Genomic DNA, 144,179 nt, shown 5'->3' on the forward strand with positions numbered 1-144,179 from the left:
AGAAGCAGTTTTTCTTGATGAAAGAGTTAAGATTCCTTACAATAGTATTCTCTCCTTCTATGTTTATTTTTAAATGCTCTACTGTCACATCCATTAAATTGATAATTTAGTGCTGTTTTTCAGGCACTCATGATCCTATCTATTTTAGTCAAATGCTCATATTTCCTGTGATAACTTTATTTGCTTTCCCAAGATCAAATATATGTTTGGATCTTATGTCTTAATTAGATCCACAATGGAAGAGCTACCTGAAAAGAGTTATTAAACCAGGAGAGACACTCAGTCTTCCTTAGGTTAAATCTGAATGTTTTATAAGAAAGCCCAGGAGCTTTCTCAGTGTTCTTTCTAAACATTACATTTTTACCCTGAAGGAAAAGACTATCTTTACAAAATAGAAATTTATTATACTCAATTAGAGAATATTACTCTCCTCCATTCTATTACTATTTTCATTTATAAATGAACCACCATCATTAAATGTGTATCATCTACAGATAATTTTTGATATTCTTAAATTTGTGCCTGAGGGTTCTGCTGCAAGTTATAGACTTGGGTTTTATGTCTTCAACAAGAAAAGTATCAGAACCTCTTGAAAAGGATTGTTCAAGATACTCTAAACAATTGACAAAGAATAGACACTTGGTACATGTTACTGAGCTGATTTTGCTTAGGTAACTTTCAGTCCATTCCACTGGACTGAGTCAGTATTAAAAGCACAATATTTAGTCCAAAGGTAAAAGGCTTCATGAAATCCAGTCTACTGACCTATATCCAGCAGATAAGAATTAATTAAGTAGCATCCACTGAACTGATTAGAAAATTTTTGTCATGGCTTTTGTTTAGAATACTGTTGATGTCATTTTAGTGCTTTTTTAAAAAAACACTGTATGAAGAAGTTGTTTCTCCTTTTAAATTGTCTCTAACTCAATTAAATAGATTGCTTTGCAAATTGAGATGAAACATTTAAAAATGATGTTTGCTTCTCAGTAAACAGAGTTCAGAAACTCTTAGTAGGAATCTTTCCTTTCTATGGCAAGAGTCATTGGCAGAAGTTCAAGTATAATCTGTCCTCCTTTACATTACCAGGCGTGTATGCATGCTGTCGCTTCAGCCGTGTCTGACTCTTTGCGATCCTGACGCCAGCCAGGCTGCTCTGTCCACGGGATTCTCCAGGCAAGATCACTGGAGTGGGTTGCCATGCCCTCCTCCAGGGGATCTTCCTGACCCAGGGATAGAACCCTTATGTCTTGCATCTCCTGCATTGGCAGGTGGATTATTTACCAATAGGGCCCCCTGGGAAGCCCCCTGTATTAGCATAAAATTGCACAAGCTGATTATATAAACAAGACCTTACCTTTAGTAGCATAGTTCAGACTGATTTTCATTCAGTCAGTTATGATAAGTCACTGACCTCCAAGGAATCCTGGCAAGGTAGCCGACTAATGGGTTTCTAGTCTTACAGGTAGTAAGGAAGGACAACTCCTGTCAAGTTAGGAAATTTAGCAAATTCGGGGAACCTTAATACAAGGGAAATTGTCCCAAGTTTCTATACGTAGCAGATAAAATTCAGTGAAGAAGTTTTGGGAGGGTTTGCAATATCCAAAATAGAAAGTTTTAAAAGTCCAACCTGAGATTCCTTATGAAAATTTCCAGAGGTTATTTCTATGTCTTTGGTGGCCACTTACTACCGTGTACTTCTACATTTGCAAAGTATCTCAAGAAGGTCTATATGGTTTATTATTCTTACTGCACCTGTATAAATAATAACTGCAACCCATATGGGACAATTCATTTTGTGATTCATAATCTTGGGAGAGAAATTATTTATGATGACAAGGTTTGGGGAGGGGACTGTAACAAAGAATTGTGGTGAATTTTTAAGCAAAAGAGGCTACTAGGTGTCTATTCAATGAGATGCTTGGCATGTGCAGTCAGTTCTTTGTGATTATCTAATTCCATGATGGTGTGCATGTTTGATTATGTTTAGATGGTTTACTTCTCTGTAGAGATTTAATTTATGCAGACCTGTTGGGTATCAGGTATTTGCTGTCCATAGTAATGTAAATGGTTCCTGTTCATAGCAAAACAAATGCAACTTGACAGGTAAAGATAAGATTAAACTAATACACAGGTTAGCAAATTGTTTTTAGATTTTAAATGGTTAAGCAAAGAGGTCGATTTAATGAAAAACCTCTTAAAGAATTATATTGAGCAGTCACCCCAAGAGATATCAAAACTGACTGTAAAATTATTAAAATTAAACTCTGTGGTATTGATACAGAAAGAGGAAAGTAAAACAATGGAGTAATCCCACAACAAACCTATGAATATATGAAAAAGAATAAATCTGAGATTGCAGATTAGCGGAGAAAGATGACTTAGACAATAAATAAAGATGACTTATTTAATAAACTGCTGAGATGGCAGTTTCCCAAATGGAAGAACAATTAAAATGGTTCATAACTCACATAATACACGAAAAGCAACCTTGAGTGGGTTAAAGACATTAAAGGAAAATCTACATAGCTTTTTATAAAATGGTATAGAGGAGGATCATGATTTCAGGTTAAGAGAGGATTTCTTATTATTTAAAAAGATATGTGTACTTTCATGGATATTATATTTAATATAATCATATATGTATAACATATGATAACATAATATGCATGTTATATATGTATAATATCTATACAATATGTAATATACATATAACAAAGTCTTTTATCAGAGTCATTCTTCAAAAGTCATAACATAAAAAGTGTTACAATTTTGGAGAAACTCAGTGTAACACATAGAACTGACAGTAACTATATTCAGAATACAGAAAGAAATCCTATGCAGCCACCAGGAACCAACAGTCTCAGAAGTCATTGTGCTAATGATCTGTCTGCTGCATAATGAACACTGCCTTAAAACTCAGCAGCTATAAAGCTGCAAACACTTCTTGTCTCACAGTTGCTTTAGCTCTGTCTGACCCAGCATCACCCACGAAGCAGCAGGTGTCAGGAGGTGCTGCAGGGTCATCTGAAGGCACTCCTGGGGAAGGAGTCACTTTCTAGACCACTCATGTGCTTTGGGATTGTTGGCAGGATTTAGTTCTTGGCATCTGTTGGACTGAGGGCCTCAGTTCCTCACTGCTATTGGCTAGAGGCCTTCTTTGGTTGTTTATCACGAGGGCCCCCCATGGGTTAATTCACAAGAAGGTCCCTGGCATTGCTGACAGTGAGTGAAGGAAGGGGAGAGTGATCAGGAGGGAAGCCACAGTCTCCTTGGAAGCTAATATCAGAATTAACATTCCAAAATTTTTTTGCCATGTTCTGTTTGTTACAAATGAATCACTAGGTCTAGCTGTCACCCAAAGTGAGGAAATTACATGAGGGAATGAAAACCACAAGGCATGGATGACCAGGACTCCTCCTAGGGGCTGCCTGCTTAACTCAAGAATAGAAATTTACAAAGAATAAGTACAGTTAATAAATCTACTGAAGGATGTCTGGGCTCATTGGTAAGCCACATCCACACGCATTCAATTGAAAACAGAAAAGAATTCTGACAATATTAAATGTTGGCAAGAATTTGGAGACTAAGTGCTGAAGATAAAAACTGATAAAACTTTAGAAAATAATTTCTTACCAGTAAAGAAAGTTCAATTGACATATAATCTGTAACTTATTATTTCCATCATCTATAACTCTCTAGTATATATTCTAGAGAAATTGCACTTGAAAGTTAGAAGATATTCTTAGTTACTTTGTTCATGACAGTGAAAAGGAAGAAACTGGGATGAATAAATGAATGACGGATTCACAGAACACAGTACTCAACAACTGTGTGTGTGTGTGTCTGTGTCTGTGAGCTAAGTCAATTCAGTTGCGCCCAACTCTTTGTGACCCTGTGGACCATAGCCCGCCAGGCTCCTCTGTCCATGGAACTCTCCAGGCAAGAATACTGGAGTGGGTTGCCATGCCCTCCTCCGGGGGAATCTTGCCAACCCAGGGGTCAAATCCACTTCTCTATGTCTCCTGCATTGGCAAGCAACTTCTTTACTACTAGTACCACCTGGGAAGGCTATTTATGAGAGTGGTAAATGAGAGTGAAAGTCGCTTAGTCATGTCCAACTGTTTGCAACCCCATGGACTATACAGTCATGGAATTCTCCAGGCAAGAATACTGGAGTGGGGGGCCTTTCCCTTCTCCAGGAGATCTTCCCAACCCAGGGATTGAACCCAGGTCTCCTGCACTGCAGGTGGGTTCTTTACCAGCTGAGCCACAAGGGAAGCTCAAGAAGACTGGAGTGGGTAACCTATTCTTCTCCAGAGGATCTTTCCAACTCAGGAATCAAACCAGGGTCTCCTGCTTTGCAGGTGGATTCTTTACCAACCATTCTTTAATTGGTCAGGGAAGCCCAATTATCATACACACTTTCAATTACATATTTTAACTGAGATTAGTGTAATTTCTTTGATGTTATAATAGTACCATAAATATCACCATAGCCAATAAGGGCTGACCACAGCAAGTCATGACTTCAAAGAATTAGTGGGAAATAACTTCAACAAGGGCTTTGTTACAAGAACCCATTAAGGACTGATTCCATAACTGATTCAGTAATTCACATTTCCATGAATGTTCTCTCTGAACAAAACTGAGGGTATTCTTATTTTCTAGTCTTCCTTATTGCTTTTCTCCACCTAAAGCTTTTTAATATTGGATTGATCCAAAAGTTCTTTTGGCTTTTTAAGTACAAATAAAAGATGTATTTTTCATTTTCACTAAGAACTTTATTGAACAATATATTCACTGTTTTGTTTCACTACATTTTTCCATTTTTCAGGCAACTTCATAATTCCATCTTCCCAAAACTTTTTTATCCTTTTGAGCAAAGTACTATTCCAGGTGTCTTTTACAGTCTTCCAGGGAACTGAATTTTTCCCATTAAGAGAATTTTGTAAAAAGACCAAAATAAATGGAAATCCAAAGGTGTAATGTCTAGTGAACATGGTGGATAAATCAGAACTTCTCAGCCAAGCAGTAACAGTTCTTGCCTGGCCTTCAAAGAAACATTCAGTCTTCTGTTATCCTGATGGAAGATTCGCATTTTCTGTTGATTAGTTCTTAACACTTTTCATCAAGTGCTGCTTTCTCTTGGTCTAATTGGAAGCAGAACTTGTTGGAATTAATTGTTTAGTTTTCAGGCTGGAGCTCATAATAGAGGAGTCCTTCTTTGGGCAATGATCGGTCTTTGGTTTGGCTGATGGTGGTTTATTGCAATTGCCCTACAGTCTCTTCCATTTCACATTACTGTACAATATCTGCTTTTCATCACCAATAGCAATAGCTTTCAAAATAGAACATTTTTCTTAGGTTAAAATAGAGAATCACATGCAGAGATACTGTCAAGAAGGATTTTTTTGTGTGTGTAACTTATGTGGAACTCAAACATCAAAGTGATGATTAACATAACCACCATTGTGCAAATGATTTTCAATGTTTGATTTGGATATTTTGAGTATGTCAGCTATCTCCAGCATGGTATAACGTTGATTGTTCTCAATTAATGTCTCAGTTTGATTGCTATCAACTTCAACTGATCTATCCATGGAGCAATGTCCAGTGAGAAATCTCCAGCATGAAACTTTGCAAATCACTTCGACCACTCCATAAACCATGTTTGGTCATAGCAGCTTCTCCATACACTGCACAAAACTTCTGTGTTTCAGTTGTGTTTTTACCTTTCTTGAAATAATAAAGCAAAAAATGCCAGAAATGTGGCCTTTTTTCTTCCACTATCAATATTCAAATGGCTACCCAAAAAAATCACCAATTCTGATGTTTTTCTAATGCTTGCTGATATGACAGCTGTCACAGTACAATCTAGCAAAATTATTCTGAATGAAGTTAAAGGTGGCTAAGTGCTACTAGACCCAAGTTACAGAAGAGGAAATAAATAAATGAACTTTTTGAGCAACTCAAAATCTTAAATATTTCTTTGTTAGTGCGAGTGTATCTGATTTTATGTTTCTTCAAACTACTTTCCAGAAAGAAGAGAGTGAACTAACTAATGAAGTAATATAGTGATCTGAATTACAACTGCAGCAATGGACGTCAGTTCAATTCTTACAATAGTGTCTACTGTTTTCACACAATCAATTTACAAAACAAAACAATAAACTCAAGGCGTCCTATACATAAAAATAAAAGAAACTAATGACCTGCCTCTTGAGAAACCTGTATGCAGGTCAGGAAGCAACAGTTAGAACTGGGCATGGAACAGACTGGTTCCAAACAGGAAAAGGAGTACGTCAAGGCTGTATATTGTCACCCTGCTTATTTAACTTATATGCAGAGCACATCATGAGAAACGCTGGGCTGGAAGAAGCACAAGCTGGAATCAAGATTGCTGGCAGAAATATCAATAACCTCAGATATGCAAATGACACCACCCTTATGGCAGAAAGTGAAGAAGAACTAAAGAGCCTCTTGATGAAAGTGAAAGAGGAGAGTGAAAAAGTTGGCTTAAAGCTCAACATTGAGAAAACTAAGATCATGACATCCAGTCCCATCACTTCATGGCAGATAAAAGGGGAAACAGTGAGAGACTATTTTTGTGGGCTGCAAAATCACTGCAGACGGTGACTGCAGCCATGAAATTAAAAGACGTTTGCTCCTTGAAAGAAAAGCTATGACACACCTAGACAGCATATTAAAAAGCAGAGACATAACTGCCAACAAAGGTCTGTCTTGTCAAGGTTATGATTTTTCGAGTAATCATGTATGGATGTGAGAGTTGGACCATAAGGAAAGCTGAGCACCGAAGAATTGATGCTTTTGAACTGTGGTGTTGGAGAAGACTCTGGAGAGTCCCTTGGACTGCAAGGATGGTATCACTAACTCAATAGAGATGAGTTTGGGTAAACTCCTGGAGTTGGTTGCAGACAGGGATGCCTGGCGTGCTGCAGTCCATGGGGTCACAAAGAGTAGGACATGATTGAGTGATTGAACTGAACTGAACTCTCCGAGAGTTGTCATATTAATACTATTAGTCCAAATAAAATGGTTTGTATTATAAGCAAAATCTTAAAATTGATAATGTAATGTCAGAATGGGTTATTTTAAATGAGTTACCCAGATAGCACAATGGTTAACTTAGCTAAATATTAGGTCTAAATTATTTGACCCCAGTGACCCCTGAAAAGGGCTTACTTCTGTGGTTTGAATACAGAGAGCTCAGAAATGCTTATGATTCCATCTAGAAATTAAAAGCATAAAGTGCTAGATTAATGAATGTTTCTAGTTAACTCTACAAGGCAGAATGGTAAAGACATTGTGAAATTTTTTTGACAAAAGTGATTAGATTTTTTTCACCATTTTCAATATTGAGGTTGAAAAAATCAAATATGACACAGTATGTATAATTTACATTATAATTTATATATAATAAACTTTATTAAAACAGATAATGTTACTAATTGAAGAAATATAAAATTTTATCACAAGTTTGAAATTAAAAAATAAAGCAACATTTCAATGTATTGACCATGTTTTACTTGAAAGAAAAAACAAAATTTTTAATTGCTAGCTTTTCTATCTGCTTCGGATTTATAAACAATATAACATGAGATCTTTGTTTTGAGATTCTTTACATTTTCATAAAATATGAGATAATCTACATCTTTTATTAGGCAACTAAATATTTGCTGAAGCTCTGATGTAGAGCTATCATCAACTTACTAAATGAGTGTAGTATAAATCGTTTAGCTTTTAAAACATTTTTAAATTTTGATATTACTTAGAACGATAAGTGGAACTATCATCATTTCCCCCCTTTACAATCACTATATAGGTATTAAGAAATACAAAGAAGAAATTCTATTATACCTTAAGTTTGGGACCTGAGAAGTGATGACAATTATCTGATCCCTCCTCTGAATGATCTCACAGTATAGTAAAGAGAAAAAGATATTGTTAGATAATTAATTGTAATTGTGATGAGTGCAACTGGCCAGGAAAAAGGGTGCCTTGTACCACTGAATACTATAATTGATGATGCCAAACGTGGTCTGAGAAAAGACCAGAAAAAAATAAATAAATAAAGGAAGGGAAAATATCTTGGAATGGGAGCCTGTCTAAGGCAGGCAGAAACATGAAATTCTAGGAACTTGAAAGAGAGCAATCTACTGGGGACCCTCTCTCTTGGGGGAGGAAAATTGGAGTGGGGTCTATTTCTTTTTTCCATTTCAGTTACTATCCTGGGTAAGACTCCAATCATCTTTCCCTGGAGTACTATACCCACCTTCATCAAAATACTTCTGCTTAAATCCAAAGTACATGTAGCAACCAGAATAATTTTCACAGGTTCACTGCTGTTGTGATAATACACTGTAGCATGTAATAATATACAGTGGAGAATACACAGTAAGTCCTTTATCTACTTGCTCTTGCCTTCTTCTCCTTCTCTCTCCTGCCCTCACTCACCTCTCTGTGATCTCACCTCCTCCAGGTCCCGCTGACACCCACTCTACCCCAACTACGTGTGCACGCTCAGCCCCTCAGTCATGTCCCGCTCTCTGCGCCCCCATGGACTGCAGCACGCCAGGCTTCCCTCTCCTGCACTATCTCCCCGAGTTTGCTCAAACCCATGTCCATCGAATCCCTGATGTCATCCAACAATCTCATCCTCTGTCGTCCCCTTCTCCTCCTGCCCTCAATCCCTCCCAGCATCAGGGTCTTTTCCAATGAGGCAGCTCTTCCCATCAGGTGGCCAAAGTATTGGAGTTTCAGCCTCAGCATCAGTCCTTCCAATGAACACCCAGGACTGATCTCCTTTAGGATGGACTGGATGGATCTCCTTGCAGTCCAAGGGACTCTCAAGAGTCTTCTCCAACATCACAGTTCAAAAGCATCAAATTTTCAGTGCTCAGCCTTCGTTATGGTCCAACTTTCACATCTGTGCATGACTACTGGAAAAGGCATACTTTTGACTATATGGGCCTCATAATGCAGTGACTTCACATTTCCAGAGGTTCAAGAATCATGGTTGATGGTTTAAGGCCTGGTCTGAATCTGAAGATCTGAACACCATGAACTCCAGTGTCCAAGGACAGGAGAAGATGGGTGTTCCAGCTTAAGCAAAAAGATCAAACTTGTCTTTCCTCCACCTTTTTATCCTATTCCAGCCCTCAGACTCCCTGCATTAACAATAACCACTTAAAAATGCCTACTCCCTAGTGGAGCTTGAGATCACCCTTGTGTCTCTGTTTCCCTTTAGAACAAGTTGTCTGACTCCCTATCACAAATTTCTCTACTTCATACTTGAAGCCATGCCAATCAGGAGTTACTCTCACTGCTCTACAAAGACACCTCTGGGTGAAGTCACAAAGGACACCTGCATTGCTAAGTCCAATGATTCTCACTTTAACTTATCATTTAGTGACAGTTGATACTGTTGATCACTTTCTTCTTAAACATTTTTTAACTATTTAGCTTTGGCTGCACTGGGTCTTCATTGCTATGCACATGCTTTCCCTGGCTTCGGAGAGCAGGGGCTGCTCTTCAAGGTGGTGCACAGGCTTCTCGTTGGGATGCTTCTCTTATTACAGAACACAGGCTTTAGGGGCACGGGCTCAGTAACTGCGACACAGGGGCTTAGCTGCTCCAAGGCGTGTGCAATCTTCCCGGACCAGGGATAGAACCCGTATCCCCTGCATTTGTCAGGCAGATTCCTAACCACTGGACCACCAGGGGAGTCCCCGATCACTTTCTACATCTTGTAACATTTCTTCACACGCTCAGTCACCTACTGCTTTCCATTTTCATGACACAAAAGTACTACACACAGAATTACCATATGATCAAGTAATTCCATTCCTTGATATAAACCCAAAACAACTGAAAGAAGAGTCTCAAACAGATATGTTCATAGCAACGTTGCTCACAATAACCAAAATGTGGAGGCAACCTAAGTGTCCATTGATGGATGAATGTATAACAAATGTAGCATATACATGCAATGACATGTTATTCAACCTCTAAAAGGAAAGAAACTCTGACACCTGCCGTAACATAGGATAACCTTGAGGACATGATGCTAATTTCTATTAGCCAGTCACAAAGGACACTTATTTTATGATTCACTTACATTAGGTACCTAGAGTAGTAAAACTCATAGAGACAGAAAGTAGAATAGTGGTTGCTAGGGTTTGGGGAGAAAGAGGAAATGAGGGGTTAGTGTTAATGGGTTCAGGGTTTCTGCTGTGGAGGATGAAAATCTACTGGAGATGAATGCTGGTGACGATTTTACAACATGTACATACTTAATGCCACAGAAAATGCACTTAGAAATGGCTAAAATGAAATGAGTACATTTTTATATTGTATATATTTTATGTATATTTCACCACCACAGAATATTAAAAAATATTGCATTCTGAATATATTTTGAAGGGAGAGTCCCATGTCTGATTTTGCATGGGAATGAAAGAGAAGAATGGGGTTCAGTTCAATAAAATAAGTGAGAAGACTATAGGAGCTGCAGATCTGCGGAGAAAGAACAGTGGTTATGAACACGTGAGACCAACGTAAAATGGTACCTGAGTAAATTGTTGTCATTGACTGACTGCTAACTGGATTTCTCGCATATACTTTTGCTTTAACATCTAATCTCAACACAGAAAAAGTCATCGTTATAAATTTAAGTCAGAGTGTCTATACCTGACCTGAAGAGCTCCGCCAGACCCCCACCTCATTCAGAGTGAAGTGCAGTGGTTTTCTTAGGCCCGCAGGGCCCACGTGACCTGTCTTCCTGGGCTCCTCTCCTCGTCTTCACAGCCCCTGTCACTCCAGCATCACCTGACCTCCTCACGCTTTCCCAGTCACCCCGGCTATTTTCTGTCGCTTCACATTCTTTGAGCTTACTGTCTCTTCTGCCTAAAAAGTTCACTCCCCCAGCTATTGGTACGTTTATGCTGACCTCAGAGCTCTCTCTTTGAATACCATCTTATTAGTGAGGCCTTCCTGACACAATATAGAATAATAGCCCTCCCCTTGAGACCCACTGTCTGTTTTATTTTTCTATTACTGGTTACCAGTGACATATCATTTATTTGCATGTTTATTTGACTTCTGTCCATTTTTTCCCTCCAAAGAGTGCAAACTCCATGAGGACAAGGATATTCTATTTAGCTTCCCGACAACTCCAGTGCCTAAGAGTATTGTATGTGGTCTATGATGGTGCCTCTGTATATTTGTTAAATGAGCAAATGAATGAATGAGCTTGTTGCGATCACTCTAGAGATGTGTTCAGACCTGATTGCTCCTTACTTCTTATTTGTAGTAAAATCAGAACTGGAATGGCCCTACTCTCCTCCCCACGTTTTTCTCTGTTTGCTGTATGGTTCTAAACACATTATATTTCCAGGGTGAGGTGCTCTGCTGTGCTCAGGCACTAAGGTCGTGTCCGACTCTTTGTGACCTACGCACTGCGGCCCGTCAGGCTCCACTGTCCATGGGATTCTCCAGGCAGGAACACTGGAGCGGGGTCTGTGCCCCACTCCAGGGGATCTTCCCGACCCAGGAATCGAACCCATGACTCAGGGTCTCCTGCGCTGCAGGCAGGCTCTTTACCCAATGAGCCACTACACTTAAAACAACATGAAATGTCCAGTGAGTATTTTCACAGCTTGGATTTCATTGATGGCACCCACTGGTAGGTTTGAAATGTTCCCCTCTTCTCTGCATTTCCTATAAATTTATTATTGAGACTCAAGACTTAACCAGATTCAGGTCTGATTTGGGGGTGGGGGGCAACACCACCTCAGAAGAGACAGAGTGCTCTTCCCTCTGCCAGCATTTCAAGTGTTCTTTTAGCCTCGATCTATTTCCTTACCCATTGCTCCTCTATCAGAAGCGCATTCTTTCTATTCGTGTTTTTATCATTTCACTATATGGTCAGGTAGGGCTTTCCAGGTGGTGCTAGTGGTAAAGAACCCAGCTGCCAAAGCAGGAGACATAACAGACACATGGGTTTGATCCCTGGGCCAGGAAGATGCCCTGGAGGAAGGCATGGCGACCCACTCCAGTATTCTTGCCTGGAGAATCCACGGACAGCGAAGCCTGGTGGGCTAAAGTCCATAGGGTCATAAAGAGTCAGACATGACCAAAACAACTCAGCGCGCACAAACACACATATGATCAGGTATCCACAAGTAGCTCACTATATAGTAACATAATAGCACATTTATGTTATTAAAAATATCATATTTTATATCTGATACTAAAACTTACTTTTCCCACTCAAATTTTTTCCTCATCTATTAAAATTTTTCTCTGTTACACTTTACTAATTTTAATAGGCATATGGTGTCACACAATAAGATGCCATGATATATTTGTTTCCAGTGTAATAAATGCCTTAATATTTTGTTCACACATGTGTACACCTAAACACAGAATTGCTCAGACCAACAGGAGGCACATTCTAAACTTTGCCAGATGGATTCCCAAAGTCCAGATACAAGTTTAAACTCCCATCAGCACTGTTCTCTCTACATCTACACCAATACTTGGCCTTGTCAGGCTTTAAATGTTTGCTGGTCTGAGATTTATACATGTTTTATCATTTTTGTTTTCCTTTGTATTGCTTTGCTAAATATTTTGATCCTTTTTATATCTTTGTTACCCTTCAGGGTTCTTCCTCTGTGAGTGACCTGTTCATAATCCTTAGTCGTTTTTGTCTACTGAGGGTTTTTTAAAAAATCTTTTTCTTGTTAACCTAGAGGGGCACTTTTATTTATTCTGCAAAACAATCCTCAATTGTTGCATTGAAAATACCTTCTTCTAGATTTGTCTTCTCACTGTGTTTATGTTGTTTTTTGTTTTCAAACCCTTTTATTTCTCCCTTAAAATTTGTACTTTCGTAGCTTGTTTAAAAAACCCTGACCTCCCTTACAGGAATAAAAATAAACTTCTTTATTTTTCTGAAAGATTTAGATTCCTCTATTCAGTGTTTAGTCAGTCTTATTTTCTCTTATGATGTGGCACATGGATCTTTTTTTTCCATATAGATAACCAAATCACCCTCAAACTGATCATTAAACAGTTTTTCCTTTCCCCACTGATTCGTAATGCCACCTTTGTGGTTTCCTGGAGGAGGAAATGGCAACCCACTCCAGCATTCTTGCCTGGGAAATCCCACAGACAGAAGGCCCGGTAGGGTACAGTCCATGGGGTCTCAAACAGTCGGACACAACTGAGGGGCCAATCGACGCACTGTGGTTTACCAGTTTCCCAGACAATGGTGAGTCCACGTCTGGGGCTGCTTTGTTCCAGGCATGTAATTATCTGTCTTTATATGCAAGCACCATTTAAAATTTTGGATGAAGAGTTCATAAAGAGGAAATTTTTTAACTAGGAAAAGACTCAGCCAAACACGGACGGTCCTCTCATAGCCACTTCCTCTGTTTCTAATCCTCTACTATTGATTTACTCCAGTTTTAAGAGATCTCTTCATCCATCCCTGTACCCTGGTGTACTTGCCCAAATCCTAGCATTGCTGCAAACACACACATTGCATATTTCCTCTCTCTTGGACAAATTCCACACCTAACATCCCCCACCCCCACTGCAGTCTAACTGGTCGCCTTACATATTCATGGCTCACATGACCCCCGCACATGTCACAGTTCACCAGCTTCCCTGGATTATTCACTTGGTTTTCTTCCTCCATGAACACTTTTTTCCCCTCTTGCCTGTGAACTCTCAAATACGTGTCACGACTGAAGAAACGATGAACTTATCCTGAATCTGGGAGCATTTATTCAAAGGCATATCTGATAAACATTCAACATCTGAGGTTCAAAAATTATACCTTAGGCAAATAGTGAAGGAAAACTTACCTATATAATTTAAAGGCAATACAATCTAGTAGAAATGAAGATTACTATAAATATTTCCTTTCTGCTCCTATTTGGATTTATCTATTGGACCTCCTTTCTAGTCTCTGACATTTTTTTGGCCAACTTAGTGCTAATATGTCACCAGTCAAGCCAGCAACAACAAGGAAATCCTATTGTAGGGAAAAAAATTAAAGGCTTTAAAATATTGTTGATTGAGGAACATAGAAAACATCATTTAAAAGCCTTCTAAATTACCATTCCCTTCGTTACTGCTAAATTTCCCTTTGTCTCATTTCATGCAGCTGGTCTGAATGATGACAGAGTGGATTGTGATTATGTGGGTGACATTAGGCGCCAGCTGAAATGGACACTAAAGGAAGAAGCCAGCATCCTGCATCTGTAATTCCTGCTACATTTGGCACTGCACCAACTTCACAAATATGCAGTCTCCTCCTTCCTTTTTTTTTCCCTGTAAATCCCATGGCCGATGAACGCTGCTATGGCAACGAATGCCTGGAAAGCCGGGGGGCCATGGCTATAAAAAGAGTTTCAGAGCATCATGGTAACTGGGAGCCTCGTGGCAGACTCTCAGGCAACCATACACTGTTTAACATCCTGTCTAGAAGCAAACGCTTCCACCAAATTCATTTACCTATGCTGTCAAATCACTTGCTACAGAATTCAAAGGGCTCTTATTGCTATGATGGTTTTCATTTTCAATTATTGTATGGTTCATTCCAATCACACAGGTACATTTCCAACAGTTATAAGACGCTTTTCCTAAAATAGACTTTCAGAGGCTGAGCACAGCTGTCAAAATAATGTTATCGTCTTCAAGAATCTGTTTCGAAGATAGTTATTCCGAAGAAATTTAAAAGTTATATTCCTATATTAGCACACTAAGTAGTTCACACCAGTTTAGTAAATCAAATATTCCACACTGCTAGCTTAATAAGATGGGGAGTCATGCATGAAATGACTGCCAGGTTAATGACATAGGGAGCCATGCATGGCATGTATTTGCATATAACAGCACAGAATGTTCTCCTAAATCCTTTAAATTACTCATCAATTCTTAAACAGGCATTTAACTAAATCCCCATTCAGAATCAGGAAGAAAGTTTAAAAAAAAAAAAAAACACCTACATATTTGAAGTGATGAGATCAGAGCTGAACAAAACCTAAAGGTTTATTTGGTGTTGGAAATTCTAGCCCTGGGGAAAGAGTTACAGATCTGCATAAAGAAACAGATACATCTCCTGAGCCAGCACAGGCAGGCAACCAGTCTGCTTTCCAGGGCTGCCTCTAGCACACATACGGGGAGCACAGATCAGAAGTTTCCCCACTCACCTCAGAAATAAAGGTGCATTTATAAAGCACCACAAAACATGTAGATTAAATCTACAGTCACTCACTGTGCACAATATTTTGTTGGGCCTGATTCTGAACAAAATGCACAGGTTTGCTTTCACTTGACAATCTGTACATTCAAGGTATTAAGGAGAATATCATTACTCCCAAAGCACCTTGTTTGTGACTGGTTATGCAACCTTCCATACAAAATGAGCAAATTTCTTACTATCAGAACAGTTTTGAGCACCAACTGTTACTCAGAGGAAATCAGAAAACACCTCATGTTACACAAAGGCTATTTTTGCGATTTGAGTCATGGTCTACCAAGAGCTTCATCAGTCCTCACAAATAGTCATTGTGAGAAGAGATGTACAAACAGCCTTAAAGCCAAAGCCCATTCAATAAAGAAACCATGTTTCAATGCAAAGATTTACGTAATTGGTCTTCTTTTCCTGCTGTATCTAGTAATAAAGGCAACTAATTGTTGTTGGGCATGGATTCTATGTCTAGTGCATCAAGTGCATTATTCTGTAGACTTGTGATTATCTTCAATGTACCTTTATCTCCATTTTTACAGACAGGGAAGCTGAGCCTCAGAAAAGTTAAGTAACTTGACCGAATAGAGGCTAATGCCAAGATTTAAAGTCTCTTCTGTCTCAATTTAAATCTCATTCCCTTCCCACTAACCACACCGTATACCTTTCCAAAGCATATTTATTAGCAGAAATTAGCAAAAAAGAAATTATGTACTGAGAGAATAGGGGAAAGAGGCTCAAGAATTTTATTTTAAAAATGTTCTAACTTTGCTAGGTTTCTTACACGCCGTCACTCATATCCTGTGCCAGCAGAGAAGAGAGGTGAACTCCAGCACCAGTCGCGTTTCATGGTATAGCTATTCCCCCTGGGACTTTTGGTTGTTTTCAACTGATTGATTATTAGCTAAAATAGCCCAAGGGTGTATTTTGTTGCAAACAAATATCTTGAAGCAATTCTAAAGTGTAGATCTGGAAATATAAAGCAAAAGCCCGCTCAGTGACAACAGAGGAAGGAAGTATGTATGTGAATCTTTACGTGTGGTCAGTGGGTTGACATAAACTCCACGAAGCAACGCTCTCTTTTAAGTGCAGCACTTCCTTAACTGTCCATTATGTCTGATTGGAAAATGAGATCCTTTCCAGAAAAACGGGTAGCTTTTCTGTCAGATAAAATAGTAGCCATAGCTATAGCATGTGTGTCTCTGATTAAGGTGGTTTTGGCAGTCAGCTGCTGAAACATAATTTGCAGCACTTACTTAATATTTATCCAATAAACATAAATATGAAAGCTTTTAAGTTGTAAAATATAGCTCCGCAATTGTATAAGAAACAAGAGAGTTTTTTTTTTTAACTTGACTCATAGGTTGCATATAAAGAAATGCATATGTAAATGAAGAAAAAATAGATATCTGATATAGTGTCAAATAAGGGATACAAAAATAAATAAAGCATAGTATTTTGCCCATCTGGAGCTCATAGTCTAATGAAGAAAAACTCTTGTGAACATTAATCTTTTAGCTTCTACAATATCAACATTGGAGCACAGAGAGATAAATTCAGTCCAGGCAGAGGTGGGTGGTAGGGAGGCTGGGGAAGGTTTCCCAGGTGACGTCTAAGAGGAAGATGACCGGAAGGATACAAAGGACTTAGGCAGGCGGGGGGAGGGGGAGGGGCTCAGCGTGTCCGTCACGCACTTTGGAGTAATACTAAGCCAGGAACATTTGAGAATTACATGCAGCTCAGAGGTGCCTGATGGCGCAATGGTCTTCTCAATACCCATGCAGTGTTCACCTCTAGAAAACTCTATGATGGCATGAATGTTGAAACAGTGCTAAACTAAACAAGTGTTAAATGTGGTTACAACCAGCATGCTTTCTGATCCAAAAGACAGCTGATGATGATGCCATTGGGTAAAATTTGAGGTCTGATTTTTTCTAAAAAATCTGCACTACCTGATCACTGTCAAAAGAAAATAAACTGAGTTAGCTAATAGATGACACGTAATTTCTGTTCCTTGTATAGTCTATAACTAGTTTTTTGCTGGTTTAGATTTAACTTTTTTTTCTTAAACTGTACATACACAAAATTGAATTACACATGATACTTGATTCACATTTACTTATAATCAGTCTACACATGTCCTGTTTTTTTTCTTTCAACTATTTATTCACATTTTGGTAACATAATAACCACCGAGAAGCGCAATACTTCAAAACAGAACTATGACCTAATCAGTTCACTCACTCAGTCGTATCTGATTTTTTGTGACCCCCATGGACTGCAGCACGCCAGGCTTCCCTGTCTATCAACAACTCCAGGAGCTTGCTCAAACTCATGTCCATTGAGTCAATGATGCCATCCAACCATCTCATCCTCTATTGTCCCCTTCTCCTCCTGCCTTCAATCTTTCCCAGCATCACGGTCTTTTCTGATGAGTCAGTTCTTCACATCAGGTGGCTAAAGTATTGGAGCTTCAGCTGCATCATCAGTCCTTCCAATGAATATTCAGGACTGATCTCCTTTAGGATGGACTGGTTGGATCTCCTTGCAGTCCAAGGGACTCTCAAGAATCTTCTCCAACACCACAGTTCAAAAGCATCAATTCTTTGGTGCCCAGCTTTCTTTATAGTCCAACTCTCACATGCATGCATGACTCCTGGAAAAACCATAGCCTTGATGAGATAGACCTTTGTTGGCAAAGTAATGTCTCTGCTTTTTAATATGCTGTCTAGGTTGGTCATAACTTTTCCTTCAAGGAGTAAGCGTCTTTTAATTTCATGGCTGCAGTCACCATCTGCAGTGATTTTGGAGCCCCCCAAAATAAAGTCTGCCACTGTTTCCACTATTTCCCCATCTATTTGCCATGAAGTGATGGGACTGGATGCCAAACTGGACAACTACATGTAAAAGAATGAAATTAGAACAATCTTTAACACCACATACAAAAATAAAGTTAAACAGATTAAGACCTAAATATGACGAGATATTATAAAACTCCTAAAGGAAAACATAGGCAGGGCACTCTTTGACATAAATTTCAGCAAATATCTTTCTTGATCCATTTTCCAGAGCAATAAAATAAAAACAAAAATAAGCAAATGGGATATAATTAAACTTAAAAGCTTTCGCACAAAATGAAAACACATTCTACAGAATGGGAGAAAATATTTCCAAACAATACTACTGGCAAGGGATTAGTTTCCAAAATATACAAATATAAAAAATATACAAACAGCTCATATATTTTAATATATATAAAAATAACCCAATCAAAAATGGCCAGAAGACCTAAATAGACCTTTCTCCAAAGAAAACATACAAATGGTCAGCAGACACATCTAATGATGCTCAATATCACTAATAATTAGAGAAATGAAAATCAAAGCTATAATGTTTGTAGTTTTGTAGATACAAAGTATCTCACCTTACACTCGTCAGAATGACCATCATTAAAAAGTCTGCAAATAATAAATGCTGGCGAGAGTGTAGAGAAAAAGAAACCCTCCTCCACTGTTAGTAGGAATGTAAATTGGTATGCCCACTATGGAAAACAGTATAGAGGTTCCTTAAAAAACTAAAAATAGAGTTACCATAGGATCCTGCAATCCACTCGTGGGAATATATTCAGAGAAAACTATAATTCAAAAACATACATACACCTCAATGTTCATAGAAACACTATTTTCAATAGCCAAGCCAAGACATAAAAACAATTCAAGTATCCATTGACAGATAATGGATAAAGAAGATATGGTGTGTGTGTATATACATATATATAATGGAAGTTTACTCAACCATAAAAAACACTGAAATAATGCTATTTGTATTATCACATTAAGTGAAGTAAATCAGATAGAGAAAGACAAATATCATATATCACTTATAGATAGAATCTAAAGAAAACGAGACAAAGGGACTTATTTACAAAACAGACTCACAAACACAGAAAGCAAAGATATAGTTGCCAAAGGGGATATAGCGGGGGGCTACCCCTTTGGTAGTGGGAGGGATAAATTAGGAGTTTGGGATTAACATGTGCACACTACAATATATAAAATAAATAACCAGGAGGGACCTATTGTATAGCAAAGTGGTTACATCCAATATTTTATAAAAATCTACAATGGAAAAAAAATCTGGGAAAGAATATAGGCATGTATCAGTTCATTTCAGTTCAGTCGCTCAGTCGTGTCCGCCTCTTTGCGACCCCATGAACCGCAGCACGCCAAGCCTCCCTGTCCATCACCAACTCCCAGAGTCCACCCAAACCCATGTCCATTGAGTTGGTACTGCCATCCATCCATCTCATCTTCTGTCATCCCCTTCTCCTCCTGCCCTCAACCTTTCCCAGCATCAGGGTCTTTTCAAATGAGTCAGCTCTTCGTATCAGGTGGCCAAAGTATTGGAGTTACATATGTATATACATATATATATAAGTATATATACATATATAACTGAATCATTTTGCTGTATATCTAAATTAATTATACTTCATTTAAAAATAGTTAAAAATCAATTGAACTACATACTAAAAAATACACTGTATGATGCCTTAAAAATAAAATTATACATGTAATTAAAAATTTTGAAATGACAGTAATGAACAGGAACACATGGTAACTCATTTTATGTATAATTCATTAGAATGAGTTTCATTAAAATGTATATTGTGATCCTTATAAATTAATTTAAGCTTATAAATAATCAGAAAGAAACCACCTTACCATTCACCCCACATAATCTTGTCAGTTAATTTTAACAGCTACTCAATATTTTTTTAATCAATGCCTTTTTTGCTCAGATCAGCTAGAGTTTGTTTTGGCTGTTTGCAAATAAAAACCCTAACTAGTGCAATTTCCAAAGCTGTAAAATAAGCTACAAGGATTATTATATAACACTGTAGTCAATATTTTATAATAACTATAAATGGAGTATAACTTTTAATGACTAGCTATGTGATATACTGGCAACATAATATTTTGGAACAAATATACTTCAATTAAAAAAAGAAAAATGAAAGAAACTGTAGAAAACCTGACAGAAGGTAGAAGAGAAAGGAAAAAATTAACAAAACTGGGGAACCATAATCAGAAAACAGAAAATAGTATGGCAGAAATGTGTCCAAATATACTATTAAGTACAATAAATGTGGAGACCTGGGTTCAATCCCTGGGCTGGGAAGATCGCCTGGAGAAGGAAATGGCAACCTACTCCCGTATTCTTGCCTGGAACATTTCATGAACAGAGGAGCCTGGCAGGCTACAGTCCCTGGACTCACAGACTCGGACTGAGTGACCCAGCAGAGCACGCACATGGAGGTGTCCTGAGTCAGGGCCAGAGGGCTGGGTTTGTAAATCCCAGAGAGATGTGGCCACGGGCCAGGTGGATCTCTTGACTGAGACAATTCCTGAAGAAGGCTGACTGCTGGCAATACTCTCAGCAGCTGGGGTGACAAGTCTTCTTTTCCAAAGGAGCGTCTAAGCAGCATGTCATAGCACCCTCCCAATTAGAGATGCCTAGATTTAGCGTATGTGAAGATGGGAAAGGAAAGCTCAGGGGGAAAAAAAATGTTTAGAATACTTAAACACAATAAAAACATTTTGTGAGGTAAACCATTTTCTTAAGGTTGGTATTCCCATAGGTTAACCTTTCACTGATCTGAGTTGAACCTATGTATAATTCACAAGCATGAGGTTCCTCAGGGGAAAACCATAGACCATGGCCTCCATGTCAAGCAGTTTGAGAAGCATATGGGGACTTAAGCTATCAAACCTTCCTGTTGTCTTAATAGCTCATTCAGGTTTCACCTCGGAGATTTTCATCAAGCACCCATATAATCTGAAAAAATAACAGGCTAGTCATATTAAAACCTGAGAGAAATGGTTCCATTTCTTGGGTGATTTAATTATTACCTAGCATTTAATATTACTTGGAAATGCAGGCAGTGAAGAATTGGGTAAAGTGATGAAGCATCTTTCATGATTGCTCAAATATTAAGTGTATCCATCATTGCCAAAAGATGAGGACCAATAAAATCAGAGGCAGAATTTGTTTAAAGATCAAAGTAGGATCTATACGGTTAATTGTCAAGGTAAGAAGCATATGTCTAAACAAAAAAGAAGAAAAATACTATTCTAAAAAATATCAAACCAGCTTGCGTTATTCCCATTTCTGTACAAATGTGTTTATGTGTGTGTATTAAAGTAGAAAAATCATAGTTGAATATCTACTCTTATATAGGGTTATCTATGAGATATTAACTGAATAAAAGCAAAAGCAAGTTGAAAGGAAATGTGTACATTATGCTACTATTCTGGTGATAAAATAATCAACCAACCAAAACTGTATTTTTCTGCATCTGTGTGCTTGTATTCATTTATGTGAGCACGTAGAAAAGCAAAACTAGTAATATGAAAATGGGAGTGAAAAGAATGTGTGATAATTGGCATTTTATCACATCTTTGTTGCATATTGTTTCACCAGTTACAATAAGGACTATTCATTTTTAAGTTGAAAAACACAGGAAGAAATTCACACAAATGAAAAACAACATAGAACAACACATAGATCCAATTCATAAAGTAGGAATTTTAGGGCTGCTTTTTTAAAAGCAGCTCTACAAACCGTTTAGAAGACCCAAAACACCTTTCAAGGAGCATGGTGTGGAAAAATAAGCATATATGAAACAGGAATAAACAGTTTTTCTTTTTTGTCTATAGTATGTGGTACAATCTTATAACCTAAGAAGCAACCTGAGCTAATCAGCCTATCCTAATCAAATGGGGCCATTCAGAGTAGAACAAATCTTTACCAAAAATGGTACAATAACCTGAGGAAAATAATTAAAGAATGAATTTCATGAATTACCAGGGTTATTTTGGATAGAAGCTATTTATTTTAGATTTTGCCTTATAAGGTAAATTGGTTCAATAAGTGCTGCTCTATAGGCCTAAAGATTTACAAAAGAATGTAGTATTATAGAAAAATATGAAGAAAGAGCTTTTCTGGATGGGGGAATTCTAATGGGAGGAAAATTAATAATATCCAGTGGATAAAAGAGAGATATTGGATTAGCTGATGATCTAAGAGATATTGGATTAGCTGATGATCTACAGTGGACTAATTTAAAAGATGCTATAAGACCATTGTGAAAATTCCTTAAGGGATTCACAAGTGGATTCTATTTTGCGAGCAGAAAAAACTAAACATGAGCAAGATGTTTGGATTATAAATTATACTAAAATCTTTAAATACATTAGACTAAATTAAAATCAAATGGGACTGTGTACATAAAACTACCAAATTTCTCCCAGTGTTGGGAAGAGTCAAACTTAATAATTTTAAATGTCCCCGAACATCAGATTTCATAGTTCACAACTTGATTTAATGTGAAAGTTTTCTATTCAAAAGTGAATGGTGCATAATCATGTTCCGTAGAGCTTTCTGTATCAAAAATATCTACGGCAATCAGTGCTGTCTCACTTATCTGTCTTCTACCTAGCCAGGCCTCCGGTTTGGATGAATTTAGTGTACGAGTAAACCTATTTTCTTAAAAATGAGGCCAATATATAAGAAGAAAATTCTATTAGGGAAGAGCACCTATAATCTTAGCTGAACGATCTAAAAACATTACATCCACTTTTCATGAAATGAAAACCACAGGACTTCATAAATTCTTCCTTTGTGGAGAACAACTTGGTGCATCCGAAAGCATGATCCATCTCTACAGTACATGAGAGCAACTCGGAACAGGAGTGCAGACCAGCCAAGACAAGGAGACCTCCCACCGTGCAAGCCGGAATCCCGTGCAGACAAATTCAAGATTATTTATTGCACCTTGGTGCTACAGGGGATGAAGACGACTAATTGCGCATAACCATTTTTCAAATGGCTTCCATATCAAAAATGTCTATTAAATTCAGCACTACTTCTTTTTCCTGACTCCCAGTTTATCCAAGTCTGCAGTTGACATTGATTTATTTTTCATGTAAAGTATCAGGTCTTGCCGTGTGCCCAGCACTTTGCCAGGCATACTCACACATCATATAATCCAGTCTCTAGCACAGACCATCTCTCCATTTTCAGTTCAGTTCAGCTGTTCAGTCGTGTCCAACTCTTGGTGACCCCATAGACTGCAGCACGCCAGGCCTCCCTGTCCATCACCAACTCCCAGAGTTTACCCAAACTCATGTCCTTTGAGTCGGTGATGCCATCCAACCATCTCACGCTCTGTGGTCCCCTTCTCCTCCCACCTTCAATCTTGCCCAGCATCAGGGTCTTTTCCAGTGATTCAATTCTTTGCATCGGGTGGCCAAAGTATTGGAGTTTCAGCTTCAGCATCAGTCCTTCCAATGAACACCCAGGACTGATCTCCTTTAGGGTGGACTGGTTGGATCTCCTTGCAGTCCAAGGGACTCTCAAGAGTCTTCTCCAACACCACAGTTCAGAAGCATCAATTCTTCGGTGCTCAGCTTTCTTTATAGTCCAACTCTCACATCCATGCATGACTACAGGAAACACCATAGCCTTGATGAGACGGACCTTTGTTGGCAAAGTAATGTCTCTGCTCTTTAACATGCCATCTCTCCATTTTACAAATGCGTAAACTGAGGGCAAGGACTATTTAGCACCGTGTCCAGGGTCACACAGCCGACAAATGACTAGCCTGGGTCATAGCTCAGTTGGTAAAGACTTTGCCTGCAGTGCAGGAGACCCCGCTTCCATTCCTGGGTTGGGAAAATCCCCTGGAGAAGGGAAAGGCTACCCACTCCAGTATTCTGGCCTGGAGAGTTGCTGGCATAGCTTGTTAAATAAACCATTCTTTCCTGCTGTATTAAGTTTTTAACTTTTGTTATACACTAAATTCATGAACACACTGGCATCTGTTTTCTGGGATCTTGTAATTTTGGATCCAATACTATCTCAAAAGCACAAGTGGAACCAATTTTCTGCCAGACTCTGTCAGTTAGGAAACATACATTGAGTGTAACATGGAATAAGAGTTATGAAAATACAACAAAGGGTGATAACTCCTCCCATAGGGTCTTACCGCTTGTAGGGGGTAACAGGGTGATATCATACACATACATAAAGTGTTAATCAACAACACCATGTGTTATCTTTCATGGCAAGACAAAAAATGTAGGAGAAACAGCTGGTGATAGATGGTTTCAAATCAGAAGTGAACACAGTATAGAGTGTAATGTGCAGAGGAAATTTGGAGCAAGGGGAACTGACATAGGCCTTGAAATGGAATTAGATGACTAATACCAGAATCCAGGAGCTCTGAATATTTGAGCATGCAGATTCCTCTCATTTTGTGGCTGTAGGAAAAATCAGAAAATACTTTTATGATGCTAGCATCATAGCTAATAACTTCTACCAATCACCAGTAAAAAAATGCATAATCTTAAAATAACATTCAATATTGATGGCTCAATTATTTCTATTTTGGTCTTAAATATATTTGTTTTTTGAATTATGGTGATATTGCTTTAAAAATTCTAGTTTTGTAGCATTAAAAAAAGTCATCCAAAGCAAATATAAGCATCTCACTGGATAGTGAGATACAACTAGTCTGCCTTCATCCACGTATGTAAAATTCTAGAGCACACAGGAATAGGGGAGGACAAGACTCAGGTTTGGTTTCTGGTTCTGTTTCTTTTCACCTGTGATGTGTGAAGACCGCCCCTTGGTAGCAGAGGTAGTCCATCATTACGCCGTTAATAGATCTCACCAGAATAAGGTTTCATTACCTTGGATATTGGATGAGGCCCTGCCAGAAGGCCTTCAATACCCCACGGATAAGACGTGCTAAGTCCCCAAATTAGGTACAGGCGTCTTTGGGCAAAAACTTGAGGGTTTATACTGAGTTTGAGGAGCTCTGATCAAGATGTTTCCCTGGGGTGACAAACCCATAATTGCACTTATCAGCTCTAGGCTACCTTGATTAATGCAACCTTCTGTGATTTATCACCTAGACTATTTTTAAACAGGTGCTCTCCACATTATAATAGACCAGAGATGTTCAAGAACACCCATTTGGGCTTGTTTTAGTCATTCATTTGGTGAAATTTCCTGAGGACACATTACAAGCAACAAAACCCAGTCATTTTGTAGCTACCTGGGATTAGTTGATGTCAGACTGGATGTTTTCAGCCCAACCTCCTTAATGCTTTAAAAGGAAGTTTCTGCTTTTTCTTCATGCTATTCTCTGACCACTACACATGTATCCTGACATTCAAAGCATTTGGGAAGGCAGTGTCTGCCGGATCAATCCACTCTCCACTGTGTGTGTCTGTGTGTATGCTCAGGCACTTGGTCAAGTCATATCCTACTCTTTGTGACCCCCGGGACTGCAGACCGCCAGGCTCCTCTGTCCATGAGATTTCCCAGGCAAGAATACTGGCGTGAGCTGCCATGACCTCCTCCAGGGGATCTTCCTGACCCCAGGATTGAACCCATGTTTCTTGTGTCTCGTGCATTGACAGACAGATTCTTTACCACTTTGCTACCTGGGAAGCTCCCACCCATTGAAGTTTTGAAGTGAGTAGCTGGGAGAAGGGAGATACAATAGAAATGGAGAAGGTGGGCATTTTCAGTTGGGGCAGAGAGACATTGAGGCTCCTGTGGGCACTGAGGTGGAGATGTTGAGTGAGCAATTAAAAATTAAATCATAAAAAGTTTACCTCCCCGGGAAATATGCTACCTTCCAGGGGCCATTCTATGATATGACACAAAGCTGCTCTTTCCTGTCCTCCAGTCATATGTCTAAGAAAACTGTCCCCTCTGGTAGGAAAGGTTCAGGATATATGTTGGGATAGGGGCAGAGGTCAGAGGAAAACAACTCCAAGGATAGATCTGGATCATTCCATTTCTCCTAAAGACAAGGCTTGGCGCAACAATCACCACCTCCCTGTAAATTTAAATTTGTTGTGAAAATCTGGGGCCTATAATTACCTGAAGGATAGAACCTCCCTCCCGTGCTTCTCATTACCTATGCGAAGAGATAATCTGAAGATATTTGAGATCTAGCATTTCTCAGTTTGGAAAACGGTGACAGACAAGGAAACCCTCATTAGCATTTCCATTTTGCATTTCAAATAGAAGGGGGGGTGTTCAAAACTGAGCCTGCTAAAGCTTTAAAGCATCCCTTAATTATATGTTTGGTAATGCCTGAAAGGCTGAGGAGTCCCTGATAAAAAAAAAAAAAAAGGTTGCTGACTAAATTTCTATGCCTTTTGAGGGTGGATAGGAAGAACGCAAAGAATCTTAAAGTCTCAGGGTGGAAGGAGGCTGCAAAGGTGATTTATTATTTTCCAATCCTTCACTGTGGTGAGGATAGGAGACATGAGGGGAGAAGGCTATGAAAATGGTCCCAGAGTGATGGGGTTCTCTCCTCTTTTAAAAAGCCATCTTACCTGGAGACCCACATCCTTCCTGGGAGGCTGCTCCAGCATCTACTGACTGATGGTCAAAATTCATGTCTCTCATCTCACCTAAATAGTTCAGAATTAATAACTCATTCTCTTTGGGCTATTAATGATAAACCACTGGTAAAGACAGGCTTAATTTCTAAAAGGTATAGTACAAACTATGAGATGGAAGTGTCGGGTACAGAGACTTTGAGAAATGTTTTCTTATTTCTTTTTTATCCTTCCTTTTGTCTTACACAAACCTTTTTCCCCCCTCTTCTTCTCCCTTTTCCTCATTTATCATCTTATTCATCAATTACAGTATTACTTTTTGTTAGTAAGATGTTATCAATTTCAAAGCTTTTAGCAATATACATTTTATGAATGCAGACATTAAAGTGGGTGTCTGAATATCTTGAAATAGCCAATATTTCCTAGCATTATCTAATTGAATATTTCTGATATTAGAACACTTTTTTATGAGAACTTTTCATGTAAATTGTCTAGATTAAAAACAAATGAGATGTTCATGTATGGCAGAAACCATCACAATATTGTAGAATAATTATCCTCCAATTAAAAATAAAATAAAATTAGAAAAAAATGAGAAAGCCTTACCAAGAAAATGACTTTATCATGCTACACCTTATCAGTATCCTGTCCCCACCGGCCACCCACAGCCTCTTACTCTCACCAAACCACGACTGCTTCCCATCCTCATTGTTCTCTCCCGTTCGTTCTACTCAGCATCTCCTTCTGGTCCACCCACCACGAACACCCATCCTCTCCTAGCAGGTTCCTCCACACACATTGTCCAACACGTGAAACTTCACGTCTAGTGTTTCTCTCATGCCTCTCGTTTTCACTTGCACTTGCTATTGCCTTTTCCTACCTGACCCTGTCTGGGGTGATTATCAAAGCACGACTCTCCTTACTCAGCTGCAGAATATAACTGCCATCTACCTCTCCCCCAGAATTCAATAGTAATTTAAAAGGAATAAAACAATTGTAAGAGATACCGCCTGTAGTATATAGTTCTATCAATCTAGACCTACGAATATTAACCCTTTTTTAGTCATGAAGCCCTTTGAGAATCTGCTGAAAACGAGGAACTTTAGAAAAGTACACACAATTGTGTACGTATTCAAAGCAGGGTGTGTGGATCCCTGACATTAGGTTAGGCACTTCTAGGTGATCTGAGGTACGTCTTGGATGGAGGTAGCCACTTAGAAATCATGGTCCCCAAACAGCATCGTTTGTGGGATTCTGGAATTGATCTCAGAGCCGCTCCCTAATGTTAAGACCACAGTACGTGATTGAAAAAGCCTGAAGAGCACCACCCAAGAAAGTAGTTCGGTTGCTAAGTCATGTCTGGCTCTGCGATCTCATGGACTTCGGCATGCCAGGCTCCCGTCTCCTCCTCTGTCTCCTGGAGTTTGCTCCAAGTCATGTCCATTGAGTCGGTGATGCTCTCTAACCATGTCATCCTCTGCCGCCCTCTTTTTCTTTTGCCCTCCAGCCTTCCCAGTATTAGGGTCTTTTCCAATGTGTTGGCTCATTGCATCAGGTGACCAAAGTATTGGTACTTGGGATTGCAGTCAAAGAAGAATTATAACTGAGGAGCGCGGCCACTCACTCACACCTCTTTGAGGTTCAGAAAGCCTGCTTTCTTTCCTTCCCAGGAAACCTTGCCAGGCACACTCCCATCTGCTCACTCTGGCTTTCCTTTGCTCCTTCACGGGTCTGCAGAGCTGACACCTGAGGTTGACACTGGCTTTCTGGAGGTTTTTCTTCAGCTACTACTTTCTCAGTGAGGCCACCCTGTTTTAGAATGGAAAGGATTCCCACTCTCCACACGGTTCCACTTCTCGTCCTTGTTTGACTTTCCCTTACTGTTGTCTGGTCACTCAGTTCTGTCCATCTCTTTTGTGACCGCATGGACTGTAGCTTGCCAGGCTCCTCTATCCCTGGGATTTCCAGGCAAGAATATGGGCGTTGGCTGCCATTTCCTTCTCCAGGGGGTCTTCCTGACCCAGGGGTTGAACCTGGGTTCATGCAGTAGCGGGTGGATTCTTTACTGCTGAGTCACTTTTCTTCTTTAATGCCTGAATCATTCCACCGAATGAGGAGAACATTTTGTTTTGTTCACTGGCCTACCCACAGCCCCTAGAACAATGCTTGACCACAGAAGATGCTCAGATATTTGTTGAATAGTAAATGAACAAAAAGATGAAGGCATCCCTCTTTCTAACTGCCTGCCAGGAAGCTCAGGATAAAATTTTCAGTTGATCAATGTAATGTGTATAGAACTTTGTGGTATGCATTTTTGTATTCAGCTTGCTCCTGGCTTCACTTTATTTTTTCCTTCCTTTTATGCCCTTTCTGTCATTTTCTCAGTCACATATTTTGTACTTTTTGTGTGTGTGTGTTATATAATTTTATCAACCCCTTCAAATCTATTTTAAAGGAGGAATGAAATTCATGCATTATTTTTCTTTCTTCACTGTTATCTCCTCTCTTCATTTTTTTGTCTATTTGTATATCTTAGAATGTTTCTCCCACTATTTTCTATCATCTCCACTATTTTGCTTTTTTTAGCCATATCTTTTGTATAGAAATATGTGTCTTAGCATACAAGTGAAGGTTGCAGTCTGTGATAGATAGATAGATTACAGACAGATAAATAGAGTGATAGAGATAGACAGATATAGAGATCCTGAATTTGTGTTATTTTGAATATAATTACAGAGGATAAATTTGTGAATGTTTGTCTCTCTGGAAAGTTTCTTCAGACTTGGAGAAACTTTTGTAAATCTGTAATAACAACTGCACTAGAAATATAGAAATAAGTTCTGCACAGTGAAATTTTTATTTCTAAACTTAACTGAAAATAAAATCTCCTTTTCTAGTATTCTAGTGAAAATGATCATCCAAAGGGCTTTTCTGTCCTCATGTGACTCAATGAGGTGTGTTTCTAAAACAGTCTCCACCAAAGTGCCCATAAAGGCAGGAGGAGAGAGCAAGTGTGGACCAGAAGGACTTTAAAGACTTGTGTTTTCTCTTAAAAACACATATGAAGCTGGCTTTTCTATTACATTTTACATAAGGATAGTATTTTAAATTACTTATCATTGAGAGAAATGGACTGTCCCTGAGCAGATATCAGGTAGATCCTGGACGTGCAACACTGATCTAGCACATCACTAGAGAGAAATTCTAGGGTTTATTAATTCCATGGAGATCGAGAATATCAGAGACAGAAGAGGCACTGCCTGATCTAATTCTTATTTTTAAGTCTCTGAATACTTCTACTATTTGAAAATAATTTTTGAAAAATTTCCTTTAACTTAATAAAATCCTTCTAAGTCCAGCACCAATGATGCATCTTCCATGACCTAATTCCCATAACGGGAAGTCAGGGCACCTTATTCTAAGAGTAAGTGGACTAATGATATTTACTTAGATCCTAAAATGTACTTAAAGGAAAGGAAAGGACTGAGAAAAACATAGGAGGGATGCTGGCATTTACTGAATTCCTATAATATATTAGCATGATCATTAATGATTTTATTTAATATTTGTACTGATTCCATGAGATTTCTGATGTTATTCTCAAATGAGGACGTGTAAGCTAGATGTTGGTTAACTTGCCCTGACTCACACTGCTGGAAAGTGGCAACGATATGTAGAAGTTTAAGTTTATTTAGTTTCAAAATCCATAATTTTTCAAGACATTGAGGTCACCTTTTTGGTCTCGATAGCATTTATCTCTCTTAAAAAGAGAAAAACAAATGCACCTGTTAATTCTAAAAATAGAAATGCTAATCAGCATTCTATGCTGCTTTCTATTTACCAACAAGTGTCATGTCACTAAAGAATGAAAAGTTAGAATAGAAGAAATGAAGAAGCGACTTCATGACTGGTAGCTTGAGCTACCGCCAGACTACTTACGTCTATGTGGAATTGACTGAAAGTTGAGTAGTATATATAATGTATCACATACATTACTATATGTGTGTGTGTGTGCATGCGTGTGTTTTCTGTTATTTTTCAAATGTACAGAGACTGTGCTATCACTTCAGTCGTGTCTGACTCTGAGACCCTCTGGACTCCAGCCCGCCAGGCTCCTCCGTCCGTGGGATTCTTCAGGCAAGAACACTGGAGTGGGTTGCCATGCCTACTTTAGGGGATCTCCCGGACCCAGGGATCAAACCTGCATTTCTTTACATCTCCTGCATTGCAGGTGAATTCTTTACCACTAGCATAATTCATTTAAACACAAAATACATTTTACTGAATTCAGAATAGTTTTTGGACCTTGGGTATTTTCCTCACTCAATGAATATTAAAGTATAACTGATAGCACAGATATAATAAAAAATAGTGTTTTATTTTAGAAAGAGGTCTTAATGCTAATTAAGGTCATGAGGGAATCCTAGATTTTTTTTTTTAAGAAGGAACTTTGTTCCATGTGGTTTTCAGAAGTACACTAAATTTACTTTTGTACTATTCTGTACTTTTATCTATTGCTAGAAAGATTTTGAAGTACATGGTGGATTTAATCCCATTAATCTTTGGAAATATGATGAGTGGTTCAGTTTCTGATTTTCATAATCAGCTGTTCTAACTGTAAGATATTACTGCCTTATAGGGACATCTGCTGGTAGATAAATAAAGGCCTGGAACAATAAAATACTGCCTTCTCAGTGTTTGCCAGGGCATTGGTCTGAGGCTAGTGCCTTCCTCCTAGGCATCTGCTTCAGATAGCACATGGCTGTTAAAATTCTAAATAAATATTCTATCATTTCATGGTCCTCTTCTTCTCAGGTCACATAAAACTTGCCTTTATTACAAATGTGCATTCCTCTCACAATAGATTCACACGTGTATTTGATTTTTATGTCTGACTGACCATATACTACCCTGAAAACCTCAGGCTTTCTGGAAGCATATGTGCTCTGGGCAGATGGAATGAAAACCGCAGCCCTTGGAGTTCACACGCTCCATCGTAAGCCGTCACCTGCTCCGCTACCTGCTTTGGATTTCCAAGTCCTCGTGAAACATGCAAGAGAAAAGAAGAACCACTGTCTTCCCACACTGCAGAAACAAAAAGTAAATTTGATAATGTTATTAACATCTTAAACTTCCAAACTCTAATTTTTTCATGGGGGTGGGGAGGCTTCTTAATAATTTTAGCAGTAAGTTGAAACATTCCTCTCCCACTCAGCCACACGAGGTTATCCAGCAATAATTAGCTGCAGCTAAGTAATTATCACCTTACATTTGAAAAAGGATTACCTGATGAAAGTAAAGCACTGGTAGTATTATTTCTACTAAACTTAACCATCGCCAGGAAGATGAAATAATTTATTTTCTTAGGCTGTTTCACTGAACAAGGATCACCTTCATACTCCATCTTTGGAAAAGCAGAACTGTGTTAAATCATATATTGTAGACTTAAAACTAAATTGCCCATAAAAGTCAATATTACCAAGAGTACAGTGGAGCAGCTTATTCATGCCACTTCTTTAAACTTATTGCACATTAATGTGCTAATGTAACAGAAAATAATCGTCATGTGCCTTCCCAGTGCTTTTTTCTTTATTGTTTATATATGTATATTTTTAAAGCAGGTAGAAGATTGTTTCATCAGTTAAGGCATTCCCTACCAAAAGAAGTGACATAATCATTAACTAATTACAACTAAATAATAGCGTAGTACATTTTGACAGGTTAACGCACATTCTGTTAAGAGTTGAAAGCTCAAGAAAGAGAATAATGAAGCTGCTACCCTCACAAAATCTTCAGAGCCAACATGGGGAAGAAACTCTCCAAGAGTTTTCACAACCGCATGTCTTGCTTTTACCCTCTTGCTCTTATTGTGTAAAAAGCATTTGGATTTATGTTAACATTCTACAGTAACGCACTAAGCTATCAACTTATTTTTCCTGATTTTAGCCAATCATAAATCATGGAATTTACTGACATTCAAAGTTTCAACATGCTGAAATCACCATTTTGGCTGTTGCCTCCATTACCAATGAGGCAGCAAGACACACATGGTGACTCTCAGATGTGAAAAGAATAAGGAAAAGCAGGTCAGGGAGGAAGAAAGTCAGTGTTTCCAAATGTCATCCAGTTTGTTTCAGCAGCCAAAACAAGCGCAAAGACGTGCCTGAAATGGCATGTTAGCGATACTGTCTCTGAGGAGCATCATACCCTAACTGAAAAATAACTTTTAAAAATTAATGCAAAATTAAATTATGTACTTTGTGATTTCTTAAACAATGACTCAATTTTTTTTTTTTTTTTTTACCATACCAGTGTCTGATGAATGATCAGTGTCTGATCATTCCCAATCTCCTCACACGCATTCCATCAAAATTCTGAAAAGAAAATAATTGAGAATATCTTTCAAAAATCTGTCCTTTATAAAGCTCATAAAGGGGTAATTAATGAATAGGTTCTCCAGTCTTGTAGGCGCTATAGATTCTTCTAGCTCAGAAAAGGTGACTAAACAAAAGGAATTAGTACATAGTAAACAACATGAATGTAGGTATAGAATATCAAGTTATTGTTGTTTTTAATTTATTTGTTGTAGCTATATTTCCTACATTGTAGCTATATTCATATCTTTCCGCCTTAACTCTACTATCATGAAACTTCATACTAGAATTCTAAGGTTGGTCATTTTCAGTTTACTGCTAGAGAAATGAGGAAAGAGAGGGTATACAACAAAGACTATTAAGGGGTTTTGTACTAAACGTTAGAAACCAATTACAATATAATAGAAGTAGTAAGTCATTTAATATATTACTTTTTGCAACTTGGGTATGGGGCAATAAAATTTGTTCAACAAATGGTTATATATTTTTCTTGAGGGAGAGACAAATGAATCATTATTTAGCATATACCAAAAGGGAATTCAAAAGAAAAAAAAATTAACATCAGAAGGTGGAATGAGATCCACATATTAAAGTGTGGTACTAGTATCACAAAACACAAAAAAATGTAGAAAGAATTTAAATTATTTACCTTTCTAGTTTGGCACAAACGTCCTACAGCTAATTATCATGAGATATTGCCTGGAAATTAACCAGTCATGTTGCATTTCTATCTCCAGATTTACAATTAGTAATGCTATTAATGTGGTTCCTGTACTTAGCGTTACTAATTATATTGCTATGAACTAATGGTGTTAAAAATAGCAATAGCCATCAACTACCAATTAATGCTTAATGAGAGCATATAAACCCTGGCATTGTAATGAATTTCAAAGTTATTGTTGCTTGTGTTACTCTTGTCATCATGGAAAAATGGGTGTAACCAGTAACCGCTGGAGTAGGGCATTGATTGAAAGCATAGTTACTATCCTGCTGCAGGAAAATCAAGAAATAAATGGCTTCCTGAAGGAATATGGGGTTCTCCAGGCAAGAATACTAAAGTGGTTTGACATTGCCTTCTCCAGTGGACCACATTTTGTCAGAATTCTCCACCATGACCTGTCCATCTTGGGTGGCCCCACAAGGCATGGCCCATAGTTTCATTGAGTTAGACAAGGCTGTGGTCCATGTGATCAGTGTGGTTAGTTTTCTGTGATTTAGGTTTTCATTCTGTTTGTCTTCTGATGGAGAAGGGCAAGAGGTTTGTGGAAGCTAATTAATGGGAGAGACTGACTGGGGGGAAATCTGGGTCTTGTTCTAGGGCTCAGTAAATTTTAATCCAATTTTCTGTTGATGAGCAGGACTGTGTTCCCGCCCTGTTGTTTGGCCTGAGGCCAAACTGTGATAGGGCCTGACGGAGCAGCAGGCCACTGTCGACCTCTGCCTCTGCTGGAGACTCCTGGACACTCAAGGCAAACCTGGCCCAGATGGACAGGCAAGCCTGGCGTGTTGCAGTCCATGGGGTCACAAAGAGTCGTACATGATTGAGCAACTGAACTGAGGGAATATATACTCCATTTTACCCTTAGAATACAACTCACCTGTTTTAGGGGAGAATCTTTCCTAGGTACACAACATAAAAAGCAACTGAAACACAATTTGCAAAGATATTTGAAATCCACAAATAAAAAGGGAAATGTTTTAAAAACAATTTTTTTGAAAAGGAAGTTTTATGGTGGAATCGTTCAATAAATCATCTCTCCTAGAATTATAGAAGACAGACTATCCCAGAAGTTCACTATGATCAGAAGGCATATTTAAGATAAGAATACCCTGTATTAGCTAGAACAGGCTAAGTTATGCTGCAGTAACATCCTATCGGCAGCTTAACACATAACATTTATTTCTTGCTCACATTTTACGGCCAGGACCATCACTTAGGGGCTCCTGCCTGCTGCAGTTACTACTATGATTAGAGTGCTCCCTGTCATGCACTCCAACGATCTTCAGAGGGAATTTGGACAATGGTGCCCTCGGTACTACTTCTATGCAGAAGTGACATATCATTTAGAAGATATTTCACTGGAGAAAACAAATCACATGACTATGTCTAAGTAAAGGTAATGAAAAACGGTACCCAGAAAAGAAACAGCTAAAATATTAGTGCACCACCTCATGTTTTAGTTCTTTGGCACTGTTTTAATGACTACAGCAAGAAGACAATGTCTATGAGAACTTCACTAGAGAACTGCCTCGTGGTGGGGGAACATTAGTAGAACACCAATACACCTCTTTGAGTTTCCATAATTATGTTTGACGTTGTCACTCAAAAGTCATTTCCAACAGTGGATTAGTGAGAATACCCTATTAGTATACAGTATTGCAGTATACTAACTGCAAATACCTCTTTTCAACTTCAGAAATGCACTTTATTTATTTTTTTCCCTTTATTTATTTATTTATTTTTTCAGTGGGTTTTGTCATACGTTGATATGAATCAGCCATAGATTTACACATATTCCCCATCCCGATCCCCCCTCCCACCTCCCTCTCCACCCGATTCCTCTGGGTCTTCCCAGTGCACCAGGCCCGAGCACTTGTCTCATGCATCCCAGCTGGGCTGGTGATCTGTTTCACCATAGATAGTATACATGCTGTTCTTTCGCAACATCCCACCTTCAACTTCTCCCACAGAGTTCAAAAGTCTGTTCTGTACATCTGTGTCTCTTTTTTCTGTTTTGCATATAGGGTTATCATTACCATCTTTTTAAATTCCATATATATGTGTCAGTATGCTGTAATGTTCTTTATCTTTCTGGCTTACTTCACTCTGTATAATGGGCTCCAGTTTCATCCATCTCATTAGAACTGGTTCAAATGAATTCTTTTTAACGGCTGAGTAATATTCCATGGTGTATATGTACCACAGCTTCCTTATCCATTCATCTGCTGATGGGCATCTAGGTGTCTTCCATGTCCTGGCTATTATAAACAGTGCTGCGATGAACATTGGGGTGCACGTGCCTCTTTCAGATCTGGTTTCCTCAGTGTGTATGCCCAGAAGTGGGATTGCTGGGTCATATGGCAGTTCTATTTCCAGTTTTTTAAGAAATCTCCACACTGTTTTCCATAGCGGCTGTACTAGTTTGCATTCCCACCAACAGTGTAAGAGGGTTCCCTTTTCTCCACACCCTCTCCAGCATTTATTGCTTGTAGACTTTTGGATAGCAGCCATCCTGACTGCACTTTAATATTTCACCTTGACATCAGCCTTTTTAACCCCTGAGTGAGTGAAAGTCACTCAGTCATGCCTGACTCTGTGCAACCTCCTGGACTATAGCCCCCGGGCTCTTATGTGCAGGGAATTCTCCAGGCAAGAATACTGGAGTGGGTAGTCATTCCCTTCTCCAGGGGGTCTTTCCAACCCAGGGATCAAACCTGGGTCTCCTGCACTGCAAGGAGACTCTTTACTGTCTGAGACACCAGGGAAAGTCTTAGCCAAGACTGTAGTATATTTCAAGAACAGGAAAGAGCAGAAGCTACCGTAAAATGGAGTAAGAAAAGGAGTGATTTAGCCAATAAAGAGGCTACCGATGTACGCTTGTATGTGAGCATACTCTCAAACCAGCACAGGAGTCTGCTTACAGCATCCATACCAACAGTGGAATAAGGCACTAAAGAAAACTAAATAAGACAGTAAGAGGACACACAGGACTCAATTACAACATTTACAAATCTATACTTTATTGCAGGAAAATCATAAAAATATAACATCAGTGTTAAACTAAGGATATGCATCAGAGCCAAGGTTGCCTCACAGCAACGGGTCCCAGGAGGCTCCTTGTGGATTCCAATTGTCCTTTCTCTGCAGGGCCATCCTGGAAGAACTTTCTCTCTTAAATCAGGAACCTTCAACATGGATATAAAACATCTTGGAAATAGGCCCCCAAAATGGAATCTTAGCTGGTGCTTCTAACACCCCACTGGTCAGGCAGGCACATCCTTGCTCTGTGAGCAGTCCAAACAGTAAACCCACGGGTACTCAAACCTGATCCAAACTACAAATATTGATGTTATCAATAAACTATATATATATCGACAAGCTGGCACAAACTGCCCTGAAGCTTGCATCAGAACCATGGTTATAAACCATTACTACTAATCAGGCTTGGGGCTTCCCATGTGGCCCAGTAGTAAAGAATCTGCGTACAAAGCTCAAGACATAGGTTCAATCCCTGGGTCAAGAAGGTTCTCTGAAGTAGGAAATGCAACCTGCCCCTTGCCTGGAGAATCCCACGGACAGAGAAGCCTGATGGGCTAGAGTCCATAGGGCTAGAGTCAGACACAAAGGAAGTGACTTGCATGCACACATACAAGGTTATTTTTAAATTTCACGCTACCCTAACCCAGCCCTCTCTGAACCCAACCACCGTCACTGCAGGGCTGTGACTTAGGTTCTGAGGAAGATGTGCTTTAGGCATATTTTCTGTTTCAGTTACCATTCCTGTGTGTGACACATTGCTCCACAATTCACAAGCTTAAAATAACCATTTATTAGACTTGCTGAATGCATACTTTAGGAATCTGCAAAGAAGCACATCACAGTGAAAGATCTACTCCAGCACATCTGGGGCCTCGGTTGGAGTCGCCTCAAGGCTACTTCATTCACAGGGCTGATGGTTGATCCCGGCTGTCCGCAGAGACCTCAGCTGGGCTTACTCAAGACACCGACACCTCTCATTGTGGTCATTTTTTTCACAATGAGCGGATTCAGATTTCTCATATGGTACCTCAGGGCTCCAGATATGAATGCTTGAAGAAAAAGGACAGAAGTGCCAGCTCCTTAAGGCCAGGGACGGGCAGCTGGTCCAGGATGACCCCACTGTGCTCTGCAGCCCAGCAGCCTCGGGGCCCGGATTTCAGGGACAGGACGGGACCCAGACCCCACAGCTCAGCGGGGAGAATGCCGAAGAGCTTGAGGATTATACTTTAAAACTAGGACATCTGCCTACAAGCAAATGCTTTCAATATTGTGAAAACATTTCATTGTAGTTAAATCTATTTTCTATTTCCCTATGTGAAACAAATCTAGCTGCTTTCTCGGGAAGCTTGTCATTAGAGTTCTTTCAAACAACTGTTTTTCAAGTTAGCGAGTAGAACAACTGGGCAGATGACAGGGCATGCGGCAAGTTTCATTACAAGTCCTTGAGAAAAGCTGCTGAAAGCTTCTGGACAAGAATAGAAATCCGACCTCAGTATTAATAGGAAATCGCAGCTAGTGAAAACTGCTTGTTTATTTATGTAAAGTCTCTTTTAGAGAAAGAGCAGGAAGGTTCAATGATCATGATTTGAATTTATTTATCTAGTAGAATATTCACAGATGAGTCTTAGATGGATAATTATCACATTGTGACCACTGATTTTTTTAAAAAGGCATCAAAAAGTATCAGTGGTTTTTATATTGTTATTATTATAAACTAGTTCAATCATAAAAGTTGGTCAAATAAACTGATACCATCATAAAAGTTTGCTAAAATAATAAAAACAGAAATTTTTATTTTATATAGCTACAGCTGGAAATTAAAGCTTTTCAATATATTTTCAAATTTTTATGTCATTGAACTTTTCTATAGTGAGGAAAGATACTATAGTTTGACAGAGAATGATAGCATATATTGATTCCATCATTGTAAGCTATAGCCATGCCTAAATTATTGTAAAAGTTCACTTCAACTGAAGAATATAAAAAATAAACTCTGTTGCTTTTATATTTTAAAGTACTTTATGCTAGATTGAGTTTCATCACTCAAAACATCAATTCAACAGGATTTTACTGATTGATATCCTAGCCAAACTCCATTTAAGATCAACATAGGAAATGATAATTGAACTTCTGTTAGCTCTTACACAGGAAATGTGGAAGATATTTGATTTATTTTTGACAGCTGATATATTTTTTATGGAAGATTACTAAGTATACTGAATGGGATGACCGTTTTCTGAGACTGACATTTGTCTTTTCAACGGCTTCCAGGGTTTATTCCTGTGAGTTGATTGACTGAGAGTTGCTCTTTATTTTCCTCCACATTTGTGTTATCTTTAACACTTGGCAGTTGCCTAGTGGATCACTCCTCCCATAAGAAGGGTACTACACTTTAGGCAAGGTTATAGATATAGAGGACCTTACTGTTTCTTTACTTTTACTTTTTCTTAGTTTTAAGTTTAAATCATTTGACACTTTTCAAGACTGAAGGACATGACATGCTCCTACATAAGATATTGATAATTTTGCAATGGTATGCTAATAAGTGCCTCCAACTTAAAATAAAATACAAAGTCTCTGAAATGAGGAGAAAAATCTATTTACAAAAGCAAATGAAAGTATCAAAAACATCAGATTAATTTTTATTAAAAAGATATAGTATCTATGAGAAAGAAAGCTGAAAAATTTCATTAAAGAATGTAATCATGCTTCTTAATGAGATTTTATATTTTAAAAGACCATATATATATATACACACAAATATAAACTATATATATAGTTACAATTAGTATGTTGTAATTTCAAACAGTTATATTGAAGTTGACAGAATTATACTAAAATTCACATAAAAAATAAAAACATAAACAAAAATGTTTTGAAAAAGACAATTCTTGGAGAGAGGGTTTGAAGCACCTTACCTGATACCAAAACATACCATAAAGTCATTGCAATAATAACAAAACAAGCCACTGGAAACCCAATTCAAAAAATCCCCAAACGGAAAATAGTGTTTAGGAAAATAGCAAATAGTTTAGATGGCATTTTTTTCAGAAGTATTAGAATTGTATATCCTTAAGAATAAAAAAGTTAGAGCCCCTACCTCAAACCATTAAGAAATCTCTAACATAATAAAGTTCTAAATTATAGATTAAAAGTTAGAAAAATACTAAGAAATATTTTTAAGTTAGAATGAAGAAAATCTTAAAGCAAATAATGAAACCCAAAAGCAATAATAGAAAAGAATATATATGATGACATATGAACTTAAAACTTCATATCATAAAAAAACTTCACATCACAAAACCATAAATAAAAATATCTGAAACCATATGACAAAAGGCAAACATCTATAAAGTGACAAAAGTTCTTATAAACTGACAAGGAAAAGATTCATGTAGAAGAAATGCACATGAATAATGAGCATAAAATTAGATCCTCAAACCTCACTGGTAATCAGGAAAAAATAGATTTAAATAACAGAAAGTATCATTTTTTCACCTACTGAGTTATTTAAAAAGTAAAAGCATTACAACATGCAGTAAAGGTGAGTTTTACTGGTAGGAGTGCAACGTCATAAAACCTCTGTAAAAAATAACATAACATCTTAAATAAAAACAAGACATTGACCCAGGAGCTTCACTTACGGGACCATGGGCTGCAGGCACCACAGTGCTCTCACTGGAAGATACGCAGGCAGGAGTGGACTGCGGATTTGTCCAAGTGTCACGGGTGCTAGAAAATAAGAGCAACAAAAACCATTATGTCACTTTTAGGAGAAGGGTTGACTAGCTTCCAGAAGATCCACGTTCAGAAATATCAGGTAGTTATTTGAAAGAAAGTCAGAGCTCTGTATATTGATGTACAAGAGTGTCCATGATGTATCGAACATAAAAGCAGTTTCACAGTAAATTCTCTAGCAGAATCCTATATATATTTAACAAAAGAAGAGGAGAACAGAAATAAATATATATATATATATATATAATCTATATATGAATAAAGTTTGTATAAGCTTAAAAATGACGTGTAAGGATTCCATGAGAGTTACATTTGAGGGTCGCACTCTAGGGGCTAACGGTACTAGTTTAGTTGATTAACAATTTTTCTTTATCTCTTATTTATTTCTCTAAGTATCCACTGCTTTGTAACTTAAAAAGAAAAAAAAAACTCAAAGGAAATAGAGTGTCTTGAAATTCAATTTTAAAAGCAAGTTCACTGTGTTAAACAATACAGGCATTCTAGATTTTGCACAGGTTCTTCTCACCCCAAGTTGAAATTTAAAAAATAAATAAATAAATAAAAGGGTTTCCATTTTGCAGCAATAAACCTTTCCTACCACGTGTCTAGTAAAGATGAATGCAAATGAATATTACCACTTCTAATTGTATGTGCAAAGAACATTTGTGCTTGTAAGAATGATGGGGAAACATATTTTAGCATGTTTTATTAGTATATATTCTTAAATTGGATTACTGAATACCCTATGTATAAGGCACCTATTATACAGCCTGGGCTTATTTGACCTTTGTTCTGTGTTAGAGCTCTGAAAAAGGTTAGTAGGCCTTCTCGTCTCTTCTCAACTTCAAGAGAAACAGAAGGTAGACAAAACTCAGTGGCTCTGTATGGGGCATGATGTTCTAAAGAAAATAAGTGATCAGGAAAGAAGGAGACCTCAGGACTAGAAGATAATTCCAGTGGATGATATTATAAACACCTAGATGTGTGTGTGTGCGTGTGTGTGTGTGTGTGTGCACACACGCGCATTTCTGTGTAACTTCTTGTGTGTTTTCAAGATTGGAGAGCATGATAAATCCCTTAATGTATTCCATTCTCCTATCCTATAAGATCCCAGAACAATGTGTCATCTCTAGAGCTTTTGAAGTACAAAGAATCTCTGTATTCACATTTTATATCCCAAATAAAAAATAGTTCATCTAGTACTAAATGGATAGCTCTACAAAACCTTACATTAAGTGTGTGATATACTCAAATGAAATGGCATCTTCTGCTTGGAGAGAAACTCCAGACAGAGGGAGAGTAGATATTCATCATGTTTTGGGTGCAGAGTGAGGACTTAGTAGTTCTCATTGTCTGAAGCTGAGAAAAGTAGTTAGTTGAACAATAAGTAAATTATTTATTCCACTGTTCACACATCAGAATACTGGATCCAGGCTGACTAGTGGAAGAAGTCACTACACTCCTCCAGGAGCAGTCACAGAGGCCTGAAGCCTGGGCCAGCTGAGGACACCTGCGGGGAAACAGAGTTTGTTTCACACTGAACCAGACATGACTGAGGAATGCACCAAGGGTGTTCTGCTCCAGAACCAGGGTGCAGACAGACAGGTTGTCAGACGCCCCGTGCAGTTGGGAGGAGTTCTCAGGGGGATGTGAAATCTCTGAAAGGTGAAACAGGGAGCACTCCTAATACTCAATGCCTTCCTAACTCCACACGGGTGGCTTCCTGAGTTGCTGACCGCCCCTTCGGGATCTGAGGGTGTCCAAACGGCTCCTCTCTGGCAGCATGCTGTGTTAACACCTGTTCGAGTTCATCTCTGCAAAGCTATCTGTGTCTTGCATCATTAAAGAAATTATACGTCTTTAGGCTACATCTGCTGGTGTCCTGTCAATCACAATACTCCTTATTTTGAGAATAATCCATTCATAACATGAGCTTTTAGAAAGTATAAAGAACATGGTTACTTTTCTAAGTAAACTGAACAAATAGTTATTAATTTTTAAGAATGGCTTGTTTTCTAAGGCTAGTTATCCACTGGCAAACTTCCTGCTTTCATGTGTATGAGACAGTGTAAATTATATTCACAACTAGGATGTTATTCAAGATATTCAACAGTTAGTATGGCTTTGGCATGGACGCTACAGAACAGATGCCATCCATAAACAACTAGTACTGTGAGCAGCCTTCAGATACCAGTCCTGTTTGCAACTCTCTATGCAAAGAAAGCACAAAATTAAAAAATATAAATTTGCATTAATCAGTGACTGGTAATGCTGCTCTGGCAGGCTCCCACATAGTCAAGCAACATTGCTAAAATAACTGAATTACTTGCCTCTTCCCTCAGAATTTGTGGCAGTATGTTGGATTGATGCATTTAAAATTAGGAATTTGAATATTACTAAGCTTATTTGTTTATTTGTATGTATATTTATATCTCACCTATTTTATGTAAATTTTGGAAAGACAGTAAAATCTGATTAGTAAGAACTTCACTGACTGCACTTTATAATTCTTGAAAACAATGAGTAAAACATGGTATAACTTGAGATAAGCATATTTGTGTTATACTGAGAAACACATTTTATTAAGAACTGCATTTAAGAAGGATATAATTTGATTTATTACTGCCCATTTAAAACTAGTACAAATGACTTTCAGCAAAGTAAATAAAACCTCTTTATAAATATTGCATAATTTTCTCCATCCATTCAAGCCATACCTCTTATTTTCATCTATATTATCTTTGTGTATATCTACCAAATATCTAGTAAAATTTTGAGACCAAATCCATTTTGAGTTTAATTTTTCAAAACAAAGTAAAAAATATCATTGACTATGTTTTTACTTCCATTTGTATCTTCCCGAAAGATAAAATATTCCAGTTTGATCTCTGTACCTATATAGTCCTTGACCTCCTTATTAATCACACAAACATGTGCTAGTTAGAATAACATATTTTATGTAGCATATTCTATGTAACATTTTATGTAGCAATTCCACAATCACAGAAGACTAGTTTGTATCATAAGAGGAACATATTTCATCAAACAGTTGGATAAGTCTTCACAGTTGGGCATTTTTACTGCACCTCTTTAGAAAATGCAACTATTGGTAAATTATAAGTCCCATGAGTTCTGTAGAAAATTATCTATATAATTAAATTTCTTTCTGGATAGCTCCACTTTATCTTTGAGTTTATAATTACAGTTTAGTTTTTATGTTGTTTCTTCATGTCTTTCTACATTATTTTGCAATCCATCACAGAACTTGGTATACTCATTACCTGTATACGAGTTTGTGGTCAAATTAAGTCATTAAAATGTGACATGTGACCCTTCTTAAAAAATATATTTAAAAAATTTTTTGTAGGAAGTTACATAAGTCATCTAGCTCCTTGAACTTTAAGAGACATACAAGATACTATCACACTGAGTCATTTTGTCATGACAACTGTGTTGAATTTAACCTTTGGATTCAAAGATCTATTCCCATTATAATTCATATGTATGGAATAAAAGCAAATGTTCATGTTCAAAGAGATCATTATGTATATCATACTCACATTACACACTGACCTTTCAAATAGGTCATGCAGAAAGAATGAATAATAACATGAATAAATAAAACCTATGTGTAATAATATAAAATATTCATTTTTGTCAATAGTTCCAATCTATATCTCACGAAATCCTCCCCAAAACTGTTAATAAGCAGCCAAATGGACAGACTCAAAGGTCATACCCATGCCTTGCCCAAGCTCTAGAGGATGTGCTAATGAGCACAAAACTAGCCAAAAGTTGGCAGCAGTTACAAGGAAGAGAAGCAGGGGGTCTGTGGACAATTCGCAAACTAATCAGCTTCTAAGTAATTAGAACTAAGCCACCATCATTTTAAACTTAGTTACATTCCAGTGTGTGATTCTCCCGTGAGCGCCTTTGCTAAGCATTGCATAATGTCTATTTCCAATCTTGCCATGCAAATATGTTCCCACACTAAGCCTGAAAGATAATATAATGATTTAAACAAAAGTCGATCATGTAACATTTAAAAGCACATTTCTATAGTATTTACTATGTGCCGGGATATATTAGAAGTTCTAAGGATATTGAGATGAGTAAAATACTTTTTCTTTCTTATATTTCTGGCCACTTATATTCTGGTGGAGACCTAAAATAAATAACTAAGTGGTCTGTTGCAACTTATTCTTTTTTTGAGCAACATAATTGAAGATGGTGGTTATGGAACCCACATCGCATTGGCTAAGAAGAAAATGGTGGATACATAAATACAAATGATGCATACACCCCTCATTACAGAAGCTCAGATTTTAGAAGAATAAAAAGAGGTTTCTTATTCTAACTTTGTATTCAGTGCCGTATTTTCTCTACAATTCTTCCAGACAAGTGACCCTTTGATTGCCAACTATTTTTTCCCCACTCTCATCCATCTTTACCTATAAAGAAATCTTCCTGGGAATGTCATTTAAATATATAATTGCCCTGCTCTGAAATCTATCACAAAAAGAATCAGCTCCTTAGTGTGCATGGCTTCCAAGACCTTCTGCCCATGTGCAAAGTCTTACCGGCCAACACATAGCTCTGGCTCATCAGGCAAGGCTTCTCCTCTGTCATATTCATCGACACCTGGGGCTCTGTTGCTGACCTTTGTCCTCTGTTTATTTCAACCAAAGACATTTTTGGAAACTCAGCTTTAGTACTACCCCTGGTTTCCCTATCACTGTGACCCAGCAGAAAGAACATAACCCATGTAGTCAAATTCTCAAAAGCTAGTTAGCTTCTTATTCGCTTTCTTATCTATGAAATGAAGTGAAATAATTCCTACCTCCTAGGGATGTTATGAAAAGAATACTAAGTTCACACGAATCTTTTTTTTTTTTCCATTCCTTTTGCTTTATTGACCTAATGCTATTTTTTTTCTAATAATATTGATGATATTTGTTAATTCTGGCACCCAAGCAACTTGTAAGTTCTGTGAGGATATAACTTTTGTATTCTCTCACCTCTTTTGTATTTCCTGATGCAGTTCTGGATATACTCTAAGTACTCAAGAAGCAAAGACTTGTAAATTGGTTAATCTCATAGACGTCTGTAAGTAAATAAAAAAAGGAAAAAGCTAAAGAACTAATTAATGTTTTTGGTGGAGTACAAAACTGCTTCATCATAAGCAAAACTGACTGGGCATGAAATCCAGCTATAACAAAACACTAGGAAATACAAAAAAGAAAATAAATGAAATAGAATATTTTACCAGAATTTAAAAAAAAATACTGTACTCATAGTTAGAACAGACTGGCAGTTGCCACGGTGAGGGCTTAGGAAGCGAGCAAAATGAATGAAGGTGATCAAAACTTCCAGTTAAAAGATAAATAAATCCTGGGGATGTCATGTACAGTATAGTGACTAGAGTCAATGATGTATTGGATATTTGAAAGTTGATAAGAGAGTAGATCTTAACATTTCTCATTTCAAGAAAAAAATGCTAACTATGTGTGGTGATAGATGCTAACTGATAGGTTCAGTAAACTTAACTTACTAAGCATTGGTTATTTTGACATGAAACTATACTAATTCAATATTAGATTTTCACATTTAAACACACATGTACAGAATACAGTTTCTTAAAAATAATACAGTTTTTCCTACAAAAGGTGGTCATCACCTCTTCAATCAAAACTCAAAAACTAGATATCAAAGCTGTCTATTCAATTGTCAGGAAGCACATGAAAAGATGCTCCACATTGTTAATTATTAGAGGATGCTAATCAAAATTACAACAAAGTATGACCTCTCACCAATTAGAATGGCCACCATCAAAAAAATCAACAAACAAGGAATGCTGAAGACAGTGTGGAGAAACAGGAACCCTCCTACACTATTGTTGGGAATGTAAATTGATACAGCCACTATGAAGGACAATATAAAAGTTCCTTAAGGAACTAAAAATAGAGCTATCATATGATCCAGCAATCCCACTTCTGGGCATACATCAGTAAAAATACGTGGTTTGAAAGGATACATGCATCCCAATCTTCACTGCAGCAATGTTTATAACAGTCAAGACACGGAAATAACCTAAATGTCCATCAACGGAGGAATGGGTAAAGAAAACATGATACCTATATACAATGGAATACTCCTTAGCCATTTAGAAGGATGAAATATTGACATTTGCAGCAACATGGATAGACCTAGAGATTATCATACTAAGTGAAGGAACTCAGACAAAGACAAACATCATATGATATCACTTATGTGCATAATCTAAAAGTAAAAATACAAATTAACATTTAAAAAACAGAAACAGACACAGACTTAGAGAAAAAAACTTATGGTTACCAGGAGGAAGGGTAGGGGAGAGGGATAGATTGGGAGTTTGGGATGGACAGGTACACACTGCTGTGGTTAAAGTAGATAACCATCGAGGACCTACTGCAAAGCACAGTGAATTCTGCTCAATATTCCGTAATAACTTAAACAGGAAGAGAGTTTGAAAAAGAACAGATACATGTGCATGTAAAACTGAATCCCTCTGCCGTATACATGAAGCTCACACAATATGTTAACTATGCTCCAATACAAAATAATAAAAATAATTCTTAATGCTTCCTGTTTACACATTTAGAAAAAACTAAACAAAGAGAAAACATAAATTTTTAATTGTCAAATTTTCTGGTTTCTAAAAGATAGAGAACCTGTCTCAAGTTAAACAAAATCTAAAAACAACCATCTTCCTAAAGGAAAGTCAGCTGTGAGATGAGTCCCCACATCATTCCACTGGAACGATCCAAAGCTGTTTCCAGCTCGTGTTTGGTAATTAAGGACACAACGCGGCCTGAGGATGTCTGGGGATCTTTTATTCCAATAGCGCTTCAGAGATGTCCATGGATGAATTTAAAAGGCATGACCAGGAATTCCTGCACACCATCAAATGCTAGTTTATATAATCAAGGGATCTGCTTTGTCTCTAGCTCACATTAGATATTGCTTGGCAAATATTTATCTGATTATGAGACAAATACTTCATCATGCTTCATTATGCTTGCATCCTATATATCAAAGAAGAATATACTCCATAAACTCAAATTCATGAGACGTACTCTACTTTCAGTGACTTCCTTATCTGAGTTTTCATAACATTTCCCACGAAACTCTTTCAGTTCAGTTCAGTTCAGTCGTTCAGTCGGGTCCGACTCTTTGCGACCCCGTGAATCGCAGCACGCCAGGCCTCCCTGTCCATCACCAACTCCCGGAGTTTACTCAAACTCCTGTCCATCGAGTTGGTGATGCCATCCAGCCATCTCATCCTCTGTCGTCCCCTTCTCCTGCCCCCAATCCCTCCCAGCATCAGGGTCTTTTCAAATGAGTCAGTTCTTCGCATCAGGTGGCCAAAGTACGGGAGTTTCATCTTCAGCATCAGTCCTTCCAATGAACACCCAGGACTGATCTCCTTCAGGATGAATTGGTTGGATCTTCTTGCAGTCCAAGGGACTCTCAAGAGTCTTCTCCAATACCACCGTTCAAAAGCATCAATTCTTCAGTGCTCAGCTTTCTTCACAGTCCAACTCTCATATCCATACATGACCACTGGAAAAACCATAGCCTTGACCAGACAGACCTTTGTTGGCAAAGTAATGTCTCTGCTTTTTAATATGCTCTCTAGGTTGGTCATAACTTTCCTTCCAAGGAGTAACCGTCTTTTAATTTCATGGCTGCAGTCACCATCTGCAGTGATTTTGGAGCCCCCCAAAAATAAAGTCTGACACTGTTTCCCCATCTATTCTCCATGTAGTGATGGGACCAGATGCTATGATCTTAGTTTTCTGAATGTTGAGCTTTAAGCCAGCCTTTTCACTCTCCTCTTTCACTTTCATCAAGAGGCTCTTTAGTTCCTCTTCACTTTCTGCCATAAGGGTGGTGTCGAAACTCTTTAGGCCCTCATAATCTCTTGTTTGGGCTTCCCTGGCGGCTCAAATGGTAAAGAATTTGCCTGCAGTGCAGGAGACTCAGGTTCGATTCCTGAGTCAGGGAGATCCCCTGGAGAAAGAAATGCTTAAAATTCCTATTTATAGACCATTCAGTGTAGCATAGATGCAACCAGTTTCTGGCTTGCAAATAATAGGACACAAGTTCAAATCCTGACTTTCTCATTTATCAATTATAATACTTTAAAGAAGTTATTTAACATCTTTAAAACTTATTTTTATCATTTATAAAATGAAGTTAACAATAGCATCTCACTGAGCTGTTGGAAGAATTAAATATTCTATATATATTTTTAACTGTTAAAAGTAACTGATTCCTGGTCCCAAAGTTGCAAATGTTAAGGATGTCAATAGAGCTGATTTTTATATCAGCCCCAGTACCTGGAAGATTGCATGACATATAATATATATTTAATAAATATTTGCTGAGCAAAGGCAAATAAAGTTTGAATTTAAATGCAAAATATTAAGATATGCCCATATACTTTCCAGCCAAGAAAAAAAAAAAAAGTTTCAGGATACCATTTGGTCCTAAGTACTTACTCAGGACGGAGACAGAAAAAGAATTAATGAGATAAGGGGTTCCTACTATAATGTTACTTTGAACTTTTGGACAAGATTGTACTGAATTTCAAATCTACTCATAGAAACTTCAAATCTACTCAAAGGTATTTCAAAGCTACTTACATAGGTATGTAAAAATTCTCCTATGTTATTTTAATGAAACCAATAATTAAATTTATTGCTTTCAGAATTCCTCCAGCTTCCTTGGTGGCTCAGTGGTAAAGAATTTGCCTGCAATGCAGGAGACCTGCGTTTGATCCCTGAGTCAGAAAGATCCCCTGGAAAAGTAAATGGCAACCCACTCCAGTATTCTTGCCTGGGAAATATCATGGACAGAGGAGCCTGGCCTCCACAGGGTCGCAAAGAGTCAGACACGACTGAGCGACTAACATTTGCACTTCACTTGAAGAAAACAAAATGAATTTTAAACCATATGAAAATGAAGAACAGAAGTACAGGCAGCAAAACTATCTCACTTATTTAGACTATGAAACATTCTCACATGGATGAGTTATTGAGTTCTCAAGTTTTACTTGAGAAAATATATATAATGTGAGATCATAATTTTAATTATTTCCTACACTAAAAAAGTAGAAATCATTTAACATATCATGTTCAAATACCTTGACATTTATTCACTCAACAGAGATTTTTCTGTTAAGGCATCTTTGTAGAAGCACCCTGTCGTAGGCACTAGTCAAATATGAATATTTACATTTAAGTTATGTCAAATAAAATTAAGTACAATTTAAAATTTCTCGGTCACATAAGCCACATTTCAATTGCCTAGTGACTACCATATTGGACAGTGCAGAAAACATTTCTACCACTGCAGAACATTCTATAACTTAAGTACTCTTCTAGGTAGACAGGGACGTAAAAAAGGGTGAGGCCAGGTCCTGTCCCAAAGAACTGAAGACAGAAGATGAGACGTGAGCCAAAATCACTTTAACATGAAACTGTTTTAATTTTATTTTTTAGTGCCCTAGGAATACTGAGGATGCGGCAAGTTTAATTTGAAGACTACATTTGAAATACTCTAAATTTCTCATTTTATATAAAAAATAAAACCTTTAGATCCATGACTGTACAAAAGTGAAGGTTTGTAATGCTGTTTGACTACTTCTTACTAAATAAATACTCTTATGGTTTTACTAGAAACATATAAGGTGAATTTATTTTCAACTTAAGACAGTTGACATCCGGTGGTTTCTAAATAACTTTATTTACTGAATACTCAAGAAATAATAAATGCACTTCTAAGTTATTTCAAATTCAAAATTGCTTTGTTGATACTTAACCTGGCTCAAGTTAAAAAATAATAAGCATAATTTGTTAAATGCAAAATCAACTCGAGATCAGAGTGATGAATTTAGATTACAAAATTCTTTCTGGAGATGAAGGGTTTATATTAAAAGTTACAAAAAATATTTGTCTAACTAGCTATCTCATCATATGGTTTTCGTTCCTTATCTCTGTTAGAATATGCATGCAGCTAACACGGAAGGCCTGTTTCACTCAGTAGCATCACTGGCCAGCTCCCTGCTGCCGACGGCAGGGCCCCCTCACGTGTCCCAGGGAAGTGTAATAACTTACCAACACGAGGTGGTGCTCTGCTCTCGTGAAATAGCCCGCCTTTGATTGGGTTCTAGGAAGCAGAGGTCACACAACCTTACTGCCTGACCAGTTTTTAAGAAGATTTTAAAAACTGCTATTGTATACTCCTTATTTGACAACCACATTGCAGCCATATAAAAATTATTCCTATTAAGCTATCCTAATCATCATAATTCCAACCACTTGAGAGGATCCAATTTATCTCACTGTACGCAACAGTACTCATTTTGATGACAGTAGGCATTGGATCTCTCTGAATGCTTCTTTTCATTTTCTCTGTTTGTGATTAGTTTTGATCAGATAGCTCTTGTGTTTCTTTTTGGGTTGTCTCAGCCTATTGTTTCAATGAATTGATCAGACATTTTCCCAGAAAAAGTCTTCCAGTTTGGCCTCTGAACGGTAAAAATGACCTTTTATTCTGCTTCTTACATAAATTATGAACATAGGTAAGAGCCATATAATTATATATTTAAATATTTACCCAGTGACAAATCTCTACCTCTATCTTTCTCTAGGGAAACCCTGACAGCCCAAGTTGAAAATGTGACCTATATAGAATTAACCACATTCAAAAATAAGCCTCCTTGTTGCTGGACAGGGAGCAGGCAAATGCCATATTCCATTTAACAATTGTTTTCTACTGGAGAACAATTAGATATAGCTTCAAAAATCAGTGTCTTATTAGATAAGTTTAGAATATAGATCTATAGCCCCACAAAGAGCTAAAGGAATGATTACAACACTATATAATTTCACGTATGCCAAACCTGCTACTGAAATGGAACCTGCAACTCTATCCCACCTGTAAGGCCTATGTTTATTTTCACTAGTTCTCAAGGAAATTTTTCATAACTGCTTTACATTTTGGGGATATGACCTCAAAATACTCTCAATCCATATTCTTCCATTCTGAATCTTACAAAAAGCTTTATCCTGTTTACAAATTCTTAAAAACTTTCTCAGCAAACAGACAAGGAGAAGTTGCCTATTTCTCAAACATTTTAAAATTGCAAAATAAATACACTCGAGTAAAAAAAAATGAGAAAAAGTTCAATTTATTCAGAATTGTGTTCTATAATAACATCTTTGATGAAAGTTTGCTGATGCCATGACAATGTCATGAGATTGGTGCTTCAAAGAACATACTGTCTGGTTACTATAGCATTTCTATATTTGGATTAATTGGAAATGGAAATGTGGATAGCATTAGCTTTGAAATTAAATGAGACCCCTAATGGGAAAGCTAATTACTGAATTCATTTTGACTTTCTGTTTTACTAGTAAAAGTTTAGGCTATTGAATTGAACAATATGTACTCAGGACTAGAAATGGAAATCAGGCCATCCATGGACAGAGCAGAGTGGAACCAGTGGCTCTTACTGAGTCAGACCTGATATTAGCGTTTCGTTAGAGAGGATTATTATTGTTAATATTGTCACCTTTATGACAAAGGTTCTAATATGAAGAGTACTTGGAATTCTTAAAGCGCTTCCATTAGTCTGTTCAATAACCTACTTCCGACATCCATTAAGATATCTTTCTCACTGTGTGATCAGGCAGCTCCACCGGAAGCCATAATCTGGATGTGTTGGGTAAGAATTAGGGAGGAAATCCATGAGCTTGAAACACAAAATGGTAATTTATCTGGGTTTCAGTATAGAAATGTTTCTTTTCCTTCAGGTTTCATTTTCTGAACAGAAATTTGTAGTGAACAAATTTTCAAGCGACACCCCACCCACCATATATAACCACAATAAAGATAATAGCTGATTGGGTTTGGGAAAATTCAGCTGCCTTTGTCATGCTATTTACATAATGGAACATATATCACTAATATCCATGAAGACTTAAAAATCAATCAGTAAGTAAAAAGGTAAAATAAATAAATATCAAGTAGTGAAGTGAAAGTGAAAGTCGCTCAGTCGGGTGACCCCGTGGACTATACAGTCCATGGAGTTCTCCAGGCCAGAATACTGGAGTGGGTAGCGTATCCCTTCTCCAGGGGATCTTCCCAACCCAGGAATCCAAATGGGGTCTCCTGCATTGCAAGTGTACAGGACTTTAGGAACGAGAGAGAAATTTTTCAGTGTCAGATTAGATAAGTAACTAATACTTAAATAAGACTGATCTGATTATGCAATTTTCTGTATCATTTTTGGTATGAAGGTCCAAGTCATGTCCCTAAATCCCTATTCAATAAAACAGTGTGTGGAAAATGCTAGCCTAGAAGGGTCTTTATGACAGAAAGCCAGTATATGCTGTTCCTGACAGAGTTTTATGCTAAAGACATGGAATTCTGCAGCGACTCCAGAATCATCCCAATGCTTGCTTTCCTTTTATCTCCAACAGCCTAAATTGGGATAATCTCCAGAATTCTCCCCTAAAGGAGGAAATACAACATCTCCTTTTATTCTCTATCAATCTTTATTCTATGCTTCTCTTCCTGTATCACTCACTATCTAGAGGGCTTCCTGCCATATATCTGCTGTGTGGGCCAAAGGACATCATGCGTTCCTTCCAAGACCCCTGAGTCACAAAGAACTAATAAGGTTTCTAACACAGCCTCTCCCCTCCACTATTTGCAGTAGTTGTTGTTGTTTGGTCGCTCAGTCGTGACCGACTCTTTTGTGACCCCATGGACTGGAGCCTGCAGGTTTCCTCTTGCCATTGGATTTCCCAGGCAAGCATGCTAGAGTGGGCTGCCTTTCCCTTCTCCAGGGGATCTTCCCAACCCAGTGATTGAGCCCACATCTCCTTTTTTGGCAGGCAGATTCTTTACCACTGAGCCACCAGGAAAGCTCCCTTCCACTATTTAGATGAGCTAAATTTTTTATAAATTTTGTGTCAGACACAGTAATAGAATGTCAAACACACGGATAGAATACATTTTTCTGCTTTACACCAAGTGTCTTATATTGACATTCCATAGCTGTAAAGTTATGATATTAATATATAACAATTTAAAATATAAGTCCTTTATTTTACCCATAAGAACTAGGTACAGTGAAGTGGAGTTATTTTTTTTAAGATCCTATTGCTGGGAACTCCAGAGGTTTCAGGCTCACAAAACAGGAACTTTATCAAGATACAGTCTGGCATGAGGTAGTTTTAAAAAAAAGAAAGAAAAGGCATCCAAATGGGAAGGGAAGAAAAAAAACTGTCACTGCGGATGACATGATACTATATATAGAAATCAGTCTTCACCAAAACTGTTAGAACTAATAAATGCATTCAGTAAAGTTGTATGATACAAGATTAATAAATAGAAATGTTGCATTTCTGTAGGGAGAAGGCAATGGGACCCCACTCCAGTACTCTTGCCTGGAAAATCCCATGGATGGAGGAGCCTGGTAGGCTGCCTGTCCATGGGGTCACTAAGAGTCAGACACGACTGAGCGACTTCACTTTCACTTTTCACTTTCATGCATTGGAGAAGGAAATGGCAACCCACTCCAGTGTTCTTGCCTGGAGAATCCCAGGGATGGAGGAGCCTGGTGGGCTGCTGTCTATAGGGTCACACAGAGTCAGACATGACTGAAATGACTTAGCAGCAGCAGCAGCATTTCCATATACTGATAATGAACTGATAGATATCAATAAACTGATAAAGATATCAAGATAACAGTCCCATTTATAATCAAATAAAAAAATATCTAGAAGTAAATTTAACAAAGGAGTTAAAAGAGCTATACTCTGAAAGACACTGTGAGGGAAATTGAAGACTATAAAGTAAATGGAAGGATATCCTATATTTATTAATGGACAGATTTGAGAGTGTCGATTCTTAGGTAGGTTGATAAGAAGTCCAGGGTCCTCAAGGAGGAGAAAACAACAAACTTTTTTCCCCCTCTAAGCCCAGAGCTAATTATTACACAACAAAATGACTCATCTTGCCTGAGGAAATGTTTTTCCCTAAACTCTGTACCAATGATTAGATAATGACATGTACCCTGCTTGAGGCCATAGTTCACCTTCTTAAGAACCTTCTGAGTAATTCTGTCATCTAGAAGTGTATGTAGGAGTAGTTGTGGTAGGAACAAATACTAACTTGAAGTAGGAGTGGTTCTGGTAAGACCTCTCTATTGTTAGTTCTAATCTTGTTAATCTAAGATGCGTGTTGTGGGAATGGGTCTGGTAATAGTATATAAGGCCTTGACAAGACTGAGGGAGGACACTCTCCATCCCCCTTCTGATGTCTATGTCAGAAGTTTTCTCTGTCCCTTTTTGACTTTAATAAAACTCTGCTACAAAAAAGCTCTTGAGTGATCAAGCCTGGTCCCTGGTCCTGAAGCTAAATCTTCTTTGGAAATTACAAACCCCAAATCGTTCACCATATGCTATCAGAATCAATATGGTTAAAATGTTTATGCTACCTTTAAAATCTACAGATGTAATGCAATCCCTATGAAAATACCCAGGACATTTTTCACAGAATATCAAATAATCCAGTAAATCACAAAAGACCCCAAATAGCCAAACCAATCTTGAGAAAAAAAAAAAAAAATCAAAGGTACAGGTCTGAGCCCTGACTTCAGACTATATTACAAAGATGCAGTAAGTAAAACAGCATGGTATGGGAACAAAAACAGACACATGGGTTCCTGGAATAGAATAGAGTGCCCAAAAACAAACCCACACACAATGGTCAGTTACTGTATGACAGATGAAGCAAGAATATAATATGAGAAAAAGACAGCCTCTTCAGTAATTGAGGCTGGGAAAACTGAGCTGTTACACGTAAGGGAGAGAAACGAGTACATTTTCTCAGGCTGCATACAAAAGTGAGCACAAGATACGCAAAGGCCCAGCAAAGCTGGTGGAGGCGGTGGGATTCCAGCTGAGCTACTTCAAGTCCTGAAAGACGACGCTGTGAAAGGGCTGCACTCAACATGCCAGCAAATCTGGAAAGCTCAGCAGTGGCCACAGGATGGAAAAGGTCAGTTTTCATTCCAATCCCTAAGAAAGGCAACGCCAAAGAATGCTCAAACTACCACACAATTGCAGTCACCTCACACGCTAGTAAAGTAATGCTCAAAATTCTCCAAGCCAGGCTAGCATACATGAACCATGAACTTCCAGATGTTCAGGCTGGATTTAGAAAAGGCAGAGGAACCAGAGATCAAATTGCCAATATCCGCTGGATCATCGAAAAAGCAAGAGAGTTCCAGAAAAACATCTATTTCTGCTTTACTGACCATGTCAAAGCCTTTGACTGTGTGGATCACAATAAACTGTGGAGAATTCTGAAAGAGATGGGAATACCAGACCATCCAACTTGTTTCTTGAGAAACCTGTATGCAGGTCAGGAAGCAACAGTTAGAACTGGACATGAAACAACAGACTGGTTCCAAATAGGAAAAGGAGTACGTCAAGGCTGTATATTGTCACCCTGCTTATTTAACTTATATGCAGAGTACATCATGAGAAACGCTGGGCTGGAAGAAGCACAAGCTGGAATCAAGATTGCGGGGAGAAATATCAATAAGCTCAGATATGCAGATGACACCACCCTTATGGCAGAAAGTGAAGAGGAACTAAAAAGCCTCTTGATGAAAGTGAAAGAGGAGAGTGTAAAAGCTGGCTTAAAGCTCAACATTCAGAAAACTAAGATTGTGGCATCTGGTCCTATCACTTCATGGCAAATAGATGGAGAAACAGTGGAAACAGTGGAAGACAATTTTTTTGGGCTCCAAAATCACTGCAGATGGTGACTACAGCCATGAAATTAAAAGACGCTTACTCCTTGGAAGGAAAGTTATGACCAACCGAGATAGCATAGTAAAAAGCAGAGACATTACTTTGCCAACAAAGGTTTGTCTGGTCAAGGCTATGGTTTTTCCAGTGGTCATGTATGGATGTGAGAGTTGGACTGTGAAGAAAGCTGAGCACTGAAGAATTGATGCTTTTGAACGGTGGTGTTGAAGAAGACTCTTGAGAGTGCCTTGGTCTGCAAGGAGATCCAACCAGTCCATCCTGAAGGAGATCAGTCCTGGGTGCTCATTGGAAGGACTGATGCTGAAGCTGAAACTCCAATACTTTGGCCACCTCGTGCTAAGAGTTGACTCACTTGAAAAGACACTGATGTTGGGAAAGATTGAGGGTGGGAGGAGAAGGGGATGACAGAGGATGAGATGGTTGGATGGTATCACCGACTCGATGGACATGAGTTTGAGTAAACTCTGGGAATTGGTGATGGACAGGGAGGCCTGGCGTGCTGCGATTCATGGGGTCACAGAGTCAGACACGACTGAGCACTGACCTGAACTGAACTGAAATGTAAGACTTGAAACCATAAAACTCCTAGAAGAAAACATGCAGTTCACTCTTTAACATTAATCTTAGCAATATTTGTGGAGTGGGGTTGAGGATCTCTCTCCTCAGTCAAGGCAAAAGTAAACAAGTTAGACCTCATCATTAAAATATCTTTTGCACAGTGTACAGAACCAACAGTAAAACAGAAATACATCCTACTAAATGGAAGAAGATATTTGTAAATTATGTTTTCAATAAGGGGTTAATGCTTAAATATACAAAATCTCATAGTACTCAATATAGAAAAAAACAAAACCCCAATTTAAAAACTGAGTAGGGGACCTAAATAAGGCATTTTCCAAAGACACAGTGATAGCTGACTGGCACATGAAGATTCTCAACATCAATAATTGTCTGGAAAGTGCAAATCAAAACCACAATGAGATATCACCTCATATCTGTCCTAATGGCTATCATCAAAAAGATAGGAAAGCAAAAATGTTGGCAAGGATATGGAGAAAAAGAAACCCTCATGCACTGCTAATAGAAATGTGAATTGGTGTAGCCACTATGGAAAACAGCATGGAGGTTCCTCAAAAAGCAGAGCCACCATACAATCCAGCAAGTCCACTCCATTGGTTATTTATCCAATGAACATGAAACATGCATACCAAAAGATACATGCACCCCAATGTTCAAAGCTGCATTATTTATAGCAAAAATATGGAAACGGCCTAATCATCCATCAACAGCTGTATGTTACTCAGCCATAAAAAAATAATGTGCCATTTATGACCACATGGATGGACCTCAAGGGTATGACATTTAGTGAAATAAATCAGAGAAAGACAAATACTCTATGTTCTCCACTTACATGTGGAATCTAAAAAACAAAACAAATGGTTTAAGACAACAAAACAGAAACAAAACAGGTGAAAAGGTTTAAGAAGTACGAACTGTTGGGTGTAAAATAATTATACAGTTGTGATGGGCAGCATAACAGAGGACATAGTTAATATTTTAGGGTAACAGTATGGAGTACGTTCTGTAAAAATCACTATGTTGTAGACTTGAAACTAATATAATACTATATACCAACTACAGTCAAATTAAAAAAGAAAGTTACATCAACTTATTTTCCCACTAACACTGTATCAAAGTGTGCATTATCTCACATCCTCGCCAGGACTAGATATTTCTAAACTTTTATAATTTGGGCTGATCAATTTTACTTATGCATAGTTTAACTGTTTCAATAATTTTCAGTTTTTGATTACTGTGAAGTGGACATTGGGCACTGTATTTCTACTTCAACATTGCATTTTCCATATCATTTGTTCTCTTTTTTTTCTGTTGGGGTATTTGTCATTTCCTTATTTGATTTTTAAAGGTTGTTAAGTGTAAGAGATTTAATATTTTAGACTTAATTTAAAATAATTGGGTTGCCCAGCAAACAAATTCTATTTTTAATTTGGGAGGATTCCATCTTTCTTTCCATTCTAGAAGCCAAATGAGATATAACATTCTCTCTCTCCATCCTCTGGCAAGCAGGTCAGAGTCACATGATCTAAGTCTGGCTCATTAGATGTTTTCTGGGGATGCTAAATCTAGAGGTTGTGACTTCATGACCGAGAGTCAGAAAGAGAGAATTCAAGGGAGCTGGGAGAGTCAAGGACCTGGAAGCTTCACGATGACCACCTAGTGAGGAGATGACATTCCTGTGCAGAGTTTTGATTGCACCTGTTTTTCCTTGCTTCTGATTCAAACCTGCTTCTCAAGCCCTCCTGTTGGTTTGATAAGCAGCTCCCAAAACTGCTTTTCTGCTTAGGTTAATGGGTCTTTGTTGTTGTTCTTTATAACGAAGAACATTACTAATAGAGATATTTTTATAAATATATAATTCTAGTGATGTTTTTATCACTTTTCATAATATATTTTTCATATCCTATGCTTCACACTTTTTACTAAATTCATAAACATTTACTCTATGAAGACTACCACTGATGTGTTGTTATAGGGCTTTTTAGCAGCACAGTGATTAAAATATTGATCTAATATCTATTCTAGTACTAGTATTACATCTTTAATACATTTGGCATTTATGTTGATATGAGGTATGACTTTGATTTGTATTATTTCGGTTATCAAATAACTAATTGCCTCTCCTTTTTCTTTAATGATCAAAATTTTGTTCATTGATTAAAAAAAACTAATGTTAATTCTGTTGTTGAGATTGTTTTATTTCATTGACTAGTCATTTCTTGGAACCTCACTACACAATCAATGTAGCTTAAATTATTCTTTTATACTGATGAGGTTAGTGCCTTCACTATATGTTTTTTCCATAATTTTACTGTATTTTGTTTTCAGAAAAAAAATTTATTATCATATAATTTTACTGTATTTTTTATCCACTATCCACTTATTTTTCTAGATTTAGTTTATAAATTTTTCAAACTGAAAAATTTGTAACATTGTTATTGCATAAAGTAAACAGATTAATTTGAAGAAACTTCACAGATATCCTAAGACCAAATAATACTTTTATACTTATTTGTTTTGTTTTATATTACTGAGTAGAATTTTATTTTCATGTATTCTAGACATTACTTGTTAAGTGTATGTGTTTTGAATTATATTTCTATTTAATTTTAAAACTGATTATTGTTAGCTTTCAAGGGAGTGATTAGAAGTATTTAGTATATTTACTTTGTATGAGTTTATTTACTGAACTCACATTTGAATTCTAGTAGTTAGGTTTCCTCAGCATATAATCATATCATATGCAAATAATAATTTAATATCCTTTCAATTCATATCTGTTTCTTTGCATGATTGGATAGCTCTTCATAATTTAAAAATTATAGTAGTGATAAAAATTACATCTCATACCTAACCTAATAGATCATGTTCCAGATTTTTTGTTTGCTTGCTTATTTTTGTTTATCATTAAATTAGATGCTTTTGGGGGAAGGGGAGAGACTAATTTTGAGCATGATGTAGACTCATATTATTAATGACATTAATTAGGCACTTGTAGGAGGTCATTTGTGGATATCGGAGTTGAGGAATTTTTGTCTGTATTTTGCGTTTTCTCTGTATATAACCCACTGAGACTAAATACACAGAAAGGATTTCATGGCCATTGGAAAGTACACTCCAATTTTATTTTGCTCTCCTGCACTACCGTTTTGGCAGTACTTGCGATAAAATACAAGATTTGTAGTCCAAGTCTTTTTGTTGGTGATCCCCTACTCTTATGTTATTTTGTTCACTGCTGTAAAAAGTAGCTTCAAACTGATTGTTTTCATCTCTTCTACATTTTTTTCTTTCCTCTCTTCTGCAGTCAAAGCAAATTTGGCAGGATCTTAGAAAATCTCCTTCCTGAGAAACTACATCCAACTTGCAGATATTACACGTAGCAAATGACTATTCTCTTTCACAAGGTTTGCATGAGACAGACAAAATACAAAACCTTCATCCAAATCATGTCTTGAGAAACTGAGTCACAGTATAAACAATTTAAACAAAGGGGCTACAGTAAGACTAATTACTGATTTTCAAAGAATATCTTACCGAAGATGCATTTCACAATGTACATATAGAAATTAAGTCCTCAAACTATTCACTGAGATATGTAGATTGCTAGAAGATCATCCAAAAGAGATTTAGTTTGCCCTTCACTTTTGGGGCTAGAGGAGGTATATGGTTTATAGAAAAATATACACACACACAAACACACACACATTTATCTGTATATAAACATACATGCAGTGTGTGTGTGTACGTGTGTGTGTGAAAAATGGGCACAGATATTCCCTCTAATAAGTAAAATTTGTTTAGATACTTAACCCCTCTGTAAAAAATTACCCAGAATCAATCTTTTCTTTTTTCTGCTGTATAAAATATAACTGGCTACAAGAACAGAAGGCTTTAAAGGGGGTTAGAGCAAGAAGCCTAACAGGTGGTGTGTGCTAAGTCCCTTCTCTGGTCCCTTTGCAAAGTGTGCAACTCTTTGCGACCCTGTGGACTGTAGCCCGCCAGGTCCCTCGTTCCATGGGAGTCTCCAGACGAGAATACTGGAATGGACTGCCACGCCCTTCTCCAGAGGATCTTCCAGACCCGGAGACTGAACCTGCACCTCTTGTCCCCTGCACTGGGAAGGAGACACCCCCTGGGAAGCCCCTAACAGGCGGTAGGGTGGGCCAATTCCGGGTCTCTCTTCGCTCTTTGCACCCTTCTAAAGTGGCTCACCCACTCCAGTAGCAGTTCTGAAGAAAGGACCCAAATGGTCAAGGACTGGTGTGCGTCATCTCACGCAAAGGCAGTTAACTTTGAGGGCTCTGGATATAGTGTGGACTGTACAGATACACATTTGACTTTTGTTTGCCTGTTTTACTTTTGTCTCTGTATTCAAAACCCACAGAACTTGACATATGGCAGTATATGCACAAAGACAGTGACTGGCAAAAAAAAATAGGTATTATTTAGTTGTCCGTTTGCCGTCCCCAGGGGAGGTATATTAAAAAAAATGATAACTTCCAAGAAACAATGAGATATGGTCAGATCCTCTCTCTTCCAGTTTTATCACCAGATGTGGAATACTAGTGACCTGGAGTGGAAGAAGGAGCTTCTGTCTTTCCTATGAGAGCCCCTGATCAAGATATTTGTTGGATTTGGCAGAATTTTCTCCAATTGCTTCTCACAACAATGTATTAATACTGTGAGAAAAGTTAAATATCAGTTCCCACAATCATCTTAGAATTTGTTATGAAAATCTAGAAAAAATACTTTAAAGTTTAATAGGATAAAGTTGCCAACATCCCCTATTTCATTGCTGGTGATATTTTATTTCCCCAAGTTTTCTTTTATCATTTGGACAGATTCTAGGAGTGAGGAAAGGGAATTCTAATGCAATTATGTTTGGCTCCATCTTTCTGAAAATTTAATTTTGTTTTTCGTATCTGTTCTGTTCAATGTTTTGGTTCCCTGACACAGTCAGTTTCTAAGAACTAAACTGCTCAGGAAAGCACAGATGAGCTTTCTCTTCTCTCGGAAAAGAAGAAAAATATCTAAGTATTTCATGGTAAATAATTGCAACTAAAAGCAATGAGGTAATTAAAAGCCATATTATCATAAGCTAAAGACTTTTTAGAGATAATGGACACTGTATAAGGATGCAATCTGCCTCTTTTATTGAAAATCAATCCAGGGGGGAGGAGCCAAGATGGCGGAGGAGCAGGACGGGGAGACCACTTTCTCTCCTACAAATTCATCAAAAGAATAACTGAACGCAGAGCAAACTTCGCAAAACAACTTCTGATCGCTAGCTGAGGTCATCAGGCGCCCAGAAAAGCAGCCCATTGTCTTCGAAAGGAGGTAGGACAAAATATAAAGATAAAAAGTGAGACAAAAGAGCTAAGGACGGAGATCCGTCCCGGGAGCTCTTAGGCGGCATTGCTTGGGGTAGGGTCCGGGCCTGAGTGCCCTGAGGACAATCGGAGGGAGCTTCTGTGAGTTGCCAACTTGAACTGTGGGAGACCAAAAGAGAGAGAGAAAATTAACCGGCCCGAACACACTGCCGGCCGTTCGCAGAACAAAGAGACCGAGAGGGTCCAGAGAGGAGCTCGCAGGCTGCGGACCGGCCCAGCCCCGCCGGAGGCAGGAGGCAGGGGGGAGGGGAAGGTCGCGGCGAGACACAGGGCGCAGGCACCCGACCGGCGCGGGCGGGGACTGGGGCTGGGGACGCGGAGGGCAGAAGGCGCGCGCACCCGACTGGCGCCAGCGGAAACTGAGACTGGGTCCGCGGAGGGGAGGGGGCGCGCCACACCTGGGGAGAGTGAGCCCACCAAGCCCCTGGCTGCCTGGACCGCTCTGACGGGGAAGGCACAGACAGCAGGCGCAGCTTTTCCTTCCGCGCTTTTGTGGAACACCCGAGGGCTGGAACCTCGCGCAGCGCGGGGCGCGCTCCATATAGAACAGCCGGGAGCCTGAGCAGCGCAGACGGAGAGGGCAGGGTCGGCCCCTCCCGGCAGCGTCAGCCCCTCCCCGCGGCGCAAGCCCGTCCCCACAGCGCCAGCCTCTCCCTGCAGCGCAAGCCCCTCCCCGCGGAGCGACAGAACTAGCTACCTGAATAAGAGTCCACCTCCGCCCGCCTGTGTCAGGGCGGAAATGAGGCTCTGAAGAGACCGGCAAACAGAAGCCAAATAAACAAAGGGAACCGCTTCAGAAGGGACCGTGCAACAGATTAAAATCCCTCTAGAAAACACCGACTACACCGGAGGAGCCTGTAGATATCGAGAAGCGTAAGCTGGAACGAGGAGCTATCTGAAACTGAGCTGAACCCACACTGACCGCAACAGCTCCAGAGAAATTCCTAGATATATTTTTACTTTTTTTTTTTTTTCCTAAGTAAGGAAGAAAAAAAAAATTTTTTTTTCTTTTTTTCTTTTTTATTTTTTCTCTTTTATTTTCCTTTAAAATTCCCTATTACTCCCCCATTACTCCTTCACTTTCATTTTCATAGATTTTTACGATTTTTTTAATTAGGAAAAAAAAATTTTTTTTTCTCTTTCTTTTTTTTTTCTTTTTCTTTTTTCTTCTTTTTTTTCTTTCCTTTTTCTCTTCTTTTTTCTATTTTTCTTTTTCTCTTATTTCTTTTAAAGTCCTCTAGTACTCCTCTACTACTCCTTAATTTTCATTTTCAATACACTATAACCTTACAAAAAAAAAAGGAAGAGAAGCCCTATTTTTAAACCGAAGATTATTCTCTCCCAATCTTGACTCTCTGTTTTCTACCTCAGGACACCTCTATTTCCTCCTTTCCCCCTCTCTTCCCAATCCAATTCTGTGAATCTTTGTAGGTGTCTGAGATACGGAGAACACTCTGGGAACAGACAGCTGCGTAGATCTGTCTCTCTCCTCTTGAGTCCCCCTTTTTCTCCTCCTGCTCATCTCTATCTCCCTTCTCCCTTTTCTCCTCTTCATGTAACTCTGTGAACCTCTCTGGGTGTCCCTAACGGGGGAGAATCTTTTCGCCATTAACCTAGAAGTTTTATTATCAGTGTTGTATAGTTGGAGAAGTCCTGAGACTACAGGAAGAATAAAACTGAAATCCAGAGGCAGGAAACTTAAGCCCAAAACCTAAGAACACCAGAAAACTCCTGACTACATGGAACTTTAAGTAATAAGTGACCGTCCAAAAGCCTCCATACCTACACTGAAACCAACCACCACCCAAGAGCCAATAAGTTTTAGAGCAAGACATACCACGCAAGTTCTCCAGCAACGCAGGAACATAGCCCTGAACGTCAACACAGGCTGCCCAAGGTCACACCTAACACATAGACCCATCTCAAAACTCATTACTGGGCACTCCATTGCTCTCCAAAGAGAAGAAATCAAGTTCCACGCACCAGAACACTGACGCAAGCTTCCCTAACCAGGAAACCTTGACAAGCCAATCGTCTAACCCCACCCACTGGATAAATCTTCCACAATAAAAAGGAACCACAGACCTCCAGAATACAGAAAGCCCACTCCAGACACAGCAATCTAAACAAGATGAAAAGGCAAAGAAATACCCAACAGGTAAAGGAACATGAAAAATGCCCACCAAGTCAAACAAAAGAGGAGGAGATAGGGAATCTACCTAAAAAAGAATTTAGAATAATGATAATAAAAATGATCCAAAATCTTGAAAACAAAATGGAGTTACAGATAAATAGCCTGGAAACAAAGATTGAAAAGATACAAGAAATGTTTAATAAAGACCTAGAAGAAATAAAAAAGAGTCAATTAAAAATGAACAATGCAATGAATGAGATCAAAAACACTTTGGAGGGAACCAAGAGTAGAATAACGGAGGCAGAAGATAGGATAAGTGAGGTAGAAGATAAAATGGTGGAAATAAATGAAGCAGAGAGGAAAAAAGAAAAAAGGATCAAAAGAAATGAGGACAACCTCAGGGACCTCTGGGACAATGTGAAACGCCCCAACATTCGAATCATCGGAGTTCCACAAGAAGAAGACTAAAAGGCCATGAGAAAATACTCGAGGAGATAATAGCTGAAAACTTCCCTAAAATGGGGAAGGAAATAGCCACCCAAGTCCAAGAAACCCAGAGAGTCCCAAACAGGATAAACCCAAGGCGAAACACCACAAGACACATATTAATCAAATTAACAAAGATCAAACACAAAGAACAAATCTTAAAAGCAGCAAGGGAAAAACAACAAATAACACACAAAGGGATTCCCATAAGGATAACAGCTGATCTATCAATAGAAACCCTCCAGGCCAGAAGGGAATGGCAGGACGTTCTGAAAGTAATGAAAGAGAATAACCTACAACCTAGATTACTGTATCCAGCAAGGATCTCATTCAGATATGAAGGAGAATTCAAAAGCTTTACAGATAAGCAAAAGCTGAGAGAATTCAGCACCACCAAACCAGCTCTTCAACAAATGCTAAAGGATCTTCTCTAGACAGGAAATGCAGAAAGGTTGTATAAACGTGAACCCAAAACAACAAAGTAAATGGCAACGGGACCGCACCTATCAATAATTACCTTAAATGTAAATGGGTTGAATGCCCCAACCAAAAGACAAAGATTGGCTGAATGGATACCAAAACAAGACCCCTATATATGCTGTCTACAAGAGACCCACCTCAAAACAAGAGACACATACAGACTAAAAGTGAAGGGCTGGAAAAAAATATTTCATGCAAATGGAGACCAAAAGAAAGCAGGAGTCGCAATACTCATATCAGATAAAATAGACTTTCAAATAAAGGCTGTGAAAAGAGACAAAGAAGGACACTACATAATGATCAAAGGATCAATCCAAGAAGAAGATATAACAATTATAAATATATATGCACCCATCATAGGAGCACCGCAATATATATGGCAAACACTAACGAGTATGAAAGAGGAAATTAATAGTAACACAATAATAGTGGGAGACTTTAATACCCCACTCACAACTATGGATAGATCAACTAAACAGAAAATTAACAAGGAAACACAAACCTTAAATGACACAATGGACCAGCTAGACCTAATTGATATCTATAGGACATTTCACCCCAAAACAATCAACTTCACCTTTTTCTCAAGTGCACACGGAACCTTCTCCAGAATAGATCACATCCTGGGCCATAAATCTGGTCTTGGAAAATTCGAAAAAATTGAAATCATTCCAGTCATCTTTTCTGACCACAGTGCAGTAAGATTAGATCTCAATTACAGGAAAAAAAAATTGTTAAAAATTCAAACACATGGAGGCTAAATAACACGCTTCTGAATAACCAACAAATCATAGAAGAAATCAAAAAAGAAATCAAAATATGTATAGAAATGAATGAAAATGAAAACACAACAACCCAAAACCTATGGGACACTGTGAAAGCAGTGCTAAGGGGAAGGTTCATAGCATTACAGGCTTACATCAAGAAACAAGAAAAAAGCCAAATAAATAACCTAACTCTACACCTAAAGCAATTAGAGAAGGAAGAAATGAAGAACCCCAGGGTTAGCAGAAGGAAAGAAATCTTAAAAATTAAGGCAGAAATAAATGCAATAGAAACTAAAGAGACCACAGCAAAAATCAACAAAGCTAAAAGCTGGTTTTTTGAAAAAATAAACAAAATTGACAAACCATTAGCAAGACTCATTAAGAAACAAAGAGAGAAGAACCAAATTAGCAAAATTAGAAATGAAAATGGAGAGATCACAACAGATAACACTGAAATACAAAGGATCATAAGAGACTACTACCAGCAGCTCTATGCCAATAAAATGGACAACTTGGATGAAATGGACAAATTCTTAGAAAAGTATAACTTTCCAAAACTGAACCAGGAAGAAATAGAAGATCTTAACAGACTCATCACAGGCAAGGAAATCGAAACTGTAATCAAAAATCTTCCAGCAAACAAAAGCCCAGGACCAGATGGCTTCACAGCTGAATTCTACCAAAAATTTAGAGAAGAGCTAACACCTGTCTTACTCAAACTCTTCCAGAAAATTGCAGATAAAGGTAAGCTTCCAAACTCATTCTATGAGGCCACCATCACCCTAATTCCAAAACCAGACAAAGATGCCACAAAAAAAGAAAACTACAGGCCAATATCACTGATGAACATAGATGCAAAAATCCTTAACAAAATTCTAGCAAACAGAATCCAACAACATATTAAAAAAATCATACACCACGGCCAAGTGGGCTTTATCCCAGGAATGCAAGGATTCTTTAATATCCACAAATCAATCAATGTGATACACCACATTAACAAATTGAAAGATAAAAACCATATGATTATCTCAATAGATGCAGAGAAAGTCTTTGACAAAATTCAACACTCATTTATGATTAAAACTCTCCACAAAGCAGGAATAGAAGGAACATACCTCAACATAATAAAAGCTATATATGACAAACCCACAGCATGCATCACCCTCAATGGTGAAAAATTGAAAGCATTTCCCCTGAAATCAGGAACAAGACAAGGGTGCCCACTCTCACCACTACTATTCAACATAGTGTTGGAAGTTTTGGCCACAGCAATCAGAGCAGAAAAAGAAGTAAAAGGAATCCAGATAGGAAAAGAAGAAGTGAAACTCTCACTGTTTGCAGATGACATGATCCTCTACATAGAAAACCCTAAAGACTCTACCAGAAAATTACTAGAGCTAATCAATGAATATAGTAAAGTTGCAGGATATAAAATTAACCACAGAAATCCCTTGCATTCCTATATACTAACAATGAAAAAACAGAAAGAGAAATTAAGGAAACAATACCATGCACCACTGCAACAAAAAGAATAAAATCCTTAGGAGTATATCTACCTAAAGAAACAAAAGACCTATACATAGAAAACTATAAAACACTGACAAAAGAAATCAAAGAGGACACAAACAGATGGAGAAACATACCGTGTTCATGGATTGGAAGAATCAATATTGTCAAAATGGCTATTCTACCCAAAGCAATCTATAGATTCAATGCAATCCCTATCAAGCTACCAACGGTATTTTTCACAGAACTAGACCAAATAATTTCACAATTTGTATGGAAATACAAAAAACCTCGAATAGCCAAAGTAATCTTGAGAAAGAAGAATGGAACTGGAGGAATCAACCTGCCTGACTTCAGACTCTACTACAAAGCCACAGTCATCAAGACAGTATGGTACTGGCACAAAGACAGAAATATAGATCAATGGAACAGAATAGAAAGCCCAGAGATAAATCCACGAACCTATGGACACCTTATCTTCGACAAAGGAGGCAAGGATATACAATGGAAAAAAGACAACCTCTTTAACAAGTGGTGCTGGGAAAACTGGTCAACCACTTGTAAAAGAATGAAACTAGAACACTTTCTAACACCATACACAAAAATAAACTCAAAATGGATTAAAGATCTAAATGTAAGATCAGAAACTATCAAACTCCTAGAGGAGAACATAGGCAAAACACTCTCCGACATAAATCACAGCAAGATCCTCTATGACCCACCTCCCAGACTATTGGAAATAAAAGCAAAACTAAACAAATGGGACCTAATGAAACTTAAAAGCTTTTGCACTACAAAGGAAACTATAAGTAAGGTGAAAAGACAGCCCTCAGATTGGGAGAAAATAATAGCAAATGAAGAAACAGACAAAGGATTAATCTCAAAAATATACAAGCAACTCCTGAAGCTCAATTCCAGAAAAATAAATGACCCAATCAAAAAATGGGCCAAAGAACTAAACAGACATTTCTCCAAAGAAGACATACAGATGGCTAACAAACACATGAAAAGATGCTCAACATCACTCATTATTAGAGAAATGCAAATCAAAACCACAATGAGGTACCATTACACGCCAGTCAGGATGGCTGCTATCCAAAAGTCTACAAGCAATAAATGCTGGAGAGGGTGTGGAGAAAAGGGAACCCTCTTACACTGTTGGTGGGAATGCAAACTAGTACAGCCGCTATGGAAAACAGTGTGGAGATTTCTTAAAAAACTGGAAATAGAACTGCCATATGACCCAGCAATCCCACTTCTGGGCATACACACTGAGGAAACCAGATCTGAAAGAGACAGGTGCACCCCAATGTTCATCGCAGCACTGTTTATAATAGCCAGGACATGGAAGCAACCTAGATGCCCATCAGCAGATGAATGGATAAGGAAGCTGTGGTACTTATACACCATGGAATATTACTCAGCCATTAAAAAGAATTCATTTGAACCAGTCCTAATGAGATGGATGAAGCTGGAGCCCCTTATACAGAGTGAAGTAAGCCAGAAAGATAAAGAACATTACAGCATACTAACACATATATATGGAATTTAGAAAGATGGTAACGATAACCCTATATGCAAAACAGAAAAAGAGACACAGATGTACAGAACAGACTTTTGAACTCTGTGGGAGAAGATGAGGGTGGGATGTTTCAAAAGAACAGCATGTATATAATCTATGGTGAAACAGATCGCCAGCCCAGGTGGGATGCCTGAGACAAGTGCTCGGGCCTGGTGCACTGGGAAGACCCACAGGAATCGGGTGGAGAGGGAGGAGGAAGGGGGGATCGGGATGGGGAATACGTGTAAATCTATGGCTGATTCATATCAATGTATGACAAAACCCACTGAAATATTGTGAAGTAATTAGCCTCCAACTAATAAAAAAATTAAAAAAAAAAAAAAAAAAGAAAATCAATCCAGTCTCTATTTCCAAAGATCATGTGGGAGGAGCCCTGGCCAATTCGGGACTGTTTTCAGTGAGGAAACCCCGTGAGGAAATTGTTCTGCTGTGAGTGGTAACAAATCAAAACTACAAGTTAACACGAGTCCACAGGAAATACTGAGTATGACTTTAACTTCGTCATCTAGCTAGCAGTACTCTAAATTATGCTGGATTTACAACAGTAGAAATAGGAATAATCACTGCCATACTTCTTATTGTCTTTACTACTAGAAATAAAAATTGTAGGATTTGGCTTTTGTAATATTTCCACATAAGATGAGTTTCCTCATAAGTTCATTTGTAAAAGGAGTTTTCCTCTACTTAAACAAAATCTCAACTTCCAAAAAATGGCTCTTCAAGGATTATCAAACTTACACAAACATTACACCATGTTGCTTTAAATATTAGCATTTTACTTTTCTTAGCTTCCACATTTCATTTGTCACACACACAGAGACACACATATTTTTGCAATGATAATTAATAAAGTTCGTAAGACACACCTTGCATTTTCCCCTAATATATCTATAATTATAAACAAAAAAGGTTTTGGCACAAAATTTCAACAGGTTTGAGAGCTAAACAAGCTATATTATCAATTTTCTCTTAAACTAAGGCTTTTGCTTTGTTTTCCAACCTAAAAGCAAGTGGATACCAACATATTTAATAGAAATGCCTCATTCATAGCTGCATATTTTATATAATAGCAAGACTCAAATATATATGTCAATGCAATTTATTTCTCCAATCAAAGCTGTAGCTGCTACGCTCCCAGAGCTGTAAGTACACGTCTGTGTATGGGTCTCTCTCCTCTTAATGTCTTCTGCTCATTCCATTAGTTAGTCACACCAATCCGGAATTCTTTAACTTTAGACACTAATTATTCTACTTATCTACTTATACTTATTATATCTACTTATCGGCCGTTACTCTGCCATTTTACTTAGTGTGTATATAGGTATAATGTATACTTAATTAAAATAAATATATATATATATAAAATATGTATGTATATCCCTCTATAATGATACCTAATGATTTAACTTTTACTTGTTGTGACTATGCATGTAACCAAAGATTATATCAGTAGTAGTGTCCTCAGCACTTGTTTTTAGATGTCCATTATCAAAGTTAATTATTTGTTTAAGTAAGAAGACCTCTTCTAATTACAAGACTCAGGTAAAGGCAAGTAGTTAGTATTTCACAAGTCTTACATTTCACACCAGTAATCCATGTTAATACCTTTGATCTAGGTAGATGGACTTAATTAAAATGAATGTATTACAATAGAAGTGTTCACAAAGCATGAATCTGTTAATTAGTTTTTACTTTGTTGTGGACACAATAGCATTAGTTCTTATTTGTAAAATAGAGTTCTTAAGGTCAGGCACTCTTATCTTACTCTTTAAAAATCCGTAGCTTCTAGCACAGTTTTGACATATAGGAGACACTCCTCAAGGGTAATTAAACTAAATTTTAATGACTCTATAATATAAATATGAAGATCCATCCTGTTTTCTTCGTTAGAATATGAACTTAAGCATAATGATCATGCTTCCTACTTTCTCTACTACAGTGCTCATTTCCAATAAATAACTGAGTATTTTCAAATAAAATAAATTCTAATTACATTTAGGAGCATTTTAAATTGGGATCTTTAAAAGAAAAAAACCAAAAAGAAAAAACAAAGATATAGGCAATCAAAAACAAAAATCTTGATATAAATTTAAATGTTAGTAGCTCAGTTTGAGGAATAATATAAAACTGTACCTCACAGTCTAGAGTTCTCACATAGTATATTGTTTCTAGCTCATTTCACGACAGAGTAAAGGCATTAAAAACCAGTCATCATTACTATTAAGGCAAAGTAGAAACAAAGTTATAACATAGAGCCAGAGAATTTAGGAAAAGTTCAAACAAGTAATTTTGAGAATTCCAAGATAAACCTGGACTTTTCCTTTTTTTTTTTTTTAATTTAAGCTTTCCAAGCAGATCCCAGCTGATTACTGAGGTTGCTCCATGCTTAGGATTTTTATAGAGGGGTTAATGTTATACAGTTAAAACCAGGTATTTAAATTATTTACTAAAATATGACTTATTCTGGATGTTATTGGGATAAGGGATTTGTATTTACAGAAAAAAAGAGCAATCCTTAAATTTATTAAACTGCATCTGGAAAATGTGATTTTTACCAAGATTAGAACTCAATCTGACCTTTTTGAACTGGCTTTAAATCTTTAGGGAATTAGATTTGTTTATCCATAGAAAAATATGACTTCCTGTTTAAGAAGAATGCTTCTAAATAAAAATTCAAAAGGTTTCTTGGAGATCAGGTAGTTAGTGTTATAAATAACTTTCTCAGGAGCTGTGCATGAATTAATTATAAATATGTGGATTTTACTTCTTCTAAAAAGACAAATTGTTCCTGATTTTCTCAATAAGAAAAAAATCTTGGCAAAATGCCTTTCATGTTTGCTACACATAACACTGGAAAAAAATTTTTGAAACAGAATACATGTGTCAGCTATACTTGAAAAAAAATATGCAATTCACCTTGAGTAATTGTGGTGTGTTAAAACTACAGTTGTATACTAGGGTTACCTAGGATTCTTATAGCTCTAAATTTATAGTGAATGCTCTAGGCTTGTGACATTTGAAAATTTAAAACTCCTAATTTCTACTTTTCCCCACTAATCTGAAAAATCAGTGTCATGCTGTAATTATTAGTTTTGCTAGAGCCAAATGTAAGTCAGGAAATCAGTCCCTGGTATCTTCATCTCTATGAAACTTTGTGGTTTTTCTCCTCATCCTCTGACAGCAGCACTCAGATTCTCCAGGTAAGAATACTAGAGTGGGTTGACATTTCTTTTTTCAGGGGATCTTCCCAATCCATGGATTGAAGCCAGGTCTCTTACATTGCAGGCAGATTCTTTATCATCTGAGCCACCAGGGAAGTGAAAGATATTTTGTCCTTTAAGAAAACTGTTCATGAAGAAATACAAGGGTTCAGGATGGGGAACACATGTACACCTGTGGAGGATTCAAGTCAATGTATGGCAAAACCAATACAATATTGTAAAGTAAAATAAATAAACAAATAAATTTTTTAAAAAAGTGTCAGTTGGAAAAAAATAATAAAGAAAAAATAATTAAATTGTCGTAGGAGAAAATGAACAGGAAACTCATGACTCTTGACAAAGGGGTTGAATGGCTGGGAACCTCTACCAATATTTCCACTTTTGCAAATTTGGAAACAGCTGTTCTTAGGAGGAATTACTCTTGAAAGCCCATGGACTTCTTCCACTTCTTACTTTCTTTGGAAGCAATTGAATGACACTGACATTTCAAACTAGAAGAGATGAATTTAAAATACTGACATTTAAAATGGATCCATTTACCATGAGATAATAACACTAACAGCTGTTTACTATATACTGTGTGCTCACTGAGTTAGAACTTCATATTATCCACATAATAACCTGTAATGCCCTTTATTATACACCTGGGAAGAAAGAGGTTCAAAAAGTTTGTAGAGCCTCCTGAGAAAGGATAAGATCCTCTGAGCTCATCAGCCGAGTCTGCTGGATTCCAGTGTTCGTGAGTCTTAGCATAAAAAATAGATATTTTCGATATGAGATACACTGGTTGCAGAAGGCTGAGCTCATGTACTGGGTTCTACGTAAAACATATTATGGATGGATGGAAGACTTAATATTGTAACTGAGTTGACAGTAGGTTAAGTGAGTGGGCTTTGGAAAGTCGAGTAGACAAGCGCTTGGTCGGCCTCTCTTGACGGGGTCATTTTGGATATGGTCCTTATGATCTATGGCTTCAGATTTCTCACTTGCGAGATGTGGATAATGGTGTAGATACCTAAAGGGTATAGGCACCTGGAAAGCACTTAAACTAATGCAGGCCAGACAGGGCTCCGTTCTGTTAAGCATTACTACACGCAACATATACCCTGGTCAGAGCTTTGATATTTAATTGATATCTTGTTCTTTTGATATCTAATTCTAATGCTATTGTTGTCCTCACTCTCCCTAGAATTTAATCAATATGGTTAGATATGTTGCATGTTGTTCAGTTGCTCAGTTGTGTCTGACTCTTTGTGACCCCACAGACTGCCAGCTCCCCCTGTTCTTCACTATCGCCTGGAGTTTGCCCAATAATTAGCCATGGAAACTTTATATATGGTTAAATATAATAACCAATAAATTAATAACTATTCTGTTGGGTTTAGGACTTTGTAGAGACAGATATATCTTTAAAAGTTTTAGATGTAATTTTGACTACCTATTTGCTGCAAAGTTTTCACTGTATATAGCAATATTTATTTTTCAAATTTGCCATAGGTTTACATATGAAAATAAGATTTAAATAAACATCATTAATAAGTTACTGTGAATATAACTGAATTGAAAATAAGTTTTCAAGTTCCACAAAAGGACGAATCACTCCATTTGATACAATCTGAATTAAGCAATCTGAATTCCTCTTTAAAATGGCATTTAACTCGCAGACAGAGAGACAAGGAAGCTGAGTCAACTTCGAAACTTCCTGTATTTTGCAGCGACGGTGTTGTGATCCTTCAAGGAGAGGGAGATCAGTTTGATGCCATTTTGAGCTCATTGTGCATTGGAGCACAAAAGGCAGAGGTGGGTTGCAGCAAAGCTGAGCCAGGAGCCTACTGGAATGAGACGCGGCAGGAGGTGCATGGAGCAGTTAGACAAACGGGGGATGAAAAGGCCGAGGGCGCAGAGAAAGATGCCCAATGATGACGCAGAGGAGAAGGGGGAAAGGTTATGATGTGACCCAATTACCACAAATAACCAAAGAAATAATAAGTGGGAGAAGAGAATGCAAAAGGAAAGATGAGCGATTCACTGGGATCTTTTCTGGGATTCCTTTTGCAGCCCTCCTCAGACTAAGTCACCCAACTATAATTACCTCCATTGATCTGACAATTCCTTACTTGTGTTCACGTATCTTAGTACAAATAAATAAGGCTATATAGGAATATAACTTTTGCTTCTTTTTAATTGAATTACAAGTTGACAAAGGGCTAAAACTGTATCCTTTATTTCAATGTTTCTCCACACTTGCATGAACTTTAAAATTCTGTTACTTGTCGGTAAGAGACAATATTTCAAATATTGATCAGAACTTTTTCATCATTGCAGGTTATTTAAGTTGGATTCAAAGATGAAGAGAAGTTAATTTATACTCTGATATTGTTAAAAATAAATGCGTATTTTAGAGACTGCCTTTCTTTGTTCATAATGAATAGTCATATTTTAATAATAATATTTAATATTAATATTAAATAATATCATTATTAGTAGCAGTGGTAGTATATATAGAACACCAATTAGTATTAAAACAGTCCTTTTATAAACTTATTATTAGACTCCTCATCTCCTCATCAAACTTCTCTCATGTAAATATTTTTAATGTATATATTTGCAAATTACCTAGCTGATATACAAATCTTACACACTCAATGTATATGACAAGTGCTCTGCCAAGGTACTTATGACTCCATGTTTGATATTAAACTTTTGTTTAAAAATTAGATGAAGACACATTTCCAAATTCCTAAGACAATAGTTGCACAACTAAGCTCAGTGGTCCCCAACTTGTTTGGCACCAGGGATGGTTCTGTGGAAGACAGATTTTCCATGGACCAAGGTGTGGGGTGGAGGGTGCTGACTTCAGGATGATTCAAGTACATAACATTTATTGTGCATTTTATTTCTATTATTATCACCTCAGCTCCACCTCAGATCATCAGGCATCGGATCCCAGAGGTTGGGGACCCCTGACTAAACCTCACTATCTAACTCATATATTTATTGTTGCAACTATCATGCCATATAATTTAATAATTTTTGTATGTTTGTTTCCTATATTAGACAATGAGATGCCTTAAGGGAAAAGCTGATTTTATTATTTGTAATATATAGTATATAGGGCCTGGCACATAGTAGTATTCAATAATAATTGGTGAAGAAAAGAAAGAAGGAGAGAGGAGAGTGGAGAGGGGAAGGGAAAGGGAAGGAGGAAGAAAAAAGAAGGAAGTCACTATATGTGAATAAGAGAAAATGAATGGTCTTATACAACCTGCTTCCATAATCTATGCAGCAACAATTTTGTGGGACAGGGCTCCATTGGATTTAGTGCCCCATGAGCGGTCACACAAACAAATACAAAAATAGTGTCTTGCATGTATACGGCACTTCATAATTTTGACAGCTCTTTCATGTGCCTCAGTTGTTTGATCTTCACGGTAACTCTGAGAGAGGAATCATTTCCTGCCCTCTTTTACAAAAGAAGAAGCTGAAGTTCAGAGAGTTTAAATAAGTTCCCCAAGTATACCCAGATAATAAATGGCAGTGTTAAAATCAAAGTAAAAATCTTCTAAGGCCACCATCTTCTCAGGAACAAGTTTAATTTTATTAAATTAACATGGTACACAATGGTACAAATTCCTTGAGAAGATGCCTGATGTTTATTTTGTACATACCAAGGAATAATAACGTAATAAAGACAACAACAAGAAGCTAACATGTACTGACGGCTTGCTTCTTGCAGAAACAGTTCTATGTTGTTGTTTAGTCACTAAGTCGTGTCCCATTCTTTGCAACCTCATGGACTGTAGCAAGCCAGGCTTCCTGCTGCTGCTGCTGCTAAGTCACTTCAGTCGTGTCCAACCCTGTGAGACCCCATAGACGGCAGCCCACCAGGCTCCCCCATCCCTGGGGTTCTCCAGGCAAGAACACTGGAGAGGGTTGCCATTTCTTCTCCAGTGCATGAAAGTGAAAAGTGAAAGTAAAGTCACTCAGTCATTTCCGACTCTTAGCAACCCCATGGACTGCAACCCACCAGGCTTCTCCATCCATGGGATTCTCCAGGCAAGAACACTGGAGTGGGGTGCCATTGCCTTCTCTGCCAGGCTTCCTAGTCCTCCACTATCTCCTGGAGTTTGCTCAAATTCATGTCCATTGAGTTGGTTATGCTATCTAACCATCTCATCCTCTGCCACCTTCTTCTGCTTTTGCCTTCAATCTTTCCCAGCATCAGGGTCTTTTCCAATGAGTTGGCTCTTTGTATCAGGTGCCAAAGTATTGGAGTGTCAGCTTCAGCATCAGTCCTTCCAATGAATATTCAGGGTTGATTTCCTTTAGAACTGACTGATTTGATCCCCTTGCTGTCCAAGGGACTCTCAAGAGTCTTCTCAAGTACCACATTTGGAAAGCATCAATTCTTCGGTGCTCAACCTTCTTTATGGTCCAACTCTCACATCCATACATAACTATTGGAAAAACCATAACACTGACTATACATTCCTTTTTTGGCAAAGTAATGCCTTTGCTTTTTAATATGCTGTCTAGGTTTGTCATAGCTTTTCTTCCAAGGAGCAAGCCTCTTTCAATTTCATGGCTGCATTCACCTTCCACAGTGGTTTTGGAGCCCAAGAAAATGAAATCTGTCACTGTTTCCACTTTTTCACATTCTATTTGCCATGAAGTGATGGGAATGGATGCCGTGAAAGTGAGTCTCTGTCATGTCCGACTGTTTGTGACCCCATGGACTATACAGTCCATGGAATTCTCCAGGCCAGAATTCTGCAGTGGGTAGCCATTCCCTTCTCCAGGGGATCTTTCCAACCCAGGGACTGAACCCAGGTTTCCTACATTGCATTCGGATTTTTTACCAGCTGAGCCACTGGGGAAGCCTGGAGGCCATGATCTTGGTTTTTTGAATGCTGAGTTTTAAGCCAGTTTTTTCACTCTTGTCTTTCATCCTCATCAAAAGGCTCTTTAGTTCCTCTTTACTTCCTGTGATTAAAATGGTATCATCTGCACATCTGAGGTTGTTGATATTGTTCTATGAGTTAATGTGTATTTGTTTGTTTAATCTTGACAAGAACCCTATGAAAAAGGTACCATTATGCTTATTTTATACATGAGAAAAATGAGGTGCAAAAAAGATGCAGTGACATATCTAAGGTAAAACAGTAATAGTAAACTTGAGATCTAGCTATTGCTAACATATTAAAATGTCTCTATCCTTAATATAGTACATATATGCATTTAAAATAAGTACATATGCATTTAAAATAGTACATATATGCATTTAACTCATAATCCAACCTGAAAGTTTATACCAGTCTTTGAAGAGAGTTGGCTGTGGTTTTTGGCAAAGCACTATGCCTGTTTTGTATCTGCTTGTTTCCCATAAAATAAGGCTAAAGGGAATGATGCGCCAGCTACCCCTGAGTTCTGGAAAATCTAGCAGGAAAATCCACACACAATCTTCATAGCACCGCAGTAGCAGACCGTGAAGGAAGAAAGCAGACTGGCAAGTCAGCATGTCAATTAAGAAAATGATGAGTCAAGAGGAAGATTAAGTATCAAAAATAAAACATCTATATATTCTACAATTAAAGTTCAATATTTATTCTGGAATAACTATCTATAGCCATCCAGGGTAAACTGCTTTTGAGAACGTATTTGTGATCTTTTATTTCAACTCTGACTGACTCTAGAAGTTTGGGGCTCAGACCAGAGAGCAGGTCACAATATCAAGGGTCGCAGACAGGCAGGAGAGACACATCACGGAGGTGCAAGTGACTTTCAGACACCCGGGGTGAACTGGCTCCCCTGCAACTCACCTCATTGTCAGTATTTCATGCTCACTGAAAGACAGCCTCTCTGAAACTACTTTTTCTCACTGGCTTTTGAAGTAGGGAATTGCCTTTATGGTCATCTTTCTTATCAACTCCTCTGCTGCTTGCTTTGATTTCTCTTTTCTGATTTCTCAGTTTTTAATCTCATTTTTAAAGATGAGAACCCTCTAAGGTTTAGTTCATGACCCTTTGTCCTTCTTTTGCTTAACTGTTCCCTTGGGAAACTTGCACAATCTAAATGACTGACTAGAATTCATGAGATTTTGAGCCAGATCTTTCCCTGCCTATTTGTCTATTTCAACTGGATGTTTCAACATCACTCAAGTTAAATAGGTACAAACTCTGAAACAACAATTTTTTTCCAAACCAGTGTTGTGTCTGAAATACCCTAGATGGTTCTGCAACTCATCTTTAACGTCTTCCTCTGCATTCCACAACTCAGTCCCTTAATTTTGTTGAAGAATAAAAACCGATAAATGAAATAGCAAAGACATTATTTTTATGCTGTATTCTATTGATCTACAGAATTATTTACAAAACTTTTGCATGGGGAGCCTTGAAGAAAGAACTTATCAAATGTTGGCTAAAACTTTTTTGAAAATAAAGTTCTTAAATAAGGAAAGAATAATTGGAAGAGTAGATGCACTGCCTCTCCTGAGTTCTGTCTCTTGTACACCTACATTGACACTAGAACATAAGGAGGAAGAATGCCTGTCTTAGTTAAAGAGCATTTTTGGAACATATATAAATATATATATACATATACATACATACATACATATATATATACATACATATATACATATACATATACATACATATATATATATATATATATATATACATGTGTGCCTGCTGGTCCAACTCTTTGCAATTCTATGGACTGCAGCCCATCAGACTCCTCTGTCCATGGGAGTCTCCAGGCAAGAATACTGGAGTGGGTTGCCATGCCCTCCTCCAGGGGATCTTCTTGACCCAGGAATCAAACCTGCATCTCTCTTATATCTCCTGCATTGGTAGGTGGGTTCTTTACCACTGGCACTAACTCGGAAGACCTCCCTCCAAATATATGTATATTTATCTATAAAATATTTATATTCTATGAATATATACATACAAATCTTTATGTTGCTATTTCTCTTTCTCAGTCTGGCTAGACCAACCCAACTACCGCTTCATGTACTTTCAAATTACTATGATTGTTGAATAACACTGAAGCTTAAGTGATAGACTTAAACTTAGTTTGTAAAATCTAGTTTGAATTGTGCTCACTGCCTCAACTCTATGAAAGGGCTGACATCAGCTTGAGTTCTGCACCCTGTAACTCCTGAGAGAATTTAAAAGTTGAAAAGCACACTGGGAATTAGGTATTAGTTCCTGATAGATCACGACTGAGTTTAATGATTCGTTTTCCCAAAGAGTACTAAATTGCATTCGTTTCACTGTCCTCATGTGTAAACTAAGATGGTGGGTAAAATGAATCCTCATGAATTTATGAATTCTAGGATGACATGCTTTTCAATCTGGTTTTCAGACTGATCTTACTGAAAGCAGCAAGTGAATACAAATAAAGGAAGTAAAAGGTTGATGTGAAAAGACTATTTTAAATGCTTAAAACATGAATTATAAATAGAGAGATATTTAGTGCCTCTCCAGAAGCGACTTTAGAAAGATCAGGTAAGATACATCATTATCTGTGGACTTTTAGAACTGTTCTTGAGTACTCAGTAGGGAGAAAGTACTTACGTATATTTAAAAATTTCTCATCAACTTGAGGATATATTCAATTAAGGTGTCATGTCTCATCTCAAGTGGAAAAACAAAGGTAAAAAGCCTAGTGGTACAATAGCATTTAACAGCTGATAATAGTGTTTCTGCCTGATTCAGTATAATTACCCAGATTGAACATGCTCAGCTTCAGAATTATAGGCAACCGTTAATTATCTGTTCCCTATCCCAAAGTGTATATATTTTTCATGAGCTTTTAGGGTTAGGAGAGAAAAGGAAGTATAGCAGTTTGTCAACCTTAACTTTAGTTTGTAGTATATTTTACAAGACTTTGGGGAGAAAAGTCATTTATAATACAAGACTACTAACTTTATCAGGTACTGGGAAAAAAGAAAAATACCAGCTTAACTCATCAACTCTATAGACTTCAATGATATCTGCAAATGAGAATTTCTATTCTTAAAAATCACAGTGTGTTAGAACATTCCTCATCTTCATTTTACATATAAATGAAGCCAATTCCTACAAAAATCTGTTGACTTAAATCACTGGGACAGGAAGAAACATTTCTTTCACCCCCACCCATCATCCATAGGTATGAAATGTTGCAACACACACACACACACACAAATACAATTAAGAAGTTCTGTTACATGGATTTTTTTTAATCAATGCAATTGCTTTTGGCACTTTCTCTAAATAGTACAGTAAAATTTTAAATGGCTGTTCAATTGTTATACATGTTAGATGCACTTTCACTGAATGTAACAATGAGCCAAGACATGGTCACTTGGCTTTATACACATAACACAAAATTTTGAGGTTTCACTAGTTCATACCACCGGATCTTCCACGATAGCAGATCCGAAGGTAACATGATAGCCTTCAGTTCAGGGTCTCTAAGGACACTGGCGCAGGTTGTCCTGTGCACAAAGGTGCCTTCCTAAGGAAATGTGATTTCGGCCTGAGTTTAGCTCTCCAAGTCATGTGTGTGGCATCAAGCTTGCACTGCCTGGCATCCCACCCTATACGGCACAGCTTTCTCTAACATCTCTACCCAGAGAGGGAATGTTTTCCCAATGTGCACCAAGGAACTGTCTGTGAAAGCAAAGGGCCTTGCTTCTGTTTTTCTCCAGCGTAATTTCCTATATAAAATTTTTATTAAATTATACACAGCATTAGAAGAGGGATGGTATCCCATTTGTTTTTGTTTTCCCTTCATTTAGCACAGTGCCAGGCTCTTTGTTTGTTATTAGTGGAATCTGGAGACCAGAAAGTAATTGACTTGGGTTCAAAGCCAAGTCTTTGAACAAATAACTAGGGGCGTGCCGCGTAGATAGGAGGCTAAGAATCTGACACTCCCTGGAGCTGTGCCCAGTCGTATACCTTGAGGTGGACTCCTAATTCTATAGTGATGTACAGTGACATGGATTTTAATAATCAGTTCAGATCAGTCACTCAGTCACGTCTGACTCTTTGCAACCCCATGGACTGCAGCACACCAGGCTTCCCTGTCCATCACTAACTTCCAAAGCTTACTCAAACTCATGTTCATCAAGTCGGTGATGCCATCCAACGATCTCATCCTCTGTCATCCCCTTCTCCTCCTGCCTTCAATCTTTCCCAGCATCAGGGTCTTTTCCAATGAGTTGGTTCTTTGCATCCGATGTACAATAAGTGCATTAAATTAATGTCAGATAAAATAATTTTCATGCACAATATCTGTCATTTATAATTCACATCAAGTAAATACTTTTATCACTATTTTTTAGATGAAGTAACTGAGCTTCAGAGAATTAAAACTGGGCTTCATGTGTGGTTCAGTGGTAAAGAATTCACCTGCCAATGGAGGAGGTGCAAGAGATGTGGATTTGATCCCTGGGTCAGAATACCCTGGAGTAAGAAATGGTAACCCACTCCAGATCCTTGCCTGGGAATCCCATGGACAGAGGAGCCTGGCGGGCTACAGAACATAGAATCACAAAGAGTCCGACATAACTGAGCAACTGAGCATGTACGCATGCAGAGAATTAAAATTACTTCTTGCCTAAGATCACACAACAAATATTTTCAAAGCCAAAATTCAAACACAGATTATTGTGATGACAAGGTATACAGATTATAAGTTATCCTCTTTTATATAAATACTTGAAAGAATTTTAATGAAAAACATGGTCTATATATGATTGAGTCCTAAAGGGAATAGATTTTTCATGCCAATTACTCTAATAATACCAGGAAAACATTCAGGTAATCATTCAATTAGTAAAATACTGTATCATATTAAATTGTAAAAAAAACTAAGAATAAAAGCCAACATATCTTCACTATGACTTTTGGTAAAAAAAAAACTATAAAGTTTTGGATTACTCATTAAATTTAACTTTCAGCATGGAGCCAAACAAGCAAATAACCACTTAAGGTTCATTTGTTTCAACTTTGTAAATGTCCATTTAGGTGAGGGAAATAAAGGTTGTGAAAACACAAGAGATTCTGTTATTATTTTTATTACACTAATGTATATAATATTTCATTATAGGGGACTGGAATGCAAAAGTAGGAAGTCAAGAAGCACCTGGAGTAACAGGCAAATTTGACCTTGGAGTATGGAATAAAGCAGGGCAGACTAATAGAGTTTTCCCAAGAGAACGCACTGGTCATAGCAAACACCCTGTTCCAACAAAACAAGAGAACTACACATGGACATCACCAGATGGCCAACACTGAAATCAGATTGATCATATCCTTTGCAGCCAAAGATGAAGAAGCTCCATACAGTCAGCAAAAATAAGACCAGGAGCTGATTGGTTCAGATCATGAATTCCTTATTGCCAAATTCAGACTGAAATTGAAGAAAGTGGGGAAAACCATTAGACCATTCAGGTATGACCTAAATCAAATCCCTTATCACTATACAGTGGAAGTGAGAAATAGATTTAAGGGACTAGATCTGATAGACAGAGTGCCTGATGAACTATGGATGAAGGTTCGTGACATTGTACAGGAGACAGGAATCAAGACCATCCCAAGAAAAAGAAATGCAAAATAGCTGTGAAAAGAAGAGAAGTGAAGAGCAAAGGAGAAAAGGAAAGATATTCCCATTTGAATGCAGAGTTCCAAAGAATAGCAAGGAGAGGTAAGAAAGCTTTCCTTAGCGATCAATGCAAAGAAATAGAGGAAAACAATAGAGTGGGAAAGACTAGAGATCTCTTCAAGAAAATTAGAGATACCAAGGGAACATTTCATGCAAAGATGGGCTCAATAAAGGACAGAAATGGTAGGGACCTAACAGCAGCAGAAGATATTAAGAAGAGGTGGCCAGAATACACACAAGAACTGTACAGAAAAGATCTTCATGACCCAGATAATCATGATGGTATGATCACTCACCTAGAGCCAGACATCCTGGAATGTGAAGTGAAGTGGGCCTTGGAAAACATCACTACAAACAAAGCTGTTGGAGGTGATGGAATTCCAGTTGAACTATTTCAAATCCTGAAAGATGATGCCGTGAAGTGCTGCACTCAATATGTCAGCAAATTTGGAAAACTCAGCAGTGGCCACAGGACTGAAAAAGGTCAGGTTTCATTCCAATCCCAAAGAAAGTCAATGCCAAAGAATGCTCAAACTACCGCGCAATTGTACTCATCCCACGTGCTAGTAAAGTGATGCTTAAAATTCTCCAAGCCAGGCTTCAGCAATATGTGAACCAAGAACTTTCAGATGTTCAAGATGGATTTAGAAAAGGCAGAGGAACCAGAGATACAATTGCCAATATCTGCTGGATCATCGAAAAAGCAAGAGAGTTCCAGAAAAACATCTGTTTCTGCTTTACTGACTATGCCAAAGCCTTTGACTGTGTGGATCACAATAAACTGTGGAAATCCTGAAAGAGATGGGAATACCAGGCCACCTGACCTGCCTCTTGAGAAACTTGTATGCAGGTCAGGAAGAAACAGTTAGAACTGGACATGGAACAACAGCCGGGTTCCAAATAGGAAAAGGAGTACATCAAGGCTGTATATTGTCACCCTGCCTATTTAACTTATATGCAGAGTACATTATGAGAAACGCTGGCCTGGAAGAAGCACAAGCTGGAATCAAGATTGCTGGGAGAAATATCAATAACCTCAGATATGCAGATGACACCACCCTTATGTCAGAAAGTGAAGAAGAACTAAAGAGCCTCTTGATGAAAGTGAAAGAGGAGAGTGAAAAATTGGCTTAAAGCTCAACATTCAGAAAACTAAGATCGTGGTATCCACTCCCATCACTTCATGGCAAATAGATGGGGAAACAGTGGACACAGTGGCTGACTTTATTTTTCTGGGCTCCAAAATCACTGCAGATTTTGACTGCAGCCATGAAATTAAAAGACGCTTACTCCTTGGAAGGAAAGTTATGACCAACTTAGACAGCGTATTAAAAAGCAGAGACATTACTTTGTCAACAAAGGTCTGTCTAGTCAAGGCTATGCTTTTTCCAGCGGTCATGTATGGATGTGAGAGTTGGACTATAAAGAAAGCTGAGGGCTGAAGAATTGATGCTTTTGAACTGTGGTGTTGGAGAAGACTCTTGAGAGTCCCTTGGACTGCAAGGAGATCCAACCAGTCCATCCTAGAGGAGATTAGTCCTGGGTGTTCATTGGAAGGACTGATGCTGAAGCTGAAACTCCAGTACTCTGGCCACCTGATGCAAAGAGCTGATTCATTGGAAAAGACCCTGATGCTGGGAAACATTGAGGGCATGAGAAAAAGGGGACGACAGAGGATGAGATGGCTCGATGGCATCATCGACTCGATGGACATGGGTTTGGGTGGACTCCAGGAGTTGATGATGGACAGGGAGGCCTGGCGTTCTCCAGTTCATCGGATCACAAAGAGTTGGACACAACTGAGTGACTGAACTGATACCGATACTGATATAATATTTTAAAAATATGTCTTTCACATTATTCCCTTTGATCCTATTTTACAGAAAGTAGAAAATGAAGAGAAGCTCGGTTACTTCTGAAACGTGATGATGCTACAAAGAGGAACCAATAACAAGACTTGAACACTGGTGTCCTGACTCTAAATGAAGAACAATGCCTATTTCATAAAGAAGAGTTTTGGCTGCTTCTGACCATAGAGCAGACTGAACAAATGAAATATATCTTCTAATACACATTGCTTTTTTTATTAGCAAAGATGCCTACCAAGAGTTAGGCAATTGCATCTCTTTAGATTTGACTAGAAATCTTATATTAATCATGCAAAGCAAATGTTATTATATTGCTGACTTTTCATTTCTAATGCGGCAGTGGAAGTAACAAAGGTTATATCTGCTTTAGATTTAGTTATTATCAAAAATAATTTATTGATGAGTTTAAGTGGCAGGAAGCTTACAAATCATCTTGCCACTTTAGCCAAGAAGAGAACCCTAGATCTGGTCTCCCATGCATCTTAGACTTTAGAAAAATTGATATCCAGAAATGTAAGGGATGAGAAGGCTTATTGTTGTTATCAAATATACTCAGGACAAGATATTTCAGTTAAAGAGGAAAACAGTCTATGATCTTAATAAGAATAAAGCACAGGAGAAGAAGGAATTATTTTGAATTAACTTTAAAATAAAAATTATATATATTTAAGGCATACAAATGATTTGATACACAGAGTGAAATGATCACTACAGTCTAGCTAATTAACATATGTGAGGAAAGCACTTGAAATCAACTCTCAGCAAATTTCTAGTATTCAATACAGTGCTATTAACTATGTCATCCTGCTATACATGAAATCTTTAGATTTATTCCTCCTACATGACTGCAACTTTGTCCCCTTTGACCAATATCACTCTATTTCTCCTACCTTCTTAACCATCATTCTACTTTCTATCTCTATGTATTTGACTTTTTACATTCCAGATATTAGTGAGATTATGTAGTTTTTTCCTTTCTATGCCTAGTTTATTTCACTTAGCATAATGTCTTTTAAAATACAGGTACCCAGAGATATTTTTGATGATTTCAGGTAAAGGAAATGTGGATAAGTAGAAGAAGGAACACATTGAAAAAGGGGGAAACCCATAAGCTCATGATAGAGATGTTGAAATATATAGAAAGAAAAGATCACTGTGAAGAGTCTTAAGATTAAAAAAAAAAAAAAAAGTAAAGGCTATTTACAAGTATGCTTAATGCTAGGAAAAGGAAGAGGAAAGAACATTCCCCAGGATTGGAAGAAGGCAATGTGATATTGTATTTCTATTAGTATAGCATAGTCATGTATGTCCACTGATGGAATTAGGATACACCCGTGTGTGACAGAAAGTAAACGTGACTTCTACATGCAACTTTATTTCTAGCTTTTCTGTTAAGAATGACCTTAAAATCCAAACTGGCATGGTCAGTTGGGTTAATAAGAGATAGAATGTCAAATTAAGTGAGCCAGAGTTATACTCTGATGTAAATACAAACTTTAGATTTCGATGCTGACACTGCTGCTGACAAATTGTGAGGTCTTCAGTACTCCTTGGAGCTCTCTGTTCAGAGGACTCTTCTATAAAGTCAATGGAATCGACCCCATGACACTGTGAGGAAAAGAGGAGTGTTCAGGAGTCAGACGTCTGATACATAGTCCTTGCAATGTTCACTTCCTTTAACTATTATTATTATTATGACACAAATTCTTAGCAAGCAAAATCTGTATCTAGTTATTATAGCCCTGATCCCAACTCTGAACCCAAAGATTTCAGGCTTGCATAAATATTTGGTGAACAAACAAGCAAACAGAAAATCAAAATAATGCAAAAGCACCAAACTGTTTTAAATGACTTTAAGATCCTGGAATCTAATCAGTTACACTCTAGGAAACAAAATCTACAAATATGATCATGAAACCACCTATTAGTAATTACTTAATTGTGACAAATATGACAAATTCTAGAACAATAGAATAAAGAAAAACTCCAATTTTTAGACATGAGATGAAAGATAGATTCCAGAAACTACCAAACCACAATTTAGACATTGATTTCCAGTGTAATTTAGAGTAAAGTGTTGAATGCAAGGCTGTGAGCATTTCAGGAAATTGTATATTCTCTAAAGGAAGACAAACACTGGAGATAACCGAAAGAAATATAATTGAATTTTAATTAAAACATGTGATAATGTCTCAAGATATCTTCATAAACACAAAACCTAGGCAGGACAATAGAAGTGATAGGGATTTGTGGGTGCTTCAATAACAATAAACAGACTGGCTTCATTATATTTTCTTACCAGGAGTGAGCTCTCACATGCTAGCATACTACCTATGCTCTGTCTTTATAAATGCTTTATTGATGATTAAAGCCATACAAAGATAGAAATCACACAAGGACATGACAGACATTCGTCACTATTCCCATCAAGCCCAGTCCTATTGTGATGGAATTTTCCATGTCAAACACACAATTGCACTGTCTCTGGCCAAGAGGCACCTAAGAAACATTGAATCTCCCTAGTTCCTGGCTTTCCTGTTCTCAAAACTTTGTCTCTTATCATTTTTTTTTTCAACTATAAGGCATAACTAAGCTACTGACACAGAAGTGATCCAGAGGTCTTCAACCATGTCAGTGTAATAATATAGTGTAACCATTGCATTCTGGGGATGGTTAGATCATATAGAACATGCAGACACGTTGTGGCTGGCCTCTTAGTGTTAATTTATTTTGTATTTATTGAAACCCATTTCTAAACCTGAAGACAAATGAACATATGGGCACTATAAAAGAGCAGTTTCCTGGATTATACAGTTGGCTGGACCTGAACTCTTTTTCTTCAAAATAAAGATTATGTATTTTAATACAAAAACTTATATTTCAATTGATCATATTGTTTATGCTCTGTACATGGCAATAGCTATTAGTGTGATATACTAACATGTGATCTTCATTCCTCAAATCATAGCTGTTTTAGCTCCACAATCCAGTTTATAGGGAGGAGGAAGGAGAAGGGTGTGTCCCTTCCCTTGAAAGGTATTTGAGGAAGTTGCATATGCTATCTCAGCTGATATCTCACTAATCAGAACTAAGTCCCATGCCAGTCAATTGTAAAAGATTTGGGGAAATATCCTTAACTCTGGGTGACTATGGCTCAACTAAAAAATGGGCATTCTGTTATTGCAGAAGAAAGGAGAATGAATAACTATGGACAGCCAGCAGCCTCCAGCCGTGGACCCAAAACCCAGACTAGAATTTAAGTAGGGCTTGGGAGAATGACAAGCTTCCTTCTGCTGGTGAAAGCTGCGAGGAAGATGATTCCCTCTAGAAAGAGCCAGTGCTCACCTAAGAGGCATTGTTGGGAAGGATCATTGAGGTGACTGAGGATGAATGGGAATCTAATAATCAAAGAACAGAAGCTTCTCAGAGAGCACATCTGAAATTTGGGGAGCTGACCAGAGAGAACAGTAGAGGGTTGAGAAAGCTAAAGAGAAAATGGATGATCTAAGGGTCTTACATCTTTAATGATGGCGGGAGAAAATAGGACCGTAATTGGGTCAACTTGCTGCAAATCTGTCAAGATAAAAGAATTGACCTACACCCTCTGCTCCTCAGGACTCGGCCGCATCTTGGAAGGGCACTGAGAATGTGAGATGTGAGTTTGTGCATGTCTGAGAGGAGCTCTGCGGCAGGTCTACTAGAAACTCAGGAAGGAGGGACGTCAGGGCAGCTAAACAACCCAGATCCTGGCTCAAAAGTGTAGAGAAAGGTCTCAAGAAAAGTTGATGAAATTGATAGACCGCAACAGAATCTGCATTTGTGTGGGTAAAGAAAAGTTTGCATTTTCTTACTTCCTGTTAGCAGAAATATCCTCAAACAAGAAAAAAAAAAAAAAAAAAAGAACAGCATCTGCATGTCTATGGCAATCATGAACATGACATATAAGCAGATTTAGACTAAATCACGTAGGCTAACAGTTTGGTTCCTCTTTTAACAGATGCTGTGTAAATATTGAAAATGTTTACTTAGAGAGGTGACTGAGGGTGTCAAGTCAGATGGAACACCAAGGAGGGCGGCTGTCAGAGCTCATCTCTGTCTTGATCTTCTATCACCCTCCTCTTTGGCAAACCTTCCCCTGGGGAATATGAGAGCCCCACAATTGAAAAGTATCCCTCAGATGGCCATTTGCTGTGGGTGCACACATGCTCAGTTGCTTCATAGGTTGCTCTGCAGCCCTATATACTGTAGCCCACCAGGCTCTTCCGTCCACGGGGTCCTCCAGGCAAGAATACTGGAGCGGGTTGCCCTGGGCTCCCCCAGGGGATCTGCCTGACGCCAGGACTGAACCCACATTTCTTTCCTCTCCTCCATTGGCAGGGGACTTTTTAACCGCTGAGCTCTAGGGAAGCCAGCAATTTGCTAGGCATCTATTATCGTTTGAGCATATTCATTGAGATCTAGCTACCCACCCCGAGGACATATCAATGAAATGCTTCTTATAGAACACAACGATCTTCCTAAGAGGAAGCAAAATCCATTCTCTTCCCCATCCCACTGGCATTCCCGGTGATATCTAAGCACCCACACATCGTGGTACTTCAGCACTTGCTATGGAGATACACGGTTGGTTTGTCTGTGTATTTACAGCTCAACTTAACTCCTATAAACACAAAGAATAATATGTGGCCCCTTCTCAGAAAACCCACAGTCTTCCCCAAATAGACCTTGAGACTGTTTTCCCCGGCAGTAATAAAGCAGTACAGAAATTTATTTATTTTGTCTGTTTTGTAAATAATCTAAATTAACCTGCTTTTAAAAAAGTACTATTATTTAAGCTAAAGCTTTAAAGTAATTATTTTTGGATATCATGCTAAATTTTACTATTCAACCCCATTATTTCTGATGGTTTGTTCACAGTGAGGTGGCTCAGATGGTAAGGAATCTGCCTGCAAGGCAAAGATGAGGGTTTAATCCTGGGTTTAATCAGGAAGATCTCATGAAGGATGAAACGGCAACCCACACCAGTATTCTTGCCTGGAGAGGTTCTTGGGCAGAGGAGCCTGGCAGAGGTCCATGGGACTGCAAAGAGTTGGACACAACTGAGTGACTAATACCTTGTTCACATTGAGTATATTTTTTCTCTAGATTGAGTAGATTTTTCTTTCTCCAAATTTCCATCCAATATCCTTTGCTGCTTCTCTCCTCTAAAACAAAGAATTCTATTTTTCTCTTCAGACTATCATTTTTAGAGTTTTCATCAACTATTCTGGGTTTTTTTTGTTTGTTTGTTTTTACTTTCCCCTTCTCTCCTCATGGCATTTTGTCATAGGAAAGGTCACTTATAAACTTTTGGAGACTCCAGAGAGAAATTTTCCTAATTGGAAAATAGAACTTTTCAACATAAATAAAAGTGACGTTAGCAACAATCTTCCAGAAAATACTGTATTTCTCTAAAGGGCAGCATTGGTAGAATTCAGATCAGCAAAATCTTGCTAAATACTCAATAGCAACTTTTCTAGAATGAATTTGTTTGTTTCTAAAATGTGAAGCAAAAATAATGCCATCTCTAGGCTACTTGGTGAGAGAGAGAAAAAAAAAAGTCCTGTTTATAGTTATAATGAGTTGGAACTAATTCTGTTTCCTCGTTTCTGGTTTGCCATGCCCCGTCTAATTGTTAGGATATGTGTACCCTTCTAAATACACTGTCTGCTTTGAATAAGATCTGAGTGAGAAAGAGCCTCAGTTCACAGCCTATGGAATCTATTTGCAACTCCAAGGAAATATTGTTTACTACTCTGTTGTCATTGGTTCAGGGCACAACATAGAAGTGAATCCCCATCTATATTCATCGTCCTCGTAGCCTCCAGAGGCTCCCTGTGTGATTGTGCTCCATTTAGCTCTAAATCTGTATTCCCGTGGAGATTTAAACACGAGAGCTAGGGAAATTTTGAAGTCTTTTGTTCTCAGTCACAGTAATATTTAATCAGTCCACTGGGTATGCAAGTATTGCCTATTCCTTTATTGCTTTGTTATATAGTCTACCATAAAAGGAGATCTACCTTAGGGGAACATAACACTTTTTTGCTTTTTTTTTTTTTACTTCAGATTCTGAAAAATCTTTTCCTCTTCATTTACTAGTTTATTTAGAAATCAATTTGGTGTCTTAAATTCACACAAGGTCAGGCATATATTGTCCCTTTCAATGCTGAGGTTATATTCTGTAGTTCTACCCTCATTCCAGTGTTCTTAGGCTCACTCCGCAGATTAAACCTGAACTTGTCTATTGACTTATTAGTATTAAACACCACAAACTATATGGTATACCTGTGATCAGTCACTGGAAAATATATATAATGAGTTGTGATAATCACGAGATTAGAAAGAAAAAAAATCTAGTATCTGTATCAGGTCAATGAGAAGAGTTTATCTAAAAGTCAGCATTCTGCACGTGTATGGTATTTTGAAGCACATATTCAGCAAACTCTGTGAACTGTGTAAGTACGTCCAACAGGTAGAGACTGCTCCTTTGCAGGAGGGGGACAGTAAAACTCGTTTTCCTTTCGTTGGGCCGTTGTTCTTTGCTGCTGCTGTTGAGTCACTAAGCCAGGTCCTTGCAACCCCGTGGACTGTAGCCCAACAGAACCCTCTGTCCATGGGTTTCCCACGTGAGAAGACGCATGTAGGTTACCATTTCCTCCTCCAGTGGATCTTTCCACCCAAGGCTCGGACCTGTGTCTCCTGCTTGGCAGACAGATTCTCTATCACTGAGCCACCAGGGAAGCCCCTAGTTCTTCTTAAGCATGTGTATCTACCTACAAGAATTTTTATTTAAATAGATTCATTCAACTAAAATTCTAAATTTCTCTAAATACTGATCTAACAACTTCTTATATAGAAAATGATATGATAGGCCACAAGTAGGACTAGAGAAAATAACCTTAAAATTTGGTGAAATAAGATAAAGAAGGGATTCTTGCTGATAAGATATAGAAAGCATGAGGCTAAATAATAACACAAGATCAGGAATGTTGTTCTATGAAGGATTTTTTTTACAAAAGGAATTTGTGCCATTTGTCTAGAGTGGTTTAGAAAATAGAAACCTAGACATATGTGGAGGGAAAAGAAATAAACTAAAAAGACACAAATAATAAATAATCCATTTTAATACAATCTTTTCAATATGCATTTAAAGTTTTGGTTCCAGTTGAGATAAAAGTAAAGGTACTTCATCCTCTTTCCAACTGAATACAACTAAAACCGAGACAGATGCATTGAACAGCTCTCTGAAGACTCTGAAAAGTCAAAAAGTAGCACATAGAATAAGAAAGAAAACCAGAACTCAAAGTGAGACCAATATAAGAGTGAGTTTCTTTAGTACAGCCGCTATGGAAAACAGTGTGGAGATTTCTTAAAAAACTGGAAATAGAACTGCCATATGACCCAGCAATCCCACTTCTGGGCATACACACTGAGGAAACCAGATCTGAAAGAGACACGTGCACCCCAATGTTCATCGCAGCACTGTTTATAATAGCCAGGACATGGAAGCAACCTAGATGCCCATCAGCAGATGAATGGATAAGGAAGCTGTGGTACATATACACCATGGAATATTACTCAGCCATTAAAAAGAACTCATTTGAACCAGTCCTAATGAGATGGATGAAGCTGGAGCCCCTTATACAGAGTGAAGTAAGCCAGAAAGATAAAGAACATTACAGCATACTGACACATGTATATGGAATTTAGAAAGGTGATAACAATAACCCTATATGCAGAACAGAAAAAGAGACACAGAAATACAGAACAGACTTTTGAACTTTGTGGGAGAATGTGAGGGTGGGATATTTCAAAAGAACAGCATGTATACTATCTATGGTGAAACAGATCACCAGCCCAGGAGGGATGCATGAGACAAGTGCTCCGGCCTGGTGCACTGGGAAGAACCAGAGGAATCGGGTGGAGAGGGAGGTGGGAGGGGGGATCGGGATTGGGAATACATGTAAATCCATGGCTGATTCATATCAATGTATGACAAAACCCACTGGAAAAAAAATAATAATAATAATTAAAAAAAAAGGAAAAAAAAAAAAGGAAGCTGTGGTACATATACACCATGGAATATTACTCAGCCATTAAAAAATTCATTTGAATCAGTTCTAATGAGATGGATGAAGCTGGAGCCCATTATACAGAGTGAAGTAAGCCAGAAAGATAAAGAACATTACAGCATACTAACACATATATATGGAATTTAGAAAGATGGTAACGATAACCCTATATGCAAAACAGAAAAAGAGACACAGAAATACAGAACAGACTTTTGAACTCTGTGGGAGAATGTGAGGGTGGGATATTTCAAAAGAACAGCATGTATACTATCTATGATGAAACAGGTCACCAGCCCAGGTGGGATGCATGAGACAAGTGCTCGGGCCTGGTGCACTGGGAAGACCCAGAGGAATCAGGTGGAGAGGGAGGTGGGAGCGGGGATCGGGATTGGGAATACATGTAAATCCATGGCTGATTCATATCAATGTATGACAAAACCCACTGGAAAAAAATAATAATAATAATAAAAAAACAAAACAAAACAAAAAAAACAATGTTATACAATCATCACCCCTAAGTTCCAAGGTATTTTTATCATTCACAAGGGAGACCTCATATGCATTAAGCAGTCAATCCTCATTCTTTTCCATGACACCCACCCCCATCTGTGGCATACATAAATCTGACTTTTGTCTCTATAGATTTAACTATTCTAGATATTCATACAAATATAATCAAGCAATATAAAAAAAAAAAAAGAGTGAGTTTCTTGTGCCTTTCCCCTCCAGCATCTCCCAGCCTGGACTAAAAAGCAGCACAAAAGCCGGAACTGTGAGGCCTTTATTTCTGATGTAACACGGGAGAAAGGAGCCCTGGGGTCAGAGGCAACGGGAAAGGTCCTCGTTTCTGTTTTTTTTCACTTGAGTCCCACATAACCCCGTGGCAGTGTGGCAGAGTTGGCAGCGGCAGTTGGGCTGGCCCAGAACTCTGACGGAAAGGAACCATTCTTTCTAACAGTGCTGTTGGGAGTATGCAGTCTAGCGGGAAAGCTAAAGCCCTTGTTTTCTGGATGGAAGAGAAGGGTGGGACCCTCTGAGAGCCAGAAAGTGTCAAGGAGACTCAATGAGAAGGGGATTCAAGAAAGTGATCCTGCAGAAGTGTGTATAATCTCAACTACACAGACGTGAATGTGACGCTAAACGGCATAGCAAAGGCCCTGAAAACTGAGCTCCTGGTTAACCATCCTGAAGGACTCAGACTGAATGGCATATACATGAGAGAGAGCTGCAATTAGCACTGCACACTCTTTGAAAAATGAACCAAAATCAGAACCACAGCTCACAGAAGGTAGTTTGGAAATTTCAGTGTCAATGTGTCGAGATCTATTAAGTGATAAAACACACACAGAGAGACACACACTCAGAAAACTCCACAGTAACCAAACAGACTCAGATTCTCATATTATAATATACCAAATGTCTAAGAGACAATCCCAAATTAGCCAGCAATCTACAGATTCAATGCAATTGCTATCAACATTCCAATAGCAAGTTTTCAATAAGAAAATTGATTCTAAAATTCATATGTGATAAAAGTGGTCCAGACTACAAAGATATAGTAATCAGAAGAGTGTGGCACTGCCTTATAGATAGACCTATAGGCCAATGAAATAGAATCAAGAGTCCACAAATAATCCCAAACATCTATGCCTAATTAGCTTTTTAAAAAATTTTATTGGAGTATAGTTGACTTACAATAAAGCAGAAATAGATGTTATTCTGGAACTCTCTTGCTTTTTTGATGATCCAGTGGATATTGGCAATTGGATCTCTGGCTCCCCTGCCTTTCCTAAAACCAGCTTGAACATCTGGAAGTTCATGGTTCACGTATTGCTGAAACCTGGCTTGGAGAATTTTAAGCATCACTTTACTAGCGTGTGAGATGAGTGCAATTGTGCGGTAGTTTGACCCTTCTTTGGCATTTCCTTTCTTTGGGATTGGGATGAAAACTGACCTTTTCCAGTCCTGTGGCCACTGCTGAGTTTTCCAAATTTGCTGGCGTATTGAGGGCGGCACTTTCACAGCATCATCTTTTAGGATTTGAAATAGCCCAACTGGAATTCCATCACCTCCACTAGCTTTGTTCGTAGTGATGCTTTCTAAGGCCCATTTCACTTCACATTCCAGGATGTTTGGCTCTAGGTAAGTGATCATACCATCATAATTATCTGGGTCATGAAGATTTTTTTGGTACAGTTCTGTGTATTCTTGCCACCTCTTCTTAATATCTTCTGCTTCTGTTAGGTCCCTACCATTTCTGTCCTTTATTGAGCCCATCTTTGCATTAAATGTTCCCTTGGTATCTCTAATTTTCTTGAAGAGATCTCTAGTCTTTCCCATTCTATTTTTTCCTCTATTTCTTTGTATTGATCGCTGAGGAAGGCTTTCTTATCTCTCTTTGCTATTCTTTGGAATTCTGCATTCAAATGGGTATATCTTTCCTTTTCTTTGCTCTTCACTTCTCTTCTTTTTACAGCTATATGTAAGACCTCTTCAGACAGCCATTTTGCTTTTTTGCATTGCTTTTTCTTGGGGATGGTCTTGATTTCTGTCTCCTGTATAATGCCACTGACCTCTGTCCATAGTTCACCAGGCACTCTATCAGATCTAGTTCCTTAAATCTATTTCTCACTTCCACTGTATAGTGATAAGGGATTTGATTTAGGTCATACCTGAATGGTCTAGTGGTTTTCCCCACTTTCTTCAATTTCAGTCTGAATTTGGCAATAAGGAGTTCATGATCTGAGCCAAAGTCAGCTCCTGGTCTTGTTTTTGCTGACTGTATGGAGCTTCCCCATCTTTGACTGCAAAGAATATAATCAGTCTGATTTTGGTGTTGGCCATCTGGTGATGTCCATGTGTAGAGTCTTCTCTTGTGTTGTTGGAAGAGGGTGTTTGCTACGACCAGTGTGTTCTCTTGGCAAAACTCTATTAGCCTTTGCCCTGCTTCATTCTGTATTCCAAGGCCAAATTTGCCTGTTACTCCAGGTGCTTCTTGACTTCCTACTTTTGCATTCCAGTCCCCTATAATGAAAAGAACATCTTTTTGGGGGTGTTAATTCTAGAAGGTCTTGTAGGTCTTAATAGAACTGTTCAACTTCGGCAGCTTCAGCATTACTGGTTGAGGCATAGACTTGGATTACTGTGATATTGAATGGTTTGCCTTGGAAACAAATAGAGATCATTCTGTTGTTTTTGAGATTGCATCCAAGTACTGCATTTTGGATTCTTTTGTTGACTATGATGGCTACTCCATTTCTTATAAGGGATTCCTGCCCACAGTAGTAGATATAATGGTCATCTGAGTTAAATTCACCTATTCCAGTCCATCTTAGTTCGCTGATTCCTAGAATGTCCATGTTTATTCTTGCCATCTTCTGTTTGACCACTTCCAATTTGCCTTGATTCATGGACCTAACATTCCAGGTTCCTATGCAATCTTGCTCTTTACAGCATTGGACCTTGATTCTATCACCAATCACATCCACAGCTGGGTGTTGTTTTTGCTTTGGCTCCATCCCTTCATTCTTTCTGGAGTTATTTCTCCACTGATCTCCAGTAGCATATTGGGCACCTACTGACCTGGGGAGTTCCTCTTTCAGTGTCCTATCATTTTGCCTTTTCATACTGTTCATGAGGTTCTCAAGGCAAGAATACTGAAGTGGTTTGCCATTCCCTTCTCCAGTGGACTACATTCTGTCAGACCTCTCCACTATGACCTGTTCGTCTTGGGTGGCCCTACACAGCATGGCTTAGTTTCATTGAGTTAGACAAGGCGGTGGTCCTGTGATCAGATTGGCTAGTTTTCTGTGATTATGGTTTTAGTGTGTCTGCCCTCTGAGGCCCTCTCTCAGTGCCTACGATCTTACTTGGGTTTCTCTCACCTTGGACCTGGGGTATCTCTTCATGGCTGCTCCAGCAAAGCACAGCCGCTGCCCCTGACCTCTTGAGAAACCTGTATGCAGGTCAGGAAGCAACAGTTAGAACTGGACATGGAACAACAGACTGGTTGCAAATAGGAAAAGGGTATGTCAAGGCTGCATATTGTCACCCTGCTTATTTAACTTATATGCAGAGTACATCATGAGAAACGCTGGGCTGGATGAAGCACAAGCTGGAATCAAGATTGCTGGGAGAAATATCAGTAACCTCAGATATGCAGATGACACCACCCTTATGGCATAAAGTGAAGAAGAACTAAAGAGCCTCTTGATGAAAGTGAAAGAGGAGAGTGAAAAAGTTGGCTTAAAGCTCAACATTCAGAAAACTAAAATCATGGCATCCAGTCCATTACTTCATGGCAAATAGATGGGGAAACAGTGGCTGACTTTATTTTTCTGGGCTCCAAAATCCCTGCAGATGGTGATTGCAGCTATGAAATTAAAAGATGCTTACTCCTTGGAAGGAAAGGTATGACCAACCTAGACAGCATATTAAAAAGCAGAGACTGTACTTTGTCAACAAAGGTCCCTCTAGTCAAAGCTATGGTTTTTCCAGTGGTCATGTATGGATGTGAGAGTTGGACTATAAAGAAAGCTGAGGGCTGAAGAATTGATGCTTTTGAACTGTGGTGTTGGAGAAGACTCTTGAGAGTCCTTTGGAATGCAAGGAGATCCAACCAGTCCATCCTAGAGGAGATCAGTCCTGGGTGTTCATTGGAAGGACTGATGCTGAAACTGAAACTCCAATACTTTGGCCACCTCATGCGAAGAGTTGACTCATTGGAAAAGACCCTGATGCTGGGAAGGATTGAGGGCAGGAGGAGAAGGGGACGACAGAGGATGAGATGGCTGGATGGCATCACCAACTCGATGGACATGGGTTTGGGTGGACTCCAGGAGTTGGTGATGGACAGGGAGGCCTGGCGTGCTGTGGTTCATGGGGTTGCATAGAGTTGGACACTACTGAGCGACTGAATTGACTGATTAACTCAATGGTCTGTTAGTTTCAGGGGTACAGTAGAATGAATCAATTATACATATACTTTGTAATGGCCTATATGGGAAAAAACCTTTAAAAAGTATGACTTATTGATTTCTGACTAAGGTATCAATTCTATTCAATAGGGAAAGAATTGTCTCTTCAACAGGTATACTAAAACAACTGGATTTCTACATGCAGAAAAGGAAGTATGACCCTCTACCTCAAATAATATACAAAAATTAACTCAAAATGGATTAATGACCTAAATATAAAAACTAAAACCATGAAACCTTTATTCATAGAAGGAAACATAGGAGTAAATCTTCATAAACTCGGATTTGACAACGGATTCTTAGATATGACACTAAAAGCAAAAGTAACAAAAGAAAAAACAGATAAGTTGGACTTAATTAAAACTAAAAACTTTTGTTCATCAAAGGGCATTATTAAGTGAAAGATACTTAGAAAATGATAATTTTCTTTTTTTGGCATATCATATATCTGATAATGGTTTAATATCTAGAGTAAAGAGCTCGTAAAACTCAACATCAACCAAAAATATCCCAAACAATCCAATCCAGAAATGAGCAATGAACTTGAAAAGACATTCTTGAAAGAAGATATACAAATGGCCAACAATTACAATGAAAAGATGCTCACCAATCACTGGTCAATAGGAAATGCAAACCAAAGTGACAAAGATATCTTTTCACACCCACAGGATGTATACAATCAAACATATGATAATAAGTGTTGGTGAGGGTGTGCAGAAAATGGAATTCTCCTGTGTTGTTACTGGGAATGTACAATTGTATAACATTTGAAATGTAAGTGAGTGTTCCATATCCAAGAAAAATGAAAATACATGTCCATATACAAAGTTATACACCAATGTTGAAAGTAGCATTTCCTGCCAGTCAAAAACTGATAACAACCCAAATGTTAATCAAATGATGAATATACAAGTAAAGCATGATATATCCACACAATGTATACTGTTTAGAAACAAGGAGTGAAGTACTGACACATGGAATTAATACCATACTGCTGACCCTTGAAAGCTAAGCTAAAGAATCAAAACACAAAAAAACACATATCATGTGGTTTAATTTCTTTGAAATATCCAGAATAAGTAAATCCATAGAGACAGAAAGTAAATTACTGGTTGCTTAGGACTTAGGACTAGTGGGAGGTGGGGAAGAAGGAGATGGGGACTGATGGCTTAAGGCTGATGGTATGTGGTTTCTTTTAAGGAGGAGTGAATACTGAATTGTGGTGATGCCTGCACAATCATGGAAATGTATTTTAAAACATTGAATTGTACATTTTAATAGGTGAATTTTTATGTTAATTGCATCTCAATGAAATTGTTTAAAAACATGTCTGATATTCTACTGTAAAATATATAAATAAATGAAATAATTTCTGTGTCCCCTTAGGTTTTAAAAGTCTAGGCTCAAAGTTATGCCTTTACTTGGAAACTTTAATTCTAACAGAGCCAGTATTGTCATCAGGATCACCCAAAATTCTAAATTATACAAGTCAAAATTGATATGTTGGTAATAAAAGATATGTGTTAATTTAAAAATTAACATTGACTGCTTAATCCTCCAGTACAAAGAGAGAACATGGAAATGATATACTTAATGCAAAAATACTTTAAGTGACATTTTCATATAGTCATTTCAGCATTGTAACTGAGCAACAAATATTTTTACAGTTAAATTGCTCATGTGCAAGCTACTTACATTGCAAACTTTCAGGAAGAGGAAAAATATAAAGGAATCTAGAAAACAGAATAAAAGCCAAACATCATGATCTAGTCTTGTACAATACCAGAGAGGAGACACCCCGTATATGTCAATGATTGGCTTCAGGGATGAATTTAATCTCATAAACAATAGACTTTCTTTTTTTTCTTTCAACATTATTAGTATCATTCTTACAGAATGCTAGTAAATAAAAAAAAAAATTGACCATCAAGTGGCAATGTCTACACATAATAGTGACTGATCCACTAAAGATTAAGGAATCTACAAAATTCAGAATGCTAGATTGTGAAAAGATTTAGAGGCGAATCAAGGGTACCTGATTACTTATCTGATTTTCTGTTAACCAGTCTCATACTGCCTAATTTGTTAAGTCTGCTGGGTGAAAAGGGAATGTAACTAAACCTCAGCATAACTTTAGAACTGACCCTGTCAGCTATTTTTCCATTGTGTGCATCTGCTTAAATGTATTGTCTCCAGCAAAAAAGCAATGTAAGTAATTGCATAGCATAAAAGTAAATGTTAAATTATGATTAAATTATTCTTCAGGCCTATCACACTAAGTTTATGGCCATTTCATCATAGTGCAGCGGCATGCAGAACAACAATTATAGAGAAAGAAATGTTCTAAATTGAGATCTCAACTTTCTGAAGATTCGTCTCCTTGAAGGCATCTCCTAACATCGTTTATGTTGTTACTTTTCATTTCAGTTTCTCAACTGTCAGCTTTTCTTTTATAATACATTTATTGTGATCCTTTTTCCTTCAGCAGATAACCAAACACTGAAAGATTCCAAATTAAATGCCTCTCAGTCTTTAGTACAGAAAGGCCCTGATTTATTATTCAGGATTTCCTCAGTGCTTTTCCTTGTCTCAGATTCTTGCAATCATTTATTAGCTTTTCCTGAGGACTATCCTGTGAAGGTCATTTTTAGCACATTTACTTGACAGATGAGAACCCAGACCTTAATTGAGAAAATTATTTTGACTGAGGTGGCAAAAGAAGGTTAGCTCAGAGCCCAGGATAATGTCCAAGGTCATGTTAGCTCACTTAGTTTCCCATTTTCCCCTCAACTCTCCAGTCTTCAACAAAGATGTTCAACCTGTTCATTCTGTGAACCCCTTTTCTCTCAGATGTTCTTCTCACAGCCCAAACTTCCCACAGAAGCCAGTCAGCACTGAGCAGCGTCTTTTACCTCAACCAAGTGACGCTCTGCAAGCTACAACAGAATTGTGAGAGCCGTATTTTCTAGAAAGCATATGTCTGCGTGCATGGACACGTGTGTGTGTGTGTGCGCGCATAGGTAGGGGGTGATTCATTCAAAATATATTCACTCAAGAATAGTGTTAGAGAGCTCTCATGCGACTGCTGCAATACGAGGCTCTGGGGAGTTAAGGCCAGCTTCTGCCTGAGTGAGCAGGCTACTGGGGAACGGGACGATGTGGCGGGAAGCCCACGACGGTGCATGCATTTAAGGAAATGAGCACGTGATGTGACAGTGACGTTAAAGTGACAGGATGCTAATGGGGGCTCTCAGAAGAGCACCGGCCAAGGTCAGCCCCATCTCCGAGACGACGCAGGCGTTTCTGTGCAGCCACAGGCTGGCGGACGTGGTGAGTGCGGGAGACGAGAGGCTCAGAGCGGCTCCTCACGGGTCTCCCTTCCGTGTTACTGCGCACCAGCGGCCTGAGGAGCTGAGGGGTCTGAACAACGGCAGGCGCTCGCTGCGCCCCGCGAGCGGGCCGGGAGCGGGGGTGCGCAGTCTCGTCTTCCAAGGCCGCCGCTGGGTGCAAGGAGACAAGTGATTCCGCCCTCTGTAACCCCGGATATCACAGATAAGATGATAAAAAAGTGATTCCGTCCTCTGTAACCCCGGATATCACAGATAAGATGATAAAAAAAAAAGTGATTCCGTCCTCTGTAACCCTGGGAATCACAGATAAGATGATAAAAAAAGTGATTCCGTCCTCTGTAACCCTGGATATCACAGATAAGATGATAAAAAAGTGATTCCATCCTCTGTAACCCCGGATATCACAGATAAGATGATAAAAAAAGTGATTCCGTCCTCTGTAACCCCGGATATCACAGATAAGATGATAAAAAAGTGATTCCGTCCTCTGTAACCCCGGATATCACAGATAAGATGATAAAAAAGTGATTCCATCCTCTGTAACCCTGGATATCACAGATAAGATGATAAAAAAAGTGATTCCGTCCTCTGTAACCCCGGATATCACAGATAAGATGATAAAAAAGTGATTCCGTCCTCTGTAACCCCGGATATCACAGATAAGATGATAAAAAAGTGATTCCGTCCTCTGTAACCCTGGATATCACAGATAAGATGATAAAAAAGTGATTCCGTCCTCTGTAACCCCGGATATCACAGATAAGATGATAAAAAAAAAAAGTGATTCCGTCCTCTGTAACCCTGGGAATCACAGATAAGATGATAAAAAAAAAAATAGTGATTCCGTCCTCTGTAACACTGAATATCACAGATAAAATGATAAAAAAGTGATTCCGTCCTCTGTAACCCCGGATATCACAGATAAGATGATAAAAAAGTGATTCCGTCCTCTGTAACCCCGGATATCACAGATAAGATGATAAAAAAAAAAGTGATTCCGTCCTCTGTAACCCTGGGAATCACAGATAAGATGATAAAAAAAGTGATTCCGTCCTCTGTAACCCCGGATATCACAGATAAGATGATAAAAAAGTGATTCCATCCTCTGTAACCCTGGATATCACAGATAAGATGATAAAAAAAGTGATTCCGTCCTCTGTAACCCCGGATATCACAGATAAGATGATAAAAAAGTGATTCCGTCCTCTGTAACCCCGGGAATCACAGATAAGATGATAAAAAAAGTGATTCCGTCCTCTGTAACCCCGGATATCACAGATAAGATGATAAAAAAGTGATTCCGTCCTCTGTAACCCTGGATATCACAGATAAGATGATAAAAAAGTGATTCCGTCCTCTGTAACCCCGGATATCACAGATAAGATGATAAAAAAAAAAAGTGATTCCGTCCTCTGTAACCCTGGGAATCACAGATAAGATGATAAAAAAAAAAATAGTGATTCCGTCCTCTGTAACACTGAATATCACAGATAAAATGATAAAAAAGTGATTCCGTCCTCTGTAACCCCGGATATCACAGATAAGATGATAAAAAAGTGATTCCGTCCTCTGTAACCCCGGATATCACAGATAAGATGATAAAAAAAAAAGTGATTCCGTCCTCTGTAACCCTGGGAATCACAGATAAGATGATAAAAAAAGTGATTCCGTCCTCTGTAACCCCGGATATCACAGATAAGATGATAAAAAAGTGATTCCATCCTCTGTAACCCTGGATATCACAGATAAGATGATAAAAAAAGTGATTCCGTCCTCTGTAACCCCGGATATCACAGATAAGATGATAAAAAAGTGATTCCGTCCTCTGTAACCCCGGATATCACAGATAAGATGATAAAAAAAAAAAGTGATTCCGTCCTCTGTAACCCTGGGAATCACAGATAAGATGATAAAAAAAGTGATTCCGTCCTCTGTAACCCCGGATATCACAGATAAGATGATAAAAAAGTGATTCCGTCCTCTGTAACCCCGGATATCACAGATAAGATGATAAAAAAGTGATTCCGTCCTCTGTAACCCCGGATATCACAGATAAGATGATAAAAAAAAAAAGTGATTCCGTCCTCTGTAACCCTGGGAATCACAGATAAGATGATAAAAAAAGTGATTCCGTCCTCTGTAACCCCGGATATCACAGATAAGATGATAAAAAAAGTGATTCCGTCCTCTGTAACCCCGGATATCACAGATAAGATGATAAAAAAGTGATTCCGTCCTCTGTAACCCTGGATATCACAGATAAGATGATAAAAAAAGTGATTCCGTCCTCTGTAACCCCGGATATCACAGATAAGATGATAAAAAAGTGATTCCGTCCTCTGTAACACCGGATATCACAGATAAGATGATAAAAAAAGTGATTCCGTCCTCTGTAACCCTGGATATCACAGATAAGATGATAAAAAAAGTGATTCCGTCCTCTGTAACCCTGGATATCACAGATAAGATGATAAAAAAAGTGATTCCGTCCTCTGTAACCCCGGATATCACAGATAAGATGATAAAAAAAGTGATTCCGTCCTCTGTAACCCCGGATATCACAGATAAGATGATAAAAAAGTGATTCCGTCCTCTGTAACACCGGATATCACAGATAAGATGATAAAAAAAGTGATTCCGTCCTCTGTAACCCTGGATATCACAGATAAGATGATAAAAAAAGTGATTCCGTCCTCTGTAACCCTGGGAAGCACAGATAAGATGATAAAAAAAGTGATTCCGTCCTCTGTAACCCCGGATATCACAGATAAGATGATAAAAAAGTGATTCCGTCCTCTGTAACCCCGGATATCACAGATAAGATGATAAAAAAAGTGATTCCGTCCTCTGTAACCCTGGATATCACAGATAAAAGGATAAAAAAAAGTGATTCCGTCCTCTGTAACACCGGATATCACAGATAAGATGATAAAAAAAGTGATTCCGTCCTCTGTAACCCTGGATATCACAGATAAGATGATAAAAAAAAAAAAGTGATTCCGTCCTCTGTAACCCTGAATATCACAGATAAGATGATAAAAAAAAAAGTGATTCCGTCCTCTATAACACTGAATATCACAGATAAAATGATAAAAAAAAAAGTGATTCCGTCCTCTGTAACCCTGGATATCACAGATAAGATGATAAAAAAAAAAATAGTGATTCCGTCCTCTGTAACACTGAATATCACAGATAAAATGATAAAAAAAAAAAAAAATAGTGATTCCGTCCTCTGTAACACTGAATATCACAGATAAAATGAAAAAAAAAAAAAATAGTGATTCCGTCCTCTGTAACACTGAATATCACAGATAAAATGATAAAAAAAAAAAAAAATAGTGATTCCGTCCTCTGTAACACTGAATATCACAGATAAAATGATAAAAAAAAAAAAAAATAGTGATTCCGTCCTCTGTAACACTGAATATCACAGATAAAATGATAAAAAAAAAAAAAAATAGTGATTCCGTCCTCTGTAACCCTGGGAATCACAGATAAGATGATAAAAAAAGTGATTCCGTCCTCTGTAACCCCGGATATCACAGATAAGATGATAAAAAAGTGATTCCATCCTCTGTAACCCTGGATATCACAGATAAGATGATAAAAAAAGTGATTCCGTCCTCTGTAACCCCGGATATCACAGATAAGATGATAAAAAAGTGATTCCGTCCTCTGTAACCCCGGATATCACAGATAAGATGATAAAAAAAAAAAGTGATTCCGTCCTCTGTAACCCTGGGAATCACAGATAAGATGATAAAAAAAGTGATTCCGTCCTCTGTAACCCCGGATATCACAGATAAGATGATAAAAAAGTGATTCCGTCCTCTGTAACCCTGGATATCACAGATAAGATGATAAAAAAGTGATTCCGTCCTCTGTAACCCCGGATATCACAGATAAGATGATAAAAAAAAAAAGTGATTCCGTCCTCTGTAACCCTGGGAATCACAGATAAGATGATAAAAAAAGTGATTCCGTCCTCTGTAACCCCGGATATCACAGATAAGATGATAAAAAAGTGATTCCGTCCTCTGTAACCCCGGATATCACAGATAAGATGATAAAAAAGTGATTCCGTCCTCTGTAACCCTGGATATCACAGATAAGATGATAAAAAAAGTGATTCCGTCCTCTGTAACCCCGGATATCACAGATAAGATGATAAAAAAGTGATTCCGTCCTCTGTAACACCGGATATCACAGATAAGATGATAAAAAAAGTGATTCCGTCCTCTGTAACCCTGGATATCACAGATAAGATGATAAAAAAAGTGATTCCGTCCTCTGTAACCCTGGATATCACAGATAAGATGATAAAAAAAGTGATTCCGTCCTCTGTAACCCTGGATATCACAGATAAGATGATAAAAAAAGTGATTCCGTCCTCTGTAACCCCGGATATCACAGATAAGATGATAAAAAAAGTGATTCCGTCCTCTGTAACCCCGGATATCACAGATAAGATGATAAAAAAGTGATTCCGTCCTCTGTAACACCGGATATCACAGATAAGATGATAAAAAAAGTGATTCCGTCCTCTGTAACCCTGGATATCACAGATAAGATGATAAAAAAAGTGATTCCGTCCTCTGTAACCCTGGGAAGCACAGATAAGATGATAAAAAAAGTGATTCCGTCCTCTGTAACCCCGGATATCACAGATAAGATGATAAAAAAGTGATTCCGTCCTCTGTAACCCCGGATATCACAGATAAGATGATAAAAAAAGTGATTCCGTCCTCTGTAACCCTGGATATCACAGATAAAAGGATAAAAAAAAGTGATTCCGTCCTCTGTAACACCGGATATCACAGATAAGATGATAAAAAAAGTGATTCCGTCCTCTGTAACCCTGGATATCACAGATAAGATGATAAAAAAAAAAAAGTGATTCCGTCCTCTGTAACCCTGAATATCACAGATAAGATGATAAAAAAAAAAGTGATTCCGTCCTCTATAACACTGAATATCACAGATAAAATGATAAAAAAAAAAGTGATTCCGTCCTCTGTAACCCTGGATATCACAGATAAGATGATAAAAAAAAAAATAGTGATTCCGTCCTCTGTAACACTGAATATCACAGATAAAATGATAAAAAAAAAAAAAAATAGTGATTCCGTCCTCTGTAACACTGAATATCACAGATAAAATGAAAAAAAAAAAAAATAGTGATTCCGTCCTCTGTAACACTGAATATCACAGATAAAATGATAAAAAAAAAAAAAAATAGTGATTCCGTCCTCTGTAACACTGAATATCACAGATAAAATGATAAAAAAAAAAAAAAATAGTGATTCCGTCCTCTGTAACACTGAATATCACAGATAAAATGATAAAAAAAAAAAAAAATAGTGATTCCGTCCTCTGTAACCCTGGGAATCACAGATAAGATGATAAAAAAAGTGATTCCGTCCTCTGTAACCCCGGATATCACAGATAAGATGATAAAAAAGTGATTCCGTCCTCTGTAACCCTGGATATCACAGATAAGATGATAAAAAAGTGATTCCGTCCTCTGTAACCCCGGATATCACAGATAAGATGATAAAAAAAAAAAGTGATTCTGTCCTCTGTAACCCTGGGAATCACAGATAAGATGATAAAAAAAGTGATTCCGTCCTCTGTAACCCCGGATATCACAGATAAGATGATAAAAAAAGTGATTCCGTCCTCTGTAACCCCGGATATCACAGATAAGATGATAAAAAAGTGATTCCGTCCTCTGTAACCCTGGATATCACAGATAAGATGATAAAAAAAGTGATTCCGTCCTCTGTAACCCCGGATATCACAGATAAGATGATAAAAAAGTGATTCCGTCCTCTGTAACACCGGATATCACAGATAAGATGATAAAAAAAGTGATTCCGTCCTCTGTAACCCTGGATATCACAGATAAGATGATAAAAAAAGTGATTCCGTCCTCTGTAACCCTGGATATCACAGATAAGATGATAAAAAAAGTGATTCCGTCCTCTGTAACCCTGGATATCACAGATAAGATGATAAAAAAAGTGATTCCGTCCTCTGTAACCCCGGATATCACAGATAAGATGATAAAAAAAGTGATTCCGTCCTCTGTAACCCCGGATATCACAGATAAGATGATAAAAAAGTGATTCCGTCCTCTGTAACACCGGATATCACAGATAAGATGATAAAAAAAGTGATTCCGTCCTCTGTAACCCTGGATATCACAGATAAGATGATAAAAAAAGTGATTCCGTCCTCTGTAACCCTGGGAAGCACAGATAAGATGATAAAAAAAGTGATTCCGTCCTCTGTAACCCCGGATATCACAGATAAGATGATAAAAAAGTGATTCCGTCCTCTGTAACCCCGGATATCACAGATAAGATGATAAAAAAAGTGATTCCGTCCTCTGTAACCCTGGATATCACAGATAAAAGGATAAAAAAAAGTGATTCCGTCCTCTGTAACACCGGATATCACAGATAAGATGATAAAAAAAGTGATTCCGTCCTCTGTAACCCTGGATATCACAGATAAGATGATAAAAAAAAAAAAGTGATTCCGTCCTCTGTAACCCTGAATATCACAGATAAGATGATAAAAAAAAAAGTGATTCCGTCCTCTATAACACTGAATATCACAGATAAAATGATAAAAAAAAAAGTGATTCCGTCCTCTGTAACCCTGGATATCACAGATAAGATGATAAAAAAAAAAAATAGTGATTCCGTCCTCTGTAACACTGAATATCACAGATAAAATGATAAAAAAAAAAAAAAATAGTGATTCCGTCCTCTGTAACACTGAATATCACAGATAAAATGAAAAAAAAAAAAAATAGTGATTCCGTCCTCTGTAACACTGAATATCACAGATAAAATGATAAAAAAAAAAAAAAATAGTGATTCCGTCCTCTGTAACACTGAATATCACAGATAAAATGATAAAAAAAAAAAAAAAATAATGATTCCGTCCTCTGTAACACTGAATATCACAGATAAAATGATAAAAAAAAAAAAAAATAGTGATTCCGTCCTCTGTAACCCTGGATATCACAGATAAGATGATAAAAAAAGTGATTCCGTCCTCTGTAACCCTGGATATCACAGATAAGATGATAAAAAAAAAAAGTGATTCCGTCCTCTGTAACCCTGGATATCACAGATAAGACGATAAAAAAAAAAAGTGATTCCGTCCTCTGTAACCCTGAATATCACAGATAAGATGATAAAAAAAAAAGTGATTCCGTCCTCTATAACACTGAATATCACAGATAAAATGATAAAAAAAAAAGTGATTCCGTCCTCTGTAACCCTGGATATCACAGATAAGATGATAAAAAAAAAAGTGATTCCGTCCTCTGTAACCCTGGATATCACAGATAAGATGATAAAAAAAAAAAATAGTGATTCCGTCCTCTGTAACACTGAATATCACAGATAAAATGATAAAAAAAAAAAATAGTGATTCCGTCCTCTGTAACACTGAATATCACAGATAAAATGATAAAAAAAAAAAATAGTGATTCCGTCCTCTGTAACACTGAATATCACAGATAAAATGAAAAAAAAAAAAAATAGTGATTCCGTCCTCTGTAACACTGAATATCACAGATAAAATGATAAAAAAAAAAAAAAATAGTGATTCCGTCCTCTGTAACACTGAATATCACAGATAAAATGATAAAAAAAAAAAAAAATAGTGATTCCGTCCTCTGTAACACTGAATATCACAGATAAAATGATAAAAAAAAAAAAAATAGTGATTCCGTCCTCTGTAACCCTGGATATCACAGATAAGATGATAAAAAAAGTGATTCCGTCCTCTGTAACCCTGGATATCACAGATAAGATGATAAAAAAAAAAAGTGATTCCGTCCTCTGTAACCCTGGATATCACAGATAAGATGATAAAAAAAAAAAGTGATTCCGTCCTCTGTAACCCTGAATATCACAGATAAGATGATAAAAAAAAAAGTGATTCCGTCCTCTATAACACTGAATATCACAGATAAAATGATAAAAAAAAAAGTGATTCCGTCCTCTGTAACCCTGGATATCACAGATAAGATGATAAAAAAAAAAATAGTGATTCCGTCCTCTGTAACACTGAATATCACAGATAAAATGATAAAAAACAAAAAATAGTGATTCCGTCCTCTGTAACACTGAATATCACAGATAAAATGAAAAAAAAAAAAAATAGTGATTCCGTCCTCTGTAACACTGAATATCACAGATAAAATGATAAAAAAAAAAAAAAAATAGTGATTCCGTCCTCTGTAACACTGAATATCACAGATAAAATGATAAAAAAAAAAAAAAATAGTGATTCCGTCCTCTGTAACCCTGGATATCACAGATAAGATGATAAAAAAAGTGATTCCATCCTCTGTAACCCTGGATATCACAGATAAGATGATAAAAAAAGTGATTCCGTCCTCTGTAACCCTGGATATCACAGATAAGATGATAAAAAAAAAAGTGATTCCGTCCTCTGTAACCCTGGATATCACAGATAAGATGATAAAAAAAAAAAGTGATTCCGTCCTCTGTAACACTGAATATCACAGATAAGATGATAAAAAAAAAAGTGATTCCGTCCTCTATAACACTGAATATCACAGATAAAATGATAAAAAAAAAAATAGTGATTCCGTCCTCTGTAACACTGAATATCACAGATAAAATGATAAAAAAAAAAATAGTGATTCCGTCCTCTGTAACACTGAATATCACAGATAAAATGATAAAAAAAAAAATAGTGATTCCGTCCTCTGTAACACTGACTATCACAGATAAAATGATTAAAAAAAAAAAAAAATAGTGATTCCGTCCTCTGTAACACTGAATATCACAGATAAAATGATTTAAAAAAAGTGATTCCGTCCTCTGTAACACTGGCTATCACAGATAAAATGATAAAAAAAAAAAGTGATTCCGTCCTCTGTAACACTGGATATCACAGATAAAATGATAAAAAAAAAAAGTGATTCCGTCCTCTGTAACCCTGGATATCACAGATAAGATGATAAAAAAAAAAATAGTGATTCCGTCCTCTGTAACACTGGATATCACAGATAAAATGATAAAAAAAAAAAAAAAAAAAGTGATTCCGTCCTCTGTAACACTGAATATCACAGATAAAATGATAAAAAAAAAAAAAAAAAGTGATTCCGTCCTCTGTAACACCGGATATCACAGATAAGATGATAAAAAAAAAAAAAAAAATAGTGATTCCGTCCTCTGTAACACTGGATATCACAGATAAAATGATAAAAAAAAAAAAAAAGTGATTCCGTCCTCTGTAACACCGGATATCACAGATAAGATGATAAAAAAAAAAAAGAAAATAGTGATTCCGTCCTCTGTAACACTGGATATCACAGATAAAATGATTAAAAAAAAAAAAAATAGTGATTCCGTCCTCTGTAACACTGAATATCACAGATAAAATGATAAAAAAAAACGTGATTCCGTCCTCTATAACACTGAATATCACAGATAAAATGATAAAAAAAATAAGTGATTCCATCCTCTGTAACACTGGATATCACAGATAAAATGACAAAAAAAAAAAAAAAAAAGTGATTCCGTCCTCTGTAACACTGAATATCACAGATAAAATGAAAAAAAAAAAAAAAATAGTGATTCCGTCCTCTGTAACACTGAGTATCACAGATAAAATGATTAGAAAAAAGTGATTCCATCCTCTATAACACTGGATATCACAGATAAAGTGATAAAAAAAAAAGTGCTAGGGATGGAGTACATATTAACTGCTTAGCACATTGCCAGAAACAAGCCCTTGCTTAATAACTGTCAGCTGCTTTTAGTTACTATTGATATTGTAACCACTTGGATAAACAGCTCTTTTCAAACTTACTCCATGCTGCCATCTTGATACAATGAACAGAAGGAGGAAAAAACAAGGAAAACAGCTAGAAAATGTCGGTACTGGTGTTTTAAGTGGGAAAATAACACAAGATAGAATCTATCATTTATATTACCCTATTTTTAAGCCATCTGTGCTAGACACCTTTTATTTACCTCTTAAACAATGAAGAAGGTAAGCAGACTTAACTCTCTTTTACAAGTAAGAAAAATAAGGGCATTTCTCTACAAGGTCACACAGCTAGTAGATCCCGGCACCAGGACTGGATTGTCTGTCCAAACTGCAGTTTTGCTATTTTTATACACTCTTTTCTCAAACCAGAAGATAAAAGAACCATGGTTTAATTCAACAAATATTTTCTGAGTTCCTATTATGAGACAGGATGTTCAAGGTACTACAGAAAGAATCACGACCCTTCAGATAGGGTCTCTGGCCTCACAAGGCTACACATACAGAGGGGGATGGACGATGAATAGGTTATTGTAAAGCAGAAACATGGGCTTGCGGGAGCTTTCGGCAGAGGCATTTAACCCCTAGAAGGTTGAGATCAATTCTCAGGAGTGATATCTTAGCTGAGACAAGGAGCATGGGTTAGTCTGATGAAGTACAAAGAGGTAAGTAATGTAGGAACAAAGAAAAATAGCTTGTGATATAGCTCAGAGACAAAACTGGGTATAAGGATTTTGAGAATAAGACTACCCACCATAAGGGCAGGACTGTGGGACTTCCCGGGTGGTCCAGTGGGTAAGAATCTGCCTGTCAATGCAGAAGACTCGGGTTCAGTGCCCGGTCTAAGAAGATTCCACATGCTATGGAGCAACGAAGCCCATGCACCCACAACTACTGAAGCCCTCAGACCTAGAGAGTGTGCTCCGCAAGAGAAGGAGCCAGGGCGATGAGAAGCCTGCACAACGCAACCAGCGAGGAGCCGCTGCTTGCCTCAACTAGAGAGAGCCCACAGGCAGCAATACAGACCCAGTGTAACCAAAAATAAAAATAAATGAATAATTCTTTAAAAAAAAAAAAAAAAAGGATGGGGCTTGGAAGGGACAAGTGATAAAGTTGACAGGTCCAGGTCATGCAGTCCCCTTAAGCAACATGATAAAAAAAAATAATCACCTGATCCCAGTTAGGATATGGCATCTCTGACACATTTTAAGCAAGAAGATGAAGTAATTAGACATCACATTTTTCTTTCCCTGAATTTAGCTTTTGTAAAAGCTATTAGGCATGTGTAAATAATGAGTAGGTGAGCAGCCTTACCGTGAAATACAGTCAGGCCAGTGACAACTGCTATGACGTATGCCACCTTCGAAGCTAAACAGGCTTGGCCTGGCAAGATGTTCTGGTGAAGTTAACTGTGGAAGGCCATCTGTTTAGTGATCGTTGAGGAAGTTTTAAAGAAAAGCATGCATTTAGCACTCAGTTGGAATTCTGTGACAGGTTGCTTGCCATGGTTTTCTATTTGTGAGGAAAGATTTACAGCAAGGAAGGCAGTTCAGGTGGTTGAGACATGACCATTTACTAAGCCTCTTGAAGCTGGGCCCATTCCAATAGAGAGGAGAAGGCCATTTTTTTCTTTTTTTTGGTCAATTTCAAACTTTTATTTCTGTTCTCAAGCTCCTAAACTGACGCCTTACATCCTTACATTCAGCAGATGACTTTGCCTCCTAAGTCACAGAGAAATAAAGGCAATTCCACCATATAAATTCCCTCAACTTCTCTCCCTGCTATATACAAATGTTTATTCCCCTCCCTCTCACAATTTATCCTTTTTATTACACTTGAAGATAATCCTGCCTCTTGGTCAGGTCTAATATCTGATCTTAATTCTACTCCCATCCCCTCAGTCTTAGATCAGAGCCTCACTAAACCAGTTTTCTCCCTTTCTATCTCACCTTCAGCTTCTCCCTTTTTGCATAATTTATCCTCAAAGCCTATTAATACAGTACTCATCTTCCTCCTCTAAAAAGAATTGTTTTAAAAGTTTCTTACATAAAGTTGGAAATTTTGGCTGGAGTTCAATTTTATAGAACTCAGGATGGTACCCAAATTGGGGTAAGAGTGGGAAAGTGATGAACAGGAAGGGAGAAAATTATTTTCATGATCTCATATCTTCCTATTACTATTCTCTATCTCGCTTTCTCTCCTTAAATACCTTGGCTATGGTCTAAACTTTGCTACTATCATTGCCCCATCTTCCACTACTCAATTCATCCCACCAAAATCTAGACTCTGCCATTCTGACTGTTGCTTCTCTTGCAATGATTACTGCAGATTGTCCTTCAGGTGGCCATTTTTGAATCTTAGCTGGAAGAGGATGATTACAGTAGGCTAGACTTGGTAGCTCCCTTGCCCCCGGTCAGTTAGGCTCTGGGGAACCACTGACTGGAACCATTCACCTTGGCCAGGCACGATAATAACAGCTCACATGAGCCATCTCACAAAAAGGAGGTCTCAATAAGGAACATGTTGCTGCCACCAAAAACCAGAAGAATTCAGGAGGGGCCTAAAGGAGGGAGGAGATGCCAGTTCATAATATGTCCTGCCCACCTCCCAGAAAGCCTTGCACTGGGAACCATCTTGGCCGAAAGATGAACATTCACCACCAGGAGGGACCTGAGTCACACCAAGTTCAGTTCAGTTCAATTGCTGAACTGACAGTTCGTGTCTGACTTTTTAAGACCCCATGGACTACAGCATATCAGGCTTCCCTGTCCCTCAGCAACTCCCAGAAACTGCTCAAACTCATATCCATCAAGTCAGTGACACCATCCAACCGTCTCATCCTCTGTTGTCCCCTTCTCCTTTTGCTTTCAATCTTTCCCAGCATCAGGGTCTTTTCTGAGTCAGTTCTTCGCATCAAGTCAGATCCAATATGGGCACAAATAAGATGACTCACCAGAAGCAGCCTGGAAGGCTAACTCCATTACCATAAAAGGTTAGACTGTGAGTCAAACGGCAGCACCATTCTCCTGGTTACCCATACCCTGCTATTCTTAGCCTGGGCACACCTTTCCAATAAAGTTTTCTGCTTTGTCAGCATAGGTGTCTCATTGGACAATTCATTTCATAGAGTTACATAAGAGCTTATTCTCAGGCCCTGGAAGGGGTTCCCCTTCCTCCAACAAGACTTTTATTTCTTATAATTAATCCTTAAATTTTGTATGCCTTTTTTTCTCTTATAACATTGTTCAAGACTTTTAGTAATATTACAAGTAGGTGGACAAATTGGAATCCTTTCTTATTCTTTGCCTTGATAATGATGATTTGAGAAGATTTAAAATAGAAAATTTTAGTTATTTCCATGGAATAGACACTGCTTCTATAACTATGATATTGGAAGAAAAGTCCCATTAACTCATCAGTGATTATAGATAAATATAGCTTCTATCTTTTGTATCCTGGTGGTCTTCAAACTAAAGTCAAGCTAAAACGTTCAGAGTTCCTAACACTATCTGCAGTAAAAAATAATTCTACAAAAAAAATGATAATAATTCTACAGACATTTATTTTAAGGCCAATAGCTGACACTGTTCTCTATAAAGGGCTTCCCTGGTGGCTCAGATGGTAAAGAATCCACCTGCAATGCAGATGACCTGGGCTCAATCCATGGGTCAGGAAGATCCCTTGGAGAAAGGCATGGCTACCACATCAGTATCCTTGCCTGGAGAATTCTATGGACAGAGGAGCTACAGTCCATGAGGTCATGAAGAGTTGGATCAGACTGAGCGACTAACACATTCTCTATGACGGCTTAAGAGATACTATAACTACTCGACATAATCTATCACTGAGTTTCTGTCAGTATAATAAGGAAGTGTCTGTTGGAAATAACTACAGTAGAAATAAATTTCACTTAGCTGCATGCTAATTTCCCAGGTGGCCATAGTGATAAAAAACTGATCGTCAATGCAAAAGACTTGAGATGCGGGTTTGATCCCTGGATTGCGACGGTCCCCTGGAGAGGAAATGACAACCCACTCCAGTTTCTTGCCTGTAAAATCTCATGGACAGAGGAGACTGGTGGGTTACATTCCATAGGGTCACAAAGACTTGGACACAACTGAGCATGCATGTACAATAATATTTAAAGATAATAAATATTATCTTAGTTTTTCCATATTCCTCTTTGTCTACTGCTATTTTGTACAAAGGAAAAAACATCCCTGCACCAAAACAAGTGATGATTTAATACTAATAATAAAACACTTGTCTTCCTTATTTTTTAAAAAATGCACTAAAATATGATGGATTGTCTAGAAATGCATCCTCAAGTACTAAAAATAGGAAAACATTCAAGGAAGGATGCTCACCAAATTTAATCTACTGGGAAAAAGTTCGATTTGGTGTGGGCAAGCAGAGTACTTCCATGAGAAATGCAATGATTTATTATTTTATAAGCTGCATAATCAATAAATGGTGTTTGTTTATTATGGTTATATAAGTATTTGATAATAATAACAAGTAGAATAAATTCCATGTTTAAATATTTTTCCCTTTACAGTTGTGACCTCTTTCTTGCTTCCAGTGTCACTATAGAAAATTCTGAGTTTAATATAAGTCATTTTGTTTTGCGAAGATCTCATCTATCCATAAGCTTTTTGAATTTCCTCCATATTGTTGATGTTCTTAAAGTTTACTATAATATGTATGCATCTGAGTTTTTCTTTATTCATCCTCATTTCCATCCTAGGAATGCTTTCCATATGATTTATTCAACCTTGCTTTAGTTCTGGGAAATTATGCATGATTATTTCCTCAATTTTCTCTCCATCCAATTTTTCCTCACCTTTGTCTCTTTATACTTAGATTTTGACATCTACTAAATTTCACACATCCTAACTTTTATTATTTTTCTATCTTCCCTATCTTTTCATGAGAGTTTCTTGACCTGATCTAGTTTATTCATTCTCACTTGTAATAATTCTGCTTTTTATCTTATCTATTATCTAATTCTAATTATTGTCCTTTTACACTCAGTTTTTCCACTTTGTGTTTTTTATAATGGTTTACTTTTTTTTGTTTTACCATTTTCTCCCATACATTAGAAAATATTATTTTTTTTAAATTCTATGTGCCTATTTCATTTGGTCTGTTTCATCGAGCTTTCAACCCCAGAGCCAGTACCTCACTCCTTTCAGCAATGAGGACTTCTCACTGGGTGTGGCCAGTACCTAGACTGGGTAGAGCAGAGTGTGCTGCTCCTGGCTCGGGTAAGGTGGGAAGACTGCAGCTCAGGGCGCTGGCTGAGAAACCACAGTCTCGGCTTGATTCTCTCTTCTCTGTAACATTTGCTGTCTCCCCATGGGCTTCCCAGGCAGCTCTAGGGGTAAAGAACCTGACTGCCAATGCAAGAGACAGACATAGGAGACACAGGTGTGATCCTTGGCTTGGGGAGATCCCCTGGAGGAGGGCATGGCCACCCACTCCAGTATTCTCGCCTGGAGGACCCCAGGGACAGAGGAGCCTGGTGGGCTACAGTCCATGGGGTTGCAAAGAGTAGGACATGACTGAAGCAGCTTAGCACATATGCATGCACAACAGGTGGCCCTGCCCTCCAGAAACCTCTGCCCCAACAGTGCTCTCTCCCTAGAGCTCTGCTTCATGGGTTTGGTTATCTAGGGCTCAGGGGAGGCGATGGAAGAGAAGAGGACGGGGCTATAGAGAAGTCAGCACTCGGCCTGAGTCATCGTGAACGTCTCTGATGTCACATGCTGACCCCAGGGGTCCTGGGCAAAAGCGGCTGCTCATCTGTCAGTAATGAGGGGGCGGGTGGGCATCCAGGCGGGCAGCATGGCCCTGCAAGAAAGGAGCGCAACTCAGAAGCTCTTCCCCTCAGCCGCGTGCCAGGCCTGTGCATGCAAGCCTCCCCAGCCTGCCAGTCACCGCCCTCCACGGCAGCGCAGAGCCAATTCTCTCTGCCCAGCTTCTTCTGTGGCCTGACTTCAGTTCTTCAAACCCACTCTTATTTGTCTTGTAGCTTCTGCATCATTTCCGGATTGAACTAGAGAAAGTCAGGTAAACGGACCACAAAGTCTGATCAGGATTCCAACACTGACAAGCGAGACGGCTTGGACTTGGCTTTATATGCGTGTGGTTTGTTTTGCTGAAACTGAGAAGCAAGCAGTACAAATAATTCATGTGAACGGGAAAGGGAACACAGTGCCCCAGGGCCTCTCTCATTGCTCATGATAGGTATCTACACAGGGGAGGACAGTGCCAATTCAGCCAGAGCAGCCCGGGGCCAGGACCTTTTGCATTTAGGCTGAAGGAGGTGCCACACCTCCAGACACCGGTCTACCCACGCATAAGATAACCCCTGATAACCCTGCACTGCGTCCTCCTGCTTCGTAAAGCCTCCTGCAGTCATATCTTTGCATATGCAGTCATATGCAGTCATATCTTGCAGTCATATCTGTAGCATATTATTTCTTTCAACTGGGGGAAGAACCCGCATTTGCATCCTTTACCTGTCCCTCAACTGCAGAAGCCTATCTGTGTCTGCATCTTCAATAGTTTGTACAATGTTAGTGCTCAATATACACTTGTGCGTAGTTATTGTTTTGTTGTTTGTGAGCAAATGGAGAAAAGCAGTGGGTTAAAATAAGTGGTAAGCAGTTGAAATCACAATTCACAAATGAGATGTTGATCTGTGGAACAGCTCACATCTGGGATGGCAGTCTTGGCGTGAGTTTTGGTCTAGAATTACAAAGGGGGGATGAGCCTCAAAACCAAGAAGGGAATTCAAGGTCACAAACAAGCTGGTAGAAAGGGGGACACAAGGCCCGTCATCAGGATTCCGTGCAAAAGTGAAAGAGAATCTGTTCAAATCAACTTGTAGAATCGTGGAACCTCAATAGATTGACTGATAATAGAAAACAAACATAACATATAGCATAATCAAAGCTGCCCCAGCAATAATTGAGGCGACTCTTGACCGTTCTTTTTTCTTTTTTTTTAAAATTTATTTATTTATTTTACTCTACAACATTGTATTGGTTTTGCCATACATTGACTTGAATCCGCCACGGGTGTACATGTGTTCCCCATCCTGAAACCCCCTCCCTCTCCCTCCCCATCCCATCCCTCCTGGTCATCCCAGTGCCCCAGCCCCAAGCATCCTGTATCATACATCAAACCTGGACTGGCGATTCGTTTCACATATGATAATTTACATGTTTCAGTGCCGTTCTCCCATATCATCCCGCCCTCACCCTCTCCCACAGAGTCCAAAAGACTGTTCAACACATCTGTGTCTCTTCTGCTGTCTCCCATACAGGGTTATCGTTACCTTCTTTCTAAATTCCATATATATGCGTTAGTATACTGTATTGGTCTTTATCTTTCTTGCTTACTTCACTCTGTATAATAGGCTCCAGTTTCATCCACCTCATTAGAACTGATTCAAATGTATTCTTCTTAATGACCTATGGACACCTTATCTTCAACAAAGGAGGCAAGGATATACAATGGAGAAAAGACAATCTCTTTAACAAATGGTGCTGGGAAAACTGGTCAAGCACTTGTAAAAGAATGAAACTAGAACACTTTCTAACACCATACACAAAAATAAACTCAAAATGGATTAAAGATCTAAACCTAAGACCAGAAACTATTAAACTCCTAGAGGAGAACATAGGCAAAACACTCTCTGACATAAACCACAGCAGGATCCTCTATGACCCACCTCCCAGAATATTGGAAATAAAAGCAAAAAAAAAAAAAACAAACAAATGGGACCTAATGAAACTTAAAAGCTTTTGCACAACAAAGGAAACTATAAGCAAGGTGAAAAGACAGCCTTCAGAATGGGAGAACGTAATAGCAAACGAAGAAACAAAGAATTAATCTCAGAAATATACAAGCAACTCCTGAAGCTCAATTCCAGAAAAATAAATGACCCAATCAAAAAATGGGCCAAAGAACTAAACAGACATTTCTCCAAAGAAGACATACAGATGGCTAACAAACACATGAAAAGATGCTCAACATCACTCACTATCAGAGAAATGCAAATCAAAACCTCAATAAGGTACCATTACACGCCAGTCAGGATGGCTGCTATCCAAAAGTCTACAAGCAATAAATGCTGGAGAGGGTGTGGAGAAAAGGGAACCCTCTTACACTGTTGGTGGGAATCCGAACTAGTACAGCCGCTATGGAGGACAGTGTGGAGATTTCTTAAAAAACTGGAAATAGAACTGCCATATGACCCAGCAATCCCACTTCTGGGCATACACACCGAGGAAACTAGAATTGAGAGAGACACGTGCACCCCAATGTTCATCGCAGCACTGTTTATAATAGCCAGGACATGGAAGCAGCCTAGATGCCCATCAGCAGACGAATGGATAAGGAAGCTGGTACACATACACAATGGAGTATCACTGACCGTTCTCTTTATCAGTGCTGGGCTGGGTGACCAATGAGCAGGCAGACCTCTCCCCCGAAAGAAATGAGTGCTCATGTGCTCAGTCCCTCAGTTGAGTCCCCTCTTTTGTGACCCCATGGACTATGGCCCGCCAGGCTCCTCTGTCCATGGGATTCTCCAGGCAAGAATGCTGGATTGGGTTCCATTTCCTCCTCCAGAGGATCTTCCTGACCCAGGGATCGAACCTGGGTCTCCTGTGTTGCAGGCAGATTCTTTCCCATGTAAGCTCCAGGGAAGCACTTTTGAATATGGGCATAGGTATATCAGTTGTAATGGAAGATTTCTCCATTAACGTTTTTAAAGAGTGAGGCTAGATTACTAAAGGAAAAATGAAAAGTTAATTAGTTGCTTTTGACTTGTGCTGGGCTTGGTGGTTACACAACCTTTTGAGGTAATCTTTAGAAACAGGATATTCATGTGTCCATGGTGCTAAGCCCATCCGCTTGTTCTGGGGGCTCTAATTAACTTCCATGCTGGTTTGATTAACACTGGCATTTGTTTTTTCCTAGTGGAAAGCAGCCACTCCATGAAAAAGCTTAAGTGAGTCACCTTTTTGTTAGCAGGTTTGACAATCAATCGTGGGGTTTTATCTATGTGGTGTCAAACGTTTTTGGTCTGGACTTTGAAATACATGATTTCTTAGTTGTAAGGGATTATATAAAATTCATATTTTGCTTTATTTCTTCTCAAAAATTAAAGAGGCACTATTTTATATTTCTATGAACAAAAGCATAAGAAGCAACATAAAATGGGTCATTTCATTTATATTTATTTCATTATAATATTAAATAAGCAGCATGTTTTATACTTTTTTGTCCACTTGGATAGCCTGTGCAACATAGTGATTTCTCAGTTAACTTATGTCTAAGATCCTTTGGGTCCTTTGTCACTCCATCTCAGCCACACATTCTAGTGGCCCTGCCCTGGACACTCTTGTCATCTAACCAACTCTATAGCCAAAGCTACCAGATTAAACACTCCACGATATAACTGCAGTGACTTTCTTCTCCTCCAGCTTCAGGGTCATGTTCAGCGATTCCAGTGGTTCTTAGGGTGAGCTAGAGAGTCCACTTAAAGGTCACTTCAGTGACAGGAAAGTGGATAAGCCTGATACTGAACCAAAGCAGTAGTGATGATAAGATGAAAGACGGGAATAAGAAACATTATAAGGCAGAAGAGACAGAACTGGTTAAAGAACAAATGTAGAAATTGAAAGCAAAGAAGTATATTAGTGTCTTATTTCTGTATAACAAACTGTCCCAAACCTAGTGGCTTAAGCAACACACACTTATTATCTCTAGTTTCTATAGGTCTGAAGTTTGGGCCTGGCTTTGCCGACTGTTCTGCTCAAGGTTTCACAAAGCTGAAAACTCAAGTCGTAGCTGGGCTGAGTTCTCATCTGGAGTTTTGACTAGGGAAGGATCCACTTCCAAGGTTCTTCAGGCTTTTGGCGGGATTTACTTCCTTGCAGCTGTATAATTCATGGCAGCTTCTCTCTTCAAAGCCAGCAAGGGAAGGAGTGTTTGCCATTTCCCGTATCTTATTTCAGAGAAGGATAAGGCTCTCTTCTGGAAGGCTCACATGATTAAGTCAAGCCTGCCGAGGATAATTGTCCTTTGGATTAAATCAAAGTCAGTTGAAAGGGACCTTAGGTACATTTAAGCAACCCTTTCACCTTTGCCATATTTCAGTGGCTAGAAGTGAATCACAGGGGGACTTTTCTGATAGTCCAGCGGTTGAGGATCTGTCTTGCAGTGTAGCCGATGTGGGTTCAATCCCTGGTCAGGGAACTAGGACCCCAATTGCCACAACTACTGATCCCGCATGCCACAGACAAGATCTCATGTACCACAACTGACCCAACACAGCCAGAAATAAGTAAATAGACACTAAAGGAAAAATAAGTGAATCACAGGTTCTGCCTGTTCTCAAAAGGATGGGATGGAATTACCAAAGGTATGTATTTCAGGGAGTAGGATTCATAGGAGCCATTTTAGAATCCTGCCTATCACAAAAAGAAATAAACACAGGTCTAAAAACATAATCCTGGGGACTGGAGAAATTGTGATACTAGTAAAATAAAACCAGAAAAATCAATGTATAAGAGTGGACTTTCTTCATGGTCCAGTGGCTAAGACTCTGGGCTCCCAACACAGGGGACCTGAGTTCGATCCCTAGTCAGGGAACTAGATCCCATATGCCACAGCTAAGACCATGGTGTAGCCAAATAAATAAGAGAGTTTGGGAGAGCAGCTAAGTTCAGTTTTGTTCGTGCTTTTATTAGGATGTCACAAATATAAAAAGAGTTGCCCAGGGTAACTGAAAACATAAGATGAAACAGAAGATAAAAGTCCAAATTAGAAATATTGATTTATCAGCAGATATTTACATTTTCAAGTCATGAGATTAAGTTGCTTCATTAAAGGACAGGATAAAGAAAAGAAATACTCAAGTGAGTAGAAGTCAATGAAGAAAAGAGGAAACCTGAAAAAAAATGAAGAGAAATATAAGAGGAAATGGAAGAAAGAAAATAATACACAGCATGCAAGCAAATAGTACACAGTAAGTCCTGGGTGTTCACTGGAAGGGCTGATGACGCTGAAGCTGAAACTCCAGTACTTTGGCCACCTCATGCGAAGAGTTGACTCATTGGAAAAGACCCTGATGTTGGGAGGGATTGGGGGCAGGAGGAGAAGGGGATGACAGAAGATGAGATGGCTGGATGGCATCACCGACTCGATGGACTTGAGTTTGAGTAAACCCCGGGAGTTGGTGATGGACAGGGAGGCCTGGTGTGCTGCGGTTCATGGGGTCGCAAAGAGTCGGACACAACTGAGTGACTGAACTGACTGAACTGAGCACGTGGATGCCTGGTGGAACTTGTAAAGATACGGAATCCCAGACCCCACTTCAGAGATTCTGCAGTGAGTGCTGATAAGCACTCCGGATGATTCCTGGTCAACATTTTCAGAAATACTGTTCCAGGGATTAGTAACATAAGATCAGCATTACCAGAAGGGATAGAGGCTTCTTAGAGGGCACGTCACAAAGCTGCAGGCTAAATGCTCCTAGAAAAGGCATCAAAGGGGTTTTGAGAAATTCAGATTCTTGGACTCTACTTCAAACCTTCTGACTCTAAATCTGCATTTCAACAAACTTCACAGAAGACTTTTATGACCTGTAATTTTGAGATCAAAGAGTGGTCTGTGAGCCAGCACAGATCCCTCTGCCCCTGGTCTGGAAAGAGATAAGTAGAGAAAATGATAATAAATGTTTAGAAACACTTATAGCAATTCAGCATTGTTATGACACCCAGATGCATGACAAGTGACCTCATCCCATTGAGCATCACGTGGACCACACTGGGTGTTGTAACACTTACATGTTGAACCACATGTGGCAGTGGTAAATTCATCAACTATAACTTGAAATCACATCAAACTACGAGAAAAATAATAGCTTAAATTTTTATATCTAGTTATTTTATAAAAAATTTAATTTTTCATCAAATCTGCCTTAAAATTTGTAGTTCAACATTAGTAAATGAATTAGGAAAATGAAATTTGTATTTATTTTTACCATAATTTACAGGTTTAAAAAGCTTCACCAGACTTTTTTGTCAAAGAAAGACACAGCTTTTATATACGTAGTCTTAATAGCAAACCAACTGATGTCAGTGGAAGTAACTCCCCAAAATGAAGATCAATAGAGTTCATAATGGTTTACCACAAACTTTATACAATTCCTTGTATACTGAATTTCATTTTTAGTGAGTACTGCTGGCAAAGTGCTAAAGTTAAAGTATATTATTTCAGAGATGTACTGACTAATCAAGGATTAAAATCATTAAAAAATAAAGAATGTAAGTAAATTTAAATTAAAAGAATTCTTTGAGTGTTGAATTCAAAAGTTGACAGAGATAAATGTTTAATAATTCTCGCTTAAACTTTATAATTTAATAACTTTTTATAGAGAAGTAGTTTGATTTACTATGAATAAAAATCTGTACTAATTCCCAAAATAAAAGTAAAAGACTACATCAAAGATGTTTATTTGAAAATGTTAAGTGTATCTGTGACAAAGAAGTATTCAAGCAGTGCTTTCCAATGATAACATAGCTCAGAACTGGGAACTGGCAAATGGTAGGAACAGGTAATCGACCAAATAAAGATAGAGACATATTCTTAACTTTAATTTGTTGAATGCACAGATATTGCTAAAACAGCATTTTTTGAGTAAAATCGCAACTCAAATATGATGCTAATATGAAGGAGGTTGGATTTTTTTTTTTTCAACTTCATTGCCAACAAATACAATTAGCTCTGAAATATACAGTCCGCATATGTGGTTTGGAAAAAAAAAAATACATGGTTTGGGGTTAAAGTTTTATTTTATAAATATAACATAAAGCTGATTATTTTAAAAAATAGCTATTGTGTGGTGAGGCACAATATTTATTAAGAGGAAACGCTTTGTTGAAAATGTATAAGCTAGAGTATAAACTCTTAGTGTATATTCAGCTGGGCCCCAAACTTCTAAAGATATGATTTTACAGCCATGCTTGCTCATTTATCTAATATCTTTGATACTTTATCTTTGGCATTTTTGATTATCCTAACACTCCCATGGAATGAAGGGATGGAATGTATTTTTTGATGATGGATGAATCAAAGGAAAAAAATCTAAATTTAGAGGGTTGAATTCTGTATAAACAGAATTCTGTATGAACAGAATTTTATAAACAGAATTCTGTATGAGCAGAATTTATATAGGCTGTTATATGTCCCATTGTTTAGCAATAAATATCACTGAAAATACTGCAAGTCTTGATATTGCTTATCTTTAAAAAGTTATAATTAAACACCTCATGTGCTTGAATATTGTGAATTTCATCTTCCACAAAAGAATGCATAGAAATTTCTATACATGGTAAATTCATGGCTCTGGAATTTATTTCTTTCATCTGAGCATAATTTGAATTTAGCTATAACTTTATAGGATAAATGATTAAAATCAGTTATTGATGAAGAATTTAACATGAATTTTAAAAATACAGCATCATTTACTTCATTTTAAAGCTAAAAACAAAATCCCAAACTTCCTGAAATTACTTTAAATCTCTTCCTGCCAGGATACCTTTGTGAGACGAGTTCTCTATAAGTGTTATGAAATGATAACACAGCAACAATTTAGTTATGAATTATTGTCTACAAATACATAGTTATCAATATGCTCAAGATTAAATTAACAGGAAAGAAGCAGGCTTATTTTTCACATTAAGGACAAAACATTTATATTTATGGTGCTTCTTCAGAGTACCTTCCAGGGGGTTAATATGGGGAGTTGCTTTTTCACTTAAAACGTTTTCTTCTTGTGTTGAGTTGTTGTAGAATGCCACACAGCTGATATAGCTATACTCCATGATAATCATTTAATGAGCACATTTCAATGCATTATGTTGGATTTTTTAAATTCCTTTATTTCATCCTATTTTATTTGCTTTGCATGTATTTACTGAAATACATTTTTTTCTGTTGAATCTTACAATAAACATTTTTTAGTATTGCTTTGGTTTCTCATTTTTAATTCCAAAAACATTCATATTTATTGTATTTTACTAATATTAGTTGACATCAGGTTTGGAAATAAAAAATGGTCCTTCACCTCACAGGTAGTTTGAGAAGTGCTGCTCTGTGTTATTATTAAAAACTCACAGAAGAGGCTAAGATATGGAGATAGTAGAAAAGGTAAGAGAGAGCCAGGTGAAAGTGAAGAACATTGATGAGTTACGAGGAGGAGAGACATTGAAAGGGGAGAAGGATAAAGCACCAAGTGGAAACTTGGAGTCTTATCATCTTCCATCTGTCAGTTCCAAGGGATTTCCAGGTGACAGACGTTGTCATACTTCAGGAAGCCTCTGGGGTCGTGACAATGGCAGTCACTGGTGCCGAAGGTGAAACTATTGATCAATGACAGCTACACAGACAAAAATGTCTCTGAGAGAAACAATATCTGCAAGTCCTGAAAACAAACTGATAAAGAAAATGAAAAACACGAGATGTGGTCTTAGAAGCAAACAGATCATGTCGAGAATGGGGAGAGGAAAGTAACCATCAGTTGTCATCAACTTCAAAGGAAGAGAGATTTTTTTAACTCCCTTTTTATTTATAAATTATTTTATTTTCAAACTTAAGCTTTTTATTTTGTATTGGGGTATAGCCAATTTGGGGCTTTCCTTAGTGGCTCAGCAGTAAAGAATCTGCCTGCAATGTAAGAGACCCAGATTCAATCCCTGGGTCAGGAAGATGCCCTGGAGGAGGGCATGGCGATCCACTCTAGTGCTCTTGCCTAGAGAAGCCCCAGGGACGGAAGAGCCCGGTGGGCTGCAGTCCATAGGGCCGCACCGAGTCAGACGCAGCTGAAGCAGCATCAGCGCCGTTAACAGCGCTGTGATAGTCTCAGGTGAACAACGAAGGGACTCAGCCTCATGCATCCACTCGGGAAGAGAGATTTTCAAATGGCAGTGGTGGAACAATGGTCTGGAAGAGGCACCCAGGAATAAGGAGGAGGCTGCCCCCCTTACACCTTGAGTAGGAGAGGGAGAGAAAGAATTCACTCCTACTGTGCGTGCCAAGTCGCTTCGGGCGTGTCCGTCTCTTTGCAACCCTTTGGACTAGAGCCCGCCAGGCTCCTCTGGAGAATACCCAGGGATTCTCCAGGCAAGAATACTGGAACGGGTCGCCATTTCCTCCTCCAGGGGATCTTCCCGACCCAGGGATGGAATATCCATCTTCTGTGGCTCCTGCATTTCAGGCAGAATGCTTACCACTGAGCCGCCAGGGATGCCCCTTACCTCTGCTGTGAGGTCCTCTCGTAGAAAAGGCACCTCAAGGAGAAAGTTGCACTTGAGTTTCAGGGAACTGAAGCGGCACTAGGAAAAAATACTCAGGTTGGAGAAGTCTGTGCTACAAGTAGTTTCCACCTCACACAGGGGAAAGAGTAAGTAAAGGCCCAAAGTACGTCTGTCTGGTAAGATTTGGGCAAGCTGTACCAGTGTTAATTTCATACACCCAGGATGGCCCCCTAAGGAAATGGGTGAACTGTAGTTCCTGAACACTGAAGTTCAGGAGAGGTAAGAAATCACAGGAAGGGTTGCTAAAGGGAGAGGTAAGTGGTGAGAACTTTATTATTAGAGGATTTTGTGCCACTAAGAGGCCTAGAGTAAGCAAAACAATAACCTGGCCACCCGCCCCTGCCACAGCACCTCCACCAAAGATGTCCAGGTCCTAATACCAGAACCTATGAATATATTACTTTACATGGCAAAAATGGCTTTGCCGATGTGTTTGAATTAAGAATTTTGGGGACTTCCCTGATGGGCTAGTGGCTAAGACCCTGTGCTGCCAACTCAGGGGCCTGGATTCAATCCCTGGTCAGAGAACTAGATCATATGCCACAACTAAAGATCTCACAGGTTGCAGTGAAGATGGAAGACCCCATGTGCCACAACTAAGACCTGACAAAGCCAAATAAACAAAAATAATTTTTTTTTTTTAAAAGAGAATTTTGAGGTAGAGATAAGGAGAGACCCTGGATCACCCATGTCAGATGAATGAAATCACAAGGTCGGCCTTTTGGCTAAGATTAAGTGCTAATCAGGGGTGTCCCTGCTCAATGGTAAAGAATCTGCCTGTTAGGTTCAATAGCTGGGTCAGAAATATCCCCTGGAGGAGGAAATGGCAACACATTCCAGTATTCTTGCCTGGAGAATCCCATGGACAGAGGATCCTGGTGGGCTACAGCCCAAGGGGTCACAAAGAGTTGACATGTCTGAACAACTGAACACATATAAAGGGAGGCAGCAGGAGTCAGAGTCAGAGGTGAGGAGAGCTGTTGATGGAGACAGGCCAGAGTGATGCAGTTTCTGGCTTTGAAGATGGAGGAGGGAGCCAGGAGCCAAGGAATACAAGCAACCTCTGAAAGTGAAAGTAAAAGTCACTCAGTCGCGTCTGACTCTTTGTGACCCCGTGGACTATACAGGCCATAGAATTCTCCAGGCCAGAGTACTGGAGTGGGTAGCGTTTCCCTTCTCCAGGGGATCTTCCCAACCCACAGATTGAACCCAGGTCTCCTGCATTGCAGGCAGATTCTTTACCAGCTGAGCCAAAAGGGAAGCCCAAGAATACTGGTGTGGGTGGCCTATCCCTTCTCCATCAGATCTTCCTGACTCATGAATCAAACCGGGGTCTTCTGCATTGTGGGCAGATTCTTTATACCAGCTGAGCTATGCTATGAGGGAAGCCCCTCCAATAAATGGAAAAGGCAAGAAGAAAGAAAAAGTTCTTCTGTAGGGCCTCCAGAAGAAAGATAATCCTGCTCACACTCATTTTAGTGAAACCTGTTTTTGACTGCTCCTATCCCAAAGTCAAAGTAACAAATGTGTATTATTTCTAGCCACTTTGTGGTCATTTGTTTCAAAAACAAAATGAAATGAATATACCGCCACCATGTTTTAATTAAAAACTGTAATTATAATGATAAAATGCATTATATTTTATACATATACATACACACAAATACATGCCTAATGCACATATATAATCACAGAAGAGTTGCAAAACCTGCATGACATCCAAGATGTAAGCAGGTACAAAATTACACTATTTTACTTAACTGATTTTCTCTGAATTTTCATATCTTGTATAAAGCTGATAGATTAAAAAATTAACTTCTATTAAGTAATCTAACTATAATGAAAATAATACTGAAAGGATGAATACAAAACCAATGTAATCAATCTTCTAGTTGTAAAAGAATGATTAAAGTCAAAGTGTAAATACACATTATCATTTCAAAGAAAAACCTTCCAAAGGAATTCATTTTGATATAATAATATTTTTAAAAAATCATAAGGAGGTGACTTTTAGAGGTGAAAATGGAGGAAAGTTATTGCTGAGGACTCTGTAGTCTCAGAAATTCATTGATTTCAAAAAATGAGCAGGAGTATCCCTACTAAGACAGAAACCCAAGAGGATTTCCACAAACATCTGTTTTCACCAGCCTTGTTAAACAGCAATGAAACCGTCACTTGTTCTAAGGCCAGGCCTAAGGACATGCCCAACAACAATTCAAACAGGCGTTACACACGACTGTGTTCTCATCCCCGCCCTAATGGAGTTTGACAGCCACCCAGTGCTTCTTTATTTACATGCTTATTAAAGTCACACAGGTAAAACGTCTCTGAATGTGTTTTCAGAACACGTTTTATTTTAGTGCTTTCAAATGTTTTGAGGATAATTGTTAGAGGGATGGAGAAAAAAAATAGATGAGCTCAGACGGAGAATAAAAATCTGTTTTGGCATTTTAATGTCTGAAGACTCGAGAACTGCCAAATGTTTGCTAATCAAGAAGCACTAGACATTCACAATCAGTCCCCAAAATATAAAACAATTCTATTCACTGTAAAAATATGTTTACTGCATTTACTTACCGGCTGTTTAGCACAAATGCTTTTTGTCCCAAAGTGGGAAAGCTGGCAATTCTTTAATTTCCAAAGTGCTCATTGAGTGCAGCTGTAGATATACAAGGCTTTTGTTAATGGCCTATCCAGGTACCATTTGCTTCTCTTTTGTCAGACAGCGCCTTTATTTGAAGTCAACAGAAGCCCTTTCCCCTTTTCCTCTGGCGTCATTTGTAGTTATTGTGTTCACAGAGAATGCACAGGCACAGGGGCATGGACTGATTTTGCTTTGAACCCATTCGGAGGCGGTGTTGACATTTTGGGGATAACTATATTTTTTGCTTTCTATGTACCATAGTCTTCAAAATTAGCCCAGAGTATTGCATTTGGGTCGTAGGCATTAAAATATCTGCTACCCAGAGTAAAATTCCAACAATAAATAGTTTTTAATAGCTCAAGGAACACACTTTGTACTTTAAGGAATTTCACTGTCACTTTTCAAAAGCAGTTTCTTTGGTTGAACCAGAGCCTCACCTCCCTTCTTGGACCCCAAATTTGCCTTTCAAGTATGAATCTTAAGGGGTCAGTGGACTGGGTGATGTCATCTCAACTTCTCATTGCATGCTTAGTCATCAGAGGAAAAGACTGCCTTTGATGTGTAGGAATAATGACTCCAGGAATCACTAAAATAATTCTGTTGCCCATAAAACTAAATCAGAATTATAGCTGTCTTATCTCCCCTTTTGGAACAAGGAGGTTGAATGTTAAAGAGAGATTTAAAAATAATAAAGGAGTAAATATTTTAGGAGTCCCAGTATTTAATAATACAACGTGTGTGTACAACTATTTTAAAAGGAGGGAAATAATGAGAAAACGACCCAGAAGAGTTCAGTATATAAATGCACTCCTGTGTGGTATCAGCCAGAATTTATGAATTACAGGGACATCACCATGTCACATGGGCTCAGCCTGTCAGTAAAACAGACACGGGCTAGAGAGACACTCAGATTCCTTCAAAATGAGAGGACCTTTCTTGGAAACCCAACGTTTTCAGCTTCCATCAAGTCAACCCTGCTTTCACTAACTTCTTACCACCTCTTCCTACAAGTCTGAAAAGAAATCACTTAAATAACCACCACCTAAGTCTTAGAAATTGTTACCTAGAGTGAGTATCACATTCATCCCAAAGAGTTCATATATCTGATTAGCAATGTTCCTCTGAGTAAAATAAGAAGTTCAAAAAGATGTTTGATGGAATAGGTATTTTGGATACTTACTTTGAAGGCCACTTTAAACTTCACAACCACCCTGAGGGACATAAAACTCCTATTGAAGGCTTAATTAAGTTAAAAAGAACTCCAGCAGGAAAACATAAAAGCCACACAGCGGCTGCTGACTCCAGGCACTGGGACCTATCAGTTGAGTTCAGTTTAATCGTTCAGTCGTGTCCGACTCTTTGCGACCCCATAGACCACAGCACACCAGGCCTCTCTGCCTGTCACCAACTCCCAGAGCTTGCTCAAATTCATGCCCACTGAGTCAGCGATCCAACCATCTCATCCTCTGTTGCCCCGTTCTCCTCCCACCTTCAATCTTTCCCAGCATCATCAGGGTCTTTTCCAATGAGTCAGTTCTTCATATCAGGTGGCCAAAGTACTGGAGTTTCAGCTTTAGCATCAGTCCTTCCAATGAATATCGGGACTGATTTCCTTTAGGATGGACTGACTGGATCTCCCTGCAGTCCAAGGGACTCTCAAGAGTCTTCTCCAACACCACAGTTCAAAAGCATCAATTCTTCGGTGCTCAGCTTTCTTTATTGTCCAACTCTCACATCCATACATGACCACTGAAAAAACCATAGCCTTGACTAGATGGACCTTTCTTGGCAAAGTAATGTCTCTGCTTTTTAATATACTGTCTAGGTTGGTCATAGCTTTTCTCCCAAAGAGCAAGCCTCTTTTAATTTCATGGCTGCAATCACCATCTGCCATGATTTTGGAGTGCAAGAAAATAAAGTCAGCCACTGTTTCCATTGTTTCCCCATCTATTTCCCATGAAGTGATGGAACCAGATGCCATGATCTTAGTTTTCTGAATGTTGAACTTTAAGCCAACTTTTTCACTCTCCTCCTTCACTTTCATCAAGAGGCTCTTTAGTTCTTCTTCACTTTCTGCCATAAGGGTGGTGTCATGCTCCCTTAGTATCCCTAATGTTCCCTTGGTATCTCTATTTTCTTGAAGAGATCTCTAGTCTTTCCCATTCTATTGTTTTCCTCTATATGTTTGCACTGATCACCGAGGAAGGCTTTCTTATCTCTCCTTGCTATTCTTTGTAACTTTGCATTCAAATGGGTATATCTTTCCTTTTCTCCTTTGCCTTTCACTTCTTTTCTCAGCTCTTTGTAAGGTCTCCTCAGATGACCATTTTGCCTTTTTTGCATTTCTTTTTCTTGGGTATTGTCTTGATCACTGCCTCCTGTACAATGTCACGAACCCTCCATCCATAGTTCTTCAGGAATTCTATCAAATCTAATCACTTGAATCTATTTGTCACTTTCACTCTATAATTGTAAGGGATTATTTAGACTTATAAAAAATATTTAAGAAGCAGAGGTGGGGCTGGAACTTTCAGAGATATGTGGATTTAATTTTCTGCTTCCACACTGCATTTTTAGTAATCATGTTGGTGCAAGACTGAAGACTCTAGAACATTCTGAAGCATTAATCCTTCAATAACCTCTGTGTCTTTTATTTCCCATCATTTTTTTTTTTTTTTTTCCTTCTCGGCCTAGAAGCTTGATCATCATAGAATGTTCTGACGGAAGGTTACATATGAGAATATGAGAGTGGGTATTTTAGGTTAGTGCCAACAGGTCAGGAAGGAAGAAGTTCTAAAACTAAATAAACTTCAAGTTATAAAATCAAAAAGTTCTGGGATCTGGCACACAGTATGGTAGTTACAGTTATGAATACTGATCATGTACTTGAAAGTTGTTAAGAGTAGATCTTAAATATTCTCACCACATACACACACAAAAATGGTAACTGAAGTGGTGGAAGTGTTAGCTTACACCATAGTGGTAATCATTTTGCAATATGAGTGTATCAAATCATCACATTGTATGCACTAAACTTACACAATGTTATATGCCAATTATATCTCTATAAAAGAGGGAAAAATTAGTTACAGGTATGTTACCATGGTCCAAAAAATATGTACTATTCAGAAAACACTTATCATCAACAGTTTCTTAACCTTCTGATCATTTCCTTCTCCAAAAGAGCTCTTTGCGACCCCCATGGACTATAACATCCATGGAATTCTCCAGGCCAGAATACTGGAGTGGGTAGCCTTTCCCTTCTCCAGGGGATCTTCCCAGCCCAGGGATCGAACCCAGGTCTCCCACACTGGAGGCAGATGCTTTCCCCAAATTCAACCTTCAGAGTGTGGTGTGGTGGAGTGTGTGTGCGTGTGTGATGGAAAAAGAGTGGGAGGTGGGAGAAAAGAGAGAGGCAGGATGTGAGTTCATGTCGTTGTGATGAGAGCGAGAGCCCTCAGTTAGCCTTCTGACTGATGAGCAAACGGGAAACTGTTGTGCTGTTTCAGAACTGATTGACGTTTTAATTATTCTACAGCTGCAAGTGTTAATCACACCAGAGAATGAGGGGATAATTCCCAGCTGGTAAAAATTCACACAATATCTTGGCAGGCACCAATGTGCAGATAGTTTAAATTATTTGTTAAAGAAAAAAAATCAATATTTAAAATCCTTTCACAAATTAAGCCAGCAACAGTTGGTTTTTACTTAAAAATCTTAGCTATGGTCTGGACTTCTTATATTTGACTGTCAGAGTTAAAATATTTATGAATATGAGGAAATTACAAATTTAAATATAACGAATTTGAATAGTGTGTGTGATTAAAGGAAATTAAGATAATTAACTTAGTTTTGTTTATAAAATGAAAATTTTATTACTGTTCAAACTGGTGCATTCTTCTTAACACAAGCATCTCTCTTAGAAAGCCCATGTTGTCTTTAACTGATTAAATGTCTCAAAAGACATGTTTAATTCAGAGAAACACTTATTTAAGTTAGTTTATTACATACTTAAGTTTATTACATGCTTATCTGATCATAAGGATCACCTAGACTGTTACTGTAAACTGTCTTAAAGCTTCTAATTTCTTAGCCCTGGAATGAACCCTAGGAAACAATTATCAAAAAAAAAAAAAAAACCTCTGGCTGATACTTAAAATCAGATGAGTTTGAGTTTGGAAATATTGGAATGCATATCTGGATTTTTAAACTTTATTTAATTCTATTTGTACATATAGAAAATATCTCTTCTTTCCCCAAATTTATTCTGTCTTTTCTATCTTTTCCATAAAACAGAAAAATAATTACTGAAATTGATTAAAATACCAGTTTCAATGATAAAAAATAAACTGGAAAATTTTCCCATCAAATTATTATAAACTTTCTAGTTTTGACATGTAGTAAAACTTTCAACAATCAAATATTCTTCAATTTTTAATGTATCTGGAACTCCTGAGAATGTGAATGTGGTTTCCTTTTAACAGAGAGACATTTTCAACAGAAAACACCTTCTAAGAGGAATGCTAACAAAATGTTTAACATTTTGTCCTCAAAGCAAGTTCTTCTCTAGATTTTCCTTAATCTGTACGAAAGTGTCAAGCTTCAGAAATAATTGCAAAGGTGATTTGAGTCCATGTGAAACCCACAGCCAACCATGGTCCACTGGTACCCCCAGTTAATCAGGGAGACTTATTAAGGAAAGAGATGAACTGTCCAACATTTGTGTACCAGGTTTTATTCTAAGTGGAAAGAAACTTTGAGGTAGATATTACTATTATATTATTATAATTCCCCTTTTACATACAAAGAGATGGAAATATAGTGAAAATAATTTATCCAAGATTGCACATTTATCAAGTTATTAACTAGCAGATCTGAGAATTGAACCTATGAAGTCTGGTTTTAAAAAAAATGAAAAAAAAGATACAAATCTTGGATCTTGTATCTCTATAATACATTGCTACTTCATTTTTCATAGTTCTCCTAAATATGTTAATAAAATGCAGTCATTGTTAAATTGATATCCTTGATAATCTAATAGATCTTTCTCCCCCCAATTTCAAGATAAAAATCTAAAAAAAAAAAAAAAAAAGCTGACAGCTTTCAGTTTGACAGGCTGTGGAGCCCTCCTGTGTTAGAAATTGTCTAGGATACTCAGCAAGCTGCTGCTGCTATAGCTGCTGGATTTAAACCTAGGAAGGTAAAGAAAGAAGGGTAAGGCAGTAAATAAAACTGACTTTCAGAACGAGTTTTAAAAGATATTCTCAGAAAGTCTTCATGTTGTGAAATAAATGGATCTGGTTGGATTATGTTTCAGAGATCTTGTAACTAAATCGAGGAAGCAGGCACTAGATTGATGGCCATCTCCATCCCCGAACAGGATCACCTTCCCATGCCACGCCCACTTCCTCCCCGCATCCCTTTGCTTCAGCTTCTAATCAGAGAAGTGCATCTTGTTCTGTCATCTAACGTTTAAAGAGAACAACTATTTTTAAAAATTAACATCATTATACCAATGTTGTTCTATTTCAACAAAGAAGTAAGCTCAGCCTGACTTTTAGAAAAAGATATACTTTTAGGGGAAAAATAAAAAAACTTCTTAATAAATGTCGTACATCCTGAATTTGCTTTTTAAGAAAATTGAAACCAAAAACTCTGCTCAGGGCTTCCCTGTGGCTCAGCTGGTAAAGAATCTGCCTGCAGTGTGGAAGACCTGGGTTTGATCCCTGGGTTGGGAAGATCCCCTGGAGGAGGGAAAAGCTAGTGCTCTGGCCTGGAGAATCCTATGGACTGTATAGTCCATGGGGTCCAAAGAGTCGGACACGACTGAGCAACTTTCACTTTCTCTCTCCGGTTGTGAAACTTGTAGGCCCTTGGGTTGCCGACTTACAAGCTTGATGTCTGCATGCTATATCTTTTTATGTTTCATTTTATAATACAGTTATGCAAACCTCTTAAGCTATTAAGATATCATCGTTGACGTTGCAATTTGTATATGTTTTATACCTCATTAAATTCTCATCTTTCAGCTCACAGCAATAGGTTTCTGGCCTAGGTTACAACATAATCTCATAACATAATGAAAAATGTAAAATCATCATGGAGAAAGTTGATGGTTGAAATCTTTACTCCGATCAATGATTTGGTGATAATGGCTTTATAGTCAAATACAAATGTGTCACGGCACAATTCAGATAATTTCCAAAAGCAGAAGTTTAGCATTCCATCAATAAATCTTCCTGTCTCAAAAAAGAGCTATATAAACGGCACAGAGAATAATAGTATCTGCTGATTCTCTGTGAAATATTTTAGGTCATCTACTAAATGGATAAACTTTTGTAATCAACGTTGTTTTCCCATTTCTGCAGTTTATAATTCACCAAGGCAACTCTTCCCTCTCAGTCTTGTGATGTTATCATGAGGAAATGTCTCCTGTGATTCCAAACACTAAAGATTATTTGGAATTTTACATGACCAGGTGATTAATCCCAGCTGCTCACTCGTTGCCTCAGACACAGTGGGAAACCAAGAAAGATCTATTGGCTGAAAATAGCCAATTCATTTAACTGAATTAACTGTTACCTAAAATAAAAAGTAATTGTCCAAAGTCCATAGGAGGAAAGAACAATTAAGAAATTAAGAGATTCATTAATTAACCTTGCATATTTCTATTTCCAAAGCTATTTATCTGTTTAAGCATATATATATTTATTTTTAAAGAAAATAATCTTACAAAACATCTAGAGAGGAGCCTGAATTCTTTACATGAAGTGAAAAAAGTTGTTTTCATAATTAAAATGTTGAAATAAAAAATTTATTTTCAAATATAAAATATTTGTATGAATAATAGGCATAAAAAAAGAAATCCATTATAACCTTTTATAAGAGAATATTTTTTCCAATCTGGCCATAAAGTGATAAATGTTTGTCTCAAGACCTTGACCTTCTAGTTCCTTCCATCAACCACAAAATCACTATTAGTATATTGAGATTAGGAAAAATTTGTAAGAAATTAGCTACATCTTGTGTATAAATTGTTATATGCACCAGACTTGTGTTTGCCAAGAGGGAGGGGATTGGGATAGGAATGGAGGAGAAGGTTGGGGTTAGCAGATGTCAACTATTGTACATAGAATGAACAAAGAGCAAGGTCCGACTATATAGCATAGAGAACTATATTAAATATCCTATGTTAAACCATAACAGGAAAGAATAGTTTAAAGGAATGTACATCTATAGATGTGTGTGTGTGTGTGATTCAGAGATATTTATACATGTATTTATATCTCTTTGCTGTATGGCAGAAATTAACACATTATAAAACAACTTTATTTCAATAGAATATGTAAATAAAAAGTTATAGGTATCAATCTTAAAAATCTAATAGGGCTGCAGAGATTGGTTTCTCCTTCAAGACACTGCTCAATCCTGAGGGTAGTAATCAGAGGAGAGAAATGAAGGAAATTTGTCTTGGGAGCCACGTCCTGAGAGACGCAACCTCAGATCCATCTCGCTGCAGTGTGTGCACAGGTGAAAATAATATCTTGGGTAAACAAACGATAGGAAATGTCAACAAAATAGTAACACTTGAAAAGAATTAAAAAAATTAAAAAGCAAACGTCAGTCAGTCCTGTCCTACTCTTTGCAACCCCATGGACTGCAGCCCCCAGGATCCTTTGTCCATGGGATTTTCTAGGCAAGAATACTGGAGTGGATAGCCATTCCCTTTTCCAGGGGATCTTCCCTACTCACGGATCAAACATGGGTCTCTTACATTGCAGGCAGATTCTTTACCATCTGAGCCACCAGGTAAGCCCTAACAAAGAATAAGCCAATGGCAACAAATAAACGTTTGGCAAAGAATAAATGCCAACTCCAGGTAAATCAGATTTACAGAAAGATTTAGGAGAAAAAGAGAATAGGAGACAATAAAGCTTTCTTCGCAGAATGGTTCTTCGTGAAAAATGTTTCTCACTTTTTCTTTTCTTTTCAGATTTTTCAGACAAGGATCAGTCTGAAATCCTTGTTGGCTGCATATAAAACACCTGTGATTCCTTCACAGCCAGGAACAACCCCTGATTGTTTAGTGCAGTGCCAAGGGAATAGTAGCCAATCAATTCACATTTGCAAAATTAAAAGTGAAATATGTATCATGTTGAGGAAGAAAGCTACTGTCAACAAAACTCAGCCTTAGCAAGGTGATCAGAGATGAAAACTACTGGCCCTGAAGTATCTTTCACCCACATATCCTGTGGAATTTATTTTAGTATGGTCTCACCATACTAAATGTGGTGGGTTTTGTTTTATTTTTGTAAGAGAAAAGTTGGTTCATACATCTGATTTATTTCTGATTTGATCAACAAGGGTATTTTATGAAGGTCACAAAGGCCCACGTGAATTTTTAAAGAAGACTTGTTTATGAACTGTTTAAAGAATTGTTTTCTTATAAACTGGTATGATCTTTCTATTACCATAAACAATTTTATTGTACACATTGCAACATTACATTTTGTGTCTGAAAGGAATCTGAACTCTGAAGTTAACATATGTTTTGTCTTTTTCATTAGCTGGTCTACAAAGAGTGAATGTGACATGAAGTATAGGCAGCTACCGGCAGGAGCCTGACAATACTTGGAAGATGGATCTCACACACAGTCATATTGGAAAGGCAATACCATTGTTTTTAAACTCTTGAACATTCAAGATGCTAATATTTGTATAGCTATGATATACCCTATGTCATAAAGCACTAATTAATGTACTTTTAAAATATTGTATTACATAGAAATAATTACATATGCAGCAATCATTGTAAATTGAATCAATTACAAACTTTAGGGGAAAAAAATAGGAGTCCTATGATTGAAATGCCAATATGTATGATCCTACTGCTTCTAGCTTTCATCTTGGACCATGTGCAAATGAAACATGAGTTATAAGCAGGATGGATAAGAGCACTCTGTGCTCTGGATAAAGGGTAGTGAGTCATCTGGAACTGATGTTAATAATAAAAGAACGGAGGAATTCCACAATTGGCATCTGGAGAAAGTGACAAGGGAGAAAGAGGACCCAGGAATATGTTTCTTTCCACCGTTTTGAGCAGTGGATGGGGAACGTGTGCTCACATGTCTCAAGAGCTGGGTATCTTTGTGTTTGTTTGAACATGAATAGGAATAGCCAGTTAGCATTCAGACCAGAGTGTCCCGAGTGGGTGGAGAGGAACCATAGAGATGCCGCCCTGCACCCAGTCTCTACCAGGGCAGTGTAAGTACAGGACTGATCTCATGACAAGGAAGGCACTGGACTTTCTAAACATGAAACCAAAGTTAGCAGGGAAATCCGAGGGAAATGATGAGCTTCCCTGAGAACTCAGTTACACAAGTGTTTATATCCCCCTGCATGAGAGTTAGAATTTTAGTCTCATAGTCTAGAGAGAACTCATCCCAGAGTAAGCGTGGGAGTGAGGAGAAGGGTACCTGAGACAGAAGGGAGTTCAGGGCAGGAGACGACCATCAACTTCACCCTCAACTCCTCTCTCTCCTTCTTCTTTGAATTCTGGTCCAGTATCTAGCAGTTTCTCCAACCCAGGCTCCAACAGTACATGAACCGTGAACTTCCAGATGTTCAAGCTGGATTTAGAAAAGGCAGAGGAACCAGAGATCAAATTGCCAACATCTGTAGGATCATCAAAAAAGCAAGAGAGTTCTAGAAAAATATCTACTTCTGCTTTATTGACTATGCCAAAACCTTTGACTCTGTGGATCACAACAAATTGTGGAAAATTCTTAAAGAGATAAGAATACCAGACCACCTGACCTACCTCCTGAGAAATCTATGCAGGTCAAGAAGTAACAGTTAGAACTGGACATGGAACAACAAACTGGTTCCAAATCGAGAAAGGAGTACGTCAAGGCTGTATATTGTCACCCTGCTTATTTAACTTATATGCAGAGTACATCATGAGAAACACTGGGCTGGACAAAGCACAAGCTGGAATCAAGATTGCCGGAAGAAATATCAATAACCTCAGAGATGCAGATGACACCACCCTTATGGCAGAGAGTGAAGAGGAACTAAAAAGCCTCTTAATGAAAGTGAAAGAGGAGAGTAATAAAATTGACTTAAAACTCAACATTCAAAAAACTATGATCATGGCATCTGGTCCATCACTTCATGGCAAATAGATGGGAACACAATAGAAACAGTGAGAGACTTTATTTTTTTGGACTCCAAAATCACTGCAGATGGTGATTGCAGCCATGAAATTAAAAGACTCTTGCTCCTTGGAAGAAAAGTTATGACCAACCTAGACAGCATATTAAAGAGAAGAGTCATTACTTTGCCAACAAAGGTCCATCTAGTTAAAGGTATGGTTTTCCCAGTAATCGTATATGGATTTGGGAGTTGGACTATAAAGAAAACTGAGCACCAAAGAATTGATGCTTTTGAGCTGTGGTGTTGGAGAAGACTCTTGAGAGTCCCTTGGACTGCAAGGAGATCCAGCCAGTCAATCTCAAAGGAAATAAATCCTGAATATTCATTGGAAGGACTGATGCTGAAGCTGAAATTCCAATACTTTGGCCACCCGATGCAAAGAAACTGACTCATTTGAAAAGTCCCTGATGCTGGGAAAGATTGAGGGTGGAGGAGAAGGGGACGACAGAGGATGAGATGGTTGGATGGCATCACTGACTCAGTGGACATGAGCTTGAGTGAGCTCCTGGAGTTGGTGATGGACAGGGAGGCCTGGCATGCTGCGGTTCACGGGGTCGGAAAGAATCGGACATGACTGAGCAACTGAACTGACTGAATTTTTTTCCATATAGCCTATTTGAAATTTTAAATGCTGATGGAAAAAAAATTAAAGCAAACATAGGGAGACCTCTAAGTTGAAAGGCCCCACCCACCCGCAAGTCACTTTCTTTTGGAGAATGAAGGTGTTTTTAGAATAGAGAAATAAAATTTCAAAATCCTGTATTTGCCTTTACTTTTTTTCAATCAGTGTTTAAAGTTCTGATTTCTAAAAATAAACTTTCCTTCCTTTAAAATTTAAGGGATTATTTTAGATTGCTTATAGAGATTGCTTTAATAATATTATTAAAATATGTAGTAAACATTTTTCGTAATAATTTTTAAAAAATATCTCTTTACTCTTTTCATATTTTTTTTTCCTCCATGACAGTGAAAACACTTAATCCACTCAGGGGATTAATTTCATATAAAATTTTACATCTTAAAACTGAATTAATTTTTTCACTGGCATTGAACACAACATCTGCAAACTCTTAAAAGAAAATTCCTTTGGAAAGCATTATAGTTTGACTATGAATGATTTTTCACTTGGAATGAAGCCATTCATATGTTTCATGATGTTTTAGAAGCAGTTATAACTTAATAGGAACAAACTTAGGCAATACATTATAAATCAGGCTTCAGAAACTATTCTTCTGCTACTTGGTATATTCTTGGTTTGGATGCTAATTTTTATATTACAGGTATCTCTTAATCATTGTCATTAAAAGTTCCCTTATTTTAAAAAGACACTCTAAAATAGTGAAAAAATTCTTTGAAAAAAATCTTATCCTTCATATCGCCAGCTAGAAAAAAAAAATCTGCATGATAGCATGCAACGGTTTTCCACCACATCCCGTGGTTTCCATGGCTCTACAGCGCCTCCCTTAAAAGGAGCTCATGCGAGTATACGCACTGTTATTCAGTTGTGTCCAACTCTTTTCCACCCCACGCACTGTAGCCTGCCAAGCTCCTGAACATGCAACAAAATCTTTCTTCTCACGTTTCAAAGCTAGTTTCAGAGTTGTGTAGGTTTTGAAATGTCAGAAAACAGCATTTGTTGCATGTTCTCCTTTTAAGGCCCTGTATAGCTATGTAACTGTGGAGCAGAAAACGGCAACCCATTCCAGTGTTCTTGCCTAGAAAATTCCACGGACAGAGGAGCTGGTAGGCTATGGTGCATGGGGTCTCACAGAGTGGGTCAGGGCTGGGTGACTGAATAGGCACGCATAGATATGCAAAGCATATTACACTGTTGAAAACCATTGGATGTCATGATGCAGAATTTTCTCCTAGCTGGTGACATGGGGGATAATATTTTGCAAAGAATTCCATTACTATTTGAGAGTGTCTTTTTAAAATAAGGAAACTTTTAATAGCAATAATTAAAAGACAGGTAGCAGTGGTAGTGAAGAAGCCACCTGCCAATGCAGGAGACATAAGAGACGCAGGTTCCGTCCCTGGGTTGGGAAGATCCCCCTGAGGGCATGGCAACCCACTCCAGTACTCCTGCCTGGAGAATCTCATAGACAGAGCAGATTGGCGGGCTGAAGTGACCTAGCCCATAGGTACATACATTTAATTATGCCCCCAGATTATGTTAAAATCACCTATGTTGTTGATGTTTAATTTCTAAATTGTGTCTGACCTTTTTGTGACCCCATGAACTATAGCCCACCAGGATCCTCTGTCCATGGGATGTCCCAGCCAACATTACTGGGGTGGGTTGCCACTGCACTCTTCAGGGAATCTTCCTGACTCAGGGATCGAACTCATGTCTCATATGTCTCCTGCATTGGCAGGTGGAGTCTTAACCATTAAGCCGCAACGGAAGCCCAAAAGTCACTTATATAAAATTTTAATATTCATTAAGCGTGACAACAATTAGTAATATCTTAAATAGGAAACACTACATTTTAGAAATGTAGTAAACTTTTTTGAATCTTTTTTCCTTAACAAAAAATAGTACTAAAACGAAGTCTTTAAGCGAAGCCTCTTTTTCTTTAAAAATCTCATTTTAAAATCCTTATGTCCCCGCAGTCCTGCCTGAACTTTGTGTCCCTCTGCATGTGTGTACTAACCGGAGGCAAGCATGAAACGCATAAAGAGATTTAAGAAGAAACTAATCACCTCTCTTGTTTACAACAGCAGAAACACACCATTACAAGAAATCATTTAGTAGTTTCATTGAAAACTTCTTAACTTTAAGAAGCATTAACAAATGTCCAAAACCAAAAACTTGCTCACTTGCACCGTACTAAACATTTTTAAATCTTTTTTGAAATGTTCTGCAGTCTTTGACTTTTACTCATTTCACCACCTAGTCAGGAGAGAATTGGTGTTGTTCAGTTGCTGCATTGTCTGACTCTTTGCAACCCCATGGACCACAGCACGCCTCAAATTCATGTCCACTGAGTCGGTGATGCCATCCAACCATCTTGTCCTCTGTTGTGCCCTTCTCCTCATGCCTTCAATCTTTCCCAGCATCAGGGTCTTTTCCAGTGAATCAGCTCGACATATCAACTGGCCAAAGTGTTGGAGCTTCAGCCTCAGCATCAGTCCTTCCAATGAATATTCAGGACTGATTTCCTTTAGGATTGATTGGTTGGATCTCCTTGCAGTCCAAGGAACGCTCAAGAGTCTTCTCCAACACCACAGTTCAAAAGCATCAATTCTTCAGCATTCAGCCTTCTTTATGGTCCAATTCTCATACCCATACATGACTACTAAGAAAACCATAGCTTTGATTAGATGGACCTTTGTCGGCAAAGTTATATCTCTGCTTTTTAATATGCCATCTAGATTGGTCATAGCTTTTCTTCCAAGGAGCAAGTGTCTTTTAATTTCATGGCTGTAGTCACCATCTGCAATGATTTTGGAGCCCAAGAAAATAAAATCTTTCACTGTTTTTATTGTTTCCACATCTATTAGCCATGAAGTGATGGGACCAGATGCCATGATCTTAGTTTTTTGAATGTTGAGTTTTAAGTCAGCTTTTTCACTCTCCTCTTTCACCTTCATCAAGAGATTGTTTAGTTCCTCTTCACTTTCTGCCTTAACAGTGATGTCATCTGCATATCTGAAGTTATTATAATTTCTCCCTGCAATCTTGATTCCAGCTTGTGCTTCATCCAGACCGGCATTTCTCATGCTATACTCTGCATAGAAGTTAAATAAGCAGGGTGACAATATACAGCCTTTCCCAAATTGGAACCAGTCCACTGTTTCATATCCAGTTCTAACTGTTGCTTTTTGACCTGCATATAGGTTCCACAGGAGGCAGGTAAGGTGGTCTGGTATTCCTATCTCTTTAAGAATTTTCCACAGTTTGTTGTGATCCACACAGTCAAAGGCTTTAGCAAAGTCAATGAAGCAGAAGTAGATGATTTTCTGGAATTCTCTTGATTTTTCTATGATCCAACGGATGTTGGCAATTTGATCTCTGGTTCCTCTGCCTTTTCTAAATCCAGCTTGAACATCTGGGAGTTCTTGGTTCACGTACTGTTGCAGCCTAGCTAGCATGTGAAATGAGTGGAATTGTGCAGTAGTTTGAACATTCTTTTGCATCGCCTTTCTTTGGGACTGGAATGAAAACTGACCTTTTCCAGTCCTGTGGCCACTGCTCAGTTTTCCATATTTGCTGGCAAATTGAGTGCAGCACTTTAACAGCATCATATGTGAGGAGTTGAAATAGCTCAGCTAGAATTCTATCACGTCCACTAACTTTGCTCCTGGTGATGTTTCCTAACGACTACATGACATCGCACTCCAGGATGACTGGCTGCAGGTGAGTGATCACACCATCATGACTATCTGGGTCATTAAGGTCTTTTTTGTGTAACTCCTCTGTGTATTCCTGCCACCTCTTCTTAACATCTTCTGCTTCTGTTAGGTCCCTACCATTTCTGTCCTTTATTGTGCCCATCTTTGCATGAAATGTT

The sequence above is a fragment of the Dama dama genome, chromosome 19, assembly GCF_033118175.1.
Source record: "Dama dama isolate Ldn47 chromosome 19, ASM3311817v1, whole genome shotgun sequence".
Taxonomy (NCBI): Eukaryota; Metazoa; Chordata; class Mammalia; order Artiodactyla; family Cervidae; genus Dama; species Dama dama.